This window comes from Sturnus vulgaris, chromosome 1, assembly GCF_052056855.1.
Source record: "Sturnus vulgaris isolate bStuVul1 chromosome 1, bStuVul1.hap1, whole genome shotgun sequence".
NCBI lineage: Eukaryota > Metazoa > Chordata > Aves > Passeriformes > Sturnidae > Sturnus > Sturnus vulgaris.
Window position 1 is genome coordinate 46,095,122 of NC_142243.1, and position 144,179 is coordinate 46,239,300.

The 144,179-nt window shown below is 43.2% G+C and overlaps 1 protein-coding gene and 2 long non-coding RNA genes across 3 annotated transcripts in view; 1 reads left to right on the plus strand and 2 right to left on the minus strand.

Annotated features, from left to right (window-relative positions):
* Nucleotides 1–2,805: 2,805 nt before the first annotated feature.
* LOC148225183 (uncharacterized) lies at nucleotides 2,806–100,627 on the plus strand. The gene is made up of 5 exons (XR_015804043.1): nucleotides 2,806–2,942; nucleotides 3,065–3,127; nucleotides 3,285–3,432; nucleotides 99,285–99,483; nucleotides 100,390–100,627. It is a non-coding gene; the product is annotated as an uncharacterized LOC148225183 (long non-coding RNA).
* LOC148225184 (uncharacterized) lies at nucleotides 82,078–90,120 on the minus strand. The gene is made up of 2 exons (XR_015804045.1): nucleotides 84,417–90,120; nucleotides 82,078–83,980 (listed from the first exon to the last, which is right to left on the minus strand). It is a non-coding gene; the product is annotated as an uncharacterized LOC148225184 (long non-coding RNA).
* A 7,543-nt stretch (nucleotides 100,628–108,170) lies between the features above and the next one.
* The window catches only part of KIAA1143 (KIAA1143 ortholog), a 97,400-nt gene continuing 61,391 nt past the window's right edge, over nucleotides 108,171–144,179 (minus strand). Inside the window, exon 4 of the mRNA XM_088165759.1 lies at nucleotides 108,171–110,242. Coding sequence (XP_088021885.1) covers nucleotides 110,153–110,242 — 90 coding nt within the window. The 3' untranslated portion in view covers nucleotides 108,171–110,152. The remainder of the gene's footprint in view (nucleotides 110,243–144,179) is intronic.

The following is a 144,179-nucleotide window of genomic DNA, read 5'->3' on the forward strand; positions in this document are numbered from 1 at the left end:
TCTCAAGACCTAATGCATATACACTGGAAATTTTGGTAAAAATTGAAAAGAAATTGCAGTGTAACACTCTTTTTAGGAATAAGGACCAAAATAATTTTGGAATTCCATTCAAAATGCTCTTGATGCTGCTTATCCTTCCAGATGTAGTCTTCCGTAAATACTTCCATGGAAGTACTTTTATTTCAAAACTCATAGTACTATGTGATTTTTCTTCCAAATTAGTTCAGATAAATATAAAAATATTTTGAGTCAATGTGTAATATTTGATATGTAGTCTCTCTGTCTACCTGGAAACATGAATAGCTTCTGTATCTACACTGTATACCCTGTACACTACACTGTACACTGTATACATTTCTGTGCACACTTCTCCATCTTGACCTTCCTTTCTGTTTGCAAGCCAATCATATTCATACTTTCCACTTTTTATTTTCTCTTGCTTTAAAGATATGTAAACAGAAGAGCAATCAGCAGCTCCCTTAAGTATAGTGTAGCTCATCTCTGATCCAAGTTCATTAATAAAAAAATGATTGGTGGTTATTTCAGATGAGTGCCTGACAAAACCTTGTATGTGCTACTTTTGAATGTAACTTAAGAATACATTTCTCGCATCTTGTTTCTTAAAGTTGCAAATAAAGTTCACTTCCTCCCCTTCCCGAAATGGTTCAGAATATATTTTCTTTACAGAGGCTTTCCCATTTTTTCCTCTATTTTACATTTCCATGACCTAAATACTCTCCAGAAAGACATTATGTCTAAGGTCAACTAGGCAGGAAAATGAAACCCTGAGAACAGCCACAGAAGCTGCCTTTACACTCACCACTTCTTCCAGCAGCAATGGTTAAGTTTAGCAGCAATCTATTATTGAAGGGACCAGGACACTTCAGTCTAGAGAGAGATGTCTGCCACCAAGGTGGACTACAGCAGTGTGCTGCTATAAAGGCACGGATGGCTGGAGAAGGCATAAACAGAAGGATTATTTACTCTTCTTGGCAGTGTAAATGGGATACCCAGTGAATTAATCAAGGAGTAGATTTAAAACAAATTAAAAGAAATCACCAGCCAAGCCTTACACTGGGAATTCATTGCCACAGGATATTTAGATGGCAAAGCTATAAACAGGTTTGAAAGTTTATTGCATAAATTTGAGGGGGTAAAATTGATTAAACATGATAAACAGAAATGCAACTATTTCTGTCAGAGAGAACACGAACAAAGAATGAGTATTTACTATTTCCCAGGATTTTATTTGGTGTCCAATAGCTCAGGGTGGATTTGTTTTTGGGTGACCAGGCAGCAAATTTCTAACAAACACACATAATTAAACCATGAAGCTGATTGCTAGAGGTTGCCATGAAGTCCAAAATCAAAATGCAATCAAAAAGTGATTGGACAGACTGAGATCAGAAAATACTCTTGAGGGATGTTAAATACAACAATACAAAGACATCCTTCAGTTCAGCTTGTCAGAAGCTGGAAGCCTATGGCAGGGGAAGGATGAATCTGAATTTGCCCTTTTCTTGCACATTTCTGAAGCATCTGCTCTCACTGGCTGCCAGAGTCAGCTTTCTGGGTGATTTGGTCTGACACCTCTGGATGTTTTGCAGGTTTGTATCCAAATGATCAGTAGTGAGGTGGAACTTGGATCCTGCTCAAAACAAAAGTGATGCCGAAAGGCATGGAAACAGCAGAGGTAGTTTACAATCCTCCCGCAGCCATGGCTTGTCTGTGGGGTCAGAGGGATGACAGCACATCCCTGAGTGAGTGTTATAAACCTAACAGACCTGGTCAGTAAACGCCACAAAAATCTAAGTTTACCTGGTTTTGTTAGCTAGTGTGCTTCTTAACCAAAAGTTTTGGCTGCAAGAATTACACAAATGTGGGGAGTGTTGTTACAGCTGGGTTAAGCCTTTGTGAGAGACAGTCTAGAGGCATCTTTCATTTAACACAGCTGTAAGAGGCATTAAACATGTCTCACCTCCCTCTCTCCAGCTCCCTGCAAAAGACAGTGAGGGTGTTTTTTGGGATTTGTCTGCTCTGCACAGCAGTGCCTCAGCCAAGTGTTGTTTTAGGGTGTGGTGAACATGCTTGTTGCTGTAGGGAAAAAAACTAAAGGTGTAGAGGGAATAACAGAGCTCAAAAAAAGCAGAAGAAAGTTTGAACAGAGTCTAATGGTCTTGGTAGAATATTGGCATCAGTTTTGGGTTTAGGTTCTGACAAAAGGAGGTTGAGAAAATAATTTTTTTTGCTGTTATTTTGCATCCTGTGCTTAAAGAAGTGGAGTTTTGTACAGCCTTCCAAATAAACACTTCCAAATAAACTGCAGCAGAGATACCTGATTACATCACCCATCTCTCCTCCTAACTGGAAAAAGCTGTAAGAGTTTGAATTTTCATTAACCACTCAGCCTAGAGGGATAATAAGTCATTTTACAGAAACCAGAGAGACAGGCACGATGGCCTGATTCTGTTTGCTGCGTGATGCAGAGTGTTTGCACTGATCATGAGGAGATTTGACTTCTTGTTTTTGTGGTGCCCGAGTTTCAAGTGGTGAAAGAGAGACATCTGGGATGGTACCAATCTGCACCAAGAAATAATCTCTGCACTGGAAGCGAGCTCTGTGAAACACCATCCCTGCATTTTTCAAGAGGACCCTCATGAAGCACATCAGCCTCAAGTAGTTTTAAAGCATGGCAGGCAAAGTCTTAATTCATGTTATTTTAGGAACTGTTCTGTCCCCAGATCACCGAATTTCTGTGCTCCCAAGTCTGCAGAACAGCTGTGTAGATTCTGGCTGGTAATGTGGGTAAGAGTTGGGATGAGACTGGTTACCCAGCACAACAAAGCAAATCTGTGTATGTCCAAGAGCATCTCACAGACATTATAGAAGGGGTGAATAAAAGAGGTAATCCCTGAAAAGGAGCAGTTCAGGAGCTCTGCCATGTGAGTAATTTTATTCCTGCAAACAGAAAAGAGGAAAAAATCCCTACTCGGCTTTGCAGCTGAAACAGTGTTACTGACTCTCCCTACTGCTTGTTTTTTCTTTTTTTTTTTTTCCCTTCTAGTGCATGATGTTAGGCCCAGAGCTCAGATGTGGGAATCTGCGAGATATTGGCAGCTCCAAGACAGTAAGTGGAGGTGACAAGCTCCCAGTAATATTAAACATTAACACTGAATATTTTGTTGGTATTTAACTCCATGATGTTTCATGTTACTGAGCAGAATCAGAACATCCCCTCTCACCCCCGCTATTTTGTTCCTTATTCCTCTGCTCTGTACATTCAGAATGCAGGAATGTGAGATGCCAGCTCCTTCAGGGTCGAAATGGTTTTATATAAACTAACAGAGAGGGCAAGCTTATGAAGTGGCGACGGGATCTAATTCTGTACTCATCGGAGACTGACTTGAAGATGGGGAGTACTTCGTGTATGAGGTGAGCATGCTTATGTGTGTGTATATATATGCATACATATATATATGTATGAAGTTGAACACAGGAGAAATCCTGCTCATTTGGAAATCGGATGATGGCAAGCAGCTGAGGGGGAGAGCTGGAATTTTGAAGTGATCTTTTAAAATGTTTTTGTATATTTTGTTGCGTCTGGAAATGTCTGTTTGTACCTCAGGGAGGTTCCTGAACTTCCCACGCTGGGGAGCAGTGGGCCCAGAGGGGGGAATTTATTTCTACTGCATGACAGGAGGAGTTTTATCAGGGAAGCAGCTGCCCCTAAGCAGCCACTGCTCTCTCTGCAATTGGAGTGAATGCAGGGTCGTGATCTGCTCCTCACACAGTCTGCGTGCCCCTTGCATTCACCAGCCCACAGCAGGGCTCCTGGCACACAGCAGTCACCAAACCTGCCCTAGCTTTCAAGACCTGATTAGCATGCAATTCGGATTGACCAGTTCATTTTGGGAATACCCATGACAGCAGTGGAATTGCTGCCCTGACTGGGAGCCACCTTAGCCCACTGAGAGAAGTGTTTTCCGTCAGCAGCTCGGGCATGGGGCAAAGGTGTGATGGGAGGGCTGGGACTGTGCTACAGGAGCACATCCTGCATCCTGTCCCATGTGCCCTCTTCTGCTGCAAGCATGCCCTGCTGCATGGGGCAAGGGGGAGCCAGGAGAGAAAATGTTCCCCTCATGTAGCAGAAATGTAAACAAGGCTATATTTACCGACAGTGCTACTTCCGAAAGACCAAGCTGTGCTATTTCTCCAAGAGAGGCATCCTGGAGGACCAGCTCTGCTGCTGGTGGGGACTGCTGTGCTTCTGCTGAGCTCAGTTGCTGTTGCCTGATAGCATCTGAAGAGCTGGCTGGTTCTCAGGTGTTGAAAGAGAAATACAGATGCAAATACACACACCCCAGCAGATCTCCACATATATACCCCCAAACAGCAAGAGGAAAATGAGGATGCCTTGGAGAGAATGGCACTGCTTGCTCACCCAAATGCTCCTGAAGACCCCTTCCTCATCCATTCCCTGATACTGCCAGAAGCTACCCTACCTTCTGTTCACGAATATTTTTTCCCCAGAATCTGCCATCTGCTGATCCCAAAACTTTATATGAGGTGCCAGGTGCCCGTACTAGTGTCCTGAGCTCAGCCTTTTGGGGTCAGAAGCATGAGAGCCATGAACCAGAGCAAGCTTCAGTTTGATGGATGAGGCTGACTTCTGTTGGACTTTGCAGCACAAGTAAAAAAGAATGCACCAGGGATTACATCAGTCTTCAAGTAAACTCTATTCTGAATGCGCACCTCAAAAGTTCAGCTCATGTCCCCCTTATAGGATTCTGTGCTGCAATATGTTTCTCTAGAACTTTGTGTGCACTGCCTCTAAGCAAGGGGCAGAATGAAAGACACCCAGGGATTGAGGATGTGTAAGAGGAATGCTCTTACTGTCCCTGAGACAAATGGAGAGAGGGTGGGGTGAGGAAAGGGGAAAGGAACCTGCTGTCACATTGTGCTGTGCAAGATGTGCATATTCATTGTAAACAAAGAATAGCAGGGTCTGAATTTCTTTTGCTTCTACCTTGGCTATGGTGGAGCTCTTAAGCTTGGTAGAGATATCCTGCCACCCCAGGTGAGTGTTACGGCAATCAGGATGCAGCCTGCAGCAAATCACATCCTCTCCAACTTGCCTTCTGTGTTCTCTAATTCACCTTTCAATTTAGCTGTAAATCAAGATTAACCCTGTTAAGGCAATGGGCTCATACTAGCATAAAAGCTGTGTAAGTGGAAGGTGAATTGGATCCAGTGGTGTTATGAGGATGTTATCTGATTGTTTACTATGCTGTTGAGTAACAAGTGCTATCCATGGCAATACCACACTGCAATGGGGTGGTGGTGAGATGCACAGCAATTTAATGTTATTATTTGTACATTCTACATGTTACGAGAACCATTAAGCTTTTTTTTTTTTTTAAGTAACCATGTTTGTCCTCTCTCTTAACCCAAAAGATCATTGTCATCCCATTCTGTTTCTCACAGATTTTATTTGTCTTCTAGTTCCTTTAGGGGCATAAGAGCTCTGTTCTGAGGGTGAGCAAACTTTCTGAGAACCACCAGCACAAAACCACTTAGGCCTTGAGAGAGTGCTAAGAAGTGGTGATGCCAGTTGATTGCCCGCGTCACACTGAGGACAACAGATACCTTTCCTGGCATATTTTTGTTGCAGAGCAACAGTCAGATACTGTGGTGGCCACAGCCTGATTGAAAAGATGACAAAGATGCAAGGACACAATAAATGGGGATTTACAGCTCAGGCTTCCTTGTTTTTCACACTTTCTTGCACCTCTGTGACCTGCTATGCTTGTGGCAGCACGTGTTAATTCACTGATGGGCAGGGGAGAAGATGTCCCAGTCAAGGGGAAGCAGAACCAACTCATCTTCAAAGAGCTCATAGGGGTGTCCCCCACAGTGTGGCAGCAGGACAGCTGTGAAGGGGTTACCCACCATCCTCATTGCCTGCAGGGTAAAAGTGCTGGCAGAGACAGAGGATCTGGCCCTGGAAATGGGGTCAGAGCACTGTAGAGCTGAGGCTCAGGATTCTCCACACAGGACACAAATGTAAATAAACAGCAGTGGTTTGTGTGCCCATGAGCACATGCTGAAAATGCTCACAGTCACCAGCAAAGGGTTGAATCACTTAAATGCTTTTAAAATGAAACCCTTTCTGCAAGCACCTTTGCTTTTTAACCTAGCAGTTTAGAGGGAAACCTCTGAAATATCAGTACTGGCCTCCTGGAGAAGTCAACCACATTGCTGCTGGGCATTCCCTTCTGGGACACCCCTGCTACTGCCCAGCTATATGCTGAGCTGGAGAGAGGAACTGGTTTTGGTTAAAAATTAATCCAGATAACCATAACCACAGTGATTAGTTTCCAGTTGCATCAGTACCCTGCATGGATGGACTGATGCCAGCTGCCCCAGTGCCTGGAGCAGAGCTGTGCTGCTTCTTGCCTCTTATTCCCTAGGTTCCCTTGCATCTTGCAAATGAAATGTTTTCCTCTGGATGCCATGGACTTTCACATCTCCCGAGACTGACTCTCACAGAAAGCATATGGTCAAATTCATGCAGTTTTCCTGTTTCTTCACTGCCTTCTTGCATGTTTGTCTATACAGAGTTGTGTCAGTGTTTGTCCTCTGAAAACAGGAGGGAAGAAGTGATGGCACAGGACACTATGTTGCCACTCATGCTCTGTCTCCTCAGATTCATTGCATGAAGCTAACTGGGTCATTTGCTTTTGGTAGTAAGGTTGTTTTTCTTCCCCCTCAAGTAAAACTGGCTTTTATGTAAATAATTTTTGGACCAGCTGCACTGAACCAATTATCTGGGTCATTCAAATTTCTGCTTCTGGAAGTAATTATGGCCTTTGGGAGTATACTGTATAATACCAATTTATGATTGGAGACTGAGAGTCTTCCTTATCTGCATGAATACTATAAAGCAAAGTTAGCAAATCTTCCTTACATCTTCAGGGCCGCAGAGCGCTCCTTTTCTGTGCACAGAACTCCCATTCGGCCTAACAAGCATCTCCCTGCTCCCCTTCCTACACATGCATGCGCTGAGGACTCTCAGGCTGGATATAATCAGCGGTCTCTGGTCTGCCATTTGGGACAGCGCTCCAGCATCCTTTCTCCTTTTTTCTGCCTGAAGCTTTATACCCTATTACCTCTTAACTGGGGCATCAGAGGAAAACGAGGAGGAAACTTTACAGAGAGGGCCGGGATAATGTGAAGGGATGAGTAATTGGGAAGACTGGGTTCACTCATATCCGCTGAGGGAGGAATGAGTTTACACAAAGACACTGGTGTCCTAGATTTTGTTTGCTCTGAGACTGCAAGTCTGTAAGCTGCCTTACCTGTCCTGCACTGCTGGCAGAAGGGGGACTTCAGCAGGAAGAGGAGGGTGAGAGGAGGTAGCAGCTCGGGTTACATCTCATCCTGAAGGGGCTTGGGGCCACTTTGTGCCCCAGAGGGGAGAGAGCAGCCTGGAGCAGCCTGGCAGTGCTGCATAACGAGGAGCACAGTGCTGCTGTACAGCCTCCCCTGATTTCTCTATCCCACAGCCAACTCTCACGCTGAGGAAAGCTCATTTAGCTCTGATCCTCAGGCTCTCACTAAGAACAGGGACCAAAAGGCCAAAAGTTCAGAGCTAAAATAAAGACGTCTAACACCAGGCCAGAAGAGGACATTTGCCTAAAGATAGCCAAAATCAATTCACAGATTGGGCAGAAAGTAAGTAAATGTCATCAGTTTTATATTTTAAAAATTTTTAATTATATGATTAATACAAAATATGTAGTACACATTCATACAAAAACAGTAGCAATATAGCATATTCATATATCAGTAGACATGAAGACAAAAATGAGCAGACATTCAGAGTACCTCAAGGGTTTTGAGCTCATCTTCAGTTTATACCTGCATCTCTCAGCAGCCTCTGCCTTGACATGGACACTCTAACTCTCCTTTAGTCTTTACTTTTTTCCAAATACTTTGTCCCTGCTAACTATATCCAATGGAAACAAACAATAAGGTAGTGCTAGTAACTGCTGCTCAACTTTTTGTGTGCTGCAGCCTGTGTGCAGCTTCATTCTCTTGGTGAAAACATCTGCCCACTCTCCTGTGCTTCTTCTGAGCCCAGAGCCTCAGGGTCCTGGGTCCACAGACAAGTGTTTTTGTAAATCCTATTAATAATTAATATAAGTGTAAATGCTATTAATTATAACAGCAAGCAATAATGCTTCACAGCTCAGAAAAATCACTGTAGTTAGCTGTCCCATTTACATGCCACAAACATTAAAACTGAAAATAAATGAAAATCCAACGTAAAATGATCAGAAATGAATGACAATTTTAAATGAAAATTTTCTTTTTCTAGCAGGCCATGATTAGACAGGATGAAAAATTTAGATTTCTCAGTTACAAAGTTACAGGTTGTACTTACTAACAGAGATATCCTAAACTGTTTGGTTTTGAAAAAGTAACCACATTTTAAAAAACCCAATATCTGACTACTTGAGAAGCAGCTTTCGTATTTTCTCATTTTTTGTTTAGAATCTTCCCCTTAATGTGCAGCTAAGCAAGTTTTAAAACACTTGATAATGTTTTAAACAAATGTGAAACCACAATGTCAATCAAGAAAAAAAAAACCCTATCTGATCTAAACTGAATATAGGTGGTTTTTTGACTCACCAGAAAGTGTTGATTTTTTTTTCTTTTCAGCATGACTAAAACCAACTCTCTTTCTTTCTCCTGATTTTTTGGGATTGGCAGTAAGCCAAAACCTCATTTGCCTAGCTGCAGAAGGCATCATTAGTCATCAGCAGGGTTAGATGGGGAATAGCTGTAAAGTTAGGTGCTCCAGAGATCATTATTAGACCCGATCTTATTTTACATTCTCACTAATGATCTGAGATCGTATGCGTACTCTATATTATTTGTATTCATTGACAACACTCAGATTCAGAGGGGTTGTGAACCCCAGTGGAGAGACTAGGAGATTGAATAAATGGACAGAAGATTAATAGCCTTTCAAATTGATGCAATTAAGGATGTTCATTTAAAAAATGCTAGAAGAAAATAGCCCCAAATGCAGATGTTTGCTTAAAAAACCCACTTAGCAATGGTACTCAAAAAATACTGGATACTGAGTGGCCACAGACTGGAAAGGAACCTGGAATGCAATGTAAAGGCAAAATGCATCTCACCTGTTTGGGCTGACCAATTACTACAAATTATTTCAAAAAACAGAAAAACTCACAGGTAAAAGATCCATCAAAGGCTTTCATATTCAAAGTTCCTGACATCAGCACCAGGTCAGGAGGTGTGTGCAGACTGCCAGATGCCATCAGGAAAGGCTTTTTTCTTGTGGTTTTTTTTGCTGTTTTTTTCCCCCTTTTTATGTGCTTCTTCAATTTGTCTGGTGCTGACCATCGTTAGGAACACTCTCATAAGACCCTTCTGATTTAGTCCAATAGGACTGCTTTTATTTCCCTGTGAACATCCCTGTTTCCTGCAAGCTGAGGGTTAGGGTCTCTTCAATAGGAGATCAGTAGAATGATTCTCAGATGGGCAGCCCAAATCAAGAGAGAAGCAGCACCAGAGATGATGGCATCACATGAATGAAGTAATTTGTGGCCAGTAGCAGAACAAACTGAAAAAGAAAATTTTTAACACTGAGAGCAGCCAGGGCTGGAGGAAGAAACTCTGTCATTGTATGTTCAGACCATGTCTGGAATCTCGCAAAAGTGGAAGCGCTATTTTTTGGCTGCTGTATGGGAAGAGTAACTTCCAGCAAATGGGTTTAGTATGTCTTCTCCATATTTAACCTCTCCAGTAGTTGTCTCCTACCTTTGATCTTGCTCAGAATCAATGAGCTCACTTAATCAATGAAGAACAGTGCATATAGATTGAAAACAGCCCTATGTGATACTTTGAAGCTTCCAGATGTCAACTGAAACATCGTAGAAACTTTTCTTAAAGTATTTATTGGCTCATCATTTATAATGAGACTGGTACAGAGAGTCAAAGACACAGATCATAATGTCTGCAAACAGACGTGTTTGGAGCACTTATGCAAGTCCTGCCGTAGGGCGAGTCACTATTTCTTATGGATACATAATTGATAGCCGAGAAGAAGTATAAATTTTCCAGTGAGCATGGGAGGAGCCCCGCTCACCTTTTCATAGTTTTCATGCCTCCAGGATCATTTCAGCTTTAAACTATAATCTGATGAGGGCTTTTTCCTCATCCTTTTATTTTTAAATTCTTAGTTATTTCCAAATATCCTCTTCTTTCCTTCTCTGTCATTTAAACAAAACCAAAACCTCTTCATCTCAAATTAATTGTCTTAACTTTTCCCCTGAGCTGTGACCACTGAATAGCACTGTATGCCTCTGATGGTCACCCCTCCATCTCCTTCCCAGGAGCTAATGTCAATGCCACCACGAGCACTGCCTGACAGGAAATTCCATAAGAAATGTCCCTAAACCAGTGCTAATGTCCCACTCAGTGGCAGGAAAGATTCACCCTGGGTGACAGGCTATATGGTGTGTGGTGGCACTGAAGTGCCCTGCAGAGCACAGACAATGTTCCCTCCCAATGGGACCAGAGTTTGCTGGGACAGCCTATACATACTTGGGACAGGTAAAGAGAAACAAAGAAGAAAATTATCCATTGTAGATATGAGAACATGTCCTTAGCCCAAATTATCACACTGTTTTGCACTTGCCCATTTTGTGTGGAGATGTGATTTTCTTTGATGGTTGGGTCTAACCAATGTCAGCACTACTGGGATGCCCTTATGATGCCAAGTCCCATTACAGGTTAGTAGGATTCAAGCCAATGTTACTAGAAATATGATACAAACCTCATGTATAGGGAAGGAAGGCCCAGAGAGGACACATCACTTAAAGCAGTTTGATGTGAACAGAGACAGTTCTTCCAGGCTACAACATGCACCACTGGCGAGACTGGCAGCAAGCACCTGATCATCACTGGCTTTTCACACTAGCCTATTCTCCTGCATTTGGCCCTTCCCATAAATCTAAGAGTGAGCCATGCCACAGAAAATGTAAGCAGCCCTATCTGAATAGAAAACTTGTGCTACAGCCAAATTCAGCAGAAGGAAGAGTACATGAGGGTCTGGACTGGCACGCAGTGATGAGACTGTTTGGACAGCAATGTCTGCAACCCTGCTGCTTGTGCCTGCCCTTCTGCCAGTATCACTGCCCTGACACAGTTAACAGCAGTCCCACTGTTGCTCTCACTGTCTCAGTTCCACACACTCACCCTCCTCGGGAATTTGCTCTCACAGTGCAAGGGCTAGGGCTGAACCTGGGTGGCTGTGATGCAGGCACAGGGACACATGTGCAGATGCTATTGTGGGGCCGGTACCTCCTTGCAGAGAGCTGGGAAGAGCCAAGGGCTGAGACATCCCACACTCCTGCATCAGGATCTGATAAAGCCTGTGCACCAGAGTCCTGAAGTGCTTTTCTTCAGGGAAATCCTTCTGTCTTTTCCCACTACGACTCTGCACTGCACTTCATATGCAGAAGTTCTACTCCTAACAGTGGGAAGTGTGACAAAGATCTTCAAGGATAGAGAGTTTTGTTTCCCCATGTACTGCATCCACCACTCTGGCTTCTGTTGTACAATAAACACTGGGGACAAGTTTCAAATTGCAGGAGATCCCAAGACTGCTTGGAGCTAGCAGTAGGTTTTTTATCATCACTAATATTTCATAAATCTTAAGCCTAAAATAAATCCTGTGACAGCCCTGAATGTCAGGAATCAGGAGCTGTAGCAGTTTTGTTCACAGACACTGTGTATGTGCATTTGGGAATGCAGATGGCAAACCCCCTCGATTATTTGTTCTGGCTGCACACGCTTTATACTTTTCTTCCTGTTTTTGAAAACAGAAATTATTGTCTCAGTGGCTGCATAAAATATTTCTCTTACAAAAGAAAGCACAGGTTGAAGAGAAACACTTTAATTATTTTATTATTTTATTTTATTTTATTTTATTTTATTTTATTTTATTTTATTTTATTTTATTTTATTTTATTTTATTTTATTTTATTTTATTTTATTTTATTTTATTTTATTTTATTTTATTTTATTTCTCTTTCTTTCAGCAAAGGAGAATAAGAGAGATTTCAGGGACCTTTCACATTAATATTTAATGAAGTACCCGAGAAAATGTTTCAACAACACATGGCTGAAAATGGGAGATAATGTGGCATGATGCTCTAAATGCACTCTCGGAGTGAGTTAATTCATATTGTCTCTTCCACCCAACAATTACAAACCAGGTAGGGCCAGCTCCTAATAGCCAGAGTCTCTGCAGCCAGTACAACGCATTATTGAAGCCACCCACAAAACAAAACAATTGTCTCAGTCATTTGCCCTCCAGAATTGGAGTAAATTTGGTGACAAGGCTAAATCCTTATGGAAAGAACTGCAATTAGTCATGGAAGTGAGCATACCAAGACTGGTGAGACTCTCAGCATGAGTGAGGGCTGACGACAGGAGCAGATGCTGCAGATCCAGGGGGAATGTTCCCTCCTGGGATCCTCACTGCTGCACAGTCACCCCTTCTCTTCAGGAGGCTTGACAGCGCTATTGGGACAAACTGAAAGCCAGAGCAAGGAGATGGTGTGAGTTATGGCAGTAATTCTCTGGATCCATTCTTAAATAAGAAATAGAGCAGAGTTAAAAGATAACAAGGCTATACAGAGTGAAAATACAGAGGACTGTGTTGATCAATCTGTACTTGTTTCTGTTGTAAGACCCTGTTGCATCCTGTGAGGGCAGACGGGCAGATGGAAATTCTCTAGCTCCTAAAGCTGCCAAGGAAGCAGCTGAGGGAAGTCTCCTATCAGGTTTATTTTCTTCTTTTCTGACATATTTCACTCTTCTACTATGACCTGAGCTTACGCATCTAACTAAGGACTTACCCAGGTTACGTTCCTTATGCCCAAACTTCTCCTAAGGGCACAGCTTATTCTCATCATTGCTGTCCATCGCATTGACAGTGACAGTAGGCAGTATGGCTGCTACTATCACTTATCATAATATTGTGACATATCATCTATCATGATATACCAACCACTTTCCAGGGAAGCTGAGGCACCCAGAATGCCATGTTCTCACTGAGATCTGCACACACATGCAGCTGGCACCAGAATGGTGGCTGAATGACACCAAAATTGACAACGTTTTGTTGCTGCTGTTGCTAATTAGAAGCCTGAAGCATTTAAAGACAATCTGACAGCAAACAGTGTAGGTTTGCACCGAATCACAAGTGTAACTCATCGGTGTAATAAGCCAAGAGACACATATTTGTAGAGCAGAATTTTGCTGCACATAATCCTTGTCTGGCTTCCTGATGTCAGAGGGGAAGGGCACAGACATTCCCGCCTGTAGCTTGTGCCCAGATAGCGAGGCATGGCAGCTCACCCACAACAGTCACTCAAAGAGACTCTTTCACCTGCTGTGCCAGGAGATCCGCTCTGGCCATAAGATCAGCCAAGCTCAGTCAGTGAACTCAGTGGATGTGGACTCTTGCCACATCAATGAAGCCAAAGGATGAGGCGGTTTTGTAGGAGATGAGAATCCACCTCCCTCCACCTTACAGTTTATTGCAACCATTTTGGTCAATAGCAAAGGGAAATTCCCATAGTCAGAGGTGAAATGTTTTCTTCTCTATCTTTCCCACTGCCAGTGGGCAATAACAGCTCTCTGGCCAGACAAAAAGGCAGGAATTTAAACAAAAAATACTGTGATAATGATGTGCGTTTTCAGTTTGCAGACTCTGTTATCCAGTGCTGACAGAAGAACTGTGGATTGTATATTGAGAGAACCAAGGATCACCTGCACTGATTTTTGCCAATAATTTCCTGGTGCTCCCCATGGAGGAGGAGCTCTAGGGGGGTAATTCTGCTTGCAGGGGGACTGTACACCAAATATCTTCTCCCACTCTTTACATCAGGTGTCCCAGCTGCACAGAAATGTTGGGTGAGGAGCACCCACAGTCCCTAAAAAGATTGATGCATCTCTATATATCTGCAAGAGAGAGGAAAAATTTGACATCTCTCCCCTCCTGAGAGGCCAGAGGTGGAAGGCAGCAGTTCCTGTAGATATCAAGTGAATTATGATTTCAAAGGAAGTTCATGGGAAGGTCACAGAGCAAAATCAGAGATTATTTTCACCACAGAGAGAGATGAAAAGGAGCCAGCATTTATTTCCTCAGCTTTTCCTTCTTCACAAATGAGTAACTATTTTGTCTTTTTTTTTTTTTTTTTTTCCCGGTTGATGTTACACTAAGTCTCTGAGACCAAAACTTTGGAAAAAACCCACTCTGCCTCTCTGCCTCTTGGGAAATTTCCATGGCAATCATTCCTTCAGTCTCCCTGTGCTGTTAGCTGTGGTTTGAGGTGACATCCACCCTGGCGGCAGTGGTGTGGCCCTCCCCTTCTCCATTGTTCTGATTGCAAAGCCACATCAAGAAAACCCAAAGACCAGCAGCTTCCATGAAAATATTCCCACTGACTTCAAAGGACTTTGGATCCAGCCTCACACACTGGTCAAATATTAGACACACTGGAGCAACCAAAGCAACTCTTGCACACAGTTGCAGCTGCAGGCACATTAGAGACACATGCCTAAGGCATTTCAACTCAGACAGCACCCCAAAATACTTATCCTTGTGGGTGCAGATGTTGTACCTTCAGATGTTCATATGTGTAGAAATATACACATATGTATGTGTATGCCTTGGTGAATTTAAAATAGTCTATTATGTAAATCATGAGATTCATGTTACCAAAATATGGGTCTAAGGCAGCTATTTTACCTTGTGAAGGATCTTCATAATAACATTTTCATAGTGGCATTGCTCAGAGAAGCTGGTGGAACGACAACCTGGTGAAGAGACAGTGAGAAGCATCACAGCGAGTTGGTGGCTCAAAGGCAGACCTGCCCAGTGCCAGCAACACAGAAGGCCATGGAGTCACACCACTACATGACAAGTTCTGGTGGATACTGCTATCCAGCAAAGGGACTGCTTTGAGGCCCTTACCTCTGGATTTGGCTATAACTCAGCTTAAAATTATATATTCCATGCAGCAGAGCTCTTTACTCCGTGACAGTGAAGGGCGTTGCATTCAAAAAATGCTGCAAGACCTCTGCAAAAAGCAAAAAGCACACATTCATCAGCTACACACACACCTGTGATTTTGAAAGGTTTAAAAGGGAAGAATTATAGTGAGCTGAACTGGGAGATACGTTCATTCGGAGTCTATTATGCAGTAGCTTCATAGCAGGTTTTATCCTGAGAAATTTGGCTTAGCTTTCTGAAGCACCAAAATGAAATAGTTGTGGGGGTTTTTTCAAATCTACCAATCTGTTTATTTTCAGGATAGAAAATTCTCTTTGAGTTTTCAGGGAGCTATCAGATTAACTTGGGTCACTGGGAAGCAGAAAGAGAAACAGATGTTAAATACCAACCACTCTTTCTCACTCCAATGCAAAACCATGGTGTACTCAAAGCACTCGCCTGAGATACAGTTGTGCCCCAGGAAACTTTATGCAGATTTGTTCTTCTAGAGGGAAGGTATGAGGTTGGAGTTCAGGTCTGCATCCATAGGCAATGAAATATGATCATTGCATTATTTTATATTCTGGAGTTTATGAAGAGAGGGAAAAACATGTAAACATGATTTGAAAAGATTAGGGCTTGTTACATGTTTTAATGTATATTTTTTCATTGTGGTGTGCTGTTCATAGTGTGCAAGCACTACCAGGTATTACCAATAATGTTGCAAAGCAGTTTCTCTTTCCCTCTTTTGTGGTCAAAGGTAACAGTTTCATCCATTTCTTTCACATCATCTGAAGTTGAAATCTTCCATCCTGTGCCTACCAAGTTCGGCTGCTTTTGTTTGGTTTTAAGTATTGGTAAAATTATTTCAGCTTTCAAATTTGGCATAGGATGAGTGAACAGACCATTGTTCTTACTGGCTGGCAACAGCTCCTCACTTGTGTCTCAGGAAACAGGGAGTGGTGACAGATATCTCCACTAATGTGTTTAAACTGAAGTACAGAAAATTGGTTCCCTTCAAATATATCTGTGGATAGGGGGTCTCAAAGAATTAGCTTGGAGAAGAAGGACTTTTAGTATGATTTTTGAACCAGATTATTTTCCTAGTCCGTTTTTCCAGGAGAGGTGGCAAATATCAACCCAGCCATGAAGTCCAGACCAGAAGTCAGGAAACAACTCGCCCCGGCTGCTACAACTTGCTGTGTGAACCTGGCAAAGTTAATTAATCTCCCTACTAATTTTTTGTCTGTGAAAATGCAGATGCTTTTAAAAACGAGTGACAGAGCCCAAGTTCAGCCACATTCACGGAAAGACAAGTGTTGGTTTAAAGATCAGGCTTATAAGTTTCACGGGTGTGGTGAGACATGATTTAATAGCATTTGTAAATATCTCTGAGGTTCTCAAATGTAGGATGATCTAAGCAGGTAAAGGATTTCAGTGACAACTTCTAATGAATGCATACCCATTAATTCTAACCCCTCCCCTCCCTTTTTCATGTCAAAGTAGCAATGAGATTTAAAGTATTTATTGAGTGGTTGAGAAAGCCAACCTTTGACTCTGTGCCTTAGAGCAGTGCCTGGGGCAGGTAGTAATTGTGCAGAAAGGCACTGATAGCATGTCTTCTTATTGCTTAAGAAAAGTGCTTTTCCAATTTGCTTTGTTCACTGCATTGCTCTACCAGACTTAAGATTCACAGCTATAAATACAGAGCTATATATGAATACACATACATACACAGAGACTGTGACTCAGACACATTACCACCACACTACAGCCCAAGACAGTACAATTGAAAAAGTAAGGAAAAAAATGAAACTTCATAATTTTTAATAAATAGAGCCTGATCCCAAAATCACTTTTGCAGGGCTTGTTCATATGAGTATTCAAGCCTACTGAGAAAAGAGTGACTCATAAGCACAGAAATTTGCACCAGACCTGTAAATTGAATTGTATATTCAGCAAGGTTTGGAGTTGCATATCATATTGATTTTTCAAGATAAGAATAGGGATTGAGATTGTAGAAATTGTATTCAGATTTTTAGACTTGAAAAGTTTAGTCATTTATTGATTGACGGGAATTTCCCAGTGTGCAGTGATTGCATTTGTGCTACAGACCCACTCAATCTATCTACAGTCCTTCGATTGAGATTGACAAATTTGGTGGGGTTTTCTGCACCTTGAAGAATGCTAGAGAATTTGGAAATCCTCACTGGATTGACCAGAGAAACGTGGATCTCTGTCTCATCCATCATGTCATGCAGTGAGCTAGTGGATACACTTCAAGTTCTTTTGAATCTGCTTATGGGGTCATATGTAATTCTTCCTTTTCCTGGCTTTCTTTAAGTTAATTTCTATAGGTAGGGATTCGGTGTACACATTTGTGGTTATACGTCTATATACACCTTCATCTCCCGGTATATAATTAAAACCCATAGTATATAATTAAATATTTTTTACCTCTGTGTCTGACAATAAATGTGAGAATAGAAACAGGAGACAGACATTAAGAGCTACAAATACATTCAAAATAAACCAATTTAACAATATAAATGCATTTCTGAAGCCGTACTCCATGTGATTAAAATGTCCCACGAAACAGAGTGAGCCACATCCACCATTGGCCAAAGTTTCTGAAATGCAAGCTGACCTTTACAAGTTTTTGTTACAGTATTCCAAACAGTACTGTGATCTTAATTTCAGAATAAGCAAATGGAGTAGCTAGTCTTGCCCCTCAAAAGGCTATTTAGGAGAAGCAGAGCTTACTACATAGCAAATAACAGGGGTAAAGTCAATCAATCCCACCTTGAGAGCCTTGTGTTATCAACTGAAGTTACAAATAGATGTTTCTGAGGAAAAAAAAATCTAGCTTTCAAGTGCAGCAAAGATGCACAAATTCTGTTCTCAGTGAATAAGGAATGGCTCCATTGACTTACATATCATCAAGACGTTAAGTTCAATATATTTTTCCCTAGTTTTCCTTAGTGCGGTGTATTGCAAAATTTGACTTCACTTCTCTGTATTCCATGTTATATCTGAATCTTTCAGCAACAACAACAAAAGTGTATCTTTATTGGTTGTACAGATCTATTTGCACTACAACTCTGAAAGCGAAAGAGAACTAGGTGGCAAATACCACCTCTCCTTTCTGGGGTGAGGTAGACATGAAGCATGCAGAGTAGTGAAGAACCACTCAGTAAAGAATCATTTTGCCAAAGAGCAAGAAAAATTTAAAAATCCATAAAATTCGGTGACCCCTGCCTTGGAGATGTCAAAATGGAATATATGCGGGGTTTTTCCAGTATGTTTGGTGACCACATGAAGGCTTCTGACTGGCCTTTCAAGCGGCATGGCCGTGGAACCATAATGTGCTTGTGTTGAATACACAGGGTACAGTGCATGGTGATCATTACAACATTGCTGTGTCCTCTCTGACTGATCATGCTATTACACTGGCTCACAAGCCATATGTGAAGAGTTTGAAAGGGCCAAATTGTAGCATTCAGGCTGTGCTGACTGCCTGGAATGAATTGCTTTTTCTGAAGACCTCAGAGAGCTTCAAGCCAAGTACAGCCAAGCCTTCATTTCCCAACCCTTTGCTAACCATGAGAAGAACATCCTAAGAATTTGGCACAGTAGACCACTGCCTATTTCTAATTTGTGATTAGATTTATGAGCCATAGGCTAAGGACATGGGTGAAAGTCATCATTCAACAGTGTCTTATCAATGAGAACAAAAATCAGACCTTCATTGGTTTTGAACTGAGACTCTAGAACCAGCTACAGCACTGAGGAATTGAATAATATATCAATAGTATAAGTCTGAGTGATACTGAAATAAGTGATACTCTCTGGTTTGATAGATATGTTAGAGGAGGTGAATCTTTTCCTATTTCTTTCCACTTTTCTCTGTCTTGACAAATGCATGGCAAGAGAGAATCCATGTTGCTTAGCAACTCCTTAGGATGCAGAAAGAAATCAGTCAATAAAATTCTGAATTAAAGCTGCAATGACCCACAGAAAATTTTTCTAGAGAAAATCAAGAATAGCTAAATATTCTCCATCTTTATCCTGAAGTCACATTAACTCATGGGTCAAAATCTTTAAAATCAAGAATGATGGAGAAAGATATGTTCCTGAGGTGGGATAAAGGGGCTTATTTATTGCTGGGGTCTGAAGAGAAGGAACTAATTTTGAATTCTAGCAATGCTGGGTTTTTCTTAGTTAAGGCAGAGAGTGGATTTTTCCATTTTGACACACAAATCATTTGTGAGCCAGTCATGCTTTCAGTCGTGGGAGACTCTGGGTTAATTCCTCCACTTGTTTGAATTGTCATTGATTACACTGGTATTACATCAATCAACTGATGTGGCACCAAAACAAAGAAAGACAAAATTTTTACTGCACATAAGAATACACATCAAGCTGTCAGCAGAGCACTTGCACTAAGTCTTCAACAGCTGAGCTGAAGTACAGTCCTCTTAGCCCACGAGTGAGTACACCAGTCACAGAGTCCTGTTTCTGGTAGTGGATGTTTGACTGAGCATTTTCACGATGTGTTTATTCACCAAACACAACCGGCAATCCTGCAAAAATCAACAAGATGATCAGGGTTTGTGAGCATTTCCATCAATGCTAACAAGTTTCTCAGTATTCAAAACCAGCAATAAATCTGACTTCGTGGAAGTCCAAGAGAGATAAATTTAGCTCCTTTACTCACAAGAGTATTTATATATTTATTTATTTGTTTCATTATTTGACCAGAAATCATCTGAATTTTCAGTAGTGCAGGATTTGGTTGAACTGATTGAGTAACAGAGGAAAGTAAGTACATGAGGAAACAGTTGCTGTTTTTGTACAAATTGCAAAGCACAGGCTGACTTAGCAGCCACCCTTTGGAAATTGCAAGATGCAAGAAAAAGTAAGAGAAACAAGTCTCATCATCGCTTTTCAGACCAGCTATTGCTTTCTGTTCACTAAAAGAAACAGATAGGAGAGAGATTTCCCTCTTCTTTTTCTCTTTGGGACAGTATTAGGATTATTAAGATCACTGCTACTACAGTAATGCTTCTGTCTCCAGTTGCATTACAATAATATTAATATCTCTTCTAGTTTCCTGTGCATTTCTGAGACAGTCCCAGTATTAAGGTTGCTTTAAGCAGCCTCATTGGCTTCAAGGAATGATGAGACTTGATCAGCAGTGGATGTCACAGTTAGGAGCACCCAGCATGGCAGTTGTATTGAATGTCCCATGGCCATATTACATTTGGCCTCTTTATTCACACTGTTCTTTCCTGTGACACTGCTACTTGTGTTAGCTGTGAAGATCACACTTTGCTATATATGATGATCAGGCACAGGCTATACATGGTGTTAAATGGATTTATACTGTATTATAGTACATCTGTCATGTTTATATCAGATGTAGAATTATGATATAAAGAGAGGTTACTTCTGCTTTATGTGCAAGCTATTCAGCTACAGTTATTCAGACATGGATAACACAGAAATATGTTATGATATTAATAGAAATACTGTGTGATCTAACTTAAGAGAAATATTTTCTCCTGGTATCTATCAATATTAATATTGATACATAATAATATTACTATTGATAGATAATATTAATTATCAATATCTTTAAGAAAAGCGAGATATTTCAGTCTGTTTCCATATTTACATATGTTTCCAGGTCTGTAAATATAAGAAGGTGCCTTTCCTATCGGTTCTTGAGACAGATACACAAGGGAGACAGTCCCTTGCAATACCATAAAGTTTCCCAGATCTGAAAGGAGTAGATGCCTTCGGTGAGTCACTTCACGGTGTTGGGGGCTTTAGAGATGATTCTCACTACATGGAAACTGGCAGGAGACGCAGGGCTAAACAAGCACATCAGGCAGTTGTCTCTAATACACTGAAAATATGTGGTTTTATCATACCCTGGAAAGCATAAGAGCCACCCTGTAATCCAGCCTTCTCTTGACATGGAGAAAGCAGACCCAAGTTCTCCAGGGATGTTGATTCATCTGCTTCCCTGGACAGCCTGTTCCAGTGCTTGGCAACCCAGGAAGTTACAATCTCATTCCCATGGGATCCACATGCTAACCTACACACACACACACACACACACACACACACACACACACACACACGTACACACACTTCTCCACAGCAGGGCCAGGGTGTCCATGCAGCTTTTTGTTCCCAACAGAATAGGTGTTCTGCCACCCTTCTCAGGACAGGCTGGTGTGGGCATGCTGCTCACTCTGAGATTTTCCAAAGGATGCATAGGGAGGAGTTTCCTTTCTTGAAACAACTTCACATCACCTTCAAGCTTGCATGGAGTTAAGCTGAGGGAGACACTGGAAGCTGGGGGGACATCATGCTAGAATCTTTGTCTGTGCTTCCTCAACTTTCCCTTCACAATTAGGAGGCATCAGGAAAGAGAGATCGGAGGCTGCAAATCAGCCAGTGAGCTGGGATGGTTTTCCTTTCTTGGTGCTGAAATGAATGATGCTTAGTTTTCTAGTTAATTTGAAGGGGCCGCATCTGGAAGTGTTTTACACAGCCTCAGCCTCTGTGGTGATTTGCCTGAGTAAGCACCTCAAGATTTAGCCAATAGAGAAGTGCCCTGCATAGCTCATTAAGAAATTAATTGCTCCCCTCTTGGTCAAATTCAAGTGGCTACTACAATCAATGTATTTATTTGCAGCAAAAAGTTGCTAAAGAGTTTGTAAGATATATATAGGAAATACGTTCTGAAAAATAGTATTGTGGTAACAGTGCAAGAAAGAGCCTAAGCTGGTTTAGATGCATCCTAATCCTCTGCTGTTATTAGATGTTGGGATTTCTGCACCAGGGAAGAGGGAACGCGAAGGCTGTCATCTAGAGGAATGATGAAAATATCTCACAGTCAAGTGACAAGAAGCCCATGACACATCAAATAGCAGAGAAGGACAGATATGCAGATAACAGGTGTCTGACAGGGGAACAATTTTCTCTGATTGGAGGCTGTCTCCAAGGAGCATGGACTGACTCTTTGCTTACTGACCTTGAAAATGGAAATAATTTCAGAGGCAGCTTTTTCACATTTGCAGAAGTCTAAGCACATTTGTTTCTATCAAATGAATTTGAATGCATGTTGCCGTGACATCACAGGGAAAGGATCATGCCTCATTTATCAGCATGTCTGTTTTGGTATAAATGACAGAGCTGCTTAAAAAAATTGTTTTTAATATGTGACTTTCCCTTGTGTAAAATATGTTGAAAGGGGCTGAGGATGGAACTGAGATTGTGAGAAACCAGGGGAGGGAGCATCCTCTGGGCTAATGTCCTCTCATACCCAATGGCTGAGGTTGTGCAGGGAGCCAGGAGGGAAGGATATATTTCACAAGAAAAAGATTCAATTGCAGGAGAATACGAGGACATCTGTGCTTGGCACTTAGCCTGCTCATGTAAACAGACATGTTTCAAACACAAGTAGCTATCTCCCTACGTGGCCATCTTCATCCTCCCTTCCCCCTTACTAACAAATCTTATGGAAGCAAACTCTCCCCAGAACGAATCACTGGTTTCCTGAACAGTGAACTTTTCTGTTGCAAAGTCAATGAAGTCCTGCAGGAATTCTTGGAAAATCTCCAGAGATGTGCAGAAAGAAGCCAGTAATTTGTTGTCTATCGTGACATGCTTTCAGATACCCACAGAGGCTACTGGGAGCTAAGGATACTCTGCATATCAGCAAGTCAGAGCTCCACTGCAGATTTTCTCAACATCATAGAGCTGGGTCATTTTAATTTACTGGCTTATTCTTTATACTCTCATTTTTGTGCAAGCTATCACTGCTAAAGAAGGCAGGGTGATTGAAACATCCAGTCTGGTTTATTAAACTAAACTGCTCTCCTCCACTGATGGAGAGGTCACCTTGCAGGTACTATAGGGTAGGAACGGGCACATACTGCTGACTAGCTGCTGGCTTGGCAGGTTTGCACTCTAATTTCCCCCATGGCAGTTTTCCTGGTTGCTATATCAAGCAGGATTTGCAGATCCACCAGCAAAGTCCTGATGCTGGACCAGCTGCAATGCAGAGGCTGAAAAAACTTTAGGCAACTTTGTTCTGAAGTCTTAGGGAAACTGACCATGGGGCAAAAACTCAATGTGGAGGACTGGCTCCATTTCTTGATGAATGTCTCCACTGCAGTTGCTGGTCATGAAAAACATCTAAACCTGGCTTCTGCTACCATCAGGAAAATATATTTAGTGTTATAGGTAAACTAGATTTTACTTCCACTTGGCCAGTTTCTTTTGCAAGGAGAAATGAAGCTGACCATGCCTATTGACTTGCTTCTCTTCTGCTCCTGTTCCACAGGCCACATTTAGAATAATACCCCCAGTCTGAGGTATCCAAATCCCAATCTCTCCTCTAGGGAGGTTTACTTTTGCTATAAGACACCTGAGGGTCCAAGGTACCATGGGCTGAGGACAAGCTCCAGCACCATGGAAATAAGGAAAGCGGAACTTTGGTAGAGCTGCTGCAAGCAGGAAGCACCTACAAATCAGGTCCCATTCTGATGCTCCCAGGCCAGCTGAGAGAAAGAAAGCAGGTGTGGTTTAGCTACAGCTGTGCACCAGGAGCACTGGACAAGGAAAGGCTCAGCCAACGCTGGGAGATGATGGATTGACTCCTTCATGTGTTAGCAGCAGAAAGTGGCCTCCCTGAGGCCAGGCACTGCCTGCTCCACCCAGCACTGGGGTCTCTTCTCCATCCTGCTCTAGTAGGCTGCCAGCAGAGAAGGTGGGGGGAGAACTGGGGAGAGGAACACACCACTGTGGGGAAGGAGGTGTATAAATAGTGCCTGTTTGGAGGGCCAGGTCGGTCTGTCCAACTCGAGCCAAGCATAACAGGAGGCAACAAGGAGTGCATCTTCCTCTCCGACCTGGTTCCTGAAATTCATTTCCTCTTATGTGTTTCTGTTACTATGGGTGGGTGGATAGCGAGAGAGGAAGGAAGAAAAGAAAGCAAAAATCTTGGTTTATTCTTGGATTCACACCCCCGAGTCTTTATTTACTTTATACCTGCTCGCTTGTGCATTTCTTGTGCATGTGTTCTGGCTGAGCCACTCTAAGCCCTTGTTTCTGCTGGATGGGGAGTTTTGCCCTGCTGTCTCCCACTCCACTTCCTTGCTCTGTCTATTGCTGCTGCCAGGTGCATGAGCTCCTCTGTCATCCCTATCACTGGACCTTTCACCAAACTAAATCAGCTCACCTTGGCAGAAGCCTTCTTTCTCTGGGTTAACAAACCAAATTGGTGCAGAGCTATTTCAGCTATTTCAGGCAAAGCAGAAAGAGAGAGACACTAGACGCTTGCAGTAAGAAGGGGGGGAAAACAATGGGAGGACAAAGAGTTTTCCTGTTTGATTTTGCTATATTGGTTCCCACTCTTGCGCATAACTTAACTAGCTGATATCTTGGCACATTGCTCTTTTCCAGGCTTTCAGGAGTCACATCAATTTCAAACACCACCCCTTCAGTCTGAAACAAAGCTTCAGCTCCCATGTACTTCAAGATTACTACTGCAAAGCTGGTCTCAGATTGAACTCTCCAAAAGAGTGTATCTGGCCAGTGACGGGTCACATTTATGGTCATTCCTTCTGCCAACTCTTTTAAGAGCATAGGAGGCTATTATGATGAGCCCCTTGGAAAACAAGGATGTGGCAACAGAAGGTTTCCATTGTTATCCTGGAGACAGACTCAGATATGGCAGGTGCTGTCTCTAGCTCTCTGATCCATCGCATAAGGCCAGTGATTGTACTGGCTCACTCCCGGGAAAACACCGATGGCATCAGGGACCCTGGCAGCTAAACAGCCTGGAAGGAAACATTGTTTCTGCTTACAGTGCTCAGGCAGCCAGTTTCTGGCAAGCCTGGAGCAGGTGAGCCATCCTGCTCCAGCCATTGCTCACCCACGGATAGGGGACACATGCAGCTGTGAGCCCTAGGGGCAGGAGAGGCGGGATGGAGGGATGTAGTTGCCACAAGGCAGAGGGGACAAGTCTTTGTCCTTGTAGCAGTGAGTTTGCTGACCAGTGTGTGCATCCCACACGCAACCACCTTTGTGGCCATAGCCCTGGTGCCTGGCTCCCCTTAGGGTGACCCCACGGCACCCCACTGTGTGGGGGAGCACAAGCCCATTGAGGCTGGGCACCATCTCCTCCACACCATGCTCCTCTTGACTCTGAGCAATGGGGCTTGTTCACTCTGGTCAGAGCCCTGCCTCCCCTCCAGTCAAAGGCACTTTTACAGCCTTGCTGCCACTTGATTTGCTCTCCTTTCTCTCCTCTCTCTTTCCTCCAACTTTCTGAAATAGGAACATTATTTGAAAAACAGAAGGTGCAGAAGGAGGCCATGCTGCCCCGCCAGCGCTGCGTTAGGCAAAATAAAAGCTCCTGAGAAGGTGCTTCCGAGAGACTCTGAAAGAAACTGGAGCACACATGTTCCTCTTCTCTCTCTGTTTTTGTCACGTCTCTGTAATACAGTGGACATTTTCCTGTCTGCTCGGCAGGGCTGACAGCGTGTTGTCAGGACAGGGCTGTGTCCTAAATAGAAACTCCGCAGGTTTGGAAAGCTCCCTTCCTCTAATTGGAACTGACTCGCGGAGGTGAAGAAAAGCTGCAAAATTGTTTTAAGCTATGAGCAATTATAACAGCCCATACAGTGCCAGTGACACTAAGAGGATTTGCACTGGATTATACCTAACGTTAACATGATCTAATGCCACATGAATATCACAGCCTGCAGCAGGCCCAGCTCTCAGAGTTGGGTTCCTTGCTCTTCAAAGTCTGACGGGGTTTGTGGAAGGAGGGGAACAAAGCCACACTGGCAGAATTTTGGTGCAATGTCATATGTAGTTTAAACATCACAAATAGGCTGTGATAGAGGCAAAATGGTTTTTTTTTTAAGTTGAAAGAAGTGTAGATTTTCCTGCAATGTAGTATAACCGTAGCCAGCCAGCCTCCTACCATTTGGCATTTGCTCTGCTGGGCGAGGGACCACAGAGGTCTTGCAGTAAGGTGACATGAGGGTGCCACAGTGGCTTCTGCATCTGGGCCCATGGGATGACCAAATTGTGAATCCTTCTCCTACCTCCAGGCTGCACCGTATTGTCGGAGGCAGCTTTAAAAAGTGTTTCAAAAGAATTCTTTCTTCCCTTTATATTGATACGGGGAGACTTCCACTGTTGCTGGCAGAAGAAAAAGAAAACTAATTGGGGTATGCCCTCATATGCAGAGATTTGAGTGAAATGAAGCTGGCTGGTCTGGCTGTATGCAGCTGGTCTACAGAGAAGGCTGGGAGGAAAGGACAGCCTGGGAGCCGAGTCTGGGACCGGCTCTGTTACCGACTTACTATAAGGCTTACAGGGAGTTGTTTAATCTCACTGTAGATCAGTTACTCAACCAGCAGAATTAAAGCAATAACATTTTTTTCTGTGGGAAGGGATAAGTACCAGTGTGAGGCACTCAAGCCCCAGAGCAATTGGGGAGGACAAAGATGGAAGCTGGGTAGAAGGAAAGGAAGTCGTTGAGTGAGAAGAGACACATGCTGACCTTGAAGATTTTCTTTCTCATCTTGGATTCTGCTAGTGAAATCAGCAGAACCAACAAAAGTTCTCAGCTTCAACTTCAGATATGGCTGAAGGTCACAGAGTACAGATTGTTCTTGGGAACTACCCAAGATTTGCCTTGGAGCAGCAAGGGAGCACCTGATCAAATGGTTGCAAAACTTTTCCTTGGCCTAGACTTCATGCATGGTAGACGGAATTAATGGGCATGAAAACGGCTTTATATCCAAAAGGGGAAGCCTCTCCCTGCTGGTGCTAGTGAGCTCTGCAGTGCTTAGCTCTGCAGCAGAGGTGAGGAATGAGGCCAAGATATCTGAATTATACTTCTGTATGTACTGCCTTTGAATTTGGCCCTGACAGTAGGCTAGGTCAGCCACACTTTGCACTAGCAACACAATTTGACTGATGAATGGAAGAACTTCATATCAGGCCCTTAGGAGATTTTATACCACTAATATATTGTATTTATTTTGTGGAGACATGTCAAATAGAAGTATACCTATGCAAAGGCTGAACTGTAATCCATCCCACTGAAATCCTCCCAGGGAGTGGGTTCAGACCCCAAAGTAGCGTATGACAAATACCAAGCTACTGACACATAGGAGTGTGGCTTGCATTGTCTGCTCCTTCTGCAGTCCTACAGCCCATCTCACTACAAACTCCATGCATTGCATCAATCCCTGCTAAGCACTCTTCTGAAAATTAGGCAAAGTGTCAAAAAACTATGGGCTAAAACAAACACTCACAGGAAGATGAACTTAATTTAAAAAGTTATGTGTTACAGAAACAGCAGGCAGAAACAGCATGAAAGTTTGGAGATTTCAACCTTTGAAACCTCCAGTGGTGAAATATAACAATATGTTTTTTTAAATGGGAGCAGGGATAACCCATGATGGAGTGATTCCAGGGGAACACCAGCAAATATTGTAGGGGACAATATAGGAGCATGAGAACAAGAAATATTTTAAGGTTAACTCTACAGTTGCCTACTCAGAATTCATAACTTAAAAAAGCAAATAAACTAAAAAACCGCACCCTCTCTGGAATATTTGGGCCAGAAGAGAGACACAATTTACACTGATTTTCAAAAGTCTTGCAGGAATTGCAGGTTGGGTGCTTCATGCTTTCATTCTGCTTCCTCAATAGCTTCCCAGCCAGGCCTTCACTTCTGCAATGCAACCTGAAGCCACTCAGGAAGCAGCAAAAGGATCATTGTGGTGAGGACACAAAGAATGGAGGGGAGTAATGGGGTTGAGGAAAACCTTGGAAGATTAAATGTGTTGGAAGATGTGCCACCAGCTCCTCAGTGGAGGGATGAATTTGACCCACTGTGACGTTTCTCAGAACTAGTGCTAATATCCTATTCTTGCAGTACTTAGGCAGCAATTATCACCTATAAAACAGGTGATAATGTAGATTTTCACATTCAGAGGGCCAGCTGCTAAACTGGTAGAAATGGGTGGACTCTGGGCTCCACTAGAACTAGAGTGGTTCATGCTAGATGAAACTACTCCCCAGAATTTTTAAGACACGAATTAATTTTAAAATCAAAATAAAGAGAAGAAAGGATGCACATTGCTCCCTTCACTTGAACAGGAAATTTAAATTTGGAGATGTCTGAAGCTTCAGCTGATGAATTATTGAGCTGTGAGAGGCCAGTAGCATGCATCATCACACACTGGCCTTTTTATAATATCTACAAAGTAAATATTTCTGGAAAGAAACAAATGGAAATTATCGTGACCTGGCAGAATATAGGAGCTAGTTTTCTGCCTGTGCCCTTCCATCTTGGCAGGATACTGTTTTCATTCATTCTGCGAAATATTCAGATTGGTATGATACTGCTTTTTAAAATGGAGCCCTAAAAATAAGATCTACTAATGTCTAAGAGGGGAAAAAAATACAGCAATTTGGAATTTCAAAGTGTCAAGGGGTATTTTGTGTACAAGTACACAGAGCTGCCAGGTCAAAACACTACCTTCCTGTAACTATTGTGCAGCATATATTTCCCCAGTAACATACCAGCTGTTAGTTGAACTTTATAGCAAGGAATCAATAAAGTCAAGGCAATTTCCTTAACATGCCATCTGTAAGAGATTATGGAAGGGAGGTGGAAAAAGGGCTTTCCTTAGTGGCTAGTGCTTTACGAAAGTTCAAATGAGGCAATATAGAGTAAAATAAATTCAATCTGTATTTCTCTTTCAATATTAGAGGGGCTAAATGAAATGGAACTGTGTTGATTCTATCCGGTTCAATATATCTTCGCTTTCTAATGACCAAGGTCATTTTTACCTTCATGAAAAAGAAGCCTAATATAAAATACTCACCCAGACTGAACAAACACAATATTCACACTTTTTCAAAAGCCAGGTAAATGAGTGATATATTGTGTAATTCATTTCATGGCACACTGCTGAATTTTTTTTTATAGATAGTGTTTAACCTTGCCAATTTTGCTCTGAGATAATCACTCCTTTGAGGATAAAATCTCACATTTAACATTAGAAGAAAAAAGAACCCCCCCCATGCGCCAAAATCTGCAGTATACAACAAAAAACCGGGGAAGTTACTTAGCCAGAAAGATAACGATTACAGCAGTTTCCACTGCTGGCTCTGTGATTAGCCAGTGGTTGTTATAATATTAATCAGAAATACAGTGATAACTGCTTAGACTAGGTTTTGATACAGCCACTGGGCGATGACAAAATGCTTAGACATCTTGCAATAATGTATTTCTGCCCTGACTAATGGAAGTGGCAAATTGATTCATAAAAATCCCCTGTATTTAGCGCTGGATCTATTCTCAGAGCGTGGGAGCTTTGTTTGTGTTTCTCTGGAGTTTATGATCAGGAATATTAATAGCCAGCATCTCAAGGAAAGGATGCAAACCCTGGAAAACACCTCTGAAACCCCCAAGGGAGGGGCATGAATGGCAAAAGTCTGCAGGGTCAACGCAGTGTCTATTTGCTCTGTGAGCCCTGATGCTGCCCTGGAGACTGCTTTTGAGAAAGGAACAGTGCAGAAGGTCAATGCAAAGTGAAATTTTACCTGAAGGGAGGAAAATGTATGTATAAGCCCAGGTTTGTCTTATTGTGCTGCAGGCATGTAGCTGAGGTGGCTAAGGTTGGAGTGCTGTCAGCCCTTGGCTCCCATTGTAGACAAGGCAGGCACATCCCGAGGGCACCTCAGCCCACCTGTGATGTGCATCACCCTCAGGAGAGCTTGTGTTTCACCCCAGCTGTTGCAAACCATGTGCCTGACGCGCTGTGAGATGAATCCTAGCCCTGACGTGAGGATGGGACAAACTGGCTTTGGTTGAAAGCCTCCAGCCAAGAAAGAACCAAACATAAATCAAATGCTCATCTCAGTTATCTAAATGAAAGATTTCATTAACTCTTAAAGATATTTCACTCTTGCCTCCACCCTTCCCTTTCAGGCACATGCTTGGGGCCATTACTGAAAGCACTGTTCATTAATTAAGACCCTGTCCTTACAGCATTTCCAATTCAACCAGAAGCAAGTAGTGCTGGGGCTCTTGGAGGAGCTTGATCCTTTCTCTGAGGTTCCTCTGAAGGTTCCTCTGAACCTTCTACTGAGGTTTTCAACCCAGATTTCGGAGGCTATAAAAGATATTGGAAAACATCCTCTCAGAACCAAACTCGGGAATCTTGATCTAAACACTCAAAGAAGCATTTTAACACACTTGTTCAGCTGAGATTTTTCACTATGGTGATTGCCAGTTCGGGCCAGAGGTGACCAGATGCAGTGGGGAGGGTGGGTACCAAAGCATTGTATTCGTAAAGCCTGCTTTAAATAATTAGGGATGTAAACTTAACATGCAGCATAAGGCTTTGGAGAACTTTATGCATGGGGACAAATTGTCCTGAAACGACAGAAACAATATTGAGAAATTAATGTGGAGACTCTGCATTTCATTTTATATTCATATTTGCTTCCCCCTTATTGATACACCATATCAAATCCATCCAGAAGTAGCAACAGACTTTCAAAAATGCATCTCAAATTAAAGACCCCAAAAGATAACACTTGTCTAAAAATATCACTTGAAATCATCCATAAGGTCTCTGTCAAAATTTCTTTCTCTATAGAAGATTTATTTTCTTTCAGGAAATTTGTCTTTGCCATTTTCTTTTAATCTGTTTGACATAGGTTTTATTACACAAAAAGATTTTAAGGTAACTTCATTTTGCCGCTACATAAATTGGAATCATAGGCTATTTTTATTAAGTTTAGCAGCCCCAACAAAAAAGACAGGAGTTCCTCTGGAACTACTCACATAGAGTAAATAATCAGACCTTTATCTGATGAAGGCACTTAGCAGCTTGCTTATTTTTAACTCCATGAGTGCTGTCATTGAATTCAAAGGAATTGTTTGAATGTTTGAGTGAGTATTTAAGTACCTTGCTGGTCAGAGTGTCCTAATCCTTAAACTTGTTGATTTCATCACAGGGTGTGGGGGGTTAGGAAAGCAGGACTGCAGCCATAGCTTGTTGAAATCACAGGAAGCTATTTTTTACCCCTTGGACCCCCCTCAGAGCCACAAAGGCTGTGGTTTGGATTTGTTTTGGTGGGTTTGGGTTTTTGACGGATTTTTTTTCCTTCTAATTGAGATTAATTGGATTTTGAGTTTAATTTTTCCATTCCAGGGAAATGCTACCACAGCCATGTGAAATGGAGAATACTCATCCTACCCCTTATAAAATGCCTGGAAAACACAACCAGGGAGGGATTAGCAAATAAACTGCCAAGCCCTGCAATTCTTCACTCATGTGCCTAGTCTCAAAATGAGGCTTAATTAGACCGACAGCACAGTCCTCATGGAGCAAAGATTATTTATCAGCTTAATTTGATACTTTCACAGACAGCTGACATATGGTTTCCTCCTCTTCCCCTTGCCTGTTCCTGCACTGGAGTTTAGATAGGGCTGGAGTGGCACATAGGACTTCTGCTCTTTCTCGCTGCTGAAGTGGGTTTCATCTCACATGGGAAAGAATTGATGCTCTCAGGCTCCAGGACCTGAGCTCACCAAGACGAGATTGCTTTTCCTCAGAGCAGACCCATATGCCTTTTCCTTCCTAATAGATGTACTACCAGAAAGACAGATTGGTGAGATGGAGCTTGTTCCTTAAAGGTGAACTGAAATGCATCTCTACGGTGTGTAAAAAACAAAATCTGCTGCTTTGAACCACACACACTTTGTAGGGTGCATATTCAATGCAGCTGTGCCATGATCATCCTTGGATACATGATGAGCCATATGAGAAAGAGATTTATGGGCATAATTTTTCAGAGCCACAGCAGGTCAGAATTATTGAGTTCCCCCATTGAGAGCAATGTGAGAGGCTACCTTAAGTCTGATGCAATTTAAACTACTCCATAGATCATACTGGACGTCCGCTAACATGTATCACCACAACCTTACTGAACCTGATAGATGTTAGCTGGGGAGGAGGGTGAGGTGTACCCCATTACATATATTATAAGTCTATTGTCTTCCACTGCACCATGTCCCCACCTGGTGCAGATCAGTAAAACTCTTGTTCAGTTAATGGATTTTGTGACAGTTTTCACCATTTGAGGATCTGGGCAATCCTGCTTCTTGTGGCAGCTGAGAACTTGTTTCTAACAACACTTGTGGGGTTTAATTCTCTGCTCTGCCAGTGGGACTGCAAGCTCCTGTGAGCCAAACTCCACTTCCTGTGTGGGATCTACATTCCTACCTCTCAGGATACAGGCTGCTCCCTGTCCTCAGGCATGAACTGGGAAACCCTCAGCAAATCAGTGACAAATCCCGAAAATCAGACTATATGAGAGACTGCGACACAATTTTTCCACTCAGTAAGGGGTACTACACCGGAAGTGTACCACACATGTGTGGCTGTGGTATCAATCCCAAATCGGTCTTATCATACGTGTCAGAAGGAGGTTTTCCCTATTTTTCCTGACACAGTTTTGAACTAGTTCAGGTGATGTGGGTAAAACACTGGTACCAAAACCAAACCCAACATGGACAGCAAACAGGGTGCATGCTGTTGCTGCTTCCACAGCACTTTCCTTCTGCTCCTTTGGTTTCTGAGGGCTTAGGTTTTAAATGTGATGAGAGTTTGGTAAAAATGTCAGAGTCCTCATTGGAAAAGCATTTTTCAGTCTTTGGGTTGTATGAGATGCATTTTCCAGGATCAGATTCAGGTGTATCTGAACACCAAGATTCTTTCTCATAGCTGTATAAGTAAATATTTTTTTGCAATACACCCATGATTGATCATCATTTCCATTTGAGTATTTACGACTGTGACAGTTACACAGCTTGTACAAGATGATGCATTTTTAAATAATGTTTACATTTATTTCAGCATAGTTATATATAGCTACATATTTGAAAGTCTTAAATAAACAGGTTACAGCTCACTTAAGAAGGAAAATTAAATGAAACTATAAACTAGAATCAAATAGTCTAAAAACTTAGCCCTTGACAAATACTTGGCATGTTTTGTATGTCTGATAGGTACGTATATATTTTAAAGATATTTTGTGAACCGAGCATAAATATGTAAAACAAATATAAATACATCTGTATCTATTGAACAGAAAAATATTAAGTGCAACATATAAAGTGTATATACACCTGTCTATACATACATATGCAAGCACAGACATGCAAGTTCATCCATGTGCACACATTCAGTACCATAATACTTTTGAATCCTAGCATCTGGAAGGTCTGTGTTGTAATAATACTTGATAGCTTAAAGTAACAGAGCTGCCATGCTGTTGCATGCCAGGGGAGCTGCTAGCACTACAAGTCCTCGAAGAAAAGGAGCTGCAAGAGCAGCAGGACTGTGCTGAGGGGTGAGGGGCTGGAGGAAGCCTTTTGATGTACGCTGCCATTCACCACAGGATGCATGGGAAGTGCTGAGGGGTGACACCCTGGGATACTGTAGCTGTTGGGCAAACACCAGACATACAGAGAGTCAAAATTTACTCAGTTTGATAGTATGGCCTATGCATGTGCTTAAAATGCAGATCCCAGGTGGGACAAACAGCTTGCACACTGCATTTGGCACCATAAAGCTCCCAAGGGAACAAAAGGACAGAGGGTGCTCAGGAAAAAGGGCAATCACAGGTATTTGAGTGCTGTTGAAGGGGCTGTGTGCTGGCAAAGGGGCTCGCCCTGGAAAAGCTGCAAGCAAGGCTTACAAGGAGAAGCAAAAAGAGGGAAAACAGCTGATGTGGCACATCACACCCTGTCCTCTGTTTCGTTTAAAAACTGTGAGGCAGAAGGTGTTAGCTAAAGACAGGGCTTGACTGAGCACTGACTCTGGACATGCAAAGCATCTGGGTCTGGGTCTACATTCAGTCAACAGAATCATGTTCAGAAATCATTCAGTTAGTGCCCACAAAGGCTGCAGTTCTTCACCTCTCAGATACCTTGATGGAAGCACGAGCTGCATTGTTCTCCTTCCAGTAGACTACTGGAGTCCGCTCTGGCCTCCTCTGAGGAATGGCTTGCCCTGACTCACACCTGCACCTACCCATGCAGGATCTGCACATAATTTACTGCCTTGCCTCTGCAGAGCTCCTGCAGCCAGCTCCTGCTCTGACAACTGCTAGCACAGCAAGGTACAGGGTGGTAATGGGCAATGGATGCTGTTCCTTGTAGAGCTTTCCACCCCACTCCCTTCCCTGTTCCCCCGAGAGAAGTTGCAGCCAGCACATCCCTTCCTGAGTCTAAATGAAAACTATTCTTGCAGCCGTACGTAGCAGAACTAGCTACAGATATTCCCAGGGACTCTGTTTTTCTTTGGCTGTTCTGGGATATTCTGAAAGGGTGTTGCAGCTCCGACCCCTCAATGCCAGGGACCTCATGCAGGTAGTGGTGGAAACCATTCCACTCACAACCCCTCACTAGCAGGACTTTGGGAGCTGATCCTCAACACAAATGCAGTCTCTGGTATGTCCCCAGGCGCCCTCCTTCTCCACAAGGTTGGTGGAAACCAAAGCCTGTGGTTTTTAGTCACACCCACAGCTATGATGGGTAACACTGCGGTATAAATTACTCAGGTGGTGATCCAGGAGCAGCTGGATCCTGAAAGCCACACATACAGCCCCTGCTGTGGAGGTTTTCTTTCGGTGCTCATAAGCTCCTCCTGTAGCCAGCGTGTGTCCAGGCCTGATGGGAAAAGAGCTGCTGAGGGTGATGCTGAAGTAAAAGCCAAGCTCTGAGGAAAGGCCAGACCCAGCTGAGAGCCATCAAATGGCATGAAAATGTAACGGAGGGCTCACAAGTGGGGTTGCACGCTCTAGACCCAATTCCTTTCACCTTATTCAAGCAAGAAGACCCATTAAAATGAAACGATGAAACGAACCATCTGTGCGTGCACATGCATTTTCTTTTTTTGATCAACTACCTTTCTGCTGATATGCCTAGTAGAGTGTTTGAAATCCCTATAAATGTTAGATGTCCATGATAAAAGACAGTGCCCTTATTTGGCCCGTGGCCATTTTCCATGTTTATTTGGCTATTTATTTCAGTTAAGTGCAACACACCAGTTGATGCACAACACCCATGTGCTGCAATAGGGCTCCGGGTTGCCTTGGCAACGGGTGGAAAGGGTTTTGAAGAGCCAGAGAGGCCCATGCTAATGAAAACAAGTATTCAGGGGGCCTCTTCTCCAGGTGGGAGAGAAGAGGCTCCCCGCTGGGCTCCCTCACCCAGCCTGCTTTCAAACAGTCTGATGCTTTAAACAAAACCTACAAAACCAACAACAACAAAACAGCCCACCACCCAGCCCCCTCCGCTTTTTTTTCCATGCTAAAACGCAACTACTGATTAAAAGTTCTGAGACAGTTCTTTGAAGTCTTTCATTAATAGGTTTCCTTATGAATCCAAATTAGACGGCCAATGCATTTTCCTTGCAAAAAAAACAAAACCAGAGAGATAGAACCATTATGGGAATGGTTGTTGTTGCTGCTGCTAGCTTTTACATGTTTAATCTCCTACATGTGCATCTGTGCCAGATGGCAGTGCCCGCAAGATGTGAGATAATCTTTGCACACCGTCTTCACCATGTTGATGCTGATCCCTGGGTTTCTGCAGGCTGTGGCTCTCTCTTGGACGTGGTGGAAGCCATGGAACCCATTTTGTCTCTGCTCTGTGGGATAAGGCTGACCAGGCCTGGGCTCAGCACCCATAGTTTGCACTGGAAGTCTCAGGTCAGGGTGAGGGGAAGTTAGCTGTTCAAAGAGATCTTGTGAGAATGAGGTTTGGATACTGACTCTGTGGGGAGATCTCTCCACTTAAGGAAGTGAGTCCTGTGGAAACACACCTGGGCATCCATGCTCAGGAAATTGAACAGTCATGAGGAATATCTGACACTATTCGAATGTCCTTTTTAGAAACATGAGGAAAAGAATAATGATCATGGATAAGGATAAGGATAATGAATGACTCTATAGGCTGAGTGGGAGTGCAGCCAACAACTTCGATGAGATTCACATATGTCCCACTTCCCTTAGGCTGCCCAGCAACTGCTAGGTATTCCCAAGGGGCAAGTTACTGCCTGGCTCAATGAGGCTGTGGCCACGGAATGTGCAAAGAGATAAGTATGTAAATATGGGGATGACATGAAAGGAAAGTTGCTCTAGACTGGTGTTGGTGGATAATGGGATGAAGAGCTGAACAGCAATGACAGAAGAAGGGTGCTGTATGATACTCTTGAGTGAGAGATTTCTGTTCCTATTTCTGTTTCAATCTGAACTTTTCTTCGGCATTCTGTGGACAATGATAACCACCATTTCTGAATGCACAGTTTGTCTCACAGTCCAAAGCCTGAATTTGTGGCACAAAGTTAAAGGAAAGAGAGAAGTGGAAGAGGAGAGTGAAGCAGACCTCTCTAATGATGATAAGGAAGCAAGACACATGGGTCCATGGGATGGAGGGGGATGCCCAGCTTTTCTGCCACGGGCAGTATTGTTTGTACACAGCTTGCAGTAGCACAGCAGGCAGATCCTCCAGCAGAAGGTCTTTTCCACCACTTTAGAAGCAATGGAATATGACAGCCTATTTGGACTGGTGAAATGTCACAAGGTCCAAAGAAAAGAAATTGGGATAACTGTCCCTTTCAAAAAAATCTGAAACCAACCCAGACCATGCAAGGCTGGGGACAAAATCTGAAGAGTCAATGGCATAGCTTCACTGTTAAGCAAAATACATGTGGGTTTTTTTGTAGGAGTCTCCACTGCTTGTAGGTGACTCAGTGCCAAAAACTGACTCATGTCGAAACAGCATTACAGTCAGACAAAGAAACTCTGTGATACACCACCAGGCTCTTGGTCTGATAATGCTCTCATGGAAGGAGTGTTTTACTCTGCCCTGAACTGCAGCAAAGCTTATCACCAAGAGCAGTGACGTACTGGTCACTTCGTTAATCTAAGTAAAGGGGAGTGAAGCTGGAAATGTTTATATGTGATTTCCCTTTGCTGAGGAAGGAGATAAGAATAACTATGACAACACACCTAAAACATTTGTTGAAAGCTTCATTCTAAAATGTAGCATGCAAAAAAAAGAAGGCAGTGCCTGAATGGGGGAGGGGAGTTGAGGGAAAATCCTTGTAGATGCCTTCCCAGAAAAATCAATATTGCAGCTAAAATAGTTTAAGATGCCTGAAAACTTTGGATTGCCAAGCAACAGCAGGGCTCCTTTTGGGTGGGAGAAAGTTCAAACCTCTGGAAAAACAGGCCCCTTTCAGTAACACAAAAACCTGAGGATCCTCAAAACATGAATTTAAATTTTGAGATTACAAGCAACTCTGACTTCAGTGGCAGTAATTTAAAGTTCATGAAATACTGTCTCTGAACAAACATATTTCAGGAAATTTTTATAATTCCCATCTGAGCTGCCTCTGAAATATGCTGAGAAACAAATTCATCAAACTATGTGAGGTACCTGCAAGTAAGCAGAGAAAGGCTGACTGAAGTGATAGCAAGGACATCCACAGTGTGTCATACATTTAATTTTGCAGGTGCCACCTCTACACATCACTGCAATCATTCCACATTGTCAGTGTAACTCCAGGAGCTGTTGTTTAGTGTTCTGCACCAGCATGAGGGTTTGCACCAGTCCAGCCAAGAAGAGCTATTCCTCAGGCTGGGAAATGAGGCCACAAGCCATTGATGATCCTGTTGTTGAGAGGGTATTGAGCAGGGCTGACCCATCTACTGCCCTACCAAATTTGTGAGAGACCCTGAATTGCTCCTGACTTGGCTTGTGCTCCAGGGCTGCCCCACATGAATAACCCCAATCTGTGCAGGCTTGCTCATGGGCTTAGGTGAACAGCCAAGATCTGTGTTTACTTTTTTGGGGCATGGAAAAGGCATCTAATTGCACCCACAGTGTGTTTCAGCACAGAACTATTTAACGCTTATGTTACAGAGTCTAAAGTATGATTTACTCCTTGTGGCTCCTAAAATCTGCAATGTAGCCCTGCCAATGAAAACATGGAGACTTGGCTATGCAAGGAAATAGCTCACTCAGCAAAAATGGTGGTCTGTAGTTGTATTTGTGATGAAAAGCAGAAAAACATTCACTACCCACAGAAATGCTGTTCCATTTTGTTCATGAAAGTGGCAATTTAAAGGCAGCTGAATTACATGGGTGACACAGGAAGAATTTATGTGGGAGCTGCTGTACATACATGACTTTGCCATAAGGCTTCTATACTGATTATGGTAACCTGCATGGGTCACTTTGCTCTAACCAAGTACAGGGATAATCTGCAAGTCTAGTAGCATACTCATTTTATCTGCAGTGCTCTGCACAAGTACTCATCAACCATCCACTGCTATAAAGCAACTCTTTTAATGCCGTTAGTAATTGCTGTAGACTATGTCCCCAGATTGTACTGGCAGGTAAAACAGAGAAAAAGAACATAAAGACCTGAATACTATTGTCTTCACAGTTTTATCTTGTTGGCTTTCGGTGTTTTGGTTTTTTGGGGTTTTTTTTTTGGTTGGGTTTTCGTTTGTTTGTTTTTGGGTTCTTTTTAAAAGTATCATGGATTTATTTGCATTTGTATGCAGTTTCACTTAAGAGAAAATCCTGGATGTCTGCTTCATGATATAAGAATGGCTAGGTATTTGGTATGTGTCACCTGTAATGTGTTCCACCTAAGGAGGTTAACATCTGTGTTATTGTATATACAACAGGACTGGACAATAATTTGATATTAAATCAGGGAAGTTTCCTGGAAACACACTGTGTCAGATACATCCCTGCTCAGACACACATAAACTGGCAGTCAACAGTCCATGAACTGGAGGAGAAATATTTTCTTATATCAAGATGTTTAGGAAGGGTACAATATGTTGCGATGAGAACATGCATGTAAGAGCCTAGTGCAGAACTGGAATTGACATTTGCCTTCTCTTTGAGGACTCTCTCTAGCCTCCACCTAGAGATTATCTTGGAGGCAGCCTTTGGCTGAATGGGAGGTCCATGGGTTCATACACTCCCCTTTGCTACTATTTCTGTATACCTACATATCATGTGGGGAGGCTACAGCCACAATAGCTACACAGTACATCCCTTGTAAAGCATAGGCAGTGATGTGGGTGACTTATTTAGGCCTCACAACATCAATTTGCTTTAGATAAATTCTCTCCAATGATGGCTTGCTTCTTATTGCCTTGGTATGACTGGTTGTCCCTGCAGGAAGGAGCAACTTACTTTGTGCTCAGTAAGTTGGGGGTGGAAGCTGATCTTTGCAGAACATGCATGGTAATAGGTGGATGGGATACAGTTTCGTTCTTCCCTGGGCTTGTCTCTTCTTCACAGACTCTTGTACTCTTTTTAGCCATCTGTCCTGGTTTTGGGCAAATTTGGGGGAAAACCTCCAGAAGGAGCCCCCAGACAGCAAACCCCACGACTCCTCCCCCCCCCCCTCCCCCCCCCCACCGGGTTCGGGAAGAATTTCCTCAGAGAAGAGTGGGAGAAAAAACCTGTTTATTTAACAAGCAAGACACTCCCCAGCACAGGGAAAAAAAACCCAACACCAGCTGACAAAAAACCTCTTTCACCGTTCTGAAGGGATGACAAACTCAGTCTCTCCGGCGAGTGGTCGCCCAGTTATCAGTCTCCGGCGCTGGGGAATGACTGCTGCAGGTGACAGAATGTAGACTCCTGGTGTTTCTTGGGGTTTCCCAGGTCCCCGTCCAGAACAGGTTCAGATGGTATCCAGGAGAGGGAGGGGACGGGGTGGAAAAGGAAACAGTCCAGGGAAAAGTTGGACTGCCTAGCTGAACTAACTAATAAGCAAAAAGCAAGGGCAAAGCGAAGGAAAGAAAAAGAGGCAGAAGCGAGCAAGCAGGCAAGCAAGCAGGCAAGCAAGCAAGCAAGCAAGCCGAGCTAAAACCTCTCCTAAACATAGACCATGGGGGAGGTGAGCCGGCTGATAACAAGACAAAACAAAGCTTCACTTTCAGAGTCAGTCCTGGAAGCACAGGACATAATACCAAACATAATCAGAACACACGATTGGAGATACAAACACCGTAACATCACCCTAGGACACCATCTTATCAGTGTTATCCAGCATAAGGTTTAAAAAATCACAAATGATACATTTCCCCAAATCAAAACATGGTCAATAAATAAGATTAGATGAAATAAATGCAAAGTTAATTTCTCCTCAGTACCAAAGAAATGCCATGTCCAGGTTTGAGCACGGCACTTCAAGAAAGATTTGAAAAAATGGTGAACGAGGACAGTCTTAATAATCAATGGTCTTGAAAATATGACTCGAGCTGAAAAACTGGGAAAAAAACCATTGTGCTCCACTGCCATGGCAGGTAGGACAAGAAGAAATGGTTTTAAATTGCAGCAAGGACAGTTTAACCTAGGTATTAGAAAGCAGTTTGTTATAGCAGGGCTGTTTTAGGTGTGGGAGTGGATTGTCTGGGGTGCAGTCTGTCGTGTAGAAGATGTTTACAAGCAATTCAAAAAAACATGCATCACAAATGACATGAACATAGCTACCCTGGCCTTGAAGAAACGAGACTGACTACAAGTGAACTTTGATATTCAGCTGGGAAGGAGCTGGGCCATTTATAACAAGAAGGCTATGATTTCATGTTTTCAGCAAGAGGAGCGATTCTGAGTGGTGAGCCAGGATTGCATATATCCATTGTATATATCTAGGCTCACCTGGGCTCGCAGCCTTCCCAGCTTCTGCATGCAATTTCTGTGTCACCAGAACGGCAGCCTGGCTCACAGGACACACCTCTTCCTATTGAGGAAGGGCACGGACGCTGGTGTTTTCCTGCCTGATATTTCCTTTGGCATGTCACAGGATTTTCTGCAAGTTAATTGCATGCAGTAGTTTGTACTACGGTATGCAAGGCTGTCCATGGAAAGTATCTTCATTTAAACTAATAATGTGGAGCTTCTGTGTGAGCTGACACTTACTTTTAATTACTGTTGGCCAATTTCCCTCCATGCTGAAGCAAGTCTAACCTGCTCTGCAGCTCAGGACTCAGCAAGAGGATAAGAGAACTCCTTGGGATGTCATTTGATGAATTGACCATCAGACTGCCCTTCTGGGAGTAACCCCAGGTAGTCTGAGATGAGATGGAGAATCCTGCTTCTTTCTCCTATTCTCTCGTCCCTGAGGTGTGGAAAGGAAGGGTCAAAATCATACCTATGTATGGCAACCACTTCTGCAGCCTGCCCTGACCCTCATATCCTTCAGAACTGCCTTCCTATGTGAACTCTAGGGTGACCACGGAATATAGAACATAAAATTTCTGGGATAGGGCAGTTATGAAATATCCATAGGAATAAACTCTGCATAATTCATTTTGATTCTTACCCCCATGAAATCCCTCTCAAGCACCAGGTGAACACTGAGCGAGGTGACAGATAAGAAGAGTGAGTGACCCATGATGTCCTGCACCCGCTTCTGAGTCTGGTCATGCAGCCTTTGTTTAAATTTTCTCCTCACCACCCTGCAGTGTGTGTCTAAATTTAGCTCTCAGCCACAGAAGATCTCAGGTAGGCCACCAGCAGCATTTAATTCAAAAGAAAGACTGTTTCCTGTACAGACTGGTGTTTAAAATACTGTCAGACGAAGATGAAACAATTTACTCATCAATTCCTGGTCACTATATTATAAAGAAAATATTGAGGCACCAGACAGATTCGAGAAATAATTGGGAATGGTAATTTGAAAACTAAGAGATGAAGCTTGTGAGGGTAAAAAGTATTTGTTATATAAGGATCCAAATGAAAAAAAATTAAAAATAAAGAGAGTGAGAAACAGGTTTTCTTAAAAGAATACTAAGTTAATTTCAGCTGTAGATTGTACTTTCATTCTATTGCAACTAAGTACAAATGGAAATAAAGTGAAAAAAAAATAAGGGCAATGTCAAGAAGCCCTTTCTTACATGAGCATTAATTGGAGAGCAAGGTGACCTGTGGGACAATGTCATGAGAGGAAAACATTAGTGTAATTTAAAAATCACTTAGATGCAGTACAAGGAAAAAGGCAGAATGATCTTTGGCACAAAATACCTCTCCTAGCCTCTCGCCCAGCCCACTAGAAACGTGCTTGGACTCCCAGAGTCACTTTGGTTCGAACCACTCTAACTCCTACTGCAACACCCAGCAGAGCATGAATGACTTTGCTGTGGCTTTCGATTGCACTGAGTGTGTTACCATCGATGGAATGGGACACAGGTCAGTCATTTCTCATCTTGGATGGCTCTCTGAAAAGCCTTCCCATGCAGTCTGTGGGCAGAGGACCTCTCCAGCCATCTTACAGGAGAAAGGTCAACATGAGCCCCGTTCTTGACCCTGCCACTGGAGGACTGGTGCGGATGGGGAGGAGAAGGGATGAAGCCACACCAGTCCTTACTGCTGAATCATTGGTGATGGGAAAGCTGTTGGCTTCAGGAGCAGCCTAATAGCATGTTTGTGCTTCTCTGATTCATGCGAGCAGTGAATTAAACTCTTTCCCAAGGCAAAAGGGAATTGATCTGCAGAGGGGCACTACATCCTCTGCCTGAGGGCTCGGGGAGAAGTGGGAGGATGTCACTGCCACTGCACACACACACCCACACCCACACACACACACACAAACACATGCACACAAATGTGCTCACACACAGTGCACAAAGGGCTTTTGGAAAGCACATCCTGGCTCCCAGCTGGTTTCCTTGCACTGTCACCCTGAATACTGCTCCTGGACCCATTCTGTCACCTTTGCTCTCACTGTAGCTTTTACAATGTGTTGGGCTTTTACTGTACACAGCTGCTTTCCTGCAAGCTCTTCAAATCATGAGGATTAAATTGCGCCAGAATGGAAACCAAGGGAACATTTATCACTGACAAAAGGCGACAAGAATTTTTCTAAATCAGAGATTTTCTTACAGTAGAACTTTTGTTACTGGAGCAGATCTATAATAATATCACTACTGTTTCAGTATTTTTATAACAGTGCTGCTGGGAAGAGCAGCTCTTTTAATACAAATGCTGTCATTTAGAATTGCTGCTATGGTAGAAATCTTAAATTAAGTACTGTCCTTTATACAAAATACAGCACCACCTGCTTGAACACAGAGCTGATAAAACATTATATTATTTTTCCCGTGTGTCACATCAAATTATCCAGTAATATAAAAGAAATGGAAGTACACAAAAGTCAGGGCTTTTTTTCCTGAAATGACTACACCTGTATCTTCTCCTTACAAGTACAATGTGCTGGGTGGGGGGCAAAGATAGACTGAACAGGCTCTTCAGAGGAAATTCTTTCAAAATGAACAATTTTTATGTCAAAACTATATTGAGAACCACAGTTTTGGCGTCCTTTCAGTTCAGATCCATAACATGTCCCCAGCTGCACAAAATGTCTGTATATTCACAGGTATGGCAAAAGGGCTTCTAGAAGAGCTGTACAATGAAATTCTCTTAACTAAGCCAAAAGTTCATTTGCAGTATGGCTTATAGCAGTTTCTCTAATGGATAAATGACTGGCTGATATAGCTAAATCAATCTGCTGAGTTTTAAATTTTTTTTGCTGCTGTTATTGCTGTTTTTCTGTGTAGTAGTGAAGTGCTGTTGTTTCAGCATTAGACAAGGAATTGGGGAATATTTCATCAGCTTGCCAGGCTGGCCAGGGGGTCCTGTTGCCAGGATGGAAGTCTCATGGAAAGGAAGCACATCTCCTGCCTTTCTTTTCCACTGCAACAAGGATGGTTAGGGCAAGGCCCAAACTCAGAGTGATATGTGGCAAGGGTAAGGCTTGACTGTGCACCCCGAAGCCAGAGAAGAGCCCCAGGTGCGTTGATGGAGGCTGAAACACAAACAGAGACAGTATCTAATCCCCTCACGTCTGCTGTGAATAACCTCAGGGCCAGGCATTTCACGTGTTTCTGTCAGAGGTTGTCCTCTGCAATCCAGGTCATGAGAGTTCAGGCTGGGAAAAATACAAACCACAACTCCAAGTCTTATGCCTGAGTGTCTTTGAACTATTTTTGAGGCCCTCTTGCCACCTACAGATTATTCCAGCAGAGGAAATATGCTTGTAACACATTCCCAAGCATTACACCATTACCTAGTATTTATTCTTCTGCATGTCAGATAATTGGCAGTATACTGATGACAGTCATTTCTTCCATGGGGCTGCTTGCATTAAGGCTCCTGTGATGGGGTACATAAAGCTTGACTTAGATCCAGAGAATTTTGAAGGAGGTACTGACACTACACTCATTAATCCACAATTATGTTCCTTCAGAGAGCCTCCTGGCACTTTCTAAATACTGTTTCAATCACATGTTTCTTTTATGAGACAAGTATTGTGACTATGGAAGTCAAAAAAAACAAGGACAGAGAGGTTTAAGTAACTTACCCTGAGCCCTACAGGAAGGCACTACCTGAGGTTACTGTAGAAATTAGCCCTATGCTAGAACCATCTGTTCACAGTGGCTTGAATTTTTGGGATTTATTTATATTTGACAGAAATGTATTTTTTCTGTTACTTTAGGTGTCTGATGCTTGGGAGAAAGCAAAGATTTGATAGTCACTAATGATTCCTTAGTTACTATGAAATGTATGTGAAGTCAACACTAGGAAGTGAGAAAATTGAGTTGACATTCCAAATCAAGCCCCAGTCCAGAAAAGTCTTTCAAAATTCTGAGTTTGCCTAGCTGGAGCCATTGACGTTTCCGGAAGAGATAAAGTAAGTACATACATCCCTGCAGGGTCTGATTACAGTCTCTGTTTGAGGGTGTGCCTTGTAATGCCCCAACTACTGGAAGTGCAATAATCAAAGTGACCTCCAAAAATTGCAAAGACTCCAATCAGTTCTCTCAAATGTGGCATTAGGATCATGTTCATTGTGGTTACAGTGCCTAGACATCTGATATCCATCAGGAGTCTTGTTCCCATCATGCTAGGCACTTTGCCAATGGGAGTCTTGCCCCTTCCTACCCTCATTTCTCTGTGAGCTTGTTTTCTGTTGAAGTTCTGCTATTTCATCTGACAGATGAACCCTTCCTCTATGGCTTCGGGAGAAAAAGAGTCAGCTCCCATTGTTCCATTGTCCTCCAGCATGGAAAGAGACTGACAAAAATCAACAACTTTAAATATTCAGTGCTGTATAGCAATGTTTGGGTTTACAGAAACAAAGGCTGTGCTTTAACAACCTCCTGCCACCGCATTTCTGAAGATTATGATGGCTTTGTAGAGAGAAAAACATTAAGAGGCTTTAAAAGCTAAATCACATTGGTCGAGGATTGTGCCCATCCTGGCACATGATATTAAGCAGGCCTTGGTAAAATGATAATTGACTTGGTAAAGTCTTTGAGGCAGGTTCTGTCCATTAGGGCCTGGAGAGATTATATTTTATCCAGCCCTGGCTGGATTTTATTTTTATGTTGTACAACAAAACAATAGATCATTTTTTTCTCACTGATACCTTAAGCTGAGTTTGTACTGACAACAATTTCTACATTTTCAGATTAAATAAGATCTGTTAAAAATACTTGTCTGGCAATATAAGGATTGTGTTTGCAAGGATCACTTGTGGTCAGACCATTCAGAGGCTGTTGATCCATTCTGCCATGAGTAATATACTCCAGTGAGTAGCTGTACTGGATCAACAAGGCTTGTGTCCCTAGCAATGAAAAAAGAAAGCTGTGTAAATGAACTATATCTTGATAGCCAAAAGGCTAGGGAAACTTGCCACAACTCTGCAAATCTTCTGTGAATTTTGGTTTTCTTTAAAAAGCCAAAACATTAGTTATTAGAATTAAAAAAAATTACTTGCTTCAACTGTTAATTAAAGCATTTTCTCATGAGAAATAATTAATTTCTGATTGTTCCTTTTCCTTTTCTTGTAGCCTTATCTCATGGAATAAGTTGTCATTAAAAGAGATCAAATAGCTCATTTTACTCAGGGAAGCCTGGATTCCAGACATATTGAAAGCCTGATTGTAAACGGAATATTTGGCAATAGTAAGAAAGCAGGGCCTCTTTTGTTTGAAAGACAATCTAGCAGATCTACTCCAGATAAAAACAGTTGTCTGCTTTATAGGTATCTGGCAGATGAGAGATCGGCTTTGGCTGATTCAAACCATATAAGTATTTAATTTTTTTTCAGCAGCACTTTCTCATAAACAGAACTTCATCAGACTGAAAGAGCCCTCTACTTCTGTGTGGCTGCTCTGTTTTCCTCTAAGCAAATTCTTCACATGCCCAGAAGGAATCTTGTTTCCAACATCTGGGAGTACTTTAGAGGCTTTCATTATTTATATGCCAAGATAATATCTTTTGCCCATGAATGTGCTACTGTTCCCATTGATCAGACGTTTGCTGATTACTGCCAACTGCAGTGGCAGGGGTAGCATGGAAGCTATTCCCCAGTCCTCGCTTTACATCACAAACTATGGGCCTTCAAATGCCCATCTGACCTTCAGGAATTCATTAAACTTAGACTTCTACTGACTTGGGAAGGCTGTAAAGTGAGGAGTCACAGGGAAAAAAAAGCTAGCATGTAAAATTAAGATTAAAGACACACCAGAAGTAAACTGTAGAAAATAGCAATTTAAATGAAAGGGGGGGAAAAGAAAATAAGAGAGGCTGTAGAATGAGAAAAGACAATTTCTTCATCATATCAGTGATAACTAGGAGTTGCCCAGCTTATCCCAGAGCAACCTAGGAGTGAAAAGAGCCTTTGCAAATCCAGCTCCTCAGGGTTCCCAGGGGTCTCCCCAGCCTCTTGTCCATTCTCACAGCCTCTGCCCAAACCTGGCGCTTGACTTTAGAGTGCTTGTCTCAGTAGAGACGAAAGGAAAATAGGGAGAGGAAAATGCTGATAGGGCCAAAAACTGCCACTCAAAGAGCAGCTCTGAAACCATAGCAGGAAGTTGTGCAATAAAATGAATGCATGTATTCAAAACAAAGAAGAAAGTATGGTTTCCCTATAATTTTCTCGTGGCTTTGTTAAGAAGCATTCCTCAAGCACTGTGCTGCAGCAAACCACCTGCAATTTTATTAAGAAAACGAATTTAAAATGTCAGATAATGCTAAAGCGTTTTTGAGCATGCAGGAATTAGCAGGTTTCTGATGAACTCCCTCAGCTTCTGAGAGGACTAGTTTGCATCTCCTCATGGAGTGGTGGTTGGTGCTGGAAGCATGCTGCTGTATCTGCAAGGTTAGTGGCCATGTGTTGGGGGTTGAATGCTTCGCTTTTCTTTCTGTGGAATTTCTCCCATTGTTATGCTAATTAATTGTGGCTACACCTTAAAACGACAGATAATGTTCTCTCGTAGGGGGGTGGCTGGAGGGGGAGGGGGGGGGGAACCGGAAAAGGAAAGGTGGGATAGGGGGGTCTGGAGCGGGGGACGATCTCTCGCTTGGCTCGTGGAGTGGGAAGACCACCTGGGCTCTGCTCTGGCATCTTCCCCTGTCATCCCAGCGCTGAGATCCACGCTCCCTGCCTTTGGACATCGCTCCGCGGCTCTCCCAGCTCACCCTACTACCTCCGGACACTCTGCTGAGCACCACGACCGACACCGTGAGGGGGGAGTAACTTTCCCCATCCTCTCTCTCCCCTGGGCCGCGGCCGCCATCACCCAGCCCTCTTCAACTGCGCGGGACCTGCCCTGCCCCCACAGCACCGGTAACAGCACAGGGAGACGGCCTGCGGCCAGAAGGGACTGGAGCGGAGCTAGACTGTTTCTGTTGCCAATTTTTATAGCTGTTGTTGTTTTTTCTGCTTTGTTAAATACCAGTAAAGAACTGTTATTCTCATCCCCATATCTCCTGCCTGAAGGTGTCTGAATTGGACCTAAAATAATTAAAAGGGAGGGGGATTGCACTCTGCATCGCAGAAAAAGGGGCTCCTGCCTTTCCTTAGACCATACCTGTCTTTCAAACCGAGACAGATTTTGGCGCCCGGAACGTGGGGCATTGCCTGAGGGCATTGAGAGAGGGGTAGAAAAGGGGATAACAGTTCTTAAATTACCCAAGCTTGTGGTAGGTTTCACCATGCTGTCCAGCTTACCCTGGATTGGCCTCCATGTGGTCACTGCTATATCTCTCCCATTTGCAAGCCCTTTTTTAAACATGAGTTTCATAACCAAAGTTACTGTGGCTATTATCCAGTTTATTATGTGGGTTGATCAGTTGAGAAATTCATGGATTTTTAATTTTCTCTGGAAGATGGCCACATGGATTCAGAGCTATCACACTCTAAGTGTGTGTTTCTGGGGCTACTTCAATAATGGTACTTACTGTGAGGAAGTGGCAGCAGGTGAAATTTTCTCTCAACCCATCACAGGGTTTTTGAAGTTCACCCCACCAGTCTTCAAGGGGTTCCAATCCACTTTAAATGCTAATGACATTATATTGTGGCTAGTGTTGCTTATATCCCTGTTAAACCTGTTCTATCTAACATTCAGAGATAAGGGGAGATTGACTTGGATAACAACCCTGATACCTACCCGAGGAAATAGTGATGTTACCCCAGAGCCTGATCCTGTCCCAGAGACTAGGGAGGTTACCCCAGAGCCTGATCTTGTCCCAGAGACTAGGGAGGTTACCCCAGAGCCTGATCCTATCCCAGAGACTAGGGATATTACCCCAGAGTTTGACCCTGCTCCACAGCCCACCTCGGAAAGGAACCACCCAGAATGGGTGGGGGTGCTAGCAAAGGAGATACGTGAGATGGGCCAGATGCTGAAGGAGTACCTCTCCCCAGCTGGTGAGAAACCCTCCCCCTGCCTTAAAGAGGGAGACTCTGGTGGTGCAGCAGTGGGACCCACAGATGTTACATCTGTCCAGGTTCCAGCTGAACTGCAAGGGCACTCACAGCCAGCAGCAGTTGCCCCTGTGGAAACTAGGAAGTCTAAGATGAAAACAAGGCACCTAGATAATAAGGGTCAGGAAGGGGGCCCCTCACAACCAGCAGGGGAGCCAGAAGTTGAGATCATCACCGAGTCCCTGTCATACGAGAGTCTCCGTAACCTGCGAAAAGACATTGTACGGCGGGGCCGTGAGGCTTTTACAACCTGGTTACTGCGGGTCTGGGACCTTATGGGTACAGGTGTGCAACTGGATGGTACTGAGGCAAGGAATTTGGGAGCCTTGACCCAGGACTCAGGTGTGGACCAGGTATTTGTAAGGGAGACAGGTCTCCTTTCCCTCTGGGAGCGACTTTTAATGAGTGTGAGAGAGAGATTTGTCCACAGGGAAAGAATGCAGGAGTACCACCAGAGAACACGTTGGAATACCCTTGAGGAAGGGATCCAAAAGCTGAGAGAAGTGGCAGTACTGGAGGTGCTCTTTGGGAGGGATGGACAGCATGACAATGACCCTGACAAGGTCAGGTGCACAGGGCAGATGTTGTGGAATCTGGCAAACCTGGGCCCATCTCAATATACCCCCTTTATTGCAATGATTGATGCTGATACCAACCAAGTGACAGTGGGTTCTGTTGCCAACAGGCTCAGGAATTATCAGAGTATGATGGCTGGCCCAGTGCAGGCTCATGTCTCTGCTGTGGCTAAGGACCTCAGAGAGGAGTTTAAGGAGGACATGAAGGAGATAAGGGAAGAGGTGAGGAAGATCAGTGCAGCACCAGTGAGAGTCATGGACCCCAAAAGTAGAGCCCAACGCCCCCCAGCTAGGGAGAGAGGGTACACCCCACGTGCTGACCTGTGGTTTTTTCTACGTGACCACGGGGAAGACATGAGAAGGTGGGATGGGAAACCCACTTCCGTCCTGGCAGCACGGGTGCGCCAAATCAGGGAGGGGAACACCAACAGAGGGAACTCCACTAAAGTGAGGGTAGCCTCAGCCTCCCATGGAGGTGCAGGGTATTACAGAAGGGAGGATGATCTGTCAGATCCCCTTGAAGGAACCTCCAGTATGTATGCCCAGGAGAGAAATAATAACCAGGGCTAGAGGGGCCCTGCCTCTAGCCAGGGAGAGGCACGGGAAAACCGGATCTTTTGGACGGTGTGGATCCGATGGCCTGGCACATCAGAGCCACAGGAACACAGAGCATTGGTTGACACTGGTTCACAATGTACATTAATACCATCGGGACATGTCGGAAAGGAACCTGTTTCAATTGCTGGGGTTACAGGGGGATCTCAGGAATTGACTCTGCTGGAGGCTGAGGTGAGCCTGACTGGGAAAGAGTGGCAGAAACATCCAATTGTGACTGGCCCAGAGGCACCATGTATCCTAGGCATAGACTTCCTCAGGAATGGCTATTACAAAGACCCAAAGGGACTCAGGTGGGCTTTTGGAATAGCTGCTGTGGCAGCAGAGGGCATTAAGCAGTTGAACACCCTGCCTGGGCTATCAGAAAACCCATCTGCAGTGGGACTCCTCAGGGTGAAAGAGCAACAGGTGCCAATTGCTACCTCAACAGTGCACCGCCGGCAGTACCGGACGAATCGAGATGCCGTGATCCCCATCCACAAGATGATCCGTGAGCTGGAGAGCCAAGGGGTGGTCAGCAAAACCCACTCACCCTTCAACAGCCCCATCTGGCCTGTGCGTAAATCGGAAGGAGAATGGAGATTGACAGTGGACTATCGTGCACTGAATGAGGTGACTCCACCGCTGAGCGCTGCCGTGCCGGACATGCTGGAACTGCAGTACGAGCTGGAGTCCAAGGCAGCAAAGTGGTACGCCACCATTGACATCGCCAATGCATTCTTCTCCATTCCTCTGGCAGCAGAGTGCAGGCCTCAGTTCGCTTTCACCTGGAGGGGTGTGCAATACATGTGGAACCGACTGCCCCAGGGGTGGAAACACAGCCCCACCATCTGTCATGGGCTGATCCAGGCTACACTGGAGAAGGGTGGAGCTCCAGAACATCTGCAGTACATTGATGACATCATTGTGTGGGGGGATACGGCAATGGAAGTATTTCAGAAAGGAGAAAAGATCATTGAGATTCTGCTGGGAGCCGGCTTCGCCATTAAAAAGAGCAAAGTCAAAGGGCCTGCCCAAGAGATCCAGTTCCTTGGTGTAAAGTGGCAAGATGGACGGCGCCAGATCCCCAGTGAGGTCATCAATAAGATCACTGCAATGTCTCCACCAACCAGCAAGAAGGAAACACAAGCCTTCCTAGGTGCCATAGGCTTTTGGAGAATGCACATTCCTGAGTACAGCCAGATTGTGAGCCCTCTTTACCTGGTCACCCGCAAGAAGAACGATTTCCACTGGGGCCCTGAGCAGCAGCAAGCCTTTGCCCAGATCAAGCAGGAGATTGCTCATGCTGTAGCCCTTGGCCCAGTCAGGACGGGACCAGATGTGAAGAACGTGCTCTACTCTGCAGCCGGGAACCATGGTCTGTCCTGGAGCCTTTGGCAGAAGGTGCCTGGTGAGACGCGAGGCCGACCACTGGGGTTCTGGAGCCGAAGCTACAGAGGGTCCGAGGCCAACTACACTCCGACAGAGAGGGAGATCTTGGCCGCCTATGAAGGGGTCCAAGCAGCCTCAGAGGTGGTTGGCACAGAAACACAACTCCTCCTGGCACCCCGACTGCCAGTGCTGAGCTGGATGTTTAAAGGAAAGGTTCCCTCAACCCACCATGCCACTGACGCCACATGGAGTAAATGGATTGCCCTCATCACACAACGTGCCCGTATTGGAAACCCGAATCGCCCTGGGATTTTGGAGATTATTACCAACTGGCCAGAAGGGGAAGACTTTGGCCTTGCCGACGAAGAGGAACAGGAACAGGTGACCCTGGCCGAAGAAGCCCCACCGTATAACCAACTGCCAGCAGATGAAACATGCTATGCTCTTTTCACTGATGGTTCCTGCCGCATCGTGGGGATGAACCGGAAGTGGAAAGCAGCCGTATGGAGCCCCACACGACAGGTTGCACAAGCTACCGAAGGAGAAGGTGGATCGAGTCAACTTGCTGAACTCAAAGCTGTTCAGCTGGCCCTGGACATTGCTGAAAGAGAGAAGTGGCCAAAACTCTACCTTTACACTGATTCATGGATGGTAGCCAATGCTCTGTGGGGATGGCTGGAAAGGTGGAAAAAGGCTAACTGGCAACGTAGGGGAAAACCAATCTGGGCTGCCAATGAATGGAAAGACATTGCCACCCGGGTAGAGAAGTTGCCTGTGAAAGTCCGTCACGTAGATGCCCATGTCCCCAAGAGTCGGGCTAATGAGGAACACCGACACAATGAGCAGGTAGATCAGGCTGCACAGATAGAGGTGTCGCAGATAGATTTAGACTGGCAGCACAAGGGAGAGTTGTTCCTGGCTCGATGGGCCCATGATGCCTCAGGTCATCAGGGCAGAGATGCCACATATAAGTGGGCACGAGACCGAGGGGTGGATCTAACCATGGACAGTATTTCTCAAGTTATCCATGACTGTGAGACATGCGCTGCCATCAAGCAAGCCAAGCGGGTGAAGCCCCTCTGGTATGGGGGGCGATGGTCCAAATATAAGTATGGAGAGGCCTGGCAGATTGACTACATCACACTGCCTCAAACCCGCCAGGGCAAGCGCTATGTACTGACCATGGTGGAAGCCACCACTGGATGGTTGGAGACCTACCCTGTGCCTCATGCCACTGCTCGGAACACCATCCTGGGCCTGGAAAAACAAGTTCTTTGGAGGCATGGTACCCCTGAGAGAATTGAGTCAGACAATGGGACTCATTTCAAGAACAGCCTTATAAACACCTGGGCTAGAGAACACGGCATTGAGTGGGTGTACCATATCCCCTACCATGCACCAGCTGCAGGGAAAGTTGAACGGTGCAATGGCCTGCTTAAAACCACCTTGAAGGCACTGGGTGGGGGAACTTTCAAGAACTGGGAGATTAATCTACCAAAGGCCACCTGGTTAGTGAACACCCGAGGTTCCACTAACCGAGCAGGCCCTGCCCAATCTGAGCCCTTGGGAATATCGAATGGAGATAAGGTTCCAGTGGTACACATGAGAGGTATGCTAGGAAAAACTGTTTGGGTGAATCCTGCCTCCAGCAAAGACAATCCCATCCATGGAGTTGTATTCGCTCAAGGACCAGGTTGCACCTGGTGGGTGATGCAAAAGAATGGAGAGACCAGATGCATACCCCAAGGAGACCTTGTTTTAGGGTGAAATACCTATAGTACTGTGCCTATGTCTCTAACTGCATGTATGTATATATAATGTAACAGTTTAATTTGATATAGCATATTAGTATGGGAGAAATTCAGGGGTGGATAATGTTGGGGGTTGAATGCTTCGCTTTTCTTTCTGTGGAATTTCTCCCATTGTTATGCTAATTAATTGTGGCTACACCTTAAAACGACAGATAATGTTCTCTCGTAGGGGGGTGGCTGGAGGGGGAGGGGGGGGGGAACCGGAAAAGGAAAGGTGGGATAGGGGGGTCTGGAGCGGGGGACGATCTCTCGCTTGGCTCGTGGAGTGGGAAGACCACCTGGGCTCTGCTCTGGCATCTTCCCCTGTCATCCCAGCGCTGAGATCCACGCTCCCTGCCTTTGGACATCGCTCCGCGGCTCTCCCAGCTCACCCTACTACCTCCGGACACTCTGCTGAGCACCACGACCGACACCGTGAGGGGGGAGTAACTTTCCCCATCCTCTCTCTCCCCTGGGCCGCGGCCGCCATCACCCAGCCCTCTTCAACTGCGCGGGACCTGCCCTGCCCCCACAGCACCGGTAACAGCACAGGGAGACGGCCTGCGGCCAGAAGGGACTGGAGCGGAGCTAGACTGTTTCTGTTGCCAATTTTTATAGCTGTTGTTGTTTTTTCTGCTTTGTTAAATACCAGTAAAGAACTGTTATTCTCATCCCCATATCTCCTGCCTGAAGGTGTCTGAATTGGACCTAAAATAATTAAAAGGGAGGGGGATTGCACTCTGCATCGCAGAAAAAGGGGCTCCTGCCTTTCCTTAGACCATACCTGTCTTTCAAACCGAGACACCATGATAGCCCTGCTGCCATGGGAAAGTCCGTGTGGATAACTTGGATCTTCACTGTCCTGCTCAAGTAATTCATTGGGTAGACGTGACTAAAATTATTGCCTCTGTGTCCAGAATGTCTGGTTAAATATATTTTTACTTGACTCTCTAAGCAATAATTGCCCATTTAATTTTTCTTCTGCAGCAAGCAGTGATATATATTGCACATTGCTCTTGCAGAGATGCTGCCCAGGTTTTCTCAGATTAGTTTCCAATTTGATTTTTTCCTAGTAGACTTATGATGCTTGACTCCATCTCTGGCATATCTTGCATTTTAGAAGCAATATTGACAATTCATAAGTGTTTCAAAGGTTGATGTTTCTACAAGGGTACTGTATTCTTTTTTTCTGAAGCTTTTTATTGGAGCACTCAATGGTTTTGTTTGCTCGCTTTCACTTTTGCTGACAAAGACTTGATCGCAAACCACTCAGTGTAATTGCCACTGTGACATAACCAACAACTTGATTAATTTGATTTTAAAGTTGCTAGACATTTAGAGACTATAGTGTTTCCGGTATTTTTCATCTTACACAGACGCCCAGAAACAGACACCAGGTCCTCAGCTGGCATACACTGGGATAACTCTGTTATGGTCACTGGAGCCATGCTAATTTACAGCAGTTGTGGATCTAGCTTGTTTCCAGAGTAGGAAACATTGATTTTACCATAACTCTTTCTTTCTTGGTTTTCTGTCATTTAAATGTAAGTGCATTTAATATTTTGGGAGTGTACATGGCATTGCTGTGTCAGTTTTGATGCTGTGGTAATGATGTTTTTGGGAAATGAATAATAACCATGGGGTAGCTTGGAAATTAAACTCCTGATTTTATCCCTATAGTCTACTAGATTAGCAATTAAATTTCAGATCATTTATATACTTAAATGGTCTGCGAGTGTAGAGAGTTCTGAATTAAAACATTAATGAACAGTGTTATTGAAAATAACTGTTCAGCAAGAGGGCAATTGCAATGGTTTTGGTGCTGGAGAAAGTTTAGGGAACCCCCTGCTTACCTGTACCTCTCTGGTGATAATGAAATTTAAGTAAGTCACCTCTTTTTCCCCAGAAGATTATTGCAACCAAAACTATGTCACCAATCTCCTCCTCCCCACAGCTGCTAACACACACAGGCTGAGCTTCTCACTGATGTCAGTGACGCGCATTGCTTTTGCAGCAAGATATGGAGTGGGCATGGCATTTCCAGGGGATGTTGCTGTTCTTGGCTGACCTTTCCTTTGCCTTCCAGCATCATGATACTAACTGACAGAGCATGCTGTCACCTGTATCCTTGGAATAAAATAAATAATAAAATACTGCTATTAAAGGGAGGTTTTGGCATGTATCTAAAAAAGAACATATCCCAGATTATTTGTTCTTTCCCTCTTTTCATACTCGCCGACCAACAGTTTTGAACATGTGCACAAGAACCAATGTTTTACTGTTTGACTTATTTCAGACCTTCTTTATTAACATTACTAATTGACCCACTGATGGATGCTTGCTCTCCTTACTTTATCACTGTAATGTTGTTCTAGCTAATTCCCTGCTGAAGCAGCAGAGCTACCCATTAAGCAAGCGCTACAAGCTGATAAGGAACAGCAATATGATTTATGCATTGCATCAGGGAACAGGGACGAATATTGGCATCAAGGTGACTTATTTGACTGTGAAGTTTATAGTGAAAAGGTCTCAGTGGGGAGCACCAGACATCAGTTCAGTGTTTTGCCATAAGCAGGGACCCAAACATGTTTTTCTACTCTCCGTGATACTGTGTTCAGCACAGAGGATGCAAGCAAGAAGACAAGAAACCAAGGACAGCCACCAATGCTGAGCATCTGCAATTCAAAATAGTAGATGCAAGGAATGGGGAAAACACAAGTAATCAAGATTTCTATCTAAGTTTTAGTCCTTAGGTGCTTCCAGGTAGAGCCTTACTTGTGTATGGAAACACCAACCTTTATTGACTGAAGATGACCATATGCATTGGCAGAAAACTAGGGAGGTGGGATTAGGGGTTTCTTAAAAAATACATCAAACCAGGTAATAAACTCCCTTTTTTTTTCCTCTCATGTGACAGTGAATGATGATTCATAAATTATTATTTGCACACTGACAGCTTTTCTTTCTCTACTCCACAGACATCATGACCATCAGTTTCTTACAGTCATGGCCCCATTTTAGTCAGGATTCCACCCAAATCCTTATGAAAACATAACAAAAGAATAGCTGCTCAGGGCCACACCTGAGGTGTGGCTGCCTTAGCATTCTGTCTGTGACAGCAACCTCTAGCAAGCACCAAAAGAATGTACTAAGTAAATGGGCATATACAAAAGACCTTTTCCCACTAACCAGATCCAGCTTCTGGAAGTCTGTCATTTTTAGTGAGTCCCTGAGCTACAGAGCCTTTCCACATCATTGTGGTCCTTGGTGACCATTTCTTCCACATTTTTTTTTAATGGATCATGCAGATAATTTTGCTTTTGGCCTCTGCAACATTGTGAGTTCCATAATTTAATAGTCTGCTCTATGAAAGACCACATCCTGATTACAGAGAAGACACGAGACTGGGCTCATATGTGATATGGTAGGTGGAACACTGCAGGTCTTCTAGGCATACAGTGCCACATAGTAGTAGATAGATTCCTACAGTTATGTATATAACCATCTTCATGAATTCCTCTTCATATGGTGCTGTCAGATAAAGGGATCCACAACCAGCACTCTACCTCTCATACACCATCTCACAGGTGAACATGGGAGATGGGAGTGGGACAAAGCTTCTCTTAATTCTGCCGTCACATCCAGAAGTAACTCACCTTTAAGTCATCTTGCTTAAAGCAAAGTTTCATAGGTCCTAGAGAAGCCCTTGTGATATTGTCAGACTTCTGAACAAGAAATGAGTAACAATCAGGTAGCTTTTATGCTTCTGTGCTCTTAAAAAACCCTATATGATATCCATGCCCATCTTGTAGGCATTGACTACCTGAAAGCTAAGCCCTTATTCTGGCCTGTTGTATGTGGAATGCAGTGCTTCATTTTTTTGTAAGATTCATTTGATGAGCAGCTCAAGCTGAAGGTCACTGCAGTTGAATAGATGTGAGCTGCCAAAGGAGTACGTGAACAGATCATTGAAGAGGGGCCAAAGAGGGCAGGTTAGGGTCAGAGCAGGATCTGTCCGTGGGGGGCTGCAAGGGGGACTGTCCCTGGGTGTAGACACAGGGACACCAGGTTTCCAGAGCTCCACCTTTAAATGGTGGAAAGGCAGAAAGAAGGATCATATTGATAAGCACCACGGTGATGAGCAAAGCTTGCAAACAGGGGATGTCAAGCTCTGCAACAGAAAGGTGTGATTTTTTAATGCCAGCTTTACCATGACAGACTAAAACCACCATGGATACTCAGGGCTCCAAGCCACCACTGTGCACCATGTCTGAGGACAGATAGCAAAAAAGGTAAAACAGTAATTTCAATTTCAACACTTTCAAAATTTCCTTAAGCTCTTTGGGTGTTTTCACCTATAAAGGAGAGACAGCCCAACTCAGCAGCTCACAATATCATTGTGAAACAGATAATTAATGCTTGGAACGTTCATGAGCTGTTGAAAGCACCATACAAATGCTAAATAATATTATTGAATTACAGTGTGATTGAAACAAATTGATTTGTTAGGAAAGTTTCAATGAATCATATTCATAACAAATTCCATTTAATTTACAACTGTGAGTCATTTATACATCCTGCTGAAAAGATAACCGATTTTAAGAATCAGATCTTAAGATAACTGCTTCTTAGAACAGTGGGATCAAGCATCTTGTAAAATGTGTAAATCTTGTAAAAATATCTATTTAGCTATCCTCTTTTCCATCATATTTGATCCTGACCAAGGTAGTGTGCAGAGCACCTGCAATAAAATGTCCTTTTTTTGAGTGTTCTGAGTTTGCCTGAAAGTACATGATTCTCTTAATGACTAGTGCTTCGATAAACTTGGTCTAAAATTAAATGCATAATTTTCTGATTCTCTGCAGGCTTCACTATGTAGGATGATTACAAGCTATGAAATACTGAGTTCTGTAAACTCAAATTACTCCTGGATTGAAACCTTCCTTAAATGCCAGCACTCACTTCAGGCCACAGGACAGAATAGCTCAAGATGGCAGCATGTCTTTGGTCCTGTTCTGCCTCATTTTCCCTCTCTGCAAGGGAGAGGCAGGGCTACATCTCTGGCTGTACAGAAATTATAATTTGGATGTTTGGATGACAGCATCCAGTGTCTCAATTAGTTATGCCAGCTTGCATCAAACACTCATTATTAACTGCCACAGATTAATGACCCTCTATGAAGCAAATCCCTGCCAGGGGACAAGGGGCCAACATTTAACTACTGCAGGAAATTTCAGAGAAGGAGCTTATTTTGGTGGTAACTGGAGGATTAAACTGGGTTTTGTTATGGATGCTACAGTGAGACAGGAGGCAGAAAGGGAGTGAACTGTGGTTAGATGGAAGGATGGGAAATGGGAGTGCATGCATGAGGTGCCTGGCTCCCCTGAGAGAGAGGTGACAGGGGCAGAGGGGACAAAAGGGTGAAGCTATGTTGTGAAGAGCTTGGCAAAGCAGGTACATGTCTGAGCTGAGTTCAGGGAAGCAGCATTTCACATCTTCACAGGAAATTTGCCTATTTCTAATTAAAAGCAGTAAACTGGAGCTTAGCAAATGGAAAAAGGCAAAATGAGCCCGGGATAGAAAATTTATACAAAAGGCTTTCAAGAGACTATTGAAGAAAAGAGGAAATTTTCAGGTAAAACTAAATGCAGAAGGATGATATTCTTCTCCTACACTAAAGATAAAGGAACTTCTGCATGAAGGCTGTTCTCTCTCCTCACCTCCCTTGGCCTGCAGAGCCCCAGAAGGTACCTGCACCCCAGACCCCAGAGACGGAGTAGCTGATAAAGTGCCAGTGAGATGAGTCCGGGTCACTGTGGGATGGCACCCTGTAGGCTGGCACGGGGTAGGATGTAAGATTAGGACCACAGTGTAGCAGGCAATGGCAGGATCTTAATAGTTTTGCTATCCTTGGTGTTGTTTTCACTTAGGCCTGGAGTACAATCTGGCAGAGGTATGTTGCCCACTATTAACACAAGTGTTTTTAAAATTAAAGTAAGAAGAAGGCAAGTACTGGCGCTTCACAAGAATTTAGTAATTTTTTTAAGCCTGAAAGAAACTCAGTGATACTTCTGAAATAACACGAATCAGACAGTTAAAGTGTTGTACAAAGGCTGCCTTTAAAACTTGTTTTTTATTTTCTGATCATCATTTTTGATCTTCTTCAATCGAATGGAGCATCACTTAGAAACTGATGAAAGGACAACCTTCATCTGGTTATTAACTCCTTGATGAAAGACCAGTAAAAAGTGCATTGTTCATTTACAGGACTTTAGAAAATACTGAAAATTAACTGAATTCTTTATGAGATACATGGCTTCTTGCAAGTTATAATTGGCACACGCTCTGGAAAGCTGACCAGTTATGACTGCAAAGATGAGAACAGTGTTGTGCTGCTGCCAATAAAATCAACATGTTACTAGACTTCTCATTCCCTTCTTCACCACTTGGATAATCTCCTTCTCTAAATGACACTGATTTGAGAGGTAGGAGAGGCAGTTCAAGCAAGCTAAAGTAGGGTAGCTAAAAATTGTCTGTCCTAAGAGATACCAGATCAACTTTTTTTCAAGACACCAAATCAACTATTTTAAAGTTACAACAAAACTTTACATAAAGGAAAGGTCATCTTTGACTAGAAAAAAAACCCTTTTTTGGAGTAGTATACACCCTAAAAGAGTGACCTGGCAATGCTGTTCCAGCACTATCCAGGTGCTGCGTTTGTGTGCCTTGTGGTCTCTGATCCCTCTTTCCTTCCTCACAGCAGGGCTGGTTCCTATGATAGCTCATAGCATAGCTGGGAAATGACTTGGTGCATGTTGCTGGGCCTCTCCTACCTAAGCTGTATGTCAGCCTCTGTTCCCTCTTGGGACAGAACAAGAGAGAAGGTTCAGGACCTCCAGGGAGCAAGATATGGATGCAGGTGGAGAAGAGTCCCAGCTGTGGCAGAGGAAGATCCTGCTGGCTGATAGCACTCGTTCCTCACCAGTGCAATGTTGGTGGAACCCCCTTTAGCCCCACGACAGAAGAGGCAGAGTGTGGTGCTACCATAGTAGGGCCATGGAACACTGGATTACACAGGCACTCCACAGGACACTCCTCTGTCCCCTCTGAGCACTATCACCTTGTCCTGGCAGCCCTCTCTCTGTGCAGCTGGCATGGGGACGCTTCTGGGGACAGGTGGAAGTATAGAAAGGAGTCCCTCTGCAGAGGAATGCACCCCTCATCCCATCCTGCTGTCAATATCCAAACGCTTGCTTTTTTAGAGAGATAACTCACAGGAGATGATCCATGGAGGAAAGAAAGAGAATGGACCGCTGTCCCCTAAAGTCTGGAAGCTGGAGCTGGGCAAATGTTTCTCTTCATAATAAAAAAATCAAAGCTTGGGTAGAGACATTTGTGAAACTGTATCACATGTCAAGAATGTTTCAGTTTGTCCCTCTTCAAACAAAGGGGGGGACAGTAGAACAAATAGTCTTGTCTCCATATTAATTAAAGGGGATGCTCAAATTATTTTTGTTTCAAACTCATGCTTAGACTGGAAGGCTACTTAAATCAAAATATATGTAGCCCTCTGTTTCTACAATGAAAATGTTTTATTTTTCGTTGACCCAAATTTTGACCCAAATCACATTTTTTTCTATTGTTCTCACATGAGAAAACAGAAATGAAAATTCATTTCAACTATTTCAGAAACAAACCTATTTTAAAAATCCCTGTGCTGGACCAAGGCGCTGTTAAATAAACAAATAAAAATAAGCAAACTCACAATTGCTGTTGATAGCCCCAACAGGGAATGATTACCAGGCCTTCAGTTGAAGTGATTATGATTTTTATTTCAGTGATGTTTTGAAGTTCTATGGATCTTGGAGACTTAACTATTTCCAATTGTGTTGGAAATGAGGACGCAACATTTAGGTGGCTGACTTTTTCAAGGATTGCACTTTCAGACCTACGTGTTTGAGTTGACCTTGCTGTGCAGATATGGGCAGAAGTTGTACCACAAGAGCTCCACCTGAATTGCTCTAGGATGATCCTGCTGGAGCAGAGTTTGGACCAGATGACCCACTGTGGTCCATTCCAGCTTTACTCATTCTGTAATTCTGTGATTCTGTGCCTAGGTTAGAAAGCAGGGTGGTTTGCTGGAATTTTCTGTCTTTAAGAAGATTTCAGTAACATCTTCTGGGTGAAAGCCTCTGCAATGATGCTGGGATGGCAAACATATGTATTCAGAACAAATTCCACCTGATCTAGCTATGTTTTCAGCTGGACTGAACTGTGTCTTTAAGGGGAACACAGAGTTAAAAATAGATCCTTGAGAAATGAAAAGCTTATAAATGCTCTAAATGCTTTTTTAATAAAAGGAAATTGCTGCAGGAAATGATTCCTTATATTCCAGGCTCTGCCAATTGCTTCCAATCAGTGCAGCTTGGGGTAGCTATTATCTCACTAAGCTGTATTAATGTGTTTGTTGTTGCTGCTTTTCCTTTTAAAATAATCTACAGGATAACTGGAGTTCTGCTGCTTAACCTGTGGGTTTTTGCCATAAAAGCTGTTCCAAGGGGTCCTTTCCCCAACATTAATGTCTCACAGTAGTACATAATAATCTCCTCCCTTCTTATTTCTAACCAGACAGTTGGCCAATTAGCAGGACCTGGTGCTTTGAAATGCTCCTCTCCTCCAATTTTCCCAATCATTCTTCCTTCCCTGAACCAAAACACCCTGAGTACAACAGGTCCTTCACCCCCAGGATCTGAACCCTTTCATGCAGAGCTGCCTCTGTACAGACCACTGTGCCAAGACCTGAATCCTGGGAGTGGCTCATCACACAGCCAACAGCACGAGCAATGGGACATGCCTGATCCAGATCATGCAGCTGGCAGTTTAGGGGCTACATGAAGTCAAGGTGTGATTCAGAATGGGTGGTGATCCTGTGGACTGTTGTAAATGGGAGAACAATTTTGGACCTGAAATTTTATGGGCTCTGCTGACATTCTGCAGTCTCACAAAACCTCAAGCCAAGAAAACAAGAGGCTTATAGCAATTTTTTAACTAGCAAAAACTTAATGCTAGTGGCTGGTGACTAGATAGAGATGAGGAAAGCTCAAAAATTTGTAAAAATAGTAACTTGATTCAGAGAAAATCAAAGCATGCCACTTCCAGTATTGATGACAAACTCTTTCCCTCCTACTAGAGATTACAGTCCAGACTCATGCCTCCAGTTCTACTGAAGGTGGTCCTGAGATCCAGGAAGGACAATCCCCAGTCCAAGGTCAGTGAAAAGTTGGCATTATTTCCAACTCTTCCAACAACTTCAAACATGGGCCATTTTTAATAACCTCTACTACTAAAAATTTTTTCCTGCTTTTCTTGGAAAGTGAGATTTCTGTCCCTTGGTGATTGAAGTCAAAGGGACCTTTCAGATGAACACACAAACACATTTTCCCTCTCTACCCAGTACTGGTGAGCCCAGACCTCTAGTACTTCACCCAGTTCCGGGCTCCCCACTTCAAGAAAGGCACTGAGGTGCTGGAGCAAGTTCAGAGTATGGCAACAGAGGTAGTGAAGGATCTGGAGACTCACATGAGGAGCAGCTGAAGGAGCTAGGGGGTGTTTAGCTTGGAGAAAAGGATGCTCAGGGGGGAACTTATCACTCTCTACAACTCTCTGAAAGGAGGTTGTGTCCAGGTAGAAGTCAGCATCTTCTCCCAGGGAACCAGCAACAGGAGGATGAACCTCAAGTTGTGTTAGGGGAGATTCAGGCTGGACATCAGGAAGAATTTCTTCAGGGAAAGGGTGACTAGACTTTGGAATGGGCTGCCCAGAGAGGTGGTGGAGTCACCGTCCTTGGAGGTGTTTAATGAATGACTGCACATGACACTCAGTGCCATGGCCTGGTTTACAAGGTGGTGTTTGGTCAGAGGTCATACTAGATGACCTCAAAAGTCTTTTCCAACCTTCAGGATTCTGTGACTGTATAAGTGAAGATGATGGACTGTCCTTTTGGTTTATAACCAGATACTGCCTCTCAGGTAGCCCCAGCCCACAACAGCAAGTGTGCTACCCCTGTATGAGACCCACTGCAGAACAGGGTATGTATGTAAGTGCCCAAACCAGAATCATCTCCACAGGCTTATGAAGAGGGAAATATGAAACAGCCTATCAAAGATGGGATATGGAAAACAAACACCCTGTTCTATTGTTGAAAGCCAAAGGTAGATTTATATGCAGCATTTTAAATAATTAAACAGCAAAACAGTGTTGCCATCTGCTAACATCCATCTGGTGAGGGGAACACAAAGCTCTGAGTAAGAAGCCGGCACCGAATAAGATCCACTCACTAGCAGGAGAGACTCCAGCAATCGGGTCATGGGTGCTTTGTGGTGTGTAATTTCTTCTGCTCAAAAATAACCGGCAGTCCCAATAGCCCCTGTTTAAATAAAGCTGCTGGTAGAGCATGAAACTTTGCCAGTGCAGGTAGAGACATGGCTTTGTAGTAGAGGTTGCAATAAATATTTTGTAATCAGAAAGACAATAACGTTATTTGTAAGTGTAGGGACCTGCTGGCTTCAGTACTGGCACATCTGGCTAGACTCATTCCTGCACTGTAAAAGAAGCAGACTGTCAGACAGATGTCTAGAAGGTGACTATAATGTTCAGAGACAAGGAAAGGTCACTATAAGGAAGGATTCAGGAGGTTTAGACTGTATTTTACACAAGAGAAAATTATCGAGTGACATGACAGAGGTAGTAAAACTAGGGAATCTAGTGATTCCCAGATACTCTTTCAAATATCTTTTCAAATAAGAGTGAGCAGCAGCCTAGTGAAATTAAAAACACATTTTATATGCATCAAAGGGAATACTGGTGTTGTGATTGGCTAGTTGTGATTGTGGCACAAAGCAGATTCATTGAACTTGAAAATTGCAGTACAGTATTTTTTCTTCATCTTTCTCTAACTTTTGGAGCCTGCTTGCTTTTAGTAATTTAATGGGGTTCTGAAACATTTATGCAAACACTCAAAGTATGCACAGTTATATAAGCACAGGTATCAGACAGTAGAGAGTATTGTCTATCCTCTACAAGGCTGTAGAATAAGAAATGTGCACTGTAGACTGAGGCAGGGCTTCTTATTGGTTGTAGGCAGGATGGGGAAGAACCAGACCTTCCAGCACAACACCCACCATGGACTGGGGTCACAGTTGTGGTAATGACCCTTTGGATGAGCAGTATTGCAGCCAGGTACCCAGGGAACCTACCATCATCAGAGCATCCTCATCCTCCCTTGGTAGAGCTCCCACAGAGCTTCACTCTTACGGAGCACTGAACAGTGCCAGCTGATGAATGCCAGAAGCCATTGGGAACTGAGGGCAGTTGCTCTTTTGCAAGAACAGGCTTATCATATCCAAAAGCCAGAACAATACACTTGTATTACTAGCTATGATAAGGAGGAAGCTTATTCTAGGGAGGATACATTTTCACCATGCACTGCCTCCACTATTATTTGTGTTGCAATAATGCCACACTGTGCCAGCCACTGTACAGATGGGCATAGGCAAAGAGATCTCTCTGGACCAGATAGCATCACTTCTTATTGAAAACTACCAGCTGAATGCATTTTCTCACATCAGAGTGAGATAAGCTTCATCCAGTTTCAGATTGCCATCTTATAAACCCAACAGTCTGACAATGGGATGTACTACCAACAGCAAGCAGATGGAAAAAGGGATGCAGCAAGAAGTCTTTGAGATTATCTGTGGGGAACAGGGATGGCTTTCCTACTATAGATACCCTAAGAATGTATTTAATTTTGTCAGCTGTCTCAACAGCAACTCAACATTTTGTTTATAACAAGGTTATTTTCTACTGCAGTTTTCAGTAACTGTTAACAAAACTTTGCATAAGGATGGTAAGGCATTGAGGTCAATGACTCCCTTCAGCTACCACACCATTTAAAAGTATGAAGCAATAATTCTGTTTTGGACTCTATTTATGACAGCTAGCACCTCAGACTATGTCCTTCTAGCTCAGTTGCTGTTTGTGGCTGAGCAGGACAGAACAGCTCTTTTAGAGGATTGAATTTTCTGAAAGGCTGTACAGGCAAAGCCAAGGAACAAGGTCAGAACCAAGCCAAAGCTGCATGAGTCCCCAGTAGGCTACTGTGTACCAAGCATATTACACTTTTCCCCAGAATTTACTATTTTTTGTTGAGGGGCAAGGATGTAGGTAATCTTCCCCTAAAATGACAAGAAGAGCTTTCATTGGCAAGTGAGCAAGTACTTGGCCAGGAATGTTTGAGAGAAGATATGTACTGATCTCTGCTCCTGTGCAGGCAGGGGAGCTTGAAAGGAGTGATGTTACTGAAAGCAGTGTTGGAGCTTTGGGGACCACAGCACCTTCTCCAACCTTCCTGTTATTATTAACACATATTCAAACATTAAGACTGGGGCTTTCTGCTGGAGTGTTTCTTTTCCTCAACCTCTGAATGAGTAGAGCTGGAGGAAGGAATAACATTTTTCTCAAATTTTTGGATGTCTTTGCTGTTCAAGCAGTTTTCTCAGTGAGAAAAGTTAGCTTTGCTATGGCCTACACTTTTGGTTTCTGGAGCCACAGGACTTCTAAGGACAGAAGGAGTTTCTTGGTAGAAAAGAGAGTCAGGAATATCCCTTTTGCTTCAGAAGCATTTGTGTGATTTTCTGCAAAAATGTAACTATGCATTTCCAGAAAACAACAGCAAAAACCATGGTCTTTCAAGGTAATTGCCCATTGTTATTTGAGGTTCAGGTGAAGCAAAAGTGATGGTTGATCTCACCCCAAGGAAGTTTTCTCTGAGCTTTGTGCTATCTTGGTCTCCTATTGCCACTGGTAGAGACGAGCAGACTCTGTCTCAGGATTGAACACTGCTTCTGGTGCTGCAGGAAATGCAGCTTACACTCCTTAACTGAAGAGAGCCTGCTCTGATGCGTTTTAAATTATTATAGCAGCATTTGGCACTTTCGATTTAAAAGGCAAGTGCAAAAATACATTGAGGCAACTTCTTATTTAGATACCAGGAAGTTGCAGGATAAAGGAGGAAAAAAGCAAAACAAAACGAAACAACCCAAACCAGCCAGAATCCAAATCTGTGCTTAAAATCTCCCCTATCTAAGTTACTGTACCAGCTCAGCTCAATATCTAAAACAAAGAAAATGAATTATGGAACAGCATGAGGAAAGCTTGTTAATTTTCCCACTGATGCATTGTGAAATGAAAGCTTTATTCTAAGAATATCATATCCTCAGGGCTCTGTCTGGGGAGACACTGACAAATACAAATGTCCTTACAGTTTTTTTTTCTTCCTGCTTTATGGTATATTCCAGACAGATTTCCAAAATTATATATAATAATATATAATCTGTAGTTCTGGTTTGGTGGAGTCCAAGGCTGTGACTTTCCAGGACATAACTCTGCCCTGTTTGAAAATGGAAGATCAAGTCCACATAATGAAAAGCAGATCAAATTCTAGAAGAATTTGCTTATTTCTTAATCAATATTAATATATGTGACTTTAATTTCACCATCTTTCCTCCTGTTGTGTGCCAAGGGAACATTAACAACAGCAGCTTTACATTTTTATAGTGCCTTTCATCAAGAAGGATTCAAAAGTGCTTTACAAGCCTCGGACAAAATTCTTCTTTGATCAGCACTGAAAATCTCTTAATCCATGGTGCAAGTCTCTGTTGCACTTTCTGTGGCTTTTCTGCACATAGAATTTCCATTGATTTCTACAGGAATTGTGTGTCTATGAAACAAGTGCAGAATGTGTAATGGAAACCTGCCCTGCAGATAAAAAGGAGGTAAAAAAATGCACATGTGTGGATCCATGGCCCACGGCAGAAGTGTATCGCTGCTGGAGTGGACCCCAGTCACAACCTGTATGCATTAAAACAAAAAGATCCAGTCTCAGTTCTCTAACTGGAAACCTCTCCATGGTGTTGCAGAAGAGGGTCTTCCTTAAAAGAAGGAAAAGAACAAATATTGGCTCCTGTGCACAAATTTCCTTCTTTGTTTCAGTGAGGCTTCCCTATCAGACCCTTTGAATTTCCTCCTAAAAGTAGAAGGTCAGATCTGACTGTCAATTACCAGTGAGCAGCTGCTCCCAAGTGAGTACTGTGGGTGCAAACTTTAGCTTTTACCCTAGAAAGCACCTTTCATGGAGAACATCCCTGGGTGCTGTCTCTTGCAAATGGCAGGAGAACGGGCCCAAAATTTCCAGAGCTTCTGTACTGTGTGTGCAAACCTTGCTGAGCTAAATGCTAGCTTGGAAATCTTGCAAGGTCTCTCAGGAGGTTCCTGAGAAAATGGTAGATTTAGAGAAATCCTCCATATTTCAGCTTTCTAGTCTACAGCTAAATCAGGAGATGTAGAGGGGATGCAGCAAGCAGTGTTTCCTCAACAAATTCCAAGTTCAGTTTGGGCAAACCCCCACGAGTTAACTATGTCTGATGAGGTTTTTTCATTCTTAGAGCTAATGTTGTGTTTGTAATTAGACTTTACAAGTGATGAGGAACACTTTCCTATTTAATAATCAGAAAATGATGAGCAGCATCCTACTGAGATGAGTGGAGATCCCAAAATTATCATTAATTCCGTAGATACTTCTATTCAATAATCAAGATTTCAGTCGTAGTGTTGAACCCATAAATCTGCGGTCCTGACATGCTTTATTTTACTAGGACATTCTGTTTCTCATGAGAAGAACCATATTTTTAATGAGAAAATCATTCCGAATTAAATGTCCCCTGGGGATGCTATTTGAAGAAGAAAAATGCCTCACTTGCAAAGACAGGTATAGTAATGTAATGAGGAATCTTTTAACTACTTCATCTGGAAAAGAGAATATTAGCTATATGAGTGTGAACAATATTGGTCCATTTCAAAATAAAATTTTCAGTCTAAGGCATCATGTTCATTTATCACACCTGATGAATTATCCAAAGATTTTATTCCTGTCTGTTTAAAGCCCTTCTCTTCCAAAGAGTGGAATATGCTGTTTAAGTTAATATTTTCCTTGCATTTCCTCCAGTTGGTAAATCTACATCTGCGTTTGTATTCATAATACAAATATTCATTCAATGTAAATATCCATTTAATATCTGTTACCTAACAGGACTGCCAACTAGCAGGCACATTATTATCAAGAGTTCACATTCTATCACTGGTGATAATCACATGTATTAGAAATATGATTGTGCAGTGTAAATGTGATTCTATCCAAAATTGGTTTCCTTCTAATTGCCAGCCTTAAAAAGCCCTAATTATTAATTTAAAGGCAGCTGAAATTCATTAGGAACTCAACAGGAACCTTTCTTTAAGAACTCGGGTCCAGTGATGGCAAAGTCAAGGTGTATATATGGAACCCACCCTCCATCCACAAGAGCCATCATCACAAGGTACTGCTGTGGCTTTGACTTCTGAAACTCTGCCTTGAGCTTGCTCATGATTTAGAGGGAAGAGTTCAGTGGTGTTTGAAGGTAGCTAGTGAAATTCTAAAGTAACTTGATCCAAATAATTAAACTTAGCAATAAATTGGTGCTTTTCATCTTCAAAGTGCTTTACAAATATTAATTAGTTGGGCTCAGCAAAGCCTCACAGAGTGGAAGCCACTCAATCCCTATCTCCTGTGAAGCGACTTTCTTGGTTGTGTCCCCCCACATGCTATTTTTAGTACATACAAGGGCCTGTCTCACGTTTCCTTACTTTCTCTTCACATGGCACAAACCTTTTCTGTGTTGAAAATCATGCTGGCTTAGTAATGGGTATGGGGGAGGTTTTAAAATTAAATCGCTTTTTAAAAGAGCGGTTGACTTGGGTTTTCCTGGAAAAACAGAGGAATATGAAGATCAGAGGCAGGCACCTTCATACCCTGCACCAGCTTCCAAACCTTCAAACCTTCTGTTCCCCTTTGAACATGAAAAGCTCTCTTTCAGGCACTCCAAGAGGTGGATCCATCAGCTGCTGGTCAGCATGAGTGTGTGTCCCACTGTGAACAAAGTTATGGCGAATTTCAGTGCCTGCCTGGCTGTCAGGTTTCCATCCCCAGTAACACATCTAAAAAATGTCCATAGGGAAGGAGAATACTATCTTCATGGCTCTTACTCTTCCTCAGGCTCAGAAACATCTCTTTCTGTTGGAATCTGGTGACCATGAGGAGACAGACATGCCTTTTGCAAATTTGCCTATTTTGTGACACAAATTAACAATTTTATCATGGCTGTTCTCCTTGCATGGGTGGCTGCTTAGCCCTGGATTGGCTCAGCTCTTATTCCAGGAGAGCTGCTGGAATCTTCCCTACAGAAGCAGCCTCATTCTCCCATTGCCTCTCTCTTCTCATTTGATAGCTGCTGTTTCAGACATTTCCAGCTTAATTGGTATGGTATACCAAGTCCAGTTGTGTATTTTCTTACATGATCCTCTTCAAAGGCTACTCTATTGCAGTCATGATGCATTAATGTTATCAAACAGCTGTTCAGGCACTAACCCTTCAATTTACTTGCCTGTCTGTCTGCCTTTCCTCAACTTGACATTTACTTTACAAAAATAGTGGGGCAGCCTACCTACTACAAGTAGGAATGTGTAAGTTAAGACCTGGTGGCTCTTATTGCAGGAAGTATCTCTGAAAAGAAAAAGGCAAACTGCCGTTGTTTTTTTTCCTTCCCTACTGGTTTGCAAAAAGACGAATAAGCAGGCAGTCCAAAATAATCTTATTTATTCAGTGTAGCTGAGCCAAAATCTTGCTGAAAAGAACAGGTCTCCTGGTTGCATGCCAGTCTACGACAAGAAAGCCCAGGGAAGAGCTCTATTCCTGGTTTTCAGCGTGACTTTCACAAAGTTGTTTTACTTCTCAGTGTCTCAGGTCCACACATTACAGGGTGTTGTGGGAGTAAATAGGGGAGGGTGGAAGCAGACGGGAGGTGAGCAGTTAAGTTCATCCAGAAGGCATTGGGGGGGTTGTACAAACCCTTACAGACTTCCCTCTGTTGCACTCCCCATTGAGTTTCACCACTTCCCATTCACAATAGCTGAACATCACTTCCGGGAACAAAATGAATGTACTACACTGTTTCCTCTACAACTAGTAGCTACTCAGCTACTTATTTTTGTCTGGCAATGCTAACTGGAGCTCTGGGTTTGACTCTGTTTCCTGACCAACCCCAATGCATTGTCTGTCTTCTAGCACAATCTTAAAATACTCTGCCTGGTCTCTGTGAAAGCAGGCACAGATGGATTTATACCCCTCTCAAAAATGTTTTGCACTTTGCAGTTGTTGCAGAAAATATCTGTGATAGAAATGGCGTGGTACTTGAATCACAAAATGTTCATCAAAAGGAAAATTGGATGATTTTGGTCCTTTAGGCTTCAGCTTTATCTCTACAGATTTACCTCAAAACCCCAAAAGAAAGAGCCATACCTCTCCACAATTTTCCATATTGAAATTCCTTGCTGTGTGTGTATATCAGCCTCATACATATCACTCTAGGTTTTCTACAGGAGCATGGAATGCCTGGAAAAACAGCTACAGCATTAACAACGGGAATGCAAGTACTGAGTGGCAAATCCCTTCATAGCAATAACTTTTCCTCAGAGAAAACAAGTGATTTGGTGAAAACAAAGTAATTTGAAAATTTCAGTGGATTTGTGCTGCTGCAAAAAAAATTCAATAAAACCAATCTAAAGCTTTCATTCTGGTATTGAGAAAAAAATTAGTGCCACTTCTGTTCCACTAACTTCTGCCACTTCTGATACTTCTTTCAATTTATTTTATAATTAAAAATCTTGTAGATGCTTAAGTCAGAGGAAAAAATTCGGAGGCTGAAGAAAATGCTACAGTTAACTTAAATTAATTGCCAGAAAATGTTGGAAAGATTTCATTGCAGGACAGCTGCAAATGAATTTCTCTCATGATTTCTCAGCATAGGCAAGAAAAATAAAAATCTCAGTTATTCATACAGTTCTGTTATTTATTCTCATAATCGTTTTTTATCTGATAGCTTCATAGAGCAAAGTAAAGCAAGTGGGAGAAGACAATGGAGATGTAAGGTCATTGTGACTCCAGCAGGATTATATGGGCTTATTAAATGTTTGTTTCTCATATTGGACCTTCACTTACAGCTAAGGGGCAGTTATTTCTTCATAAATCAATTGCTTGTGATCAGTTGTCTGTGCCTTTTCCTTTTCACAACTCCATGTAAAGGATGTCAGCATAAACGAGAAGAATGCCCTATTAAGTTCATCATACACAAGACCTTACAACTTCACCTCATCATTAAAACCATAACAGACCTCCACAGCAGTCTTTGAACTCACCTTTCTTTGCTAGATAAAGGGCAGCAGGTGAAGAATCACAACAGCAACAAACACAAATGTACGGGATTTGAGAGTGTGTCTATCACAGAAAATGACTATTGTTCACCTAATGTCATTTTGGGGCATGGCATGTTATAGGCGACCTGGAAAGCAGACATCAAATACAAAGAGTATTTTTAAAGACCCTCAAGTGGAATTGTTTTTGACTGTTTGTCTATGGTGCCGGCTGTGGGACTATGAAGAACCACTACAGACACTACCCAGGGAGCCTGCAACAGGTCTGAAATGCTCATGAAGTCAAACGTTTCAGACTTTAGGTCCATAATAGCAACATTGCCATCTGTGCCGTGCCTGCAGCCAGGGGCACCCACGGCTGTGCACGACTGCTTGGATGGGAGCAGTCATGGGGCAAACTGGCAGAGGAGTGTCCACACCAACAGGGGAGAGACAGCAATGAGCCCTTGAATTCTGTCTGAAGGACTTCTTTGCACTGAACAGAGGTAACAAGCCTTTAATCTGAAGACCAAGTAAAATATTTCAGCTGGTTCTAGTTTTGCTAGCCTGAATTCCTTTCCTTTTAGGACTTTGACTAAGTGTTCTTCTCACCACTTTTCTTGTAACTGAGAGATGGAAAGTGGGGTTAGGGAACACCTTCCACTTCAAAAAATTCGCAATTGAAACGTTAAGCAGAGGACTTTCAGGCATGAGATGCAACATTAAAATGTAGACCACTCTAATAAGGGTAAGAGGGTTTTTGAATTTTCATTAAATAACCAAATTAGTCATCTCTCTAAACATGATACCATATAGCTGCATACTTCCAAGTGTAGTTGGCATTAGAGCTGTGGGTTTGGGGAGAGTTTTTTTCTTATCTAGTTTCCCTAGCAGTGTGTCCTGCATCTCATTCAATGAGCAAAGCACACCACAGTTGTTCTCCTATCTTTCCAGAATCCTGATGTTGCTGTCAAAAACTACAGCAATAGGATACATTCACCCCATAACAGCAGAAGGAGCTTTCTGCCAGGACATGAAGAGTGTAACACTTTTTCTTGTGGCAGACAGTGGGGATCATAGGAGCTTGTGTCTCAGGTGAGTCAAGACACCTCAGAAGAGAAGACAGACTATGACTATGAACACAAGGGAAGAGATCAGGAGAGCTGGTGGCACCAAGTTGATTTTCACATGGGCATTTCTTAGCTTTTCATTATTTCCCTTTCATGAGTAAGCACCCTTCCAAAACAGCAGTTTTCTTTCCCAGCACATATGTTCAATTTGCCTCCTCCTGAGCTGCAGGATGCCTGGGGATAGAGTCTGCCAGCAATGCTGCCTGGGCCAGCTTGCAAAGGCAATAGAGCAAAGTGTGACCTCTGGTATGGGAACTGCAGCGGGGAGCTCTGGGGACACTTGTAATCACCCACTGTGGAGCTTGGGCAGGCAGCGGGTTAGCACCTCTACGCCGGGGGGAAAGAAGAAGAAATGCTGTTAATAACTGCAGCTGCTGCAGCCTCTGGGTCTGGCTCACCTGAGAGGCAGTGCCTTTGGCTGCCAGAGCAAGAGCCACAGCGGATGCACAGAGGCTTCTTAAAAGAGCACGTCTTTTGTACCAACTCCAAGAGAATAATGTCACCTACCCAGCCACCAGCCCTGCTTTCCACAGTGCCTGAGTTTTTCCTTAGAAGTTTCCTATTCAAGCGTTTAGCCTGACCAGGGCTGACCTTGCTTAGCTTATTCGATGTAACAAGATCACTGCCTGAGGTGTGAAATGACACTGGAATGGAGGTCATGATCTTACGAAGAGCATCTCCTTCCTCTGCTGCAATGTCTCCTCCTGGCGCCCCAGCCCCAGCATCCGACTAATCAGGCAGAAACAAATGCACTGTGCTTCTAGCACACCACTTGCAGAATATAAAGATCTGTCCTTTTGGCTATTCAGTCATCTCAGTGACATAGATTTTTTTTAATGCATGTGAATTCCAAGATCAAACAGTTCCTTTTTTATGATTTTTTTTTTTTTGCCACTACTTCAACAGAAACAAAAAGTATTTTCTTTAGGTCTGTCTCTGTAAGATGCCAAAACAGATTAACAGACAGACAAACAGTGAGAAGCATTTTAGCAATGTGGACAGAACACCAAATCAATCATTCTGAATGAATAATACATTTAAGCAGTGATATGAATGGCAGAAAATTAATCTGCATCTACAGTGAAACTACCTGGAGCCATTTCAAGATAGAATATTCTGCAGAAAATACAGAAGGCACTTTTATTTTGGTATTTCAAATAAGAATGAATTTGTGGATGTGTCAATCTAGACATGGCTATGTATGTGCCACACTAGACAGGGCTGGTTCTGTGAATGGGCATTACTATGTACAGCTCTAAATCAAGCTGTGGAGAAATATACACCTTTTTATTTACAGGTCATAGAATAACACAGTATACAAACTGCATATACACAGAAAATACAATTATTTTCTGCAACATTCATTAATGACTTCTCATGTTAACTGCTCTGAGAAACTTTTTTTTGTAGGGAACCATGCGTTGTATAATGCTTTTATTGTGATGCAATAAAGAATGAGCTTGAGAAGCAAACTTAGCAGGATAAAGTTTGAGATAAATTATACCCACATTAAAAAAAAAAAGTATTGAAATTCAAGCATAGGTTTCACTGGCAGGCTTAATGGACAAAAGAAAGGAGGGGAAGTGCCCTTCTGCAGAGTTAAACCAGGCTTGGATCCATGGGGACATTTCAATGGTCTTGTTTATTTTTATCATTAAAACTAAGCTGACTTTTGAAGGGGAAGGAAAAACAAAAAGCCCCAAGGGCTGTTAACCTTTCTTCAGGAGCAAAAGGGAAGGTCATCAAAAGTTTTGTGACTCTTATGAGGAAATAAAGCAAAGGCAGATAGTGGAGGCTGTTCTGTGCTAAATAAAATGAGTGAAAGCTCCTGCACTTCTGCAGCCAGCAGGTTCTCACTGGAGGTGGAGGGGTCCTTGAGATGGCAGGAGCAGGCATGGAGAATTCAAGGAGGTAGCATTTTCTCCTTGAGAAGAGAGAAATGCATTGGAGGAATGGTTATTAAATGGTCAATATTGATGCACTTGCCTATAAAACTCTTCTTTGAGGAGTTCAGCTAAAGGCAGCGAAGCCAGCATGCAGACAAGGGGCTTCTGCAAAGGGAACAGCTCCTACTCCACTGTGGATGGTCAAATCCCTCTCTGTGATGGGATGATTTGTAGGAAAACCTAAAGAAGTACTTCAGTGTTTTCCCTCACATGCTGAGTCACAGTAACTTATGCTAAAGGAGAACACAAGGCTGTTGAGATGGGCAAAGATTTGTTTGCCCATGTCTGTCGAATGGTGATTAAATTCAGAAGGTAGTCACAGAGTAAATGAGAAGGAAACAGCCACCATTCATCAGCTGGTGGCCTTTGGATACAAATCCTGCTTTCAGAGTTCCTACAGCAGAAGGTTAAAAATGGTGCACTGCCTGGATTGCTGCAGATGTTTTGTGTTTTCCCATAAGTTCAGGCCAGCAGTGGGATAGATGACCAGGGTATACTCCTGCCCCTTTTCCTGAAACCAATTTAAATGGGTTTGAGAGGTTTAGAGTGGAAAACAGAAACCTTTGCAAGATTGAAGACTGATTTCCTCTCCTTAGGGGGAATCCCAAGAAGCAGAAGGGATACCAAAGAAGAGATGTGACCAGAGACACACAGCAATCCATTTCTCATAGGATACTGCACATTCCTGATTATCTTCAGGACTAGAAGTAGCAGACAAGGAGTAGTCTCTCTAGAAGTGAATTTTCAATGTCAAAAATAGTGCTCCTTTTCCCATTCTCTATACCTCTGACTCTTCTCTGCCTATCAGATGGAGAGCTGAGAATCCAAGCTAGCATATTTTTGAAAACGTGACTCAGAAAAGAGGAGAAACACAGCCTCTGCCAAGTGGCACAAGTTCATTCCTTTTCGATTATATTTAAACTACTAAACTCATGCAGATTACTTGAGATCAATTTTGCTCACCTTTTCAAATGGCTAAGAATTTGCATTAATGCTCAAAGAGTCTTCATAAAACTGACAAAGAAAGGAAAAAGCAACTTTAATGAAGAACCAGCAGGATTTCCTCTTTCCAATTTCTGCATCCTTCTAAAAGGATGCTATGAGAGAGAGAAAACAACCAAAGAAGTATAAAGTATATAATTCATACATTCTCAGGAAAATTAATTCCCCAGATATTTGTAAGGTCTGTAGCTTCTCTGGAATCTGACATGAACTATAGGGAGACAAAGGCATTTTAAAAAAAAAATCTCAGTCACTATCCTCAGGAGATCAAATGAGCACTAATCAGGAAGAATGTTTGGTTATTAAATGCATCATTGAGTCTTTTAAATATCACTCATTGGGTCATAAATTCCTATTAAATGTAGATAATCCATCGATGTCTCATGCAGATAGAAGGTAAAACAGTAAAAGACCTGTCAGCAATCCACCCCTGCACCTGAGGCCCTCCTTTCACACACTTAAAAACAGGTGATAATGCTGTCATCTTCTACTCCCAGTCACTGTACTATGGCTCACACAGTTCTTTCTCTGGATTTCACACCCTGTTCACCTATTTCTGTTTAGGCTCCTCTTTGCATTGATCATACTTTCCTGTCACCCTTGCTCTCTCCCACTCTTTAGGCAAATGGCTTTCCCAGGATGGGTATTGCTGACAACAACCTACCCACTACCACCTTTGCAAGCTGCCCTTTAATATTGCTTTTCACTGAATCATAGATTTACTTGGGTTGGGAGGGATCATAAAGATTATTTCATTTCAGCCCCACCCCCCATGCACCAGGACACCTTCCACTAGACCAGGCTTCTCAAAGCCCCTGGCCTTGAACATTTTATTTTGTCTCTTTTCAGGAATAACAAGCTTCTTTGGAAAAGGAATAACCAAAAGCATTAAAATGCAACCAGACTTCCTTACCATTGTTTCACCTAACCACGCTGGTGCATGTGCCCACCATATGGCTTGCTATCTCCAGCCTATTGTATTGCGAGAAAAGATAGTAAAGTCATCTGTAAGGGAAACCTCCAGCCTTGTTTAGAGTATAATTGTACTCATGCTTGTAAAAAGCTAGCTGCAGAGCAGATGGGAAATCTAGCTGGTTTCCTGGAGTGTGTAGGAGGCCATGAGTAGGTGGTAACTAACATTTGTAATGGAGTTTGGAGGCTTTTTAAAACATTATTACCATTATTTTGGACTCTACAGAAAGATTAAAAATCTTAACAGTTGCTAAGATTAATGCAAATTACCTACAGTTATATGCTTCCCACAAACAAATGCTACATCAAGAGTAAGAAATTACTGATCATCCTTTTCAGGCTAAAGTGGTTTTCTTTTCTGTCTCCAACAGGGCTTTGGCAAGATGATTTTAAAAATAGCTACAGCTTGGAATCCAGATTGCTTTCTTTGCCAGATTATAATGATCACTTCAGCCAGGGCTGGGTGAATTTCAAAATGCCTGGAGACTCAGTTCAGGACAGTGCCCTCCAGTCTGTGATATTTTTAGCAATGGGTAAACCCAAAAATTTGGGTGGTTATCCAGAGTTCATCTGTCCTGCCCAAATATCTACAGTCTGCAAAAATGGGCTGGAAAGTTTTCAAGGAAGATGGGTTTTGCACTATTTCCAGTACTGCCTATTTCTGCTCAGGTCAGGAATCCTAGGAGAAAATCCTCTTCATACTGGTTTGCTGTGAATCTGTTGCCAGTCATAGCTTAAAAGTGCAGATTCTGGCAAAGGAACTTGGAAAAGCATCTGGGAAAAAAATGAACCCTTCTGAAAGGCAGATCGATGGTACAGGGTTGGGTGGTGACCCAGATATATTCCTGTGTTGAGATTCAGCCCTACTTTTACCAAGAACAGTAAGAACTTGCATGACCAATCACAATGGAAGATCTGTTTCACTCCTTCCTATTAAAGTATCCCTCAGTAACCTTCTGTTACTGAGGTACTTCCAATTTAGATAGGAGAAAATTCCCTGAGGATTATAGCTGCCTAGCAGTTTGGGGTAGTTTGCTTTTCTTTCCTTCTATGCCAGACACTGCCAGTGATATAAAACTGTTTTGCAACACATAAGTGAGTATTAAATGTCTTTCAGGAAAAGAAACGCAAGTACCCAAAGCAATTAATAACTCTGAGATAAATTCATCCTTAGTTTAAGCTCAAACAATTTCTGTGAGGTTGCACCAGTGGGCAATCAGATTTAATCTAGATTTAATCTTTTGATTTCACACGAGAGTCCTGAATTTGTGTTAGGCCTCAACAATTAATTACCTCAGCTGGCTTTTGGGGTGAGACTGTAGATAGAGAGGGAAGGTGACAAAGGTCAGTGGTTATACAAAAGAGACACTCTGTAATAACTTATAAATAAATAACATTACCTTAGGTTCATCAAGAATGAGACTGAAATGCTCTGGCCATGGGAAAAGTCCAGTATGCCACATTTCAGGAGATTTTTAATGACAAATATCCAGCAGTTTTAGACATAACCTGCTGCTGGTCTTTGGGACACAAGCCCCAGAATCTCAAGAAAGCAAGCCTGCATTCTGGTTTTCTTCCAAATCTCACATACTTTTTAAATCTTGCACAAGTATTGAAGCATCATACTTTTTTTCCCAAACAGCACTTTCCCTAGCAATGCTTATCCCAGCAACTGTTAGACCAGCTTTTGCCCGGCTCTGTATCACAGCATCGTTGACAGCAGCAGGAAATTTCTTTGAGATAGCAATTCTCCAAGGGCTCAGGATTCACTTCTCAATTAGCCCTTATGCTGATTTGAATGCAAAACAAACCAGTGAGAGATTCCAAGTCAGAAATACAATTCAATAGGAAAAAAAGAGGAAAAAATAAAATACATACAACTGTACAAAAGAAAACCACTGACAGAATCAGAATACAACCTGACACCCCCCCTAGTTTGGGTGGTGGTAGCAGTCCAGATGAAGTGGTCTTGTTGAAGTAGTGATCCGGTAGAAAGCTCTGGTAGCTCTTGTCCTCTGGAAACCAGCAGGTAAGGGCTGTCTTGGTGTTCCAAATCTCAGATTTTATCTAGGTAGGAAATGTTTGGCTCCTCCCCCTGGCTGGAGCATCACACAATGGGATGATGTAATTTTATCAGTCATGCAGTGGGACTCAATGGCCCATTAACAGATGATATCTTCCTGGAGGAAGGATGGGTTGTGGAAAGATAAAGAACACTGCCCCACCTGGTTTTAACAGATGGCCCATTAGCAGAGAATATTTCCCACAGAGATAAGGATCACTGCCTCACCTGGTTTCAACAGAGGGTGATAGAACACATACTTTTGGGCACATCTTTACATTTTAACCTAGGACAGCCCTCTAATTGGCAGCAGCAGGGACTGATTTCTCACGAGAAACAACTTGGTTCAAGTCATGCCTTTGCCTGCTCTTTGCTCCTGCAGGAGTTTGCCAATAAATATATAGGCAGACCTCGGACCTCAGCACAGCAGGAATCTTTACAGCAGCACATATTTCTGGGCTTTGTTGTGAAGGCATAGACTTAGATTATTTTGTACCATGCTACTTCTTCTATTAGTGCTCATTTTGGACTGCACAAAGACACTTGGAATAATAACAGAAGCACAGCTGAACAATCTCCCTCCAACAAAATTCAAGTCAAACTCCTCAAGATCCAGTAAAAATGCGAGCACTTTGGTTTGGCATCTTTTTTTCCTTCCTGTTTTGAACTAATTTGTTCTCCCATATTTGGGCCAGGATTGGAAGCGAAAATATTTAAAAGCTCCAGACAATATTTTTACAGCATAAAATTTTGCCCCTTCAAGGTGTTAACTTTCCATGAGATCAGGGGAACTGTTGACTTTAATGGAGGTGACACTTCCGTCTTTTAGATTTTCAACTTTCATGGCTAATGTCCTTCAAGTTTGAGAATATGAGAGTGAGCATATCATGACCCATGTTGGAACCAAAATTAGTTTGGTATCATCTCTGAGAGTTCTCCCCATCCCCAGCTCTGAGTGTAGCACATTTCTGTGATGTATGCTCAGGCTAGCTTATTTGAAATGCAGTTGATGCCTAGAGCCAAAGTTTTCAGAGCTGATCTCCTGTCTAACTAAAAATTCATATATAAGCAGCCAGATTGGAAGCAAAAACGTAGCCACTGAGCTGGAAAATTTGGGTTCCAAATGAGTGACTTGCCTTTAAGCTGAAGATCAGTGACAAATGAAAGGCACACACCATCTATTTGTTTAGGCAAACAATGCCTTTGAAATGGAGACAATAACTTGCCCAGGGCACAGCCTCTAACATCAATTTGGAAGGATGAGCAACCCAGCCTTGGAGGTTTGCCCTTTCCTTGGTACTGTTTCAAGCTATAGAACACCTAAGCACATGTTGGTTGAACTTCAAGCAGATGCTGAAGCACTTTGCTGAATTCAGATTGTCAGGAAAACTGAGCTTGTTAATGTTGAGATCACTTGAGTGGTTTTTTCTTTTTCTGTTGGAATCTTTCACATTTAATTTGTTATGACAAGGGACATGAAGTATAGACTATTAAGTCTAATTAATGGTGCATGAAGTAACCTTGATAGGTGAGTGTGGAGGGAAGTGAAACTATTGGAGCATACACTGCTGCCTCACTCATCCTCCTTTCAGAGTGCAACGATTCCATACTTCTTAAAAGTTAGATATTTTGAGTTACCTTTTGACAGCAGATCTGCAGCATACACACCATGTTGCTCATCTACAGTATCATTCCTCTTCCAAGCCACAGCTCCACTTTCTGCAGCAGGCAATTTGGCAGAGATCCTTGTGGTCTGAAGCATCAACAGACAGTTGACAGATGCTCATGTCACTCTTCCCCCACTCTGAAGTAACCAGGAAAGTTTCCTACAGGAAAGGCAATCTGACAGGTCAGTGGTCTCGTGTAGTCTCCTGTAATCATTCCTCTTTCCTGTCCCAAGCCTGCTGGAAGACCTTTGTGAGGTGAAACTGCTGTCTGAGGTTTCTCCATCAGGCTCTGAATATCCACATGAAGCAGATATCGACTGTGTTGTACACAGACAAACACACAGAACACAACCAACACCAGCAAAGTGACAATTTAACACACACATTAAAAAATTAGCTCTCAAAAGAACCTGGTGAGGCAGAATTCAGACTTTTGCAGTGGAGAAAGGCAGAAGCAGAAAGGTTAAGGAATTTGCTCAAGGTTGCAGAAGAAGTAATTGTCAGTGCTGGGATTAAGATTTAGGAATTTATAACTCCTGGTCCTGTGCACAGGCCACTAGATCATCATCCGTGGCACTCCAGAGAACCAGACTGCTAATTCTTTCAGTAAAATGCTAAACCAAATGCTGTGACCTTTCCTGGAGTTATCAGATGAACTGCATTCTTAACTCCAGGTTACAGAGAGCAGTGGGGAATGGGAGGTGGGGATGTGACAGTGTGAGGAAGCAACAGACCAAAACCAGTATGTGCAATGCTTGTGTAAGGAGATTTTCCTCCACCCATTTGAAGAGTCTTTGCTATCTGACTGCAGCACAGGAGGGAGAATACAGCCCCTGATAGCAGTTTTGGGAGTATTTGCCACATTTTCATTTGAAGACACTATTCAGAAGATGCTATTTCAGAGATTGTACTGGGGGTATGGGCAACTTTATATCTTTCACAGGAAGTCAAAGCCTGTCCGTGAACTCGAGTACTTTGATAATATATAAATAAACTGTAATTCACTGTAACATATGTATGGAAATTTTTGAGAAAATCTCATATGTAAAATTCAGTAATCCAGCACACTTTTATTAGTAATATTATTAATATTACTATTCTGTGAACCTGTGGAACCTTGGTTTCAAGGAAACATGCCCACCTGCCTTCCCTCTTGGACTTGATCCTTTTTCTGTATTAGCCATTAGAAGGCAACACCTTCAAGATGTGACCAAGCCTGCAGGAGCACAAGCAGGGTTCCCAGCTCTGTGGCTACAACAGCCAATAATTGTGTGACTGTCTGGGAGAGGAGAGCTCTGTGGATGAGGGGCCTCCATGCTCAGAATCCCCTGCCCAGCCTGAGCTGCTGCTCAAGTGTCCTCCTGAAACAGACAGCTTTCTCATGCTCACAGAGCAGGGTTATGCTGCAAGAAGATGTTACCTATGCTTATGAGTTATTTTTGATCAGCAGTTCAGCAAGACCTCAAAGTGCTGCACCATAGCAGCAATTGCCACTGTGACTTTTTTTCCTGTGCCTCAGCCTTATCTCTTGTATTGGTTTGAAAGTAAAACCAGTGCGAGACTCCAAGTCAGTAATACAATTTAATAGGAGAAAAGAGAAAAAATAAAATACATGCAATAATATAAAAGAAACAACCACAAACACAGTCAGAAATACAACCTGACACCCTGTCAGTCAGGGTGTTGGTAGCAGTCCGTATAAATGGTGGCTGCAGTCCTCCTGGATGACGGATGTGGTTCCGTTGAAGCAGTGCTCCTGTAGAAGGTGCAGCTTTCTTCCGAAGATCCAGCGATGATGTGGAAAAGGTCCGACTTTCCTCTGGGATCCAGTAGAAAGGTCTGCCCTCGGGTCCCAAACCCCAGTTTTTTATCTAGGTAGGAAAGGCTTGGCTCCTGCCCCTGGCTGGGGCACCTCCCAATGGGATGATGTAATCTCATCAGTCACACAATAGGACTTAATGGCCCATTAACAGAATATATCTTCTGGAGGAAGGATGGGTTGTGAATAGATAACGATGATCATCCCCCAATCTTATCAGATGGCACATCAGCAGAGGATATCTCCCACAGAGATAAGGATCACCACCCCTCCCACATTTTAACAGATGGTGATAGAATACACATTTTTGCATTGTACCCCAGGACACTCTCTGGACCTCAGGCTGCTTCTCTTCAGTCGTTTTCATTCACATTTCACACAAGCACTGCAATGGAGATGGGACTTCTGTTTCTGATAAACAGAGAAACGTGCCTCTCTGGGTAGCCGGCACTAAGCAGGGGTTGAGCAGACATGACTTCCTATTCTGTCCAAATATGTTTCCAGAGGTGCTGAGCAAATTAAGGAAGAGCCATGTAGGATCTCAAATTGGAGCCTATGCACTATGCACTTTGCACTTCTGTTTTTACCTGCAAACCTTGAGCGTTTGCAGTGGTCTTGTCTGAAGGAGGAAGGGCTGGCCTGGGAGCAGTGACTTCCCTTTCAATAATCATCCTTGTGCTGCCTCTGACATTTAGCAAGAAATGTAATCCAAAACCTGAATTGCACAATTCTGTAAAACAGGGCACCTAAGGGGTCTCCTGCTGAAAGTAGAAACAATAGTACATTTAGCCAGTTCCCATTCCAAAGCTTTTCTGGATTGCTCTTGAGGCTGACACGTTTGAATGTCATGAGATGGGAAGGATTGCATGAGAGTTTTTTAAATGGAAACAATCCCTGACTTTGTGAAATCCATGGTAATTTCAATCGGGATGACTTTACAAGAGAGCACGGAGCAGTGTACGTGTGTGCGTGTGTGTCTGTGTATGTATGTCCTAATTTCTTTATATATACATATGTGTACAGAGCATAAAATTGCATATACTGGAAAGTTTAGTTCTGATACATGGTTGGTTTCCTCAAACCTTACATGTCATCTGAGCGAGCAAGACACTTGACAATCTCATGTCTCAAAGTCAGGCAGTTAATTCAGCCTATGTTACAGCTAAACACTTCTCTCTTTTCACTTGCCTGCTCTAAATATGAGCCCATGTGATTTGGTAATTTGCATAATATTTTCTGACAAGCTGACTCTGAAATCTTCTTGGGTGTTTTGCTTCTCTTGCAAAACAAAATGGGAGACAGTAACATCCAAGAGAATGAGTGTATCTATTTCCCTTGAATTCAGCAACTTCCAGCTCTTGGAGCTCAAGTTCCTCTGGAGGTAGCAGGTTCAGAAACTGTGCAGCTGCCAATTGGAGATGGAGGCAGTAGACCTCTAAAAGGATTTGGAATTACATCTAATGGGTCAACTTTCCAGCTTGCTGTTGAACCAACCAGAAGGTGCTTTGAGATGCTCCACTTCTCCAGACAGTGACTAAATGGGCCCACACCACCCATGTGTGACAGCCAGGAGAACCACACGAGCTGGGAGTTTAACTATGTGTTTTCTTTCCCTAAAATAACATTCAGTGATGCTGTGCATCCTGCAGACCTGGGAAAAAAAAAACAGATTTATCTTTGCTAGTATTATTTTTAAATTTTTTCTATGGATTATCTTTCCACAGATCCATAAGCCTTTGACAATTTGGTCCCAATGTAACTTGCCTATGAAGTCAATTAGCTCCTAAAACGACAACACATTAGAAAGAACTCAGAAGCTGATATAGAAATACCTTGTTTTATTAAGCCTGGCCAATTTTCTGTCAACAAAAATTATACTTCTGAAGTGATGTGGAACAAGAATCAAACGTGAAAGCATACAAGTATCCACTTTTGAGCCCTTGAACAGCTATAAGAATCCAATTCTTCTTGGTATTTCTGCTACACAGAATGAATTTTCATTACCTGAAGTATCTATTATCTAATGAATAAAAAACCCTGCATTATACATTAAAGTGTAGTATGAACAAAAGTGCTGGAAAACTTACATTACTTCATGGTGAATTTTTGTGGCAGAAATGGTACTTTTATCGACTTCTGCAGCATGGAACCACAGGAGAAATTAATTCCATGAATAAGCATGTGCTAATCAGGGAACACATCATTTTTTTCATCAGGATATCATGCTTCAGATCCTTGGTTGTGTTTGAGGAATGCTGTTCCCAAAATCTGGATGGTTCATAAGGAGTCCAAATTGAAGATAAAGAGATCAAAAATGTCATAAACTGACCAAAACACCAAGTCGAGGTTTAAAGATGTCAGGCCACCCCTGCTCTGGAAGGAAAGAATTGTACATTCATCCAGCTGTAAGAAAAAAATTCACATGGTATATGCTCTGGGGATCCTCCAAATTCTGGTACTTCCCTTATGGCTTTGGTCTTCCCTTTATAGCTCTGTAGAGGAACTTTTTTAAAAATGCGTGCCTTCATCTCCCAAGGAAAGAGGTAATCTTTTAAACCTTGAAAGATCTATCTGTTGCTTGAGCCTTTGAGGATCGTGTCCCACATCCATGTTGTGTTCTGCTCCCTTGGTAGCCAGTCACACCTTTCCTACTGGCTGCAAACTGGACAGGAGGGCTTGCCAACACATCTGAATTTACCATAAAGTGTGCCAGACTTAGTCTCAACTACTCCACTCCAGTTTTATACACTGGGAGGTAGAGCCAAGTACTCTCCAGCTATGCCTTTTCCTGGAAAGGCAGCCTTAATGGCAAGGTAGTCCTACAACCTACTAGGCTAAATACAGAGTTGGTTAGTAGCATGAAGTATTTTGGCCTCTGTGTCAGCTGTAAGAAATAAAAGCAATTTGGGTGTTTGGGGAATAGTGGCAACAGCTGAATTACACCTTGGACTAGACAATGAACAAACACAAAGGCAGAGAATGGCACACCTCCAACAGAAAGAGGAGTGGCTGGGTCATGGCTGGGTCAAGAGCTGTTAACCTCAGGTAGCAGATGTGCAAATGTGCATGGCGTAGTTAGCAGAAGCTCTGAAGAGATGTGAGTAGCCATAAAGAAGAATGAAACATTGTTTATAGAAACTAAAGAGCTGAGGCTGAATCTTCTGTGAAAATAAATTCATGAAGTTCCACTGGAGCACTAGTCATGAAGAGTGGGAGTTTGGCAGAGTGCCTGTGACTGTGGAAATAATTGACATTTTCAGTTAGATGGCCAGAACAAAACAAAACAAAAAAGTCCATTTGAACCGTCCAAAATCTCTTTCAAAACCTCTTTTCCCCTCTTTTCAGCAAGGCAAAAGGAAAGGTCAGTGTAGGGCCAGTTTCCTACCTGGGCTCCAAGGTTATTCCCCATACTGAGGAGGATGCAGGTGGTCAGAAGGTTGCTCCTTTTCACCTCCAAAGGTCTGTGGCTCAGGCCCTCCCTGCAGTAGGGATGGAGCATACTCAACCACCCTGACAGCAAGGAAAACCAGCTGGAGAGGCATGAAAAGCCCCATCCACTCTTTCTGCCAGGTGCTGTAAGTTCTGTGAAGGGATGCACAGGGGAACAAGGTCACTACAACCATGGAGAAGTGATCCAAAGAACAGGCATTCTTGGGTGACTGATTTTTGACCCAGTTCAGTCACATGAAGAAAAGCCTGGGAAGGGGTTCAGGCATGGGTTAGCACTTGAGAAAGAATCTGGTACAAGGTCAAGCCCTAGAGAGGTAGATGGGAAATGTTACTCTGTGGGATGGAGTGGATGCAAGATAATCTGAAACACTCAAGACAGTGTGGAGTGGGCAGAGATTCCTGGTTTTTGATTGTGGTGGAGAGGCAGAGAAAGGGGAAATTTTAAACATCAAAAAGCAAAGTGAGACTGAAATGGGTAAATACTCATCAGCTCAGACAAGATGAGAAGAATTGAGTGCTTTTCCTGAGAGCGTAGCTGAGTGTCAGGTGTTGGTCCAAATATTCAAGCATATTTTGCTCAGCATATTCAAATATTTTTAGCTTGAGTAAAAGAATTTCAACAGAAAAGACAGTCAGTATCCAAAGAGATTCTAATATTCAATAGAGAAGTTTCCTTTCAAAACTACAATACAGACAGAGAAGGTCCTGGAGCTCAGCATTCCCCTATCCCTAATATGTGTCCTCATACTTGCACGGCAAGTATGCATGTATTGCACTTATTGGATGTATTGCAAGTATGCATGATGCATTGGAGGGGAGAGGGAAGTGGATTTCTTTACCAATAAATACTCCAACTGTCAAAGATTCTGTCAAATCACAGAAACTGCAAAAGGAAAATCTCTGGGCTGAAAATGCTACTACAAGGTCCATTAAATGCATCTGTTTTTTAGATTTTTGTATTTCCTGAAAATATTTGCTGAATTGTGTTTTCCTGTCCTGACACTGAAATGGATTACTTGCTGATATAAGTATTTTCTGAGACTAGAAGCACTGTATATTTCAACTAAACATGTTTCAACATCAGCCACGTACAATAGAGCACCACGCCCCTGTGCCAAAGCACATACACAGATACCCAGCTTCTGTTGAAAATCATGTAAAGGAAAAAAGCACAGCCCTAATTTTGATTTCAGTGCCGTAACTCTGGCTACCTGGCCTCTGTTCAAAGCAGTGTCTTGTTGCACTTGTCTCTGCCTGGTAGTACAAGGCAGCTGCCCAGGGTATGGATGACAGTGGCACAGTCAGAAAACAGGGCCTGGAATTGTACGAATTCCTCCATTTCTTACTCCTCCTGCCAAATCTTGGTAATTCAGATTATCATAAATGACTTCTTCCTAGGGAGTGCTGAAAACCCTCTCCAGCAAATATGATTTTGAACATTACAATCTGGTTTTATTTAGCTTAATGAAATTTTTTAATGGTTTTCAGCAGAAAAGCAAACACAAATAAGCTCTCAGTCTCTTCAAAATCCTCCTCAAATCCAAGTCTATGCAACCTTAATTAGCAGCAATATATAATAGCAGTGATTTAGAGCCTGTTGTGATTTTGTCCACACCATTGTAAAGAACACAGTACACTAGGGACCTAATCCTAGCCAAAGGATGCCTAGTAACACCATCTCATTTCCCAAGCCAGGCTAAATGAAACCTGGATTTTCTGTCATAGATAAGTAGCAAAATGGATCTTAAATATTAGGGCCTCCCTTTCAATGAATCAAGTCTTGATAAAGAATAATCAGGTCCCATGAGTTTCTGTGATGGTCTTTTTTTTTCTGTTTCCCTAGTGCCAGAAATGATCATTCAACATTGAAGTAGAGAGACCAGAGAACTTTTACAGCCCATGCCTGCCAGAGGCTCCACTCCCAGCTTGAGCTGGGTGGCACTTAGACCACTTCAGAGACCTGCTTCTGTCTTACACCACATGTGGTGCCATGTAAATCCTCTTCCAAACTCCCAGTACTCTCCTTCTGCTCCCACAGTCTGCTCTGAAGAGCAGGAGCATCCACAGAGGAATCTTGTTTCTGTGGCACGATCCTGTTTTTACCAGTGTGATAATTAAGATGGCAAGTCCTGGTTTTCAAAAAAAACCACCAAAAAAACCAAAAAAGCAAAAAACCAAAAAATATCACTGACTTGAAATGTAGCCATTTAAAAAAATAAAAAACCTGTTTATTTCCTGTCTCCTACTCAGATCACTCTGAAAATGAAACACGATGCAAGCACAAAAAGTTATTATGTGACTTGCAGCCTCCAGCTATTCTGACTTCACTGGATGCCTTACAAGCATCTATTGTTCTTGGAAATAGTCTGAGATGCGCTTTCCAGAGAGATTATTATATATTCTTGCTACAAGGAGGGAAAAATGTTCTGATACTGTGTCATGTCATTCCTTTAGTGGCATTTGGATGCAATATACTGTGGAAGTGTGAGAGGGAAGAAAACAAACCTGTTATATGACTAGTGGTGCTGAACCACATATACTATGGACTCAAGAGCCTGTATTTGGCTTATGGCTCGCTGACTCCACCTCCATGCTCCTTGCCAGCTCTCAGTAGCTGCACCCTCCATAGTAGTAAACCTTTCCAATGCAAAAGCCCCTTTACTGATTGCAGAAGATAAATCCTTCCTTACCTGCCTCCCCTCTGCAGCTGCACTTGCATCCTCATGGCTGACTATATCTCCACCTGTAAAGCTGCTCCTGCAAAGGCGAGCCCTTGGCTGTCACTGTGCTCTGGCAAACCCCGGGAGAGGGGCAGAAGCTTTTGTGCAGACCTCACTAAGGCCTGATTTCAGCCTTCTGTTTGTGATGGGGTGGGTTGCTGATGTGGTTGGCCTGTATGTGGGAATATGTAGGAGATGCTGCCAATGGGAAACTCTCTGAAAGCTCATGCAGAGCATTTCGTCCACACAGCCAGCCATTAATTTGCTCTGAGAAACGGTATCCAAATATTTAAAAATGGGCTGTGACTGCATGCCACAAGATCCAGCACTATGATAAGCCAATTTCAATGACCTTGAAAGAATAAGGTTTGATCCCTCATAATGCTGTGGGTTGTTGATTTAAAAACAAGCTTTCACACCTGCTAGACCTAAAGATGGAACAATTTTCCTTTTTGGAACTGGCTTTTGGGAAAAGGAAAAAAAATCCCCAAAGAAGGTGGGCATTATCTTGGTTGAGTAGGGCCAGGAGCTAGATCCAGTGCTAGATTGTGGTGAGAGCAAAGGCTTGCTCCCCACCTCCCTGATGATTCTCACAAACAACACACAACTGTATTTCCAATGGTTGAAATGGGCAACTAGACAGCACCATTCCATAGTGTTATTGAAAGCAGTAGGGCAGGAAAAAGGCAGCAAACAGCAGGAGACAGGGCTCCTTTCTCCATCACATGAGAACTTCAGCTGTTTGTACTAGATCCCACCTCTCCCATGCATCCTGTTTAGAGATGGGCGGTAGGATGCTCATGGCAGTGATCCTGGTCCAGGCTTGTGTTCATAGGATGGATGAGGAAATGCTACAGGCTCCTCCTTCCTGGTTAGATTGAATCTAGAGAAGAGATAGCACATATTGTATCATAGTGGATTATGATTTAACCAGCAGGTCATGCTGAGATTTTATATTCTGGATAATAGCTAAATGCTTTTCAGGTCTTGTAGTCTCATACAGAGCAGAGGTGGAAAGTGAAAAACAAGATAGCAGCAAAACACAGCAAGAAAAATCACAGTCTATAATATAATAAGAGCAACTCTCCCTCAGATTTTGTTTTTGTGTTTCTTTTAGGCCATAGGTTGCAGAAGAGCTTGTTATAATGTTCGCTCAGCTCTGGTATGATGTTTCAGTTATGGCACTGTCCTCCAATGACTCTCCCAAAAGGATTCACTTGAGGAAATCTTAACAGGCTCCTACAGGAGAACAGTCAGACAGAGAGGGAAAGTGAACCAGACCAAAGAGGATAGGGAAGCGTGGAGTGGGTCTTGCCAAACCTGTGTGTGAGAAACTTCAGCAAATATCTATTTATTCTGCCCATGTGAATCGCAAGACACAGCACCCTGTGAGGGTGGGGGTGTGGTTGGCAGCTGTTGGGGAGAGATGATGACTTTAAAGCTAAAACATTTGTATCAAAGCAAAGGCACTGAAACCGAGGCAGGAGTTACGCCCTTGTTTATCTCAGCTCAATCTCAAATGAGAAAGCCAAGAGCACGATAACCCAGTGCCTCCCTTAGAGACTGTTCAGAGAGGGGGATTATAAAATAAAATAAAATAAAATAAAATAAAATAAAATAAAATAAAATAATAAAATAAAATAATAAAATAAAATAAAATAAGTAAAATAAAATAAATTAAAATAAAATAAAATAAAATAAAATAATAAAATAAAATAATAAAATAAAATAAGTAAAATAAAATAAATTAAAATAAAATAAAATAAAATAAAATAATAAAATAAAATAAAATAAGTAAAATAAAATAAAATAAAATAAAATAAAATAAAATAAAATAAAATAATAAAATAAAATCCAGACCATGAAAAGAACAGAGAGACAAGCGGGTCTAGCGTAACTGAGTGGGAGGAATGAGTGGCCTGATTTGTTTCCTCCAACAGACTGTTTCCCCCATTTCTGCATGGATGTCTTGAAGACAAAGTAACCCATGTCTCCCATCCCAGGGTGTTTGTGGTAGGATGAAAACCATCAACCCGCAGCACTACAGAGTACAGGGTTCAAAACACTTTATATAAAATGTCTTGAAAAGCCTGTATGGACACTCCAAACCGATCTGCATCACCAATAAGACATTATCAATTTTTATAGCTTCTCTTCTAAGACAAAAGGCCATAAAATGGTCCCTCACAGCACCCCTGTGAGATCAGCAGACATTATAATATTTATTTTATTGAAATAGGAATAAGCAGGGAGAGGGCATGGGCCACTTCAGAATTCATGTCCATGCGATAATTAGATGCCACAAACATAATGAGGAAAAATGACAGGAAGTAAAGGACCTACACCAGTGCTTTAAAACTTAAAGTGGCTGGGCAAAATGTTTTGGTTTTTTTCTGCAAGTCTCTGACAGAGCAGAGATATCCCATATCCAAAAGACTTTTCCCGAAAGAGGTTATGCTAACAGCAGCCTACTAACACAAGCAAGCCCATCAGTATTGACAAGAGATTGCAGCCTTCTACCCTGGCTAAGTGATCACTGTTATGAACGATGTTCTATTTTTTCCAATTTATCAAGCAACAAGATTAAATTTAATAGTAAGTTTTTAATAGTAACAAAATGAATACAATCAAAGTATTGGAGATGACAATTAAAGTATTGGAGATGAAACAAAGTGCATATATTTAAGAATATACAAAATTTGGCAGTAAGTAATTTAGTATAATTGAGGTTCGTATAAAGCATAAGCAAAACCAACCGGGGAGGGCCCCCCCCAGCGCCCCCCCCCCAACCAGGGATACGGGGGGTGGCTCGCCATTCCTCACGTATCAAAGCATCCAGGCTAACAATCCCACTTATATACTGTAGGCTACAGAAATTTCTAAAAAACTCCTCCTAGTTTCTATTCCTAAAATCTACGTCACTATGTGTACAGCGCATGCTCTACTAATAGTTTAGGGGGTCTCTCATCCTTTTGAGGGTCTTATTTCCGATGAAGGCTCATCGTCTTCCTCAGCGACCGAGGTGTGACCTGCAGGTAGCGCAGGCGCACTGTGTGACTGAGCAGATGTTTTTCATAACAAGACTTTAATTGAGTCCTATGCTTGGAATCGTCCCATTTTTGCCCATTTCAAGGTCAAAACTTTCTATTTCTAGATGCTGCTTGTCAGACCTACGTTCTTCTACTATTCTTGTTTGACTTTCTTCCAACCTCCTTCTTCGACTCCCAACATCTGGAAGATGTCCTTTGCCCTGTCTCACCCATCTCCCCCCTCACTCTGTAACAATTGTCTTCTATTGATCTAAACACAATTTTGTTAATATAGTTACAACTTAATTAGCACAAATCACATTTATCACATCACTGATCCAAGTCTCCCTTTCCCAGGTGGCAACGACCACTACTCTACATTAGATATGACATTTCTGAGTTATTTTCACCCCACCCATGCTGTACTGAGAGTCAAGAGGCACAAATGAGCTTCGTCATCCAAAATGTAGGACCTTTAATGGACTAAGCCCCTTGCTGTTACTCTGACACAATGCAAAATTAAGCTTCACCTGAGATTCAATGGCAAGAGAGGTGAAAGGAGGATGACCGAGGTATCTTTACAATGAAAGTCTCCTTTTGCTTTGAGGTACTTTGGAGCTGAAGGAGGGCATGAATATTCCCAAATATTTTAATTAAAATTCTTACTATTGTATGAGTCAGGTAGAGGAGTTTATAGCCTGCCGTGCTGAAACTGAAGGTTATTGGCTTGTGAGTAGTTAAGGGGTCTCAGAGACATAGGAGTAAGAATTAAGCTCAGCAAGCCATTTGCAACTAATATTTTTATATTAATTTCACCTTTGTCTGACAACTCTCTATAAACAGAATGCAACATTCTCTAATTCATTCATTATTTAGGTTCAATAGTAACATCAGCAAATAATGTCTTCCCTGTAGAGTAGTTCATTATAAATGATAATATGCAATATATGCTATATTCATCTATTTCCCTTTCTATTCCCTGGTAAGGGGAATTAGGTAACAAAACGGTACAGTGTAAATTTTACAAGAATATAAACTATTCAGAATTCACCTATGGTCAGTACATTAAAAAACATGTACTGTTTAAAATTCACTTCACAAGCCCCCATTCTTGTAGAGTTTGAATATACAAATAAATATAGTCAAACACAGAAGGACTGCTGAACTCAGTCAAATCAAAATTAACTTAAAATTATTACATACGTTTTTTCTTCATTTTCCTACTCAGTCCACTGTGCTAAGTAGCAAGAAAGTATTACACACAGCAACTTCAAGTCCAGAGTAGTCTCATGAATACTCTCTCTTTTTCCAAATTCCAGACTCTCAAGGCATGTCAGCAAAGTGTGGCCTGCCCACCTGAAATTCAGTCTCTGCCTTACCTACACAAGCCACCCTATCTACTGTGAGGATGGATGTGTCCTACCATGTGGTCCATGCTAATATGTGCCTGGAGACTGAAAGTGAGCTTGGGAAACCTGTGGCTTTCCAAACAGTTATGACATATACTCTGCACTCTTAGGCTCACTCACACTGCAGATCAAAAATTCCCATGTGAACTATGTCATCTACCCAAGCCCACAGTTGGGCACCAGGGTGCTACTAAGGCTTTTTTAGCTACAAGGAAATATTTAGCAGGGCAAGGTCTTTACTGCACAGACCTAAAAAGGCCGAATCTTCTTCTAAGATGCAAATTTATATGACCATTTTGCTCCAAAGGACTCTTGAAGTAAAAGCACTTATTGTGGATAAATATTGTATATTCTCAGCTGTAATTTGTACAATTGTTCCGCTGCCTTGAGAGCTTGAGACAGAAGGTAGCAAAAAGAGAGGAATATAAAGAGTAGTACTTTTTTTCCAAAAGAACTATGCTTTTGAAATTAGTCACACAGATCCTAATCCAGTACCTGTACTACCTCTGCTGAAAGTCAGAGATTTTGTTTTGTTGAATGACTTGAATGACAGGCTGCTTTTTTTTAAATCAAAGCAAAACCGTGTAGTGGTCTCCAGCACGGCCCAGCACCTGTGTAATTATGACCACAGGACATCAGTTTTTTCCACTGCTGTAGAATAATGTAATTTCATAGACAGATTCAGATCCTTTGTGCTTCAGAGGAATAATGACTGCTCGCTGGAGGCTGTATCTCACACACCTTGGACAGATGAGCTATCCCCATTGGTTTCAGGCTGTCACCGTAAGTTCCTCCACCTCCTCGTAGGGTTTGCATCAGCACATGTGCTCCAAGTGTGTTTGCTGGGTGAAGCTAAAGATCAGAAGTGGCAGTCATGGCAGAGCTGTCTGCACACGCCACTTTGGGGAGGAAGTGTTGGAGTGGAGATGTCAAAAAGTGATGAGCCTTACAAATATTTTTATCTCACGCTCCACTACAAGCTTTGCTTCTTGTGGCGGAATGCTGGCACAATGGAGATTCTTTCATATTAACTCCAAGAAGCTTGCATGACAGAAGTCTTTGTTGCCGTGTGAGCTATCAAAGCTCTCTCTGTGTTTAAAAAAGAGCGTTACAAAATTTTTAGTGTTGTTGAGTTGCTTGGGTTCATTCACTCATTCCCCTGCTCTTGTGGCCCTTTGAATTCTCTTTCCACCAAAACATTCAGGCTTAATATTCCCAAAATAGCTGTCAGCAGGAAATGTTAGGAGTTCTCAGTCTGAGAAATAACAGGGCAGTCTGTTGATCTGAACCACCAAGGGTGAGATTTTCAGTCTGTGTGTTGCTTAAGAGGAGGAGGGAGAGACAGTGGTGAAACAGGCGCCTCTTCCAGCAGCTCCCTGAGGGGTTTGCAGCAGCGTTCGTGAGGGTGGAGGTGGCTGCAAACCCTCACAAGTCACTCACTGTGGCTCTCAAGCATAGTGTGAGACATGTAAACTGTGCACTCGTTATCAGCAGAAAGTGCTCTGCACCTCCTGAACAAAAATATATAAGCTAACAAATAGGAACTGAGACCAGCTCATTCTTGGATTCTACGGTGTGGTGGGTTGACTTAGGAAGAGGAGACTCAGGGGAGATTCTTCCTAAGGGAGTTTCCTCTCTGGGGGTTGGGATACCTGCAACAGCCAATTAGAGGGGGTTGGTTCGCTTCGTGAACACACATTTTGAGGGGGGTGGTCCGGAACTGGCCCTCTTTGTCTTCCGGCGGCTGAGCAGGTAACACCAACCTGAGCTTCCCTCTCCCCCGTGCGGGGGGGGGGGGAGGCTCGGGAGGCCGCTTGGGCCCCGTTTGCCAACGAGGGGGACCCGATGGCCGGGGGGAGAAAAAGTTGTGTGATGAGACCTTCACGGCTTCCTCCTCCACGGGCCTGCGGCTCTGGCGTGGGGGGAGGCCGACTCTTGCTGCTGCCGGACGGGCCGGGCCTGCCCGGGTGGCCATGAGCAGTGTGGGGCTGCAGCCCAGCCCCAGAAAGGCTGATTAACACCTCGGCTGCCCCCCCCCAGCACAGCCTGAGCCTGGCCCAACTCTTGTAGTTGTGTTAAACTTTAACTCTTTAGTGTTCAGATAAGATTTGCAAAGCCTCCAGCCTTTCCTTTGAATATGAAAGGGAATAAGAAGATTTCTGAAGTCAGTGATGTAAGAGCTAAGTTTTTAAGATGGAAAGAGAATGAGAAGATGCTGAAATGGCTGAAAATATTTTTGTGAAATTGTAGGAATGAACTGATGTACTGAATATTCCTATAAACCATGGAAAGAGACATGGGGGGATGAAAATGTTCCATTTAATAGATGATTTGACTAAAGAGCACCTGTGTTGAGAATTTCTGTCCTGAGAAAAGAAGGGGATTTTGGTTTTCTGAAGATAAAGCCTGAGCAGAGAAAAAAGGACAGAGAGAATCTTTGCGGTTGAACATTTCATTCTTAAAAGTAATACCCCATGGAGCAGACATGGCCCACATCTACAACTTTGGGACAGCTGTAGAGGTGGGAGGAGCGTCACGGTTGCAGGTTCTCGGGCGGATGCAAACCGTGAAAAATAAAACCACAAGAGAACTGTCTTTTTCCTTCTTGTGGGAAAAATCCCTACAGCTTCAACAAGAAGAGGCTTCTCTCTCCAGAAGTGAACTGAGAAAGACTAAATTGGGCACTGACCGAAGTATTTGTTATATGTTTGTTTTGTTATGAAGATTGGGAGAGGGAGGGAAGGAGTGATCTAAAAAATCTTATTCTGAATTTTTTTTTTTTCCTTTCTTTTTGTTTGTGTAGTTAATAAATTTTCTTTTATACTCTCTCAAGTTTTAGGCCTGCCTTGCTCTTTTGCTCCTGGTTCTGTCTCACAACAAGAAAAATAAGTTTATTCAAATTGGCAACTCAAACTCAAGACATTAATTTGGTGCATTGGCCGGGAAAGTCAAAATTAAACCAAGACATACGGGCAGCTTGCTTCAGTACCCACTGGCACTAGAGAAAATACTCTTTTGGACTTCACCATGTCTTGGAATAAGCCTTGAATATTCCTTTGTCTCTTTTGCTTTGGAAAATAACTAGTGGCATCTGATCTTTACTTGTCAGCAAATCTGCTTTTCCCATGTGCTCTTGGAGTTACTCTCAGTCCTTCAGAGTTTCTGAACCAATGAGTATGGCAAAAGCATCTCATCCCTTGACTTAGCTCACTCTGTTCCTCCAGCAAAAAAGGTGCTTGCCATAAAAAGTCTTCTGCAAAACTGAAAAATTTTGCATTTTGAATCTGAATAAATGTTTCTTCATTTTCCATCCACACAGTTCACCATTCCCAACTCATGGCAGAGATACAGTTAAAAAGCAGTGAATGGGGCAGGAGCAAGCTGCCAGCTGCTCTGCAGTCCAGGGATTGAGGTGCCATCTGTAGTCTCAGAGTCGTACTCAGACATGGTGCTAGCTGGCACCTTAAAATCTCTCCTCCCACTGAGGCTGTGGTGTTACGTCTGTCAGTGTTTACAAGGTGCTGTCACACTCCAATGCAGTGTACCTGAAAAAACCTAACCTTATAGATTTGTGCTGTGACCCACTACAAGCTTCTGGAAATAAAGCTATTCCCAGTTATTATCTTGGCACGGTTTCACTCCTTGCCGCAAATGCTTCCCACATTTCTGAGCATAACAGTCACCTCTCATGCACCCCGTCACCTTACTGAAACCAGACACAGGTCAGATATGGCAACGATTAACATGATGCATTCCCTTTCCCAGACTTAGCACCTCAGCCAGAGCAAGAAGCATTCAGTTGCCTGCCAGAGCTGAGTTAATAAGAGGGGAGATTGCAAGACAGTCAGATAGCAGTCAGCTCAGCAGAGGAAGGAACAGACTGTGCATGAGTCATTGTGTGCCTGATAATAGATGTTTCCAGCTTCATGAGGAATGTAGGAGAGGACAGACATCATGCTATGCCCCAGAGAAAACAGAGTGAGAGGTACATAAACACCTCAGCAAAAAACTCTGAGAGTGCTTACAGTCATCACTGACTTGGTTTATTAGGTGAGCCCCAAGATCACTCATGGCTGTATCCCCCTTGGTAGGGCAAAGCAGCATTCTGTATCTCATTCGTGGATGGGAGCATGTTCAGAGCACAATACTGGACTTCCAGGCACTTTCCTCTACCCTGCTTTCCCTAGCTGGGGTATAAAGTTTCTCCGGATGAGTGAGCAGCAAGGCTCCTGCTGACTGTGTGTACATCTTAATGATCATGCACAATGGTAACTAGGTGTACATACATTGCAGAAAATCATCTTTGTTAATTAGAGAAGGACGTTAGACATCAACAATGCTATTTTCTGCTGAAACTTTCCCAGTATATACAACAGAAATTTAGTTATGCTAGGCATATCAGATTCAAGAAGGTAATGTAACCTGTTACATATTCATAAGGGGCTAATCTTGCAAGGAGTAGACATTCCTCCTCAGAGGCCTTGCTACAAGGGCTTTATACAGGGGAGGACCATGGCCAAGTGCAGTGGCAGTGGCCAGGAAGAGCTCACCCGTGGCAGAAAACAGGACTGCCCACAGCTTGGGCAGGACAGGCACCCCACACCACTAGGAAAACCCTACTGACATTAGTGACATCCAGGCTCTGTGAACACCCACATAAACCATCATCACTTGTATGGGAGTTGATCACAGGTGTGGGCCAGATATCCTATGCTTGCTCTTGAGCAAGTCATGTTTCTGTGCCCTAAGAGCAGGAGCAACTCAGTGAAGATGTATCATCATTTGTCCATACTGAAGGAGATTCCCACTAATTCTTCCTTCTGAAGGATCCAGATGCGTAGAGAGAAACAGAATTAAGTGGTACCAGATATCTCATTCATCACAGAGCACTCTAAGGAACTTAGAGATCCCAGAGCAGAGGAAGCTGAAGTGCATAAGTTTGGATTGAGCCCAAGAAAGAAATACTACTTGTGTGAAGTGTTTCTCCAGGTGTTGAAAAGAAAGAGCTTTTGAAAACAGCAGCTAATATCTGGATATTCCCTCAATTGCTGCCATCTGAGTCCTTCCAAAAGAAATACCAGGTGAAATCACCTCCAGTAGACAATCCCTGGAGAAGACAGAGAAATAGTCTGCTCCATACCACCCAAGACGAGCCAGAAGGGAGCAAGGATTATTCTTGCAACATCTATCCCCCTCTGCTCCCTCCAAGAGTTTGTCCCCCTCTCACTGTGCTCACTGGATCCACCCCCAGTTTGTGACCTGCATCCACCTCTGCCTCTCCAGAAACTCCTACGTTTCTTTGGAAATGGTGCCATTAAACAGCAGCACCGAGATGGGTGAATTACCTCAGCTCTGTATTGGGATGAAAGAGCCTGAAGCATCATAGTCCACTTGCCAGGCTTGGCTCAGAGCATGGTATTACAGATTTCCCAGAAGTTACTTCTGGAGATCAGAAGGGCTGGAGAGCTGAGGAGACCAAGAAATTGCTGTTTCTTACAGGACCACTCTTCCCACAGCATACCAAGAAAAAAGCAGTATTTATAGCTTGTGGGACACAGTGTCAAGGTCATCTGGGGTCTGGCTTGTACTCAGCCTGCCCATAGCTTCTTTCCCTGGTCAAAAAGCCCTGAAAAGCCGGAGGAATCCAGCCAGGGCTGTGCTGCAGAGGTACAACCCAGGCGCTGGAAACCTACACAGATGGTGTCTTTGGAGAGCAGGTTGTATCTGCATGCAAGCTGAGCAATGAAAGGAAACGTCCCTGCTTGGGGTCTGGTGGACTCATTGTATTGCCAGTCATTATTCCCTCTGACTTTGTTTCTGCTCCCAGGTTCATATATCCAATATTAATGAGGCATTTATACTCCATCATGGAGCTCTCTAAGAACATAAATTTACTCCTAATGGAGTATACTGTTAAATTAATTAATATAATTTTAACTTTTGTTTTGGGGGGGGGGGGAGGGATGATGTCTAGCAGGGCTTTTTTTTCTCCCCTCTGGAGCAATACAGCAAACAGCAGCAGGTTGGATATTTTGTGCTGCCCACAGTCTGGTTAATCAGCACGGCTGGCTCTAAGTAAGCAGGAGCATGTGCTTGCATAATATATAATGTGTTTCTCAGAATACTCTGGGAATATGGGTGACATCCGAAGTGACAAGTGTATCGGTGACACTGGGACAAAGAGAAATTGATTGTGAGCTGGTGAAAACCACAAAAGGAAATACATTTTCCACCTTAATGGTCGTTCCTGAGTCAAATGTCCAAGCCACAGAGTTTGCTGACCTGCAGCATTTGTTTTCACAGATGCTAAAACACAATCCTAACCAAACGCATCGTGTCTCACACAGGTGGTGGCTGCCACTGGACCACCGTGGTGGGTGCTTGTCACCCCTACACAGAGATGAAGAGCCATTACATCAGTTCATCCCATGTGCTGCTCTAAATGCTGAAGAACTATGAGTCTTAGGAAGAAATAACAGGAGTAAAGACTCTTCTCGGAGGAGCTGAGCTGGAAAGAAAACTCAGGCTCAAGAGGGTTTATTTCATGTAAGCAAATAATAAAGAAAACCCCCCATTTGTGTGCATGCACTGTGGTAGGAGCAGAAAACAATATGGACTAAGAGTCATATCTGGCCACAACAATGCAGAGATTTTAAAACACACAGGCACACAAGATCATGTGTTCATAGACCCAAGCTGGAGATTCTCCTGGCAGGGATACTGTCAGGGATGTGCAAAATTATTTCCTTTCAGTTTTGCATTATGACCTTGCGGGTCTTTAACACGAGGATTTCAATAATGTTATCTAGTGAGGAAAAGAAAGTGGAAAGTTCAAACAGGCTCAAATATCACAGATGATTTCTACTCTGCTTGCCAAGACTCTCACTCTTGCAGCATGCTCCTCCAGAAGGCAGCAGCAGCCAGTTTTGTGAATCTGATTTGGGGGGGTTTAGAGGTGGGGACAAAGGATCATCTGTGCATCTTTTCAGTACGAAGCCTGCTACTAACTGCCTGCTCAGGATGTTATCATTGCTCTCACAGGAGGCATGCCTGGACTACAGAGGAAGCATGAATTGCATGAATTCTGCCCAGCACCCGGGTATTCAATACTCTTAAGTGCTAATATTTACTGTGCATAATTGTATCACAGCAGTGGACACTGGACATCCCAGCAGCTGTGCAGGGACTATTTGGAGACACAGCTCTTAAAGGCAGGGAAGAGTTTTGAGATTGAAGGACACACATTTTGGAACAGATAGGTCAGTGCACAAATAATTTCACCATATACTGTCATTAGATTTAAGAGATGGTGGCAATTTCATCCACCTATCACACATATTCAGCACTCTCTAAAGAGTTATTTGATGTTTAAATGGAGTTAAATACTTCTTTATAGCTGTGATGACTTCTTGTTTCCTCCCCCCTTTGTTTTTTTTGTTTTTTCTTTAACAGAATGGTGCTTTTTGAACTATGACTCATTGCAAGACGTGGAGCTGGTGGAAACTAGTGAAGGAGTAACAGAAATCAGCATGAGCCCTGCTGGGGAATGCACGTGGTCTCAACATGGAGAGCAAACCACATGAGACAATGCCATTATTCTCTCCTGTCTCCATCAGCTCCGACTGTGGGGTCTGCTCCTCCTGCTGAGGACTTTGGCCAAAATCCCAGACACGTGGTAGCTGCTGGGGGGGGGGGGGGGGGGGGGTCTCTCACAGCACATCCTCACACTACTTTTGTCAGGACCAACCTGAGTTCTCATCACAGCTGGCTGTGTTTCCCCTCAAAATCCTCAGATGAGCAAAACTTTTTTTCCCTGTTAATTCCAACAAAAATATTTTGTTTGCACCCATAAATAGCACTCCAGCAGACCTGAACTTGAAGATTTCTGACCCGGCACAGAGCAGGGTCCCGGGTGCTGGTGGGGTCAAGAGCATTGCCAGGCTGCCATGCCAGCCCCTTGCAGCTGCTGTCCTGCCTGTTTCCAGTGCCTGCCTCATCCTGCCGTGTCCTCAGTGCCAGCCAGCCCCTTTGCAGGCAGGTGCCCGGCATGACACTCAGCCCAAGCTGTGCACTAGGGCTTTTTTCTCCCTCACTGCAGGCAGCATGGTAATCTAATAAGCAAACTGATGTTTTGAAGACTACAACGTCAGCAGAGGGAATGTAGTAGCAAGGAGGAGAAAGTGTCAATGCCAGCAAGCAGCTTTCACTGTGTGATTTGAGGCAGGGAAAGCTTCCAGAGAAAAATGACACTCCCAGCTAAAAATAAAGTCAGCCCAGGAAGCCTAAATCCAACAGCTTGTCTGCTGCTAACTGAAGCAGCACTAGCTGAGAGAGAAGATATTGATCAGCCTCTGCAAGGAGGTAACAGAATGTCTTCTGCATTTGAATACATTTCATAATTACTAGTTTGTGATGTAGTACAAATTGTGAGGACTTGGCTGTTTTGACAGCAGGATGAGATCTTTTCATGCAAATAGTAGAGTTGAAAGCTCAAGATGACACCTATCTGAAGGGAATGATTCCCTACCTGAGAGATGGAGGCTTTGGGTTCAGGAACCCAAGTTCTGCTTCACAGATACCTGCAAGGACGGGACGCTGGTGCTTGACTCTCTCCTGAAACTGATGGAGGGTTTCCCTCTGCACCCCCCTGCCTCCACTGCAGAGAAAACTAAGACTTGCCAGTCTTGGTATCGTGGAGCCTACCTGGTGTCCTGCTTACAAAAAGAACTTCTCTCTGAAGGCATTAAAACCTGCTTTCAGTGCACAACCATTATTGAAGTAGTGACAGCATCACCCCTTCGCAGGCTTCTCGGGAACAGTGACAATCTCATTCTCCAAAAATGCCACTCAGGGGGGAGCTTAAAAAGCAAAAACCTGAGAGAGACGTTTATTATGCAAACAACCCAAAAACAGCTACTGTTCACATTGCATTGGAATGAATACATGAGCAAAATCTCTCTGGGGACCTCCCTGTCACTTAACAGCCACTCAAAGTTATGTCCTCAAAGTTTATGGAGCCATTAGCAGCACCCAAGCACGTTCTGGCTCTCCACTCATTTGGGAGCTATATGAAATACCTACAGTGCAAGGTCCTGTGTACACCTATAGCCCTCGTGGACTCCCTGTAATGACACTCACAACAGTGAGGGGCCATCAGACTTCCACATACAGAGAACGAATGACAGAAAGAAGCAAGGAGACCACATCGTTCCTGCACAAAGGACAGATCTTCCCTTTATATTTAGCACCTTATGTCGGATATTCACGTTTTATTTTATCCCAGAAAAAGACCTTAAAGAAAACCACTGTTGTGGTAGAAATCAGCACCACAAAATTCACCAGAAATGATGCATCTGTTTCCGTGCACTCCTTCTGACAGCACAGGGTGATGTGAGCAGGAGAGGCTCCTTTAAGAGAACAATTTGCAGCAAGATTACTGCTAAGCCTTTTTTAGAAACACAGACATTTCCTAGGGCAAAAGAAGTTCCTGGTACAAAAGGTGCAGGGAACCTTTTGTCATGATAATCTCAGTCATTTTCGCAACACGCCAGATTCCCCGGCAGCTGGCGAGTACAAGCGCATGAGACTCGACGCCTGCTGGAGGTGTAGCAATGGGGAGAGAAAAGCTTAACACTCATGGCACTATTCCCCGTATTCAAAGGCTCTCAGAGGAAACTGCCAGGAAAGCAAATATGGTTTTAAGCGGGGATGTCTCCAGAGACATAGGAATCTTTTTACTGGATGTTCTGAATACAGTTGTGAGTCTCAGAAAACCTGATAAGAAAGTTCCTGCTGAGATGTTCTGTTGAAGTTAAAATGCCTGTACGGAGCCGCGGGAAATCAGCAAATAAAATGTGCATTAGAGACTCACCATGCACATTTTCAAGTCTTTGGAGGATTATATTACAGGCAGAAGAGGAAGAAGAATTTATGGAGATTTACAGAACTAGTCAACATATTTATTTTGCTTATGAATATCATAACCATGTATGTTGTACAGGAGTGCTAATCCATGCGTTAAGTTGTGAGGATTTTGCTGTGTTTTTCTTGGCTGTTTATGAAAAATAAGACAATTACTTCATTGATTTGTGACCTCATCCCCTTTACTCAGCCATGAGCCCTTTACTCATCTCCTGCATTCAGCTGTGACTCAGAGATTTTCAAAGCATGAGGACTCTCAGTTCCCAGGATATACCTTTAATCCACCTCTAATTTTAATGAAGCAGAAATGGAACAAGGAAGAGAAAAAGTTGATTGAAAACCGGGTCAGCTTCTCCAGAGGTTCTCTGATGGCTGGGGACTCGGAAACCCAGCTAGAGCATAGCAGTATGCTGCTGCCATGGTGCCTGCAATTCATTTTAGCACAAAAATCTCATTTTAGCACAGAAGCATCTTGTGTTTCAAACACCCACTTTGGATGTGCCTTTAGCACACGAGGCAGACAGTGACACTCTCAAAGTGCTTTTATGCATACTGTTTTTATCTACTGTCATTGAAAATGTAAAAAGGGGACAGGAAAAGGAAGAGATTTGGGGATTTCAGTATGTGCAAAATCAGTTTTATGCTTTGTTCATGAAGGGAGAAACTGACACAACTTCCAGGGCTGTGGGCCAGGTAAACAAAATCCAATGGATAGAATTACAGAATCATGAAGATTGGAAAAGACCCCCAAGGCCATCTAGTCCAACCTTGCCCTAGAGGGTAAATCCAGGACCTGAGAGAAAGAACAAAACTGAAGTCACAATCACCAGGCTTCTGCCTGCAGTGGCAGAAGAGGGAAGACAAGCAGAAAGGAGTCATTCACACCGTGCAGTCCCATGGTGAGGGTAATGTGGTGCTGCCTGCACCAGCTGCCTTCCCTTCTTTCCTCCTCCACCCTATCCTGATGCCACCTTGGGCAAACCACTCACTGTGAAGCTGGGCAGCTTCATTCCGGTACATGAACCTTTTCATAGCACAGCTGGGGAGTGGGGAAAGAAAGTCAGTAACAAATCTAGGTCTAACGAGGGCAGGACAGCAGAAATCACTGAGAGATGTTTGCAAAACACCAATGAACTATGGACTGCAAAATGTATGGGGTCAAAAACAGACTTTGCTTCTTCAAACTGTTGTTTGGAGAAGAAAATGGACATTTGTGGGGAAAGGAATGCAAATTATGAAATAAAAGAGAAATAGGAGAAAAATACCATGTATTTGTATGTATTTTAGTAGAGATGGGACAGCAGAGGGCTTTGCTGCAGTCCCTGAGAAGGCTGGCTTTTTCTCTGATGCACAGGGAAATAATGTAAACAGGAAAGAGTGAGCAGCTCGGTCATCACAAAGGTATAAAAAATCACCTTGGCCTGGCCCTGATCTATATAATGACACATTTATATGGCCTAGATAAGACAATCCAGAAGCAGTGACTTTGCTCTAATCTAGCCACCTGATTAATATGTCTGCAGTTAGCAGGACGCAGGACTCAATAAAGGCAGTGAGTGGGAAGGAGATAAGCAAGGGCGCAGCAATATGTTTGTTCAGGTGTTAGTATGACAAATATTTTACACCTGCAGTATTCCTTTGTTTTTAATGAATTCCCCTCCCATTCACTGAAGGTTCAGGTCTCCACTGCTGCCTCTTCAGAGAAGCAAATAAATGGCTTTTCTAGCATCAGGGCTAGGCAAAACAACTGGAGAGGCTCATTTATGTGCCCCATGGGCATTCCATCTAGCCTGAGAGACATCTCACTGGGGCAGAGCTAATACAGAAATGGGAGTTTCTGGGGTAAACTCTGCCTCCTTTTATGAGCCAATCTCTCATTCAATCTACACCAGTAAAACCCCTCAGCACTGTAGAGCTGACATCTGGGAGAAGTTGTACTGCGCCCTGGAAAATAAGGATCCCTAAAAATCAGACTAGTGGCTTTTATGTTTTTTTATATTTTGTTTTCAGGGGATTTCCTAAAATGGAAACATTATCTTATTAATTCTTCAGCCACAACAATCCTGGAGAAGATTATTGGCTTATTAGAAATAATGTGGTATGTCAGGCAGAGCCTAGCTAACATCAAATAAACTCTATTTAAAAAAACTAAGTTGATAAAAAATAAAACCTGATTTTCTAGATGTTCCTTTATGTACTTTAGAATCACTTAGCATCATTATAATGGTGTAATAAGTGGTGTAAAATCTACTAGGCTTTTTGTTTATTGTTTCCCTTTTGTATCAATGCAAAAGTCTGCAGCTGACAAGGAAAGAAAACTGGACCACAAAAATATCCTGTATCTCCGTGAGAGCCAGCTCTGCTGTGGACCCTCCTCTCTTCCCAAAGTCCACTGAAATCTTTTAAGATTTCAAGGCAGATTGGACCCCAGTTGCTTCTCCATTCTGTGGAGAATAAAGAAACAGAGAGAGGGGATGTTTAACCCTGGCTCATTGAGTCTTCAGGAGATCCCAATGATGAAGTATGTGTCTGCCAGTGAGTATGCTTTGGACCACCCATTGGAAGGGATCATGGATGACTGCTTCCCATCACCATTCCTTTCTCCTTGACAGAGAAACTGCGCAAGGCCTGGCTAATGTGTGGGACAGACTGACAGGCCCTTGGCAGACGGCAGTAGCAGCCTAGTGGCAGGGCAAAAGAAACACTAAATAAAGTCTTCAGAAAGGATTAGAGGAAGACTAAATTTTCAATCTTGAAAATGCAAGAAGATTTAGGTTAATGCAATTTCTCTTCATCTATCATCTTCGTCTTTTGACTAAGTTCAGTGAAAATCTTGTCCCTGGTTCTGACAGGAAGATTTATGCTGATTTTATGGGGGATCTACAATGTCCCCCTCTTCATATTCAGACTTCGTGTCTGCTGTACTTTTAGCATGACTGAAAACTGCGTGCCAGAAAATCGGTGAGGGCAATCTGGTGTAACAGCCATACCCAGCTCAGGATCTGGTTCTGCCTTTCTTAATTGCCTTTTGTGGCTTCACAAAAATTCTGGCAAAACTGACCACAAAAATGAAAGGGTTTGAAGAGGCAATTTAAACTCCAGCATTTGCTGCAGCTTTCAGCAAGATGTTAACAGAAAAGCTCACAGCAGTATCTGATCTCTCCTTCCTTCCCCTTCCACCCAAGGGGCTGCCTTTGCTCTGTATCCCATGCAGGACAGTGACCAAGGCAATCCATCCTGCTCTTGGCAGCAGTGGCCCCATAGAAGCAATGGTCAGTGGTCAGTGCAAGCTCTGGATATGTGCCTGCATGCCTCTGCTTTGATGCTGCAGATGTGAATGCTCCTCCTTACTTAGAATTAGCTTCCATCTATCCTGATTTGCTGTTGGTCTGAATTCAGAAAGGAGTGACGTGACCAACAGATGATACAGGGGTGGTTTAGTGAACTGGGAATTAAAGCATTGAAAGATATAGGAGGGGAGAAGATAGTTTCTTCCACAAGAGGGAGATTTTCACAGCAAAATAAAGGACATCTAGCCAAGAATGGTTTCATCAGCAGAGATACCAGCAGCACAGCATGAGCTTCCCACCAGCTGGAAAATGCAGCATGTATCTCTCATTCTGGGTGTCCCTCTGACAGCTCACTCTGCAGCCCCACAGCTATATCTGCCCTCCTATTGTTTTCCATGCTCAGGAGATCAGCCTCACAGAGATATGCCTGTCCTCACATCACAGTGCAGTTGTGCCCATGGATCCATTCAAGATCTGGCCTTTCATACTGGCTCTTATTTAGTTGTACAATTTCTTCTAAACAAATGCTGCTGGGGGAAGGGCAAATAAAATGACCTATTACTCTGGAGATAGATAGAAAACAGAACAGGATTCCCCACTGAGTTATGAAAATGCCCAGAGGCTCTGAGCAGAAGAGATCAGAGTCATGGTGTGTCTGCACAGTGCTCAGTCCCTGGTGCAAGGCTGTTGGTGCCCTGGAGAGCTTAACAACCGCTATTCCAGCCTGGATCAGGCAGTGTCTGCCAGGCACACTGGATGGGCTGCAGCTTCTGTAGTAGCTGAGAGTGGGGTCTGTGCTTCAGTAAGATACTACTTAAACTCAGAGAAACTCTGAGGCTGGAAAATATAACAGGGTTTACCGAAACACAGAATATATCTTGCAGGGCTTTTCCCAAGCGGATTACCAACCTGCAACCAAGGCATCATCTCTCTTCTTCCCAAGACTCCTGGAAAAATGACCTCCTGGAAAAATGACTGCCTGGTTTCACCAGTTTCTTCTTGGACATTGATATGAGAATGGAAAAATTTTGGCAGATCAGGCATTGAGCTTTCCACAGTAGATTTTCAGGACGTGACACTCTGCAGTTCTGGCCCCTTCTTTATCTAGCTTTGTGTGTGTGAGTGTGTCTGAGAGAGAGATGTGTTTGCATGTGTTCAGCAAACAGATAGCTTTAATTCACCTATTTCCATATCAATCATGGCAGAGGCTGCAATTGCCAGACAGCTGCAGTGGATGTGAATGGCTTGCAGCAACACATCTGCAGGGGACCAGCTGGGTATTGCCAGGCTGGATGCTGCCTTCGTGCCAGTGCAGATACCTGCAGGTCCCCTCCAGGTGTCCCTGCACAGGAAAGCAACAGCTGCAGGTTGGGCAGGGGGCAAAGACGGAGCTGGAGATGATGAATGCCGTGACAGAAAAAGGGGCTCTGCTTTGGGGTCACCAGGGTGGGCAGCAGAGAGGTTCATCCACCTTCTGGCTGTGCTGCAGCTACATCTCTTCAGGGTCAAGCCCTTCGACAGCCACTCAGGGTGTCTGAGATTATGCAAGGGCTGTTTTCATGAAAAAGCAGAAATATCCGAACCAGAGTCCACCATCTCAAAGCAGACACCACAGAGTTATCCCAAAAGAGCCCAGCATCCCCGCAGAAGACATGACATGCTTGCTTTACAGCTACACACCTTCGCAGCACTCATCCACTGAAGTTAATCTGAGGATCAGATCTCCATAATTGTGTTTTTATACAGTAAGAGGATATTCTTCAAGTGGTGCAATCAAATTCCAGCTCAAAAGAACACATACAAAGGAAATAAGTAATCTTTCCAGTCTTTACATTCATTACACTGAGTAACTCTGCACTGGGCACTTCTCAGACCTAAGTTTTGAAGGGCAAACACAATTTGACTGGATTTGTTCTGCTAGAAGAAAGAAAAACAGTTTGGGCAAATTAAGAACAAACTTTAAGCCTCAGATGAGATCTAAAATTAGATTTTAAAGTGAAAAAAAAGTTAAGATCCAAGCAATTATTTTGTCTCATTTATTGCTGATTACCTCTGTCTTTCCAAACCTCAGGTTGCTCTGGAAGCAGAAAAAATAGGAAATATATCTTTAAAAAGCTTATTGAGTTTATTAAGAAGATACAGTTCAACTGAAGATTGCAAGTCTCTGCAATAAAAATCAGTAAAATAAGAATAAATGTTGACCCAATCTTTTTTTAAAAAAAACAGATGGCCCAATTCTACTGCAAAATTCAGGTCTGAGGACAGATTTTGGATACTGTAAATGCGTTAGCTTTGCAGTCAACATTCACTGTATTTTATTACCAAAACAGAGCCGTCACGAAGTTTTGACCTGCATCAGTAGGGTAAATTTATTTTCAAGGGCTACAAAGTCCTTGAGAGATCTTGGCAGCCTGGGATACCAGGGATTTGCATCTGGTTCCTCTGGTTCTCTGCTGGCTTTGTCAAAAGTCATTTCCCCTTCAGCTTCTGCAGTGGGGCAGGTACATAGTCCGTGCAGTTACTTGTAGCATGAGCAGATCTGACTTTGATAGATTCTCTCTGGGTGAGATGAAAGGAAGGGAAGGTGATGCTATCATTATCAGTCAGCTGCCAGAATCATACCGGCATATTGCACTGGATTTTCAACTCCCAGCAGGGAGCACAGGTAGTTTTTCCCATGTATCTTCTGTGACTCATATGCAATGAGTCACTCTTAACAAATAAAGATTTTCAATTGCAGACAGCAACACTACCCCGTTTCTCTCCGTAGTGAAGCCAGCCGAATTACCTCTCCCTCATCCAATGACTACTCACTGGATCTGTAATGATTCACGACCCACCTTTGATCCTCACCAGTCCTGCACACACTGCCTTCCCGAGAGCTGCCCTGGCTGCACGGAGGGCTTGGCTGGCTTGTGAGACTCTTACCAGGCTTGCAGGGACAGGTGGTGGGGACACAGGCTGTGCCCATCCCCTCTCGATGGGAGCTGTGCACGGCTGCATGTGGTGAGGATGTTTTGGTGCAAAGTGAATGCATCTCCCCCCCGTCAGATCTCGGTGTGAACAGGCGGTGGGTGGGGTGCAGCTGAGGGAAGCAGGAGGAAGAAGCAAGGCTGCTTCCAGTCTCTCTTGGCACAAGCTCACCACTTCACCTTTGCAAGCTGCAACAACCATGGCAACGAGGACAGATACACTGAAAACGAAATGGATTCGAGGTCCAGCATCAAAGGGCAACAGTTTCTACCCATGCTGCTCTCAGAAGGCGAGGCTCCACAGTAAATTTGTGGTTAGCTTCCTGAAAGCTCCTGGGCATTCCTCAGCCAGTCTGATCTAGACTATGCCATTCCAGTTCTTGGGTTTGGGGATTCTTTGCTTTTCTAATGTAGGGGAGGATTTGGGGCAAACAAGGCAAAGCCCTGGGCTTACTCCTCCCATACGCCCTGCAAAATAGCAGCACTGGAGCCTATGATCACACAGCTGCTGGATAGCATGACTGGTGTCAAATGTCTCCTCCTTTCATAATCTTTAATAACTCCACATGACTGTAATCTTTGTTTTTTCATGTGATTCATCAACCAGTGAAGAAGACAAATAAAGACGCTATTGCCCCTTACTTGCACTGACCCTCAATATCTGTATCCCAAGCAAACTTCACAAAGGTCAGTGAGGAGAAGCAGGCCTGAACACAAGGGAAATCTGAAGGACTAGGGAGGGAGGAAGTCCTCATTGCCTACAGAATAGGTCCTTCTGTACAGCAGTGTTCCTCTGTGATTTAATGAAGGATGCTCTTTCTCAATGCATTATGAAGCTGGCTTCTCACTAGCCCTGAGCTCGGGAGCATTGGAGAAGGTCCTCATGCAGGTGTTCCCATGCAGAAGTTCAGGGCTGCATCCTGCTGTACCTTCAGTGCTGAGAGGAGCACAGCTCAAGGTTAGCCTGCAGCCTTGCTGCAGGGGGGAATTTGGGACATGACTCAGGGATTCTGCCTCAGCCTGTCCTCTCCCTCACTCTGCCCAAAGCAGCATCTTCAGTTTCAGTAGCCTTTCAGCAGGTGCCCAGTGAATCCAGGATTTAAATGGTACAGCAAGGAAGACCTGGAAGACAATAGGAAAGAGGAACACATGCTGCAGTTATTTTTTCTAAACAGCAGCACCACGATTAATAGCAAAGCACAGTGTGGGAGTACCAATTAGCACTTCCACTGAATGGTACTAGGATATATTTAAAACCCTTTTTTGGGGTTCTGCATATTTTTAACTCTTGGAAGAATCTTTGTTTCCAGGAAAGTACATTGCTGGTAAGACCAGCTCTGTAAATAACAGCAAGCCCAACTCTTTCAAGGTGGGAATAATTTGATACTCAGAGTGAGGAGGAAGCGCAGAGCTTCACAGCATATTTTCATTGGTGTTAACCTCTCCAGAAGCATAGAATGCAGCACTCTGGAGCAATATTTATTCTCTGAAAGCAGAAACATACCTATATGCTATGGCAGAGGCATGACTTTTAAGGAACAATTCTGTTGATATTGAATCCAGCTTCTGCTGCGAAAACTTAACTAAGTAGTTTGGATGCTTAAGTTTTACAGTTTCTAACTGAAAGAAACACTGCTTCTTTTTAAAAGCTGAACTGACTCTGATCTGTCTCCCTGAGTTTGGAAGAGGCTGCTGAGAAAGTCAGGAGACAAATGTTGCGAGGTGCCACAACTACACTTGCAAGTATGACAGCACTTGTGTTTCTCTCAAAGTCCTGACTCCACAGACCTTTACAGAACAAGCTCAAAAACTAGAAAGTAAATGAAAACGTGATCAATCACCTTGGTTTTGAAGGCATATAATAGGTAGACCCCTCATTGTTAGTCCTTGAAGCTGAGTGTGATCCTATGACTTTCTACACTCCTACATATGGAAGGGCTCGTCACTTCAGAACTGGACTCCTCACACTGCCCAGCCTGAAGCTGCCCCCTCCTCCCTGCAGTGAGAAGAGCCTGGCTTCTGGGACATCCTGCCTCCCTCCCTGCAGAAGCTTTACCACAGCACTTTGGCACAGGCTACATGTGAGGAGAAAAAGCAGCACATGATTTTCAGCTGTGGCACGTGAAATCAAAAGTGCAGGGAAACAGCATAAAGAGAGACTGAGACAGTGATGAGAGAGAGGGCAAGCCACATATTATTATTAAGACAACAGGCTAATTCAAAGGATGTATTGGTTTTGTGGTTTTTTCCCCTAATGAGAAGTCAACTGCCACCGTATTTTTAATTTTGTGCATCAGAGCCCTCATTACCACCTAGAAGAGGAGACCTTTATAAAAGGGTCTTGCTGCACATCCAAGGCAACAACACACAAAGGCTGGTGTGAGCAACATTTTTCCTGGATGCCATGCAAGGCATCCTGATGAGCTGAGGGAGACAGAGGCTTCACTCCTCTTGCTGGAGAGCTGTTACCACTGCTGTGCTACTGCTCCGCCATGTGATTTTGTTGCCCCTCCTTGCCCTAGGCTAAGCTTTGCTGCTTCAATTTAGTGGAGTGGGACAATGGAGAGTAATAACCAAAAATTTTCCAAATACGGAGGGGACCAGCAGGTAAATCTATCTCTATCAATCCAGAAGTGCAGCCTGGTAATCTTTTGGGCAGCATGCTGAGAACATCAGGCTCTGGTAGACTGCAATGGCCTTAACTTGTCAAAGAGTTAGGTCACATTGCTAGCAGGCTGCAGCCTTCTTGAGCTCTGACTTACAGTGACCACACCGCCAGTGATGGCATCTGAGCACTGCTAAACCTAGACTGGACCTAGTTTACTAGATCTAGTCATGCTTTGGGGTCATGATTTTTGCACCTGTCTGCAGAGTGAGCTGAGGGGGAAAAAAACCCCACAGCCTCAGAGAAAGGCATGAAAACCTCACAGAGGGTTAGAAAAGCAGTATTTGCACTGGTTGAACTACCACGACCTTTGGGCTACATGAAAAGTTGGGATGGATGAAGTGGCAGAAGGAATAAACTGAAAAGAGGGCAAACAGAAAATAGGAAGTGGGCAGGCAAAAAAAGGGAGAGGGAGACGGTGAGGGAGGATCATGCCACTAACAGGAAAACGTAACTGGATCTGGAAAGCATCACCAGTGTACAACCACAATCACAATCATTCTCATTTGCTTTAACATTTTTTTATTGCTCCATCACAGTTGCTGTCCTGTTCCAAAACTTACCAGTTCCAGTAAAAAAAAAAACAAAACACCATGTTTAGGCAGACTGCCAGCGTTTTTTAAACTAGAAAATGTGGATTTTGGTCTAGACTGCCTGGAGACAAGCATTTCAGAAAGCACTTCTTTTTCCTCCCTGAGCCTTCCTTAACCCCAGCTCTGCCTACCTGAGGGACTCTGCATCATGGCACCTGCCAGAAAGATGGTAATAAAGGTTAGGTTTGATCTTTTACATTTCTGCTCGTCAAAGGGCTCAATTAGCCCTTTGGTTCTGGGAGAGAAACAAAAGTAGAGAGAAAAATGAACATGAAGATCCCTGCAACCTGAAGTGCTATCTCAGGAGTCACAGAAAGATGGACACTGACTGCTGCCCTCAGCCCAGGCTGCACCTGGAGTCCAGAGCCTGGGCATACAGCAGCACTACAGCACACTTACCTCTCCAGCAGCCACATAGGCTGTCCTGTGCTCTCCCTTCCCCCAAACCCTCCTTTCCTAAGAAATTGAGTATGATAAATTTCTGCTCTGCCTGATGAGCAAAGATCAACCTCGGAATTCACACTATTAAATAATAAAGTGTAGGAAATTAAACTTTGTTCCCTGAGAGCTTGTTCTGCCCTGTCTCTCTGCTGTTCCCAAAAGGGAAAGTTCAAAAAAGTAGAAAAAAAAGAGCTCAGTGTGCTCAGCTGCATTTCTCTGGGCTAGGTGCTGCCCCAGAGTACCCGGGGAGACCTGGCTCCCCAGGGCCGTCTGCCTGACCCAGAGTATCCACAGCACTCCCATCTCAATGCTGCTCCCAGCACTCCCAGTGGAGAGAACTGATGGAGGAGGACTGGGAAAACTGGTGTCACAGACCAGGCTCCCTCATCCATTTCTTCATCCCCGTCCTCAGAAGGGAGTTTTCCTTTCTCCAGGAGAAGCTGGCTTTGCAGGTCACATTAAGGCACTCAGGCAGGGAGCAGAGAGGGAATGCCCTCGCTCTCCCAGGGGTGTCTCTAGGCATGCAGCAAGCTGAGATTAACCCAAATGACCCCGTGCTCCCAGGAGATGTGGGTCATAGTGAGTCAGCTCCCGTGAGACCGCCCTTTCCGCTCTCAGTTGCGTAAGAAACACTGTATTATTGATGGCAAGCTTAATGAGGAGGCGGGAACAGCGGCGGAAAACAATCACGCTCCTCAGCGGGTTACATGCACCCCACATGCTTCGGACTCAGCCGCCTTCCTCTCTGCCCCCAGACACGGTGTGTGTCCCAAGGAGGTTTCTGAGCAGGGCTGCTCCTCGTGAAAGCTGCTTCTCCGAGGAGAAATGTTTCTTTCCTGTGCAGGATGACCAGCTTTCCCCTTTCCCCCCACAAAACTAACTGGGACAGGACCTGCCACCTCCGGAGACCCACCATCATCCTTTTTCCGGCCTGCAACAAGGTTGTGATTTCTCCTAGAGGAAGAGGGAAAAATCATCCAGGCTCCAAAGAAACACACCATTGATTCTTCTGTGGTACAGAGGAGGTGATGAACCCACAGGAATGAATTGGGCTGCTAAGGAGCACAGCAGGCTTGATCTTAGATCCACATGCACCACAGATATTTTCGGGGAAAGGGGAGGGGGCCAGCTTGTCAGTGTTTTTTAAGATTGTATTTCTACCTGGTTTAGCAAATATTAATCTATTTGTGTTGATGGCAATCAAGCTGCCCCGGTTTAGCCTCTCACTTGGAAGCAAAAGGCAGCTAGCTCAGTGTCTACGAGATCGTGGACTAAATTTGTGTTGAAAGATAGAGAAACTGCTGTTAAGACCCTGCTTGGGTTTTCCAGCCAGGCCAGTAGATTTTCCTTGTGGTGGCTGCCGCTGCATACTGCAGAGTCTTTTTCTTCAGAAAGATGGTAGTTTAAATTAGAGTTAGACTTACAGCACCTGCCAAGTTCAACATGCCTCCGAGACAAACACAGCTCTGTCTGTAAGAGGCACCCGACGACTGAGGCTGTGCAAAGGCCAGCCCAGCTATGGAAAACATCAGGGAGAGGACTTGGCTGCCTCGAAATGCAACTGCTTCTTGTAATATAGACATAAACTTTTCAAGGAAGGGTTGCTGGAAGGGCAGAGAGAAATGTGAAATACAGGCCCAGCTATTTTATTTTTATTTTTATTATTAGTTCAAGAGTTCATTCACAGTTCCCCTAAGCTGCACACAGGCAGTGCTCTGTGTGCTGGCTGTCCCTGTGCCAGGACTGCTCAGCCCTTTCCAGCACTCACACCACATGTCCTAGAGCTGGACCCCATCTCATTCTGTCCCTGTCCCCACCAAGCTGCATCCCCAGCAAGAAGGGATAGAGAAAAACTGGGACCCATATGCTCTCCAGGATCTCTGAACTGCCTCTTCTGGCTGCCACTGGAGAAAAATTGAAGTATCCTGGGCAACATGCTGGTACAGGAGTTTGGGGGGCGAGCCTTCAAATGTTGGTCTGAGCAGCATTGATTCCTTCTTTGGTGTTTCAGGGCAAGAGTCAGAACACCCTAACCTCCCTCATCCAGAACTGGCGTCCTGTTGGAGAGCATCAGAAGATACAGGACCTGCAGCAGTGCATGGAGAAGAGCAGCTTGCTGCCCCAACCCATTCATATTCCTGTTTCTCTCGTGGGAATGACCATGGTTTGTCTTCTTCATCTTTAGAGCCGGCAGTAGCCCACGCTGAAGAGCCAAGCGCTCATTCTCCACACAAGGCTAGGATCTGTGGTTAAAGTAACCTTACCAGTAATCTGGCCATTTATAAATCCGTTCTACCAGCCTCATTAACTGTCCCAATTACCTGGCAGCTCCCACCAGGAAGGTGTCTGTAAGCAAAAGAGAGCTGTTCCTCTCCAGGCAGAAAACATTTAAAAGAGACCCTACACAGCCACACAACATGGAGATTCCCAAAATATGATGCCAGAAGAAAGAGCAGAAACCATGGGTGATGACCTACATGCTTTTTTACATTTAGTCCTTTACATTTTAGTTCTCTAGAAGCAGCAGCACAAGGGCCTGATTAACCAAAATGAATATAAAAGCTCCTTGTGCCGCAGTAAAAGATGAAGCTGAAAGAGGACTTTTTCCAGACTGGTGCATGAATTAGCCCTACACCCTGAAGAGAGGGATGGAATGAAAAGGGATGTGCTGCCAATGCTACATCTGTTGCAAGGAGCAGTTTTAGGAACACACTGGCAAGCTTTGACCTCTTATTCTCACTCCCAGGACTGCGTTAACAAGTTCAGCCTTAAATCCTTCAACATTCTCTGTGTGAGCAGATTACCACTCCCAGGCAAAACCCATTTGATCTCAGTGGCCCTCCTGGGTCTGGTCAGGGGGCAGGTCATGGTCAGAAGAGACAGAGAAGCTGGGAAGGGAAAGGAAGGGGAAATAGGTGTGGAAATATTGGGCCAAAGTGCAGCTGAGACTGTGCCCATTCAGATGGCATAAGGGCATCAGCAATAGGGACTGAGCAAGTGCCTTTAGACAAAATGGCCTAACTTTTCAAAACTATGACACAAAGAAACTGGGATTCCCCTTGGAAATGCATCCATGTCTAGAAAAGTTTCCTAAGGTCCTTGCCTGGACCTGGTTTTGACTGACTTTTCTTTCTTGTTCTCCTCTGCATTGTTTTGCCAGGAAAAACATCAGAACAGCTTCACAGTTTGAACACTGCTCTGCCCAGCTCCAAGAAGGAACATGGTAGATTTGTGTCTTGCATTCCAGCTGAGTGCCCCAGCTGTCTAATACTTTTTCTGCATTTCTTGCCTCCTTTTTATTTCCCTGCCATCCAGTACTCAAAAAAAATCCATCAGATTTTCCCTATTTATTCTGTCCCTGCAATTCATTCTCAGTCCAGTAGATCCAGCTGAATTATTCACTGAAATCATTATCATTAATCCAGCCTATTTGCTGAGCCAGCCCTGATGAGCGAATATATTTTTCAGTCCTAAGTATTTGCCAAAATAACTTGGGCTAGCCATTTAGCCTGGGGCCATTCATAGTAACTATTTGTGTTCCTTTCCATTAAAACTCATCTCTTCCATAATGGCCAGTACAAGCCCTGTGCAATGTGGAAACCGCACTTGGCTGCTGTTTTGAGCACCTTGAAGCTGGGCACAGCCCCCTAAACCATTTCTGCCTCAGCAGCCTTTCTGTGCTTTCAGAATGGCACAACACAATTTGGCAGAGTGCAGCACTAGAGGCGGAGCTGTAACTCCCCAGATTAATGCCTTTCCCCTCAATAAATACTGGGTTTTGTTGTTTTATTTGGTTTTTTTTTAATTCTCCCCAGTCATAACTTTTCCTGGCCATGGACACCAGAGTTACATGGATTTTCTGTTTGCTTCTTCAAAAGTGCACATGCGTATGGGTGGAGAAATTGTACAAAATGCCAAAGATTATATTTTTCCAAGTGTTGTAGTAGTTCTATGGTTACGGTCACAGAGAGAAAAGGAAATGCAAACGTTCAGCAAAGTGGCCACAGGAACTGGAACTGAGCCTCTCTACGTAAGAGTGGTGTGTATTTAACACGGGCAGCTATAGGCTCAGGGATCTCTTTCAAAATATAACCTAAGCACAGTGTTGAAGCCTAATCTATTGGGAAAGTAATTTCTGAGGGATGGCTGCTTAAAAATTACACATTGTTCTGTTTGCTTATTTCCATTTCCTGAACCCTGGTAAGAATGGGCAACATCCTCAGATGCACAGAACCTTTAGTCACTAGGTAGATCATTGCTATTTGCTAACAATGCAATATGTGTCTAATATTAATTAAGTTGTTAGCTATGCATGCATATTGCAATTTGAAGGATTCACCCTCTGTTATATATGGGTCTATTAGTAATTAATTTGTTGTAAACCCTGACAAGTTAAAAAGCTCTCAGTTACTCAGTCAAGTTTTTGTCAAAAATACTGACACTTAACCCAGCAGATTGCAAGCTGAGCCCAGCCCAGCCCTGGCAAACATAAATAAAATTCAACTCTTGAGATATGTGGTGTTTAAAAGGAGTCCTGGTTTAGATAACACTAACTTCATTCCTTCAGATTCCGCAATCATGAGGATCCAAATTTGTTGTTGTTCTTACAAGTACTATGACAGAAGAGACAAACTGCTTGAAACCTCTTTCAAATTTATGCCCAAGAAGTCAAAGCTGATTACACCAGATATACATTTGGCCTATAAACTGCTGAAAAGCAAATAAGTTCTTTTCTTAGCTTGCAAGACAGAGGATCCATCCCTGGACAGAGCCACAATCAGCACTAAAGCCATACCTCCCCTGCATGCACACTCACATCTCCTCTAGAATCTTTTCCCATCTGCTGTCTGCCACAGTCATCTTTGGATCACGCAGCCGTCTCTGACCATCTTCTTCTACCATCCTTTGATTAAAAAATGATCATCAGCCTCCTGTGTAGCATTGGTGGTGGGATGCAGACAGGCAGGTGCTCTGGAGCTGCCAACCTTCCCGCAGCTCACACTGATTTATTTTCTATCCATACCTTGACAGTATACCTTTGCCTGGCCAGAGAGGACTCTGCTTTCCCTGTGCCTCTGTCAGGGCTATAAAGCAAACAATAAAAATACTGTGTGTCAAGACATCAGATTTCGGGTGTTCTGCCTGTAAATTTTTTAGCCTTTAGTAATGAGTTTTTGCAAACAGGTGATAAAATGTGTTTGCACCCTCCATTTTAGGTTAAAACAAAGCACGATAAGCACACCTGAGGAGAAAAAAGGTATTGTTCCACAGCTTGATATATTCATCGTTTTACACCCACACGTTTCATTAAATGAGTTGCCATCAATCAGCTAGGAAATGCTTTAGGTGTGAAGAGTGCCATGTTTTAGAGAAGCAAAGGATGTGCTGCAGAGCCTTTCATCATGAGGATGGAGACACTGCTCTGGGAAATGGTTGTTTGCAAAAATAAAGCCCCATGGATCAAAATTCAACCTGAGAAAAAACAGTAAAATTATACTGATGCTGTGAAATGGCCCTGGACCAGCTCCCAGAAACACCATTAACAAAGGCATTGCACAAAACCTCTACTTGCTGCACTGCATGGTGGTTCCTCACCTTCCTCTCTCTCCACCTCCTCATGGGCAGGAGCCCAGCTGGCACAAGCAGTGATTCTGTCCAGGTTGAAAGACAAATTTGCATCATATGGAGACTCATAAGTAAAGGGAGAACTCTACCACAAGGCCTATTTTTTTCATAAATGACCCAGTCTTGAAATTTATAGTTGTTAAAGTTTGATGGCTAGGGGTCATATTTGCATTAAAATTGTACCAGCTTTGTGCATCTGATCTCCAGGCAATTTTACTTAAAACTTGGATGTTACTATAAGCTAGGAATATGAGGAAAATCGAATCCTGTTCAACTTGACCTTGCATGTTTCCAGGGGTAGGGCATCCACCATTTCTCTGGGCAATATGTGCCGCTATTTTACCACTCTCATTGTAATAAACTCTTCCTTATATCTAGTCTGAATCTACCTTCCTTTAGATTAAAACCATTACCCCTTGTTCTATTGCTACAGGCCCAAGTGAAAAAGTTTATCCACATCTTTCTTATAAGAAAGCAACCCTTCAGGTACTGGAGGGCTGCTATAAGGTCTCCCTGGGTCCTTCTCTTGTCCAGACTGAACAATCCCAACTCTGTCAGCCTGTCCTCGTAGGAGACATGCTCTAGCTCTCTGATCATTCCTGTGGCCCTCTTCTGGATTCATTCCAACAGGTCCAAGCCTTTCCTGTCCTGAGGAGTTCAACACTCCTGACACCCTGGTTACACTATGCTGAGCAGGTATTGGTAGGAGAAAACAAAGAAATTAATAGGACATGGCCTTCTCTAGGTATGGCTCTGATATAAATCTGAATTGAAGAAAACTTATGGAGCCTGATAGTGTGAATCCAAAAACACAAAGCAAAGTAGTCAGCTTTGAATGGACACAAGGCAAGCAGAGAAGACTGGCAACCCTACCATTGTTGTACATCTACTTAAAACATATGATTTTTAAGTAATAGATCCCAGAAATACATGGGAATCATGCAACCACAGACCCAGGTTCCCAGCACTATCTCTGCCTCTGACCACTGCACTGTGATGAACCTCCTCACTGTCTGCCCTACAACCATGGATGCTTCCAGATGCACGTGCTGGGACTGGGGATGAAGAGGGCCATGGGAAAGGGCCAGCATCTTCTGGGAGGAACAGATGGTCTCAGCCTTCCCATGGCAGCTGCAGTTGCACCTGTTTCGAAATTGCTGCAAAGTGCCAATTTTCATTATGCGAAGCACTGAAAACTTGTCTGCTGGAAACCACATTTCATCATAACATACACAAACTTGATCTTGAATGGCAACCGGGTGATTAAATGAAACTCCATGAGCCTGGGTCTATTTTTGAATCACATTTTAACCATCTTCTCATTTTTACACCTGAGCAATTTTCATGCAGACCGTCTCCTTGCTGCAAACACATGAGAAGCTGAGCCCAGTAGACTAACACAGGAAAAAGTGACAAGATTTAAAGAGGATTTGTGCCTGTCCCTCTCTCGCTGCAGAAATCCTGCCTGGGGACCAGAGCCCAGCTTTGTTTAAGGGTAGGGTCAGATGACTGCACTGTCAGAAATTGCCATGCTTTCCGCTGAGATACAGTATCATTGCACACTGGTCACCTTCGAAAAAAATTACTTGAAAGAGGTTATTCTCTCAGGAACAAAACTCACCTCGCTGCCTGCTCTTTCTGCTCGTTTCCAGACAGTGATCTGCACCCAACTGTAGGAACAGGAGGGGCCGGTGAAGGAAGGGAATTGAATACTTAAACACTTGGCTGCATATGAAGAAATGTTTTACATGTAAAATAGGTTAAAGAATATCATGAGGAGGAGAGAATATGGAACAGCAGGTTCATGATTACTGGTATCGGTCTAACATGCATTCCTGTTAAAATCAAAACACACAGGAAAACAGCATCTTAAGAAAAAGGAAAAGCTCAGATCAGATTTTTGGGTATTCTAAGCCTTGTGAAGAATTATGATTAGACTGAATGACAGCATTCAAAGCACCAGGAGAGCTCAGTGAAGCAAATCACACTGAACTAAAATTAGCAGCATCTAAAATTCAGCCATCTACTTGACATACACACACAATGCTTCCCTGGCCCCAGACCCATCACATCAGTTAGCCTTCCCAGTGCCATCAGCTCCTTGCTTTCAAAAGCACTGCTGAGTGAATTGCTGCTGTTCACGTGCAGCCCACACCTGTCTGGAGGCAGCAAACCCAATTGCTAGACACAGGTTGGGTTTTCTTGCCTAATATTTCCTCCAAGGTTTAGTTGCTGATTGTTTTCCAGGCAGCTGGAATTCAAGATGTAAAAGTGGGAACTGTCTGTCAGTGAAAGGATGGGAAAAAATGGATATAATAGGATGAGATCATATGTCTAGAAATAAGATGGAATCCCCACATGGCTCAAAATGGACGTGACCATGTCCTAATAAGAGCAAGGAAGGGTTTACTGTGGTTCACAGGCCATGGAGCAGTAAGACAAGAGTTAAGGTCTGCTTCTAGGGTGGCTTCACAGACAGAATGAGTGTGGAAATAAAGATTTGTTGCTCTGCCCTAGATCCTTATGTTGCATGCATCTGTGCACAGCATACACCTGGACTCACCCTAAACATCTTTACAGCTCCAGGCTCACTATTTCCATTTGATGCCTGCAGTCCCATATGCACACAGGTCAAGCTCTGAGCCGTGCTTAAGCACTCACTGCCCTTGCCCAGGCCCACATTGTTGCTCCTAGGATCTGGAGCAACTGGTGTGATCGTGCTACAGACTCATTTGCCTGCAGTAATCCCAAAGCCAGCTTTTGGAAGTTGGAAACTTTGAGCCCAATCCATGGTTTAACTAAGAGTCAGCAGTGTAGAAGGAAAGTATTCATGTGAAGGAATCCAGCACTTGTCACCTCACAGAGTGCTCAATTGTGAGGACTAACTCTTCCTAGGGATCATGAAAAGGATAACACAGAGCATTAGGACAGTGTGTCAGTCTAGCTTCGTGTGCAGCATTCATTTCTACCTATACAGAACCCCTCAGAAATGGATGGACTCTTTGATCTTGGAGGTCTTTTCTACCTAAATGATCCTTCAAGTCTGTGATTTTATGAAATACTGGGAAATCTGAATGTGTTGGGGGCTTTTTTTTTCTGAAGAAACAGTAGGGCAGGAAATATCACAAAATCTTCATATGCACAACTAAAGACCAAGAGAGTTTCAGGTGCAATAAAACCCCCATGTTCCATGATTACACTGATGTAAATAGTGGGCATGTAGAAAAGTCCCTATTTACCTTTTGCAAGGGCTTTTAACTTGTTTTCATGAGCATTTCACATCTGATAAAGCACTGGACTGGAGACGACACTGGACTTCCCTAATACAGTAATTTCCATGGTACTATTTTTTCTGACAGCCTTGATCTTTTGATGTCTCACGGTGGAGTTTCTTCTCACCCATACCCCCTTTCTGCACAGATATGTGCTACCTGTATCCTTGTGATAAGGCACTTTCACAGACTTTCCTGGGTACAGCCTTTAAAAGAAGAACTACAATCAAAAGAATGCGTTTGGGTGCTAATGGAGCCTGCTGTGGACCACCTGTAGGAAAAAGACGCAATTTAAGGACAAGGAGCAGTGGAAGCTGCGAGATGAGAGTGAGGAAAGGAGGAGGTCCAGGTGCTGGACTGGCTTGGAACAACAGCCACCCATGTGCTTTGTTTACTTCATCTCTCTGTGTCCCCAGGCTCCGTTTTAGGTTCTGCAAACACCTCTTCCTGCTACCATTTACCACTGAAGGGAAATGAATTTGTCTGGCTCCCAAGCCCCTCCAGAACAGCTTCCCAACCCTCCTGCATCAGGCCCACCACCCTATTTTATGTATCCTCCCATCTCCTTGAGGTGGTCCATAGATCACCATCAGCACTGACCTTTCCTACTCACCTTACCCCAGATGAGGACAGGCAGTGGCACCTGAGGCCCTTTTTAGTCAGCAGGTTTCCATGACTACCCTGATGCTCAGTCGTGCCAAGCCAGCACACCAGCAAAACTTCCTGCCCTGATAGCTATCTTATCTTGACATTCCATGGAACAGGAAACATGGACACATATCACTGGGACTACCAAATTAGAAATCTTCTATGGCATGCAAGTAGCAGGTAGGATCCCCAAATACTTATAAACCAGCCAAAGTAAAGCGGGGGTGGGCAGCACTTGCTCAGAACACATAAACACTGGTTCAGAAACAGGCATAAAAACGCAGTTTGAGACACGATCATTCAGGCTGCTACTCCTGAGTTTTGCCTGCCAAACATTTTGCATGATAAACAAATGCTGAAGGTTTCCTGAAACGCTTGGAGATGACTATTATTTACAGCAGATCTCAAGTACAGCAGGTAAGAGCCCTCAGGCTAAAGCCATGCCTTTTCCGAGACTTGCGAACTGCTATCCCAGTTTTGTCTGTAGATAAAGCATTAAAAATTAATAACTTTTGCTCCCCCTCATTCCTTACTTCTCTTCCTCCTGCTCACTTGAGTTTGCCACAGAAACCTTCTAGCACTGAGTCAAAACACCCCACAGCAAGCCAGTGCCCTCTTTTAGAGATGCTGGCATCCCATGCTCCTTGAACACCAGTGCCACGTGCTGCACTGCCGATGCTGGGGACTGAGGAAGAGGAAAGCAAGGGGGATGAAAACAAAAGCAAAGGACAGAAGCTGAGAAACAAGGACTTTGTCGTGGCAGCTATTCTTGGGCCTGGCTTGAAGGATGTTGTTTGCCATTGGGAAACTGCACACAAAAAAACTTCCCCTGCAGGAATGTCAAGAAGGTTATGAGCACTTGGGACTTGAGAAACATCAACTTTTCCACAACACTTTTTCTTCCACATACATACATGCAATGAAATGCTGTATTTTTCCACAGGAGCCTCAAGATGAAGGTAAAAGGGAGCAGAACGTAGATGTGAACAGCCACTTACAACATTTCCTAACTTCAGAACAATTGACTCCATAACTGCAGGAGCCCCCTTTTCTAGTTTGTATGTGTTAGGATGTTGATTTACACACATACACGGACACAAAAGGTAGGTTTTTGGCCATCACCAGTGTGCAGAGCACTGCTGGGAGCAGGGAAGCCACATAGGTTTGTGCAAGCCAGACAGCAAACTACAGAGCACAAAGATAAGACTACTCCCAGGCAGAACAGCACTAATCATGTGAGTCATGGAGGGAGGATAGTCAAGCAACAATACAAATGGTTTTGCTCTGGTGAGGCCTCTGGGAGATTTGGGAAGAGGCAGCAGAGTTATATTGGACACAAGTATGCAGCAACAATTACTGCTGCTACCTTCCTAAACCTTTCCAAATTGTTTGGGTGAGTTATCTCTCCACCAACCAGTAGATATGTCCTCTCAACCAATGCACTGAGTTAGCAGGCAATGAAGGAATGAGCTTTCCCCCCTGCTCTGCATGTTTAAAGAGAGGGTAACATTGCCAAGAAACATCTTACCTGACAAGACTAGGCACTCATCATGCATCAGCCTCTGGCAGATTGCAGCCTCCCAGATTTATATGAAGATACAGGTATTTTTCCTGATTTTAGGGAAGGACTGCTAACAGTTTTTTTGCAAATGTCCCCTCTGGTAGCAACAGGCCACCCAAGCCCCATGGCAGTGTTCGTTTCCTGCCTGGATGAGCACAAATTTAGCAATCAGGGGAAAGTTTTGCAAAAGGCCCTTTGGTGGCTTTCACTGCTTAGGAGCAGGAGGCAGATAAACCTGACTACAAGTTTTACATAGACCATTTTCAGATTTTCTTCTCTGGGCCACAGAGACTTCTGCCTGCTACTGCCTTGCTACTTTAACAAAAAAAAATACAAACTTAATCTGCTTGACAGATTTGTTGGCAAGATATGGATCTTACAGTTAATTCTGTCTGAGTACTTGTTAGACGCACTTATGTACATGCATGTTTTTATTTACAAAAGACCGGCACGCCCATGTCTGGCTCACTTCATAGACTTTGTTCCAGAGACCTGGCAGGGCTTCCTAAGAACCAGATCTCATGTAAAACCTATTATTATTCCATTTGCAAATAATGAGGTTTAATTTTGCTTTCCATAGATATTCAGAAGAGTAGATCTTTACTGTTTTGAGTCTTCACAGCTCATGAACGCAGGAGAGGTGTCAACACTGATAAGACAAGCATGCTTTTAAGTCAGAGCAAATACTCCCAGAAAATGTACTGCATTCTTCCAGTCTGGTAACCCCAGAGGGCACTGGGCTGCTCTATTTACTCTGGAAAGGAGTGAGTCCCCTCTGTGCAAGAGTTAGACAGAGGCTCATGGAACTGACAAAGTTGTTTGTTACAAATAATTTTAGAGATTTCTGCCTTCAACATTGACAGTTTGTTTGCAAGCAAGGCTCATTTTTACACAGACCTCTTCTCTATTCATAGCTAGCCTCTCCTGGCAATTACTGCAGGCAAACAAATTTCAGCCTCTCAATTGTCTGCACGGTGTCCACTTGCTATTATTAGTTCTGTGGAGAGTGGCGGACTCCAAGCTCCTGCATGAAAACGAAGAGTTAATTCCCTCTGGTCTAAGCAGAAGGAGGCAGCCCAGCCTCGATCAGCAAAGCCCTGGTAGGAAGCACAACATGCCTGGACAAATGTACTTATCCACCACATCCTCCACTGTAAGACTATCAGGTCTGCCACCCAGGAAACACTGGTTGTCTTGTGATAGATGCTTATGATATTTTTGGCAGGTGAAACATTTATTTGCTGGAAACAAAACAAAACAAAACAAAACAAAAAACCCAAACAAACAAAAAAACCCAAAACAAACCAAACAGACAAAAAAACCCAACAACAACCCACAAAACAAAAAAACCCCTGCCGTTTCGGGGTGACCAAAGTTATTTGTAAATTCAGACAACTCCTCTCTTCATGGACTGTTTGAACATTTAGCAAGACAAGCAGACTGAGAGCAAACTGTTCCAGTTGCTGCTGAGATGAAAAAATTACCACTCCCAAGCACAATTCAGTGTCCCAGCATTTCCTCACCCTAAGGGAAATTATCTCATTGACCTTTTTTATCCACTTTAAACAGATTGTATGATCACTTCCAAACTCAAACCTGTAAACTCTCCAGCTTAATATTTTTTTTAGAAAAATTGAGAAACATACTACTATTAAAAAGATTTTTTAAAATTTGCTGGATCTTTAATCACTGCACAATGCAAAGTTGCACAGGTTTTGTAAAGTTACACAGCAATAACAACTGATGACAAGGATGTGGAGAAAAAAGTTATGGCAGCTAGGGAGGGGGCGAGGTGAGGCGAGGAGAGGGGAGGCGAGGCGAGGCGAGGCGAGGCGAGGAGAGGAGAGGCGAGGAGAGGAGAAAAAATTTGGACCAACAGCTGAAATAAGTCATCAAGGTGAAACAATAAATCATCAACAGCTGAAACGGGGATTTAAGAGAACAGGCAAGTTCGTGGTAGAGAAATACCTTGGGTGTTACTAATACATAGAAAGCACATTTGATTGAGGAAATCCCTGAAGATAGTTGAAGACCAGGAGTACTCTCAGGAAATGCATGCTTGACATGCTCAAAGGCTTTCTCAGGCACCCACATCTGGCCACTGCTGGAAGCAGGACGCAGCACTAAGCAGATGCTTGGTCTGGCACTAGAGACATACTTGACACCTGGCTAAACAGATGTGGTGGGCAGCCTACACACCTGAGGAGTTGGATGCTTAATTCAAATCTCTGTGTCAGTTCCAGCTGAGAAAGTCTGAAGAAGAGACCATTCATTTGGGTAGTAATGATGTAGGGCTAGACTGTGGGATGAAGAGGGGGAAGGTGGTAATGGACCTTGAACACTACCTGTTACATATACACTCATTGCATAATCAAGCAGTGCTTTTTTTAAGGGTCTTTAATGAGCAAAGAGCAAGGTTTACTGTGAGAAGGAGTGATGCCAATGTGTGAGGAATATAAGCTGATGACAAGTCTGTTTTCTATGTCTCCTCCCACGGATACAAGTCCCTATGATCAAGTAGCATTTGCTAATAATGCTTCCAAAGAAGCATTTTTCTAGTCCTTAGAACCTCTCCTAACCGTTTTACAAAAGTAACATCACCTCCATTTTTTAAGGTCAAAACAAAGGCTGTTGGAGAAAGTGGGATATGTGACAGCATCTAGATTTGATCTGCATCATTAATACTGACTTCAAAAGAAGGCAGTTCACACAGGGCAGGTGACAGGATCAAATATATTGTTTAGGCGGGAACAAGAATAACCACCTGTCTTCCCTGCCTCCTGAAGCTCTCCAGAGTGTGTAAATGACAACACTTTCATGTCATTAGATCAGCCAGTTGGAACAGTCCTGGGACCAACTTATTTCAGCAGTTAGTATGGCTTGTAGACAATCTCCCTGTTGGGGAATCACAAGGTCTTTTTCTAGACGTGCTAAGAGAACTAAAGCATCACCTCTCAGAAATCCTGCAGTGACTCAGGTAGATTTATGTACATTTTTGGCCCCTGCTGGGTAAATTTAGGCCACTGAAATGTATATTGTTGGCCACACATAATAAACAAAATATGTTTTCCTATGGCATGGTGGAATAGAGTTTTAAGAGTATCAGGAGTACATTGAGCCCTTGATGTCCTATTTAACTTTTGTCTGGCACTGGCAAAACTTTAAACTAAATTATCACAGATGTGAGGGCAGATGAGGAGAGGTGAAAGATTTGGTAGGAACTGCAGGTTCATCTCAATATGTCTCCAAGCAATGGAGCTTTAGTTTTTGAAAAACATTTGGGATTTGCACAGACAAACTTTGAGTGATCTGCATCTTGCAGTGAACTACTGAAAGCCAGGTACCATGTCCAGACATAAGCTGAACAAAGCCCACGCCTCAAGCACTGGTCCTGGGAGCAGTTTGCCAAATCAGCCTCATGCCCTGCCTTTCCAAGGTATCTGGGTTCACCCGGCATTGCAAAATTGCTGTCCTAAGCCATTAGTAATGCTTGTCTTAACTGAGAGACCTGTAAGCACAGCACAAACCACAAAATCAAAAAACACAATTTGTGTTGTAATTTCTGTAGAATAATACATATCCTCCCATGCCCATTTCTACGCACCCTTCATGTGTCTTTACCTAGGAATTGTACCCAGAGCTGAATCAACAAGGATTGGCATAGCAAAGGATGTGTGCACTAACCACCAGACCCAAAAACTCCCTTGTACTGCAGACATGAGATCTTCCCTCACCTTGCACACTGAGGGTTTTAAAACTTTCTCTCCCCACATCTGATTTTTCTTCATTAACAGTGTCCAAAGCAAGGTGCAACACTGACCTTTTCTCTCCCACGGAGATGGGGTTTGGTGGTGTGGAAGCCCACGGGGAGAGAGCTATACAACTTAGACCCTCTCATTTGCTTCAAGGAATGGGCTGAATGGGTCTCTTTGTTCCTGGGAGGGCCATCCCTGCTGGGGGAAAGAGCTCTTCATGCAGATGCTGTGGGCAAGCTCTCTCTGCAACAGTATTAGTGGTGAGCCTTGCCCATAGGGATCCCAACTCATTTGCTGCATGTCAGCTCCTGGGCATCATTCATTAAGAATTCACTAATCTAATAGGGTAGCTTTTTCCAGTCAGAAGCCCTAACAGATAGAGATAAATTAAAGCAGGAATTGGAGCTGGACCAAGAGCATTTGAGTAATCCATCCAGCCTAAGCAAGATCCCCCAAGACAGGAAATCTCAGTGAGAGCCTAGAAAGAGATTATAAAAGAAAATAAGCCCAGGCACCACAGTTGTGATGCTGAGATGGCTCAGCAGAAATGAGGAGACATCAGAGTCTGTAAAGTCCACTACTTCTTCAGCCTTCTATAAGTGCAAGTCAAAGTATAAAGCAACTTCAGCTGTGAGTAGAATTTCTTTTAGAAAGAGAAAAATGGCATCCTTTGGGACTTACAGTTTATTTCTTGTGGCTCCATCCTACAGCATGTTCTGCTATTGTCTGTCCCTGAGTGCCTGGGAGAGGAAAGCTAATGAACTCCATGCATGAAAGTGCAAGCTCAGACTGAGCTGCAGCCTGTTGGTTGTATTTCCCCATTACCACTGAGCATGGTAATACCATTCCTGTCTTCAGAGGGAAACATACTGGAAAAAATGTACCTGCCACAGGCTAGAGCTACATCCTGGTGCTGGAGATCCCACGGACCCTTGCAGTGGTGTTCCTCACAGGCTAAAATCACATTACAGGTGCCTGACCAGGGTGGCAGGGACATTTGCCAGGTAGCAGTGCTGGGATTTTACAGGCCATTTCTTGGCTCAGTCCTGCTTTGCCTCTTGTGCAATAATGATATTCTTGAGGTCAGAACTTTTGTCTTTATCATGTAACTCCACTGACATGACTGCCCTGACTCTCAGTTTAGGTTCTTTCCACATTAAGGGGGCCATATTGCTGAGGACAAGGGCTGGCCAATACACTTTCATCTCCCCCAAAGGCATCACTGGCTAACAGCATGCAGCACATTTCCCATCACAAATCCAACAAAAAGCTGGAAGAGCATTTCTCTTGCTTGCACACAGAAGCATCACAGCCTAATGCAGTGGCTACAAAGGACAAGTAAATTTCTAGCAAAAATGCCTTTAACTGTCCTTACTGGAGCACTGCCCTGGGGCTTGGTGAGGCTTGGGCATATAGGAAGGTGGATAAGCATAGAAAGCATGAGAAATCTGAGCACAGACAAAGGGGACTTGTATCAGAAGTGGGAGAGAATTAAGACTGCCAAGCTTTTAAGAGGAATTGGAATTTAATGAAGTGATTGAACAAAGAAATTGAAAGCCTCCTTTGCCTCCTGTAAGAGTTGGATGTATCTGAGCAATACTCAGCTTGGCTGCATTACAGGGTTGTTATTTAATTTTAAAGAACTTGGAAGCTTTCAATGTACTTCATAATTCTATTGACATTTATGAGTTGAGATACTTAATCATGAAAACACAAATACAACGCTGATCTGTCTCTCACCCATGAGAATTGAGAATCAATGTCTGCAGCTTTTAAATGCAGCCAATCTAGGATTTGCTTGCCACAAGCCAGCATTTACCTTGCTCTGATGATTCCAAGCAGGGACCTTGTGCTTTGCAGAGCTGAATTTTTCAACCTGAATAATGTTTTTACTTTAAAACTACATTGCTTCATATTTAACTTGCAAGGCTGAGACCCAGGTCTTGCTCCTGGAGAAAGCCCCTGTTCCTTTCTCCACTGTGTTTGGTATGGGACACTTCTTATAATCCTGGTTGGAATGAGTGAAGACACAGCCACATCATCTACACATCAGCAGCGGAGCTGGTGCAGATTGCTTTTTAGGCCCCTGACTGCATGGATAAACCAAGGACTTGATATCCCAGGCTCATTCCTGGGTATCCCAGGGCATCTGCAAAGCTACAGCTGAGCCTGTGTGTGTTGGGGGCTGTGCACATAAACACAGACTTGTTGTGCATTGTACAGCTGACACTAGCTGGTTACTTCTGGCTCCTTCTTTCTCTCTAGGCAAAGGATCTCACAGAAACCGTGAGAAATATTAAATCTCATATTAGGACCAATATCCAATTCATATATCTCAAAGCTCAAGTCTGTTCACGTGTGAAGGCAGATGTTGCCATTAATCATGTATTAAAATGGAAGAATATATGTGTGAAGCCTGAAATTAATTAGAATCTGATTCTGCTCTCATTAACAGGCATGAAATTCCCATTGACTAAACAGGACGTTGTACCTTTACAACGGACTTTGGTCCTTAATTTTCACACCACGAAATTGGCACCGACATTTCAAAGGCATTACAGTAGCAGAAAGCTTGACCCTTTGTCTTTGCTACCAAATGTATTTTCAGAGTATGACCAATTCGTAAAGCCTAACATTATATTCCCTAGTTAGTAAATGAATAGCCCTTTGAAGATCAAAAATGCTATTATTATTTCCATATTTTTCCAAACCAAAGTTTCCATACTGAAACCATCTGTGTCAAATGCAAAGCATTGCCTCCAATACTTTCTTTCTGAGCAGACTGTTCCTATGTGCCCCTGTTGTTCTGGTTCAACGTCTGGTTTCAAGACAATTTTGTGAAGGTGTAGTCAAAAAAAGTGGCACTGCTTCAGGGGCAATGAGAGTTGCAGCTGGACAGGATGGCAAAGCAAGCTCTGATTTGGATTTCACAATCACATTAGGAAGCAGTAACCCGCCAGCCATCTCAGGTGCAAGCAGGGATGGAGGATGTGCTGGAAGTGAGGCAGTGGCTCACTGGTGCTCTGGGATGGGCAGGCTTGAAGCAAGGAGGGTTGAGAGGGACCAGGGAGTAACAACTAAAGATGAGAGAAAAAAGGGGCAGCAAGGAAAAACTTCTTCAACTGCCTTGCACTCAGCACAGTGCCTGGCTGGTGGCATGTTACAGTGTGAGTAGAGCATGGGAAAGCAGATGAATTGCAGATTTGGACCATGTGGAAACCTCAAGAGCCTCATGCTTTGCAAAGGGATACAAGACTCCCTTTTGTGGGCTGCTTTACTGAAAACCCTCCCCTCTGAGCTCCCACAGTTGCCCTGCATACCCATACAGTCAAAGGACCATAGCCAGAGGGGGGCTGGAAATAATCTAGAGAACAGCAAAATCCACAGGAATTTTTCCATTGATTTTAGTGCATATTTGATCTGGCCCTGGGTGAAGCAGAACTTGCATGTTTGATACCAAACTCTTCTATCTCCAGAGAGAAAGAGGAGGGTTGGGTAGAAAAATGGGAAGTATAGGAGATGAAGCTGTCTCTCTCTTTTTTTTTCCTTTTCTGTAAAGCTACTGTTTCGCAAACTAGCGGGTGCAGAGGAAAAGGGAGACAGAAAGGGCCAAATCACTATGTGGAAGAAGAATCTGCTGTGCTGAGGTGAGGAAAGGCTGCCCTTTGTGAGATAATATTTCTGATCTGCAGGCATACAAAGCCTTCATAATTGCTGGAGTCATTACTTGCAGTAGATGGCAGAGAGACATGACAGGTACCGCAGGACACATAATAAGCTGGAATGAGCAGTGATGTTAATCCAATACCATCAAAGATCGGGCTCATCACAGGAACCCATTTAGAGTCCACAACAGCAGCCCTGATATTGCTAAGGAATATGTTTCATCTTAGTGCAGACCTCTCTTCAGTCCACAGCCTTACATTTGTTATTTCTTCCTCTTCTCCCAGATGCTGTTGCTACAATTTATCCACCCCAGTTTATCCCATCCACGGATGTGTTGCAATGTTCGTTAGAGCCTGTATTCCTGCATTTTATTTCACTACCTAAACCATCTCCCATAATGAGGAGGCTGCTAACAACCTCACATAGTGTATGAACAAATTGACTTATCTTCCAGCCCAGCTTCTGTGGCTGCAGGTGCTGAGCTGCTCTGGTGTACTTAGGGTCTGTAAGCTGAGTTTCAGTTCTCAAATATTTTCTATTTATCACAAGTCTCAGATGGAGCATCAGTGAACACTCCAGAATACCTTCTCACTTCCACAGCATACCAGGTAAGGAGAATATGTCTAAACTGAAAGCAAGGCTGAAGCATTTCTCCTCTAGCAGCCCCTTGACAGATTTCAGCACAGGAATGACAAGCTAGGGATTTATGGCTAAGTTGCTGAGTCCAAGCAGCCAGACACCTTACTTAGGTTGCTCTTGTAGGTTTGGGAGACACAGGAAACAGCTGCCAAAACAGCATGGGAGGATGTGTTTAGCCAGAGTTTTGTGAAACATATTCCTGAACGTTTATTAAATTCAAATTTGACTGTATAATTTATGGCCACTAAGCCTGATACAAGAGTTCCTGCATACAGACGTGAGCAAGAGCTGGAGCTGAGCTGCATTTGACTTCGGTGGTTATTGTGCCCAATTTTGTGTTGAGCATTTAACCTTTTCTTTATTTTTAGCTCTTGAGTTTTGCACTATGATCTCTCTGAACTTTGCTCCTTTGATAGTAACTAGAGTGCTCCATGCAAACAAAACAAGAGAATAAAGCAACTACAACTTATAACTACAGCAGCTGTGACACACAGCAAAAGGCACATGTGAATTTTTACCAAAGAATTTAATTAGCTGATTGCTTATTTAGAAACTGTAACAGCATGACTTAATAACCCCGGTATTCAGAGATTCAGTAGCAAAGGCCTGGTTTGGATATACAAATATACCACTATAAAACCAAAATAGCACTTGTTTTACTAAATTTACATATAATGCATTTTCCTTCAAAAAAACCGAAGTGACAAATTCCAGGGACTGCAATTAGCTTCCCATCTTAGTTTTGTGGCTATTCTGTTTATTGACTCTTGTCAAGGAAAACTTGTTCAACCAGGGTTCAACTCTGCTGTGTAAACTTGATTAATTTCTATAGGAGACTCTTCATATAGCCTGTATAACTAAGGGGCTGTAGAGGGGACATAACAGAAAGGGAACTGAAACCACAGGGGAAACAGCCATAAGGGACTGCTGTTTGTACTGGGGAAGCACCAGCCTCGCCTTGATCTTCAGATACCAGTTCCCTCCTTCTGCTGCAAACTAACTCCATCTCCTTACCTATGATTAATGCATTCACACTTCTGCAAACTTGTGTCACGCTGAGTGTCAAGTGAATTTTCAGGAGATTTATGACAATGCTTTGTGTTAAAAATAAAGTCTTGGTCTCTGTGATACTTAACCTTCTGCCAGTCTTCTGTTCAACATTCCTGAACAGTTAAAAAAAAAACCCTTGTGTTCCCAGACTGTATTTGAAGACATTATCTTGTAACTAAGATAAACTGGTAATGATTTATAAAGGTTTACATAAATCTATATAAGGTTATAGATTTCTGGCAGGGTCCACCCATCTGATCAGTCATTTCCACAGCTGTCTGAGAGTTTGTGCTCAGATACCAGCAGCAATGCTGTCTTGGCAACCCTGGATGGTAATGTGCCACAGCCTATGGTCAGAACACTGTGGCAACCGAAGTCCCTTTTGGATTATTAGCTCCACTTGCACATAGTCTAAATTAGCTTCCAAAGTTTTTTCCAGCAGCAATAGAGGGAGAACACGACACCCTATGTTTATGTTTGAGCCAAACAACCATACAAGAGGGTAATTAATCACTTATTGCTCCAGATCAGTTATTTTACTTAAAAATTTAAATTCCTTTTGCAGGGCAAAGTTAGGAAGTTTAATCTATAGGTTTAATCTGTATAAGTTAATCAATAGGTTTAATCTGTATCATTTTTGCAGCAACATACAAAGATTTCTTTCAAAAGTTGCCTATAATGCTTTTCATCCTTGAATTGCTGAAATAAACACTCCGTCTTAAATTACTCTGGATTCCTTGAGCTCAGAGGAGCTGAGCTTTTATTCAGTGGTAGCAGTGCCATTGGCACTACAATAATAAGTTGTCTTCAGTCTGTTAGATCATCAGAACAATGATATTCTCCACAATCTCATATAAAAGTCCACAATGTGCCCTAATTTCCAGGAAACTATTTGCTTTATTATAAATATTTCCTTAGTTCAGTATTTAAGAATTATGGAATGGCTGTCCAGGAGCAGTGTGTGCATTTAAATCTGTAAGGCGATTTAGCATCCCTCTTCCAAACAGCAATGTCTTCCAGCTTGACGTCTACCATGCCTGAAAATTCCCCTGTGTCTCTGTGTTACCCTGCGAAAGGTGGGAACGACCTTTTCCAGTAGCCACAAATGAAAGCTCAAAGGCCTCAGCCATACTTACATAGTTCATTATCACTCTCAGAGAAGAGGAAAGTATAAACAGATGATCTCTTACATTTCAGAGTCCAGTACAATGTGTTACCTAAAGTATTTATTGCGAAAGACTTTCTCTGCCATCCTCATGAAGGGCTGCCCACTAGCTCTGGAACTGGTGAGAGCCAGTCTTTTGCATTTTGGGCACACCTGGAGAACCAAGTGAACACTGCTACCCTGCAGTAATCAAAGTCTACCCATGGTTTCTGAATCACAGATAAACACTAAGATCTAACAATTAAAGCTATCTTAGTCCCCATTCCTCCAGACCCTAACACCTGATAAAATGCTCAGGAAATAGGATCAGAACTCAGATAAACAATCCACACCATAACCAAGCACTCACCCTTACTACTCGAGACCACTCAAGCTGCCGAGGCTTTCAGAAATCCTCAGCCATGCCATCTCAGCCAGCATCTCTAAATGAAAGCTTTGCATGCCATCCTGGTGCTAATAGATCCAGACTACTGCCTGGCAAGCAGAGAAGCTGGCCTAAAACCCGAAGGCCAGTCAGTTGGTCAATAGCCATTTACACCTTTTTTTACCATTTGCTGCTTTGAACATGCTTTCCAGCTTCTGTCAGCTTGGAGGGTCCCACCTCCACTGCCTAAATGTTGAGTAAGGGGCTGTCCCCTTCTTTCCCCCAGGCATGGCAAGCTCTGACCCTGTGGAGTTCAGGCCTCCATCCCTGCCCATCTCTGCCACACCACAAGTGCAGCACACTTTTAATTTTTTCTGTACTAGCCTCCTTTATACAAACCACATCCTGGTGTGGCCAGCAGAGCTGAACAGTGTGGGAGCACAAGCCACATCTATTAGCCCCAGGAGAGGCTGGTGGCAAAGCTCATTGCATGGGGAACAGGTTAAAACACTTCATCAAAAAAGCAAGAGCAGCAGGAGAGAGGCAGCAAAAGAGAGAGGAAGGAGTGAGGGGGTACAGGTTAAAATTGGCAGTGAATTGCATTTGCAAGTTGCAATACAGGTCCTCCTATTTTGCAGGTGTTCACACTTGTCGTTAAAACCTCTACTTCTACCTGCATACACATTAAACACAGCCAAGTCATAGCAAACCTTGCCAGAAAGTGCAGTTTCGGGAAGACAAGAAGCATTGGGAGATTAAATCCAAATTTAATTGTTTCAAGTCCCACAAAAGGAGCTTTGTTGTTGTTTTTTTCCTCAGTGTTGAAACATTAATTTTCACCTTAAGAAGTATTTAATTCCTTTCAACACTTCTTTCTGAGATGGCATTTTTCATTTGAAAAGCATCCCAAGTGGTAAGTGAAAAGGCTAGGCACCCCAAAATAAATATTTTCCAAATAAAGTGCTACAAGTCAACCCAAAAATTATTTTTCTGGTTTTGTATTTTCCAAGAGAGCCTAATAAAACCTTTGGGATTTGATTCAAGACCCAAATTCTTTTAGACCAGCTGGTGCCCAGACAAGCCCTTTATCTTCCAAGCTGTGTTTGCACAGGATATTTCCACCACCAGATTTGTGCTTAGTGCTATCGGCTCCTCTGGATTTATCACATGTAAAGTATTTTATCCCAGAAGAACACAAGAATCTTCTGGCTCCCTAATATGTACTGGCTTCATAAGAGCAGTGGGTCACAAGTATTATAGGATGTAGGGAGAGCCAAGAGGATATTTTGGACAGAATACAGAGCAGTCGAAAAAACTGGCATTATTCCATGTCAGGAGGCAAAAGTGTCAAAGTCTGTGGCTGTTTCGTGTCACCAGAAGCAATGAAGGGTCCCCTAGAAGCCTGCTGGACCTTCTAGTGGGGACAAATGTGGCTCTGACTCTGCCACCACCTCAAGACAACCTTCTCCATTCACACTTCCCCATGTAACACGGGGACTTCTCTGCCTCAGTGATGTTGGGGGTTTTTTTAACAAGTCCTCAGATATCACATCCATGGGAGAAGGAAGAGGGGAGTTAATTGCATTTCTTGAACAATTAAGGAAGTTAAGCTTATCTCTTTGCCTGCATACAGGGAGCAGTGTGTCCTCGATGAGTGAGCTGACATGAGATGGTTACTAGGCAACTTCTGCAAGTCATGTTGGAACAGGAATATGAATTAAAAACAAAACCCAAACAAGTCACAACAAGTAGCAGCTACTCCATGCAAAACCAGTTTTGACTGACTGGTAGGGTTCATGTAAGGCCTTCTGTGGGATTAATATTGCTTTAGTCGTAAGGACAGAGAACCTGGCACCCCTGCACCAGCATCTATTGCGAGACACATGATAAGGGTGTTTCTGCAGACAACACATAGTTTGTGTGTGATAAGAGGCCAGTCATGCCATGTCATTGTGATGATATTACTTGATTGCTGGAATACCATAACACAAATGTTCCAGGAACCTCAACTTGAGTACATCCAGAAGCTGGAAAACAGTGTCAATAACTCCAGTTTTTCCTCTTTCCCAAAGAATTTTGCTTTGTATTTATCAACTCCCCATACTCCTTTTTTTTTTCCCAAGGGATTGGTAGAGTTTAGACAAAAAATAGTACTCTTGGGAACTGCCTTCATTTGTTTCTTTTCTATGTAGTACAGAAATGAGGAGGACATCTGCTTTTCTTAGATTATTCTGTAGTATTAGGAATTGATCTACCTACCTTTTAGTCTCAGCCCACATTTCAGAATTAAGGTAAGCTGATCCCTGTCCACTCAAAAGTAATTCTTGCCACATCTTCCCTAATTTATTCAACTACAAAGGTCTCAGGTAGAACATAACCTCACCCATGTAAATCCAGAATTGCACCATTTTTCCAGTGTCAGAGTAAAATTTAGTCCTCAGTGCCATAGAAGAAAATTAATGGTTTCACAGTTTCTGAGCCAGCATAACAAGAAGTTTAGGATGCAGTGTTCACAACCTCTTTCCTTAAGTTATGAAGGGTAAGGAATGCCTTACAGAGATTTTAATTATCAGGATCCCCTTCTGCTCCTGCATTTGCTGGTGTAATTGAAAAGCATCTGCCGAAGTCTGAACTTAACTGAGACTGGAGAATTTGTGTTGTCAATAAAGTTCCTAGCAGGTGTTTAAAAAGACAGAATCTCCACCATTATTTCAAAGCATGTGTTCAGGTTTCAAGGAGGGACATACCAAAATCAAGTAAAGTATATAATAACCAGGCCATCAAAGCAGTTTCATTTAAAAATCAACCTTTTCTATCCTCAAAGTTTGTATGGCACTGTTCGTCCTACTCTCCACCAAGTAAGTAGGTTATAAGACATGACACTTAACAGATTTTGTTGTCCATACGAAGTCAGAACAAGTCAAAGTTATAGTTAGAAAACAAAACCTCTAATCCATGCTTTTCTCACAGCCCTGAAGAAATGATCAACCAGCAAAACTGCTGGGATTTCTTCCAAAGCCAGGTTATATATGGACCCAACACTGACTTTAGCAGCGGTGTTTTCTCTTCTGAAGAACCTAGTACAGCATTGCAGATGCTTCAAATCACTCCACGTGTATCCAGCTCCCGATCCTTCACAGCTCCTGACAGACAGCCAGTGATTGAGCACTCCTGGGTCACCGATGGAAGTGGACTCGTCTCTAGGGACCAGCCTGCACTGGGTCAACAGCTCTGGTGACTGCTACTACTCTTAAAGCAGAGTGAGAATGAAGGTGGTACCCAACACTGTTCACATATTAAAGGGCTGTTCTGCATTACCTTTTGAGATTGTAGTGTTTTCCAAGGGCACTAGCTTAGCCAAAAATTTAGCATCAGAGTCAATGGATCTACAGCTACTCTAGCCTGCACCCTTTCCCTGCTATCTATCCCTACTGCTGGAGGAAGGTCAGAACCACAAGATCTCCCAGCACAACAGGAGTCACACGGTTACAGATGTTCCCTTTGCTCACTGTGGATGCTCTCAGCCCTGCCAGCATGAATGGAAATCAGGCATGATAACACTGGAAGGTGCTCTTGGGAAAGTTCAAGTGGAAGATTCATGTTTTGCCATATTAGACCTCAAACTATGGATGATTCAAATCCAGATCTGATCATACCTGTATCCCAAGAGTTTGTGAGGGAAAGAGGACTCCAAAAAGAGTTCTTAGTTTACCTCTCAAAAAGGTCCTAGTTTACCTCTCCAATGTAAGTAAATGCATGGACAAGTGTATCAACAATGACTAGATTTGTTTCAGAAACCTTTGGTGGTTTTAGGAATTTAAAAGTGCAGTCAACCATGGAAGGCCTTTTTCATACCCTCCAATAAGCTATCCAGAGCTTTGTCAGTTCTGTTCCATGAAGGAAGAGTTTGACCCCAAGGCATGGTGGTGCTGTATGGGTGTCACAATTTCAAGGATTTCACAGAAGAAGATGGCTGAGGTTCACTTATTAGGTCTATTGGCCACCTGTAAAATTTTCAGGATTCTCTGTTATGACACAAGCAAGTGCAATTAAGTTTCAGATTAGAAACTACCATGTAGAATTTTAGAGCAAATGTCTACTATTTGTTCCTGCCTTCTTCAGGAATAACAGAGATTCACTTTTAAAGTAATATATCTTCTTGATCTTTGCAGTTTGTCTCCCTTAGAGATCTGAGGACATTGCAAGATACAGGCACATTTGTTTCCTGAATCCAAATTTACAGACAGCTTGCTCTGCCTCATTGCATATATGAATCTGTGTGCAGTAAAACCACTATGTGTTTTACATACACACATACACACCCAGAATATATTGTTGGTGGTTTAAGCTAAAGACTTTAATCAACCATCAGAGGTATCAAGATCTCAATTCTGCAGGCTCACATTGCATGGGATTTCAGCATAAGTTTACAACATTTTCTCTGGTGGGTTGCTCTTCATAGCATTTTTCTAAAGGAAAACTATGAGCAAAGTAGAGCAGACAAGGGCTTGATTAGCTTCTGGAACATGGTGCCGAATTTTCAGCAGAGTCAGAGTTAAAATAGCAGGAGAGGAAAGATGATTCATAGAATCATTTTATTTGGAAAAGACCTCTAAGATTGAGACCAGCCATTAACCTTACACTGTCAGGTCCATCATGTCCCCATCTATGCATCTTTTAAATACCTGCAGGAATGATGACTCATCCACTTTCCTGGGCAGCCTGTTCCAACGTTTTACAACCCTTTCAATGAAGAAGTTTTTCCAAATATCCAATTTAAACATCTCCTGGTGCAACTTGATGCTATTTCTCCTTGTCCTATTGCTTGGTACTTCGGAGAAGAGGCCAACTTTCTCCTGACTACATCCTCCTTTCAGGAAGTTGTAGAGAGTGACAAGGCCTCCCCCGAACCTCCTTTTCTCCAGGCTAAACAATCCCTGCTCCCTCAGCCACCCCTCATCAGACTTGTGCTCCAGACCCTTCCCCAGCTTCATAGCCCATCTCTGGACACAATCCAGCACATCAATTCTTTCTTGTAGTGAGGGGCCCAAACCAAACACAGTATTTGAGGTGTTGGCCGCAGGGCTGTGCCATAGCACAAGCACTTCATCACGTAGTACAAGTTAAACTTCATGGAGTGATGGCAGCAATTGCCAACAGAGTTATCTGATCATCAAAATAAACATATAGCTGTGGTGTGAAGACCCTGTCAGAGCCCATAGTGCTCAATGCACCCTGCTACATAGGAGCAAACAGCCAAGCTCTGCATAAAACAGCTCAGTCCACGTGCAATGCCTTCAACATTACTTCAATAATTAACTTTTACATGTTAATTATCTGTTTTTACTGTCGTCAGTCTGCTTCATTACAGCCTTTTGTTCTTTCATCGCTCAAGTCTTAGCAAGCCACATACTCCTCTTTTTGTGGATGAGAAGGTAAGCAGCATGTCTAGATCACTTAGAGTGTGCATTAGGTAAGGAGTCCCAGGGGGGATTACTGCTTTGCTACTGCCATCTCCACTGAAAGATAAAGATATGCAGAAGTTCAGGCAAAACACAATTTTATGATGTTTTGAGCAGCTAAGCCTCAAAAGGTCTGCAAAATTCTTCCAGGCAAAATACAGATGGGTGACCATACCATCATCTCAGAGAGATTCTGAGCTGTTCAGTGTCATTTTCTGAGATACGTCAGACTGCAAGAAGGACATTCGTGTAAGAGTGTGAATAGTGATTAATTAGATCCTGCTTTGCCATATCAAACCAACATGAGAATCCCCCGAAAATTTTAAGGCTGAAGGATGGGGCAGCTAAGCAGTAAAAAAATCTATTGCTTTAAAAATGTTTCATTTTCATTCTACATGGATTTTTCTAGAGGAATCCCACTGCAATTCACTAAAATCCACTACTCCAGGTTTACACCACTGGGATCAAAATCTGACCCCATCCGTAGGGAGGGTTCATTAAGGTGTCTGTTATCCAGCAACATAAGAGGCCTTCATGTTAATAATTCTTCAGTATCAGCTTTTTGAAGCATTGCAGAGACCTGAAAAAAGACCAGAGCTGCCTGGAGCTGCATAGGAAGCCAAATTCATGGTCCTATCTTACCTCAAAGTCTATTGCTTCTGCCTGGTGAAATGTCTGTGTTCTTATTTAGAGTAAAGGCCTCTGCAGGTAAATTGCTCTCTGCTCAGTCTAATGGACTAACTTCAGTTTTCATTTCTGAGGGCATAAATCTTAGGCTCCCTTTTCTGACAGCACTGCGCATTTCAGTGTAAGAAATTGCACCCAACAAACTCAATGGTTTCCTCACTTGGTTTCTTCTTTTGGAGTCCTAGAGTTTGATCTTAGTGTGAAAGCACTGTCTCAAGATGCACAGTAACCTTACAGCAGATGTCAGCAGCTTATCCACATGAGACATTCCAAAACGGAAGGTTTGGAATCATCTGTCTTGAGCCTGGCTCTGTCTTCGGAATTGTGCAGTCAGTTGAAGAGCCAGAATGGGCCCAAAGTGGCCTGGCTTGGTGCAGGCCAAACAAACAAACAAACAAGGAAGGAAGGAAGGAAAGTGAAGACTGAAAAGCATCTACCATGTGGGCTTCTGCTTTTATCATCTGCAAAAGACTGTTCTTTTTCTTACAGCTGTTTTTTTGCAAAAGGCTTTTGCTGCAAAGGTATTCTTAAAAAGCTTTTAATGAAGCAGTTTCAGTAGTACAACAGATGATACCAGGAAGAGGTGAAATACATTTACGTCACTGTTTCTGTCCCCTTCTTCTGTCTCTCTGCTCTGGTGAATGACACTAGCACCGTGCAGAAGAAGCACCACCATCCTGCACTCAGCAGCACAAATGCTGAGCCTTCTGAGACACACGAGCACTGTTGTTTTCCCCTGCAAGAGGGTTATATGTGTAGATATATGCAAAAAGGAAAGGTTTGTTTGCTACTGCTGATTCGGTAAGACAAATGTAACACAAAAGAAAGACCACAAACAAAGCAGACAGGTAGTGCAGGTTGCAGAACCCCGCTGATACCTGTGCAAAATGTTTATCCAGGTTGGATGGCTGCACTTCGAAACTCTAGTTCTATGCTTTAAAAGGGGGGCTCACTTTGGTCTCTGCATTTCTCTGTTTTCTGACCTTGATGCTGGAAGGAAGGCAGAGAAATTAGCAACTTTTCCACACCAGTACTTGTCAAAATAAGCAAGCCAAAAAAGCAGCAAGTGAACAGCTATTCTTTAAAAAAGCACCTGGGATGAGGCTGGGGGGAAAAGAATGTACCTTGGCAGCATCTTCAAGGGTCTTGTTTCTGATAGATCAATTAAGGCTAAATTCAGAGACAGGTATTTAAAGACTAAAACAATTTCAGAGATTAAGGCCTGAATTGTTAGCACCTATCATAAGACATTTGTATGAAGATCATATATGAGCAGTCAAGAAGTATTCATCATTAGAAAGTAAAAGGAGAGCTCCATCCTCTCCACTGACTGCCAAGGAGGTTCTAGGACTGTTCTTCTAATGGAACACTGAGTAGAATATTTGAGGCTGCAAGTTGGCAACAGAGGCCATGATTAGTACACTTGTCTGTTGTATTCAGGCTAGAGATTAGACAAGAACTCAATTATAGGCCTCACTGCACCAGTGATGCAGAAGTAATCTAGTTACTATGCAGATGTGGAGGCTCTCTCTGATGCTCTGGAATGTGCATGAAGGAGCTGGTCACCTTGAGGAATGGAAATAAGAGAGTGATAACCAGAAAGTACTGAAGAAAACCCAGGCAGTAGAAGATAGAGGTCAGCATTTGGTAGCCCTCAAACTACGTGGTGAGTCTCAGTCCAGCTCCTTGTGCCTGACCTTCATGGTCAGTGACGCTGAAATGAGAGGGCCATTTGCTGTTAGAGTGCCTCTTTCTTGGGACATGCTTCAGCTCTATGGATTTGTCTGTTTACACTGCTGTGCAGGAGGAGATCATGAATTCATAAAGGCACCCTGTGAACTGCAGAGAATGCTCTTGTCACCACCTGTCCTTCCAAACCCTCACTCCCACAGTGCTTTTCTCAAGGATATTTAAAGCTCCCTTTCACATAAGTGGGAATTTCCCTTCCCTCTCTCCTTCAGGTTAGGTTAAAAGGGGCAGGAGGTCCTTTTCCATATTGATTTGTTTTCCTGACCTTTCAGATACACGCAGAGAAGATCAGCAAAAAGGCACCGGAAAATGAGAAGAACAAGAGCACAGCACTTGTGCTCATTCAAAGAAGTAAGACAAACATGAGATTTAGCATTGGTTAAAAAATAAACTGTCTTCTGAGGAAAAGAAGAAGCTGCCTGTACAGAGAAGGGACTGCAAAGAATTCCACTTTGCACTGCAACAGGAACGGAGCAAGCTATGACAACAGAGAATAAGAGACTGCTTCAAAGAGCAGTCATCTTTTCAGAGGGTTTTTTCCACTCTTTATTTTAATTTTTTTTAAGGAATTCAATTTAAATAGATAAACCTTCTTGTCAAACAGAGGGCAATGACATAAATTATTTTTATTTCTTTACAATTATTTTTACAATATTTACACCCTGCTATTAAGCTGGTCTTCACCACAGTACACTAGGTGTGTTGCACCCTCATGTGTGGATTTAGTTAGACATAAAGCAGAGACCCTGACTGGTAAAACTCCCCAACATTTTCTCACAGCTGCTTAACCAAATTTTAAGCAGGGCAGTAACATTTTTTTCTTGCTTAATTCCTCCCATGTGTCCAATAAGATTTGATTCTCATCTTCCCTGCCTATCTCATAGCACTGCTTTGCCTTGCTGCATTCCATGCTAAAAGCAGACATAGCACAGCAGTGAACAGAGAAGTTGCTACAAAGCCTTTACCAACCTCACAGGGACATGGTGAGGATTAATTAATTGCTTATACAGAGATTTCATATCCTAATGTTATAAATAGTACAATCATAATAAAAACCAATTCTTACATTACCAGAATCAGTTAGTGAACTCCCCCAGTAAAGACAATTCAAGCTTCCTATTAAAAAAAATCCAAGACTATATTCCAGTCTCACCCCTACTGGGAGACACAAAAAAATTAACCCAGGCTAAGTGTTACAGTCAATAAGTTATATCTCATTTAAGACTTGTACAACATTCCCTTTCATAATTATACTGAAACAAATTAGGATAATTTTAATTCTGAAGAGAAGAATTTAAGGAATTCGTCCATTTATATGGCATTGATAATCCACTTTCAATTCACATATTTTGTTAATTCAGATTAAGTTTTTCTCAGTCACTCTGTATAAGCAAATCCTCACTCTAAAGCCACCACCTCCTTTTACAGATACTCATCAGCAATTTTTCTAAGTTCAGTAACCTTGTGGATTTATGAAGCTGGGAATAGGCGATGGTTTCTTCAAATCCTCAGACCTCTGGGATCCAGATCTCAGCAGCAGAAATGAAGGAACTGAAGAGGAGATTCCCATATTCCCTTGCTCAGAGGTTACATAGGGCTGCTCCAAATTATACAAGCCAGCAACCCTTGATGGCTGTCAAGCACAGAGCAGATAGGCTGCAGCTCCCCCAGTGTCATTCCCTCTCCCACCCCACTCATGCACAGTGCTCAGAGGCAG